At 37.9% G+C, this 144,179-nt stretch overlaps 1 long non-coding RNA gene across 2 annotated transcripts; it reads right to left on the bottom strand.

Annotated features, from left to right (window-relative positions):
- Positions 1-34,291: 34,291 nt before the first annotated feature.
- On the bottom strand, positions 34,292-119,900 carry LOC139076033 (uncharacterized). Of its 2 annotated transcripts, XR_011527259.1 has the most exons (8): positions 119,789-119,893; positions 83,808-83,923; positions 65,052-65,173; positions 57,951-58,062; positions 36,026-36,171; positions 35,879-35,940; positions 34,950-35,069; positions 34,292-34,485 (listed from the first exon to the last, which is right to left on the bottom strand). It is a non-coding gene; the product is annotated as an uncharacterized lncRNA (long non-coding RNA). The 2 variants fall into 2 exon arrangements; XR_011527260.1 differs by lacking the exon at positions 36,026-36,171 and having other exon boundaries at positions 119,789-119,900.
- Between the last annotated feature and the right edge of the window lie 24,279 nt (positions 119,901-144,179).

Here is a 144,179-nt window from a genome sequence, read left to right as displayed (position 1 = left end):
AAATTTCAACATGTGAATTTTAGGGGGACAAGAACATTCAGTCAATACCAAAGTCTCTCTGACAAGTTTTGGCAACCAAACTGTAATGCAGAATTTGAGGCCTTGTGATGCTTTTGATACTTTTCATCAACATCCTAGATGGTACTGTTTTGAGAAGATTCAGAATTATGAGTTTGGAACTCCCTTTCCCTATAGTTTTGATGGTATTCACCCACCCCTGGCTCCAGGGGCTGGACTGTGCCTGAGGTCTATTCCCAGGGCTATATGATTGGTGTTGTATTATACGTAATAATCCAATTGCAGCAAATGACATTTTCTTATTTGGGAGATGCTGGGACAAAAGGTAGGTCCTCTATACTGATAAATATGAACCTGAGAGAATGCAAGGCAGGAACCTTAGCAGCCATCTGGGTACTATTAGGGGCAAGTGTCTTTGAGAAGGGAATCAGCATCACTTATGAGGGGGCCTGAATATGGACAGAAAGGACCCATCAGACTTTACTGAAATCTTCCTTGAAGTGACCCCAATCTCTAGATTTCCCATTATGTGAGTCAATACATTCTTTGTTTGGTTAAGCTGAAACTAGTCAGATTTTCTGTCACTTACAATCTACAGAGTCCTGATTTATATAACTCCCTTCTGGTTCAAACATTCAACAATTCTTTATCCTTGGAACCAACTATGCAAACAACTGATGCACAAAATCAGCTGTTCCCTGTTGCACTGACCCTGAACATAAGCGGTCAGAATTTAAGAGATCTAACAGGAACACTGCATTGAGAGGACTGTCAATTTTCTTATGGTAACGCCAGTTCATTATTCCTATCCAAATGCCATAAGCAGATGAAAGATACACAGCTCTCATTTCCTATAAATCCACAAATTGGCCACCATAAACACTTATATAACAGAGATGGATCCCCAAGGTCTAAATTATTACAGGGTAAGATGTGGAGACTGGCATTCTTTCACTTAAGTAATTTTGCCCTATATTATAGGCAAGCTCCTGTTTTCTGAAAACATGAGCTCGATGTTTGCTCTGCACACATGTGAACTTTAAAAAAAATAAAATCCCTTTTTGTAATTACTATTAGTAACTTTAGGGATGCTTATGAGCACTGATATCTCTGAAAACCAGGGTGAGCTATGAAAAACAAAAGGCAGAGTTAATCCAAACCACCCAGCTTTGCAAGTACAATTAAATTAGCACTGACTGTGAAGTAACATCACCTAGCCTGCAAGTCATTTAGTCTTGAGCCCTGGAGTATCCAGTGTGTTAAGACAGGTGAGCACTTCTGCTGGCTGTTTGGATGTTGACCATATGTTGTATAAGGGCTGATTCCTGAGCAAAGCACCATGTCCTCCGGTTCTGCTCCAGATGATCAGATTCCACCAAAATGGATTTTGAAATTGAATGACAGAATATTTTCTTCCCTAATGTTAGTCTTATAGTAAATCAATATACAAATAAGTAAGGATAACCTGTCTTATACTTTTTAACTCAGGTTCCTAATTTTCATTCTCTGTGGTGGTGAAGACACATGTAGAAGGAAGTATGAGATGAGAGAATAGCACAACTTGGATAAACCTCAAATTCTAGTATTTTCCAGTATTGTTCTCCATACTCAACCCCCTTTTCCCTTCCTTGAAAACTCCTCTTGGTGCCTCAAGATATACCTTAGAGGTAAGTTTCTCTGCAAAGTCTTCAGAATTTTCTACCAACGAAATTATTGTCTTTTTCTTCTGTGCACCAATGACATTCTATGTACACTCATAACATTTATTATGATTTAAGATGGGAGACGATAAATATCCGTTTACCTCCTGTATCAAAGTGTGGTCTCCTTGAGGACACAGTGTGTTATCTACTTTTAAACCTTCACATCTAACAATGCTTGCCTCAGAGTAATTAGTCAGTCACTATTTGCAGGCTTTATTGGTTAAATGAATAGATCACTGAGATGCTATCTGGAGCATTTAACTCCTTCTGCATGGTAATTGTAGAACAAAAAGTATAAAAATGGAAATTAAAACATTTCAAGAACCATTTCTACCTCTGCCTCACTGAAGTAAGCAATTTACCAGCGTGATGTATTCTTCTGTGACTTTTCCATACTGTATTACTTAACTGTTGCTATGTAAAAAAACTACCCAGAAACTTAGCACCTACAAAAACAACAAATATTTACTATATCACAGTTTCAGAGAGTCAGGAATCTAGGAGTGGCTTAGCAGGGTGGATCTAGCTCAGAGTTTCTCCCAAGGTTGCACTTAAGATGTTGACTGGGGCTGTATTAATCTGAGGGTTTAACTAGAGCTGAAGAATCCACTTCTAAGAGGACTCCTTCACATAGTTGTTGGCTGTGGCCTCAGTTCCTGGCTGGTTCTTGGCAGGAGGGCTCAGTTGCTTAATACGTGAACTTCTCTGTAGAGCTGCTTGAGTCTCCTCAGAACATGGCTGCTGACTTCCCCAAGAAAAACCAAGTCAACAAAAAGAGCAAGGCATAAGCTGCAGTTCTTTATGACCTAGTCTTAAGAATCACACACTATCACTTCTCCTGTATTTCATGGCTCACACAGACCAACCTTGACACAATGTGGAAAGGAACTACACAAGAGAGTAAACAGCAGGAGGTAGGTGTCATTGGGGGCCAAATTGAAGGTTGGCTGCCACGCATAGACAATTTTTGGTATTTTTTTATAAAATATAATCATGCTATCTACATTTACTTGCAATTTATTTTTTCACACAAAAGTACTTCACTACCCTTCCTCCAAATTGGTAGATATGGACCTAAGTCATTCTTTATGTTGTAGCTAATAGTAGAGTCAACGTATTCTACCCCTATTGATTCAGGTTGTTTGCAGATTTCTAGCAGTATAAATAAAGTAATAAATATTCTTGTACATATATTCCAGCTTTCCATAGGGACTACCAAAAGTGGGATTGCTTGATCAAAAATAGGTATTTTACTTTTTTATTTCCATAGACACTGCTAGATTTCAAAAGAGGGATAGCATTTACTTTGCACCAACAATGCACAAAAGTAAACATTTTCCATATCCTCCCCAGCACTGGATTATTGTTTACATAAATTTTGTCACTCTGATGGGCAAGAGAAATGCTATCTCATTTTTCATTTAGTTTACATTTTCTTTCCTATTAGTGAGATTGAGTATCATTTACTAACTGTATTAGCCTTATGGCTTCTCTTTTCTGAAAATCTTCTATTCACAACCTTTTCTATGAAGATGTCTCTTTTTTCTCATCAACTCATAGGGAGCTCTTGGTATTTGCACTCAGCTAGAAGTATAATTTAATAATTTCTGGTCTGGGAAGTTCATAGCATAGTATTTTCAAGAGAATGCTAGGTATCCATTTTGTTACCATTTTCCACTTGATTTACCTAAAGGTCCATGAGGGTTTATAGGGATCAAACATAAACAGAATATTGAACATCTTATTTCTGAAGAACTTTATGACTAAGTGAGAAATGGGCTGGAGGCAGTGCTAAATTAAAACCTCTGCCCCACAAAGTGGTGAATTAAGGAGTCTGTTGACTTTAAGATTACCTTGGAGATAGATCATGGAATTTAAAATGCAGTCACTCAGAAAGCAAAGTTGCTTGGGAATAAAAGGCAATAATTACTATCACTCTTTCTTCAACTAGTGAAATAAAAAAAGGAAAGAAAGCCCTCCTACTCTAAACCTTGAAACCTCAGCAAATATCCAGAGACTCTTTAGATCGCATATTGTGATCAAAGCTGCAATCCTTAGGGTAAGCGAAACAGCAAACTTCCCTCTCTCTGTGTTTTTAAACCCAAGCTGCTTTGATTGCTTTTCTATCTAAACATAATAAACACCCTTGACCTTGAATTATACTGTTAGGAGATAAAACTCTGGTATCTGGAAGAGCACTAAAAACGAATTCCTTGCTCTTTGGCATTTTAATGAACAGTGTAGCCAGTAACAAATCGATAAAGATAGGATGACAAGCTGTGATGAAGTGATTTTTAGATAAAACTTCCAATATAATCAATGTTTAATATATTGAATATCTAAAAGCACATCTTTTGGATTACTATTGCACTATTTAGAAATTATTTTGGGCTAATTAGCACTGAGGATTATTTGGGAAAAGAGTAGACAACAAATTTTTTTTATATTCCCAACAAGGCCTTAAAGGATATCCTTAGATTTCAATTTCTTCCTGTGCTGTTTTGGGGAATTTGCAGGTAAGAAATACCATGGTTTAATTACTTGGCAAACATGTTCTGTATTTCTATAGAAAACTTCCTGATTTATTATCATTGAAGATCAGCGAGGTCTCACTGATATTTTCTTTCCTACTCTGACCACTATGTCATCATAGGACAGCATGAAGGGTGGATACTGTTCACTAATACGTGTTGCCCTTTCAGTGTCCTAATAGAAAACAGATGGTGTACCCAACTTAGGATAAATCGAGGTGGTGTTGTTTGCAAAGGAACTGTTTACAAAGGCAGGGTGAAATATAAGTTAAATAGTAAAAAATTAGGGTCAAAACTGTGGAGGAGCTGTTACTAATCTAACTGTAAATAGTTGAAGACAATGAGTAAGTACCAGAACCTGGAAGGAGGGAATCCTTCAGGGAAAGAAGGCTTGAGAGAAGCAGTGGCCTTAGGTTGGGAAATGAAGAAAGCTGGAGGTGACATCACAGAGAGGTTGCTGGGGGCTAAGCATGCTGACCTGATTTTCTTTCCTCCCCATAACATCTTGGAAGACATGGAAGCCATTGATAGAGTTTGCATAAACCTCCTGGGACCGAAAACCAGGTTAAAGTGATGGAGAAGGCTCTGGAGTGGCAAATGAAAGATGGAACACTAGGGAGACTTGTGTTTTTCTTCACATGGCTGACAATAGACTTGGCCTTTATCTTGTTCTGGCCAATGATGTGTGTGTAGAAGTGATACGTGTCACTTTTAAACAGATGTTTCAAGAACCGTTGTATGTTTCCCCAGGCTCCTTGCCTCTGCCTTCACAGAAACACATATCTGAAGGGAACCTCCATCAGCCAGAGTTCTTGAATGATTTTGTTAAGCTGAGACTTCCTCCCAATTCTCAATGGAATGAAGTGATGAAGAAACATACTTAGCTGTTTACGACTTTGAGATTTGTGCACAGATAGTTATTGCAGTATAACTTTGCCCATTCTGACAGGTACATGTCCTTAACTAACCTCTGAGCCTTACTTTCATAGTTGTAAAGGCAATCCACTGTAATAAATACCAAACTGCTCCCCAAAAATATTTGGGAAAGAAAGGCTCTGTGAATTCAAGCAATTTTAAGATGTAGCAATTTTAGGATGACTTCTATTCTTTATTAAAGACAGCAAATCTAGGATTATCATAATATTTAAAACCCAGAGTGAATTAAAAGGAAATGACTGTTTTGAAATAAGAAATACTTTTAACTTACTGTTTAATTTCTTTAGGTCTTCTCTGAATAGGTTATTTTGAAAATATATGTTTACAAGCTCCTTTTTAAGGCTGATTTTAAACTCTGAGAGGATGATATCTAACCATGAGTTGAATTACTCCCATCTCAAGTCACTGAGGCCCTTTGGTGCCTACCATACTACAGTTAATTTCAAGAAGCTCCATTCTCATCCAGGATGCAAGAGTAGAGAACTTGATTCTTGTGCAGAGAGGATTCTTGCTAAATAAAGATTTCCCTGCTTTCCTTGCAGCTCTCTGGTCTGCTTTTATATTGCTGGTTATGGCAGTTCTATATACGAGCTTTGAAGACCTTTTTGGAGAAAGGCCTGACATCCTGTCTCCTTTGATGCTGGTTTGTTTCCTCACTTATAAAATAGGAATAAATATGCTTCATAAGGTTCATGTGATGGTTAAGCCAATATATATTCTAAAGATTGTAGAAGAACAATGCCTGAAACTAATAAGCTCTTACTAGAAGGGAGCTATGCTGTTGCTGCTGCTGCTCCTTCAAAAGTGAGGATCCTATGCCCACTCTTTCTCTGTGAGCCTGCCACGGCCGCTGAAACATGTATGGCAACCTCAAAAGAATAGCCTGCCAACTTTCTCGTACTTCAAACACACAGTACGAAGGAAGATATTTGAAATACGGTTTACAGACCTGGTCTGACCCACTCATTCAGCTGAGTCTTTGATGTCTGCCACGCTGATTCATACTTTGCCTCCTAAACATTGATTGACCGTCTGTCAATATCCCCAAACCTTTCAAAGGTCGTCTGGAAGTAAAGACAAATAAGGTAAGTCACTAGTTGCTAGGGAGAAATAGAGAATGCATTTGGTTCATATGATAAATGAGAGAGGAGTCTTACTTTTTAGAAATGAGTGTTTTGGGGCTTTCTGTGGGGAATATCAGAAACAGGGTTCTAAAATAGACTCTTGGGCCCCTTGCATGCCAGTGGACTTAGTCTCCAGTGGGCCCTCAGCTCGACACCTTCAAAGAATTGCCACTTAGAGCGCTGCAGCTTCTAAGCATTTAATCACTGCCAAGTGACAAACCTGGACACTCACCAAAGGCAAGCTGCATTTGAATATCTCGAGCACTGGTGTCGCAATGTCTTCCTGTAATACATGTAGTGGAAGGAGCTGGCTTCTTAAAGTAACTTATCAGATCATGAATAGACTTATTAAAATAGTCACTGGAACACACATACACCCACTGATCTCAGAAAGAATTAAGTGCAGTTCTCTTAAGATTATTTTTAAGTGAATCAGCCTGAAACATGGCTATGTGTTTCCTACTTTGAATCTCTGATGGATTTACAGCTACAATAAAAAAAAAGTTTTTAAAAGGCTTCAGTTTTCTCAAAGGAAGGATGGTTTTCATGTTTATAGTAATAAAAAATAATGTTTTAAAATCAGGAAAATGAACCAGCTTCTTCCAGCATTTTGTTTCCTGAATACTCATTAGGTGTTTTAGAAAGTTTTATTAGACGTTAACTCTTGGAGATGGCCAGTGCCCTAGTTTATGTTAACAAGTATATCTTCCTTTGTGTTTTATCTGGGAATCCGCTGGTCATCGAGAACCAGCTGTCAATTTTGCATTGCACAAAATCAGGGACAAAATATGTGGTTGGTAAGATATAACTTACTATGTGTTATAGAAATGGAAGATAGATCTATAATACTCAATTAAGATAGTCTATGCCGGATAACACATCAACCCCCAAAACTCAGTGGCTTAACACACAAAAGTACACCTCTGGCTCACAAAATGTCTTCTTTGGGTCCAGCTGCTATGGGTCACCTACCATCTAAGAGATTCACATCTGCTTTCCTCTTGTGATTCCATCTTCTCATCACTTGGCTTTCAAGGTGGCCGTTGTTCTCTACAGCCCCTGGCTCCATCCTCTTGGAGGCTTTTTTCTTCTATTATCCTTCTTGGCCACATTTGAAGTCGACGTTGGACAGGCACTCTCCTTAGGAGCTACACAGCTTTCTCAGCCCACAAGAATTAGTGAACCAAGGTCTATTTTAAATTTCCTGTTAAGTCTTAGGCTTTTTTTTTTTTTTTTTTAACTCCAAGCTCAGGTTTCTTTGGGAACAAAATGATCTAAAATTTTTGGTAAGATTTTCACACATCCACTTTCAGTTAATTCTATGTGCCAGGGACCATACATAACATTTATTCTCAGATTTTCTCAAATTTTTATGTGTTTGCTTTCTCACCCCTCTGCTTCTCAACTTAATGAGATTATTGGGCTTTGGAGGGCCTGAATCTGACTTCTTTTCTTCTGATGGGAATTGTCTTCAGGTCAGCTCCCTTCCAAGCAGTGGCACAGGGAATGTGTTTCCAACTCATTACTCTGCCATCTCAACATACTGCTTCTGATTGCTGAGGCAGTTGAAGAGAGAAGCAGAGGGTTCCATATACGTCACTTTCACCCATGGCTCGTTAGAACTTGTCACATGGCTCCATCTATTTATCCACACAGTAGGCTGGGAGGTACAGTGTTCTATGTGCATAGAGAGGAAAGAACTGCTTTAAATTCCAGAGTCAAAAATGTCAAAACAAGGAGGGTTTTTTGAGGTGATGTAGGCCTATGATTTTAGTTTAGAGATGAGGAACCCGAGATGCTAAAAATTAACCTGGAATTACAAGTATTATGGGACTAAACCCTGGTTTTCCTGAAGTTCAGTCAGGAATATAACTACCTGCCTTCTAATCATACCATTTTTGTAAATTTCTAAGTCATTAGAACAAGAACAACTGGAAATGCATTTCAAGGTAGCATTCAAATATGTATATAAGTGAGTATGTAGCTATTAGCCATTCTTTATCATTCGCTCCCTCACGCCCACATTTATTCAATGTATTTGCCCCCGTGCTAAATAGAAGGCAACATGTATACAAATCTCATCCTCTTTGTCTTTTAGGAGGAATCAGAATATTGGAAAAAGTAGATGAGTAAACAGAAGATAATACAGTGTGAAAGTGCTAGAATAAGTTGCATGCTGACACAGGAGGAGAAGTAGATCTTTCTGAATGTGACAGCAACGGCTTCCTGCAGAGGTTTAAAGGAATCACAAAAACTCATTATTCCAGTTTCTCATAATGGAGCCAGACTCAGATCCCATAGTTTACAAGCAACGTACCCTTGGCAGATTGCTATCTATGCCTTGATTTTCTCAATTACAAAATAGGGCTAATAATACCTGCAATGCAAGGTTTATGTACGGAACAAATTAATACATTTAAAACACTAACCAAAATACAGGGGCTGGCCCCGTGGCCGAGTGGTTAAGTTTGCGCACTCCGCTGCAGGCAGCCCAGTGTTTCGTTGGTTCGAATCCTGGGCGCGGACATGGCACTGCTCATCAGACCACGCTGAGGCAGCGTCTCACATGCCACAACTAGAAGGACCCACAACGAAGAATATACAACTAGGTACCGGGGGGCTTTGGGGAGAAAAAGGAAAAAATAAAAAAAAAAATCTTTAAAAAAAAAAAATACTAACCAAAATACAACATTTAGTAGGCACTCAATAAATGGTAGCAATTATTGTTATTCGTGATTTTACATAAATAATCATGGGATTCAGAACACCTGAAATGTCATGCTCACTACTAATGATGGATTAACTAAGTCAATACCAAAAGTAATTAAAGCACATGGAAAGGATATCAATTCAAAAACTGGCAAAGACACCCCCATACCACCACGACCATCAACATTACTATAACATCCATAGAAATAATAACAGTTGATGACATTGACTCAGTACCTCTATATGACAAATAGTATGCCTTATGTGGCAGACCTCGTTGAAATTTCATAGGAGTTCTGTGAGTTAGATACTATTATCACAGCTGTCAAGAAATTGAGGCCCAGGAAGTTAGAGTAACTACTCTTATTGATGGAAGAAGTATTCATTTATTCCCTCAAAAGGTGCCTTAAATACTTTCTGTTACCAAGCACGGCATTTGTGAATGCATGCATGAATGTGAATGATTGAATGAATGAATGAGTGAATGAATGCAAGGTATGGGATATTGAATACATAAAATGATGTCATAAAATACAAGAGGAACGTAAAAATAAGAAGAGGAACTATGAAAAATGCTGATATATGAAGAATCAAGAAACTCCAAAGACCAGAAATACATTTCACACATTTTAACAGCTATTTGAAATGACACCAGGGCCCAATGGACCTGATGTTCTGCTGCTAATCCAAGGATAAGTTTGGTATTTGCAATGCCGTTTCTTTGAGCTCAGCAAATATTTATTATCAGAGTGCTAGGCCAGGAGCTTACAATCTAATGAAGGGGATTTCACAAGGATACCATAAACATAACACCAGACAGATTAAGGTAAATGTAGTAAGTTAAAGGAAATACGATTTATCATAAGGGCTCTAAGGAAGAAAAATGTGTATTTGACAAGTTGGATCAAACAACTAGTGCTGTTCTTCCAACTTGTCCTATCCCACCATGCACTGAAGGGAGTGCACATCCAACTGTGCACCCTCCCCAGGCAATGATTTTCTTGTTCAAGACTTAAAGACAGAGGTAGACAGTGGCCTCTGCCGATTCTCTAACCTCATGCCCTGCCACTTTCTCCTTTACCTTGTAATATCTACTGCAGGGGTCATCTTCAGTTCCTTGACTATATACCAACCTCCCACTTCTCACCAATCCTTTGTGCATGCTGATGCCACCATATGGCCATTCTCTTTTATCCAGCTCCCCTCTACTCCTCTTTCACTAGTAAATTCTACTCATTCTTTACATCTCAGACTAGAGTCACTTCTTCAGTGAAGCCTTCTCTTATCTCCCATCTAACTCAAGTAACTTTGTTATCGCTTTTGGGACTATGTTCATTTCCTAGATAGCTTTCATCTACATTTATAATTGTATACTTATGATCAATATAAGAGTGGACTGGACTTAGTAGGATGTGAACAGCTAGCCCCTTCATTTTTCTCCATCCATGTTTTTAAGTGCGTTCTGGTGCACATACCACCAAATCTTGGAATGATCACATAGCTCCTCTGGGTACCTTTGGGTATTTACAAATAGGTTTATCTTTAGGATTTGAAAAGAACAGGCCAGTCTAAAATCAAAACTGTATCTCTTATCCAATTCAACTCTTCTACACACCACAGCTTGGGGCTGAACCAAGTTCAGAAGATCCTTCCCACTTGAGTCCCTTGTACATGTTGATACTACCATCTGGGTCACTCTTTGCTATCCAGTGAGGAATAAATGGGGGTGGAAAGTGGAGGTGAGTATAGAGTATAGTTTGCTAATTTTTTTTCCCCCAGTAGACATAGTAAGTACTTGATAAATATCTTTTGAATGGGTAAACTCATTCTATGACCTGTAGACTGTGCTTCCTCATACCTGAGGCAATGAAATGCTAGAACACTGTTTGGCCAAGATAACTGTAGACCACTCTATAAAGTAGGGACAGAGGCACCTTGATTTCAACCATTTGGTGCCTGATGGTGGAAGGGCTGGGCATTCATGCTACATGTTTTCATCAATCTTCTTTACCATTCCCCCTCCCTCCCAACTACACATGCCTTCTCCTCCCCTCCCATGTCCTGTCCACTTCCCTTTGCATCCTGCCATGGAACAACCAGTGGTTCTTCCTCTACCTGTGGTCTCCTCTGCCCAAGGGTCTTGGATATCTTTGGCTTCTCTGCCTTATATTACACTGTTTATTGCACCTACAAGACATTATCCCCATTTTTACATCTCAAAGCCCTATCAAATACAGCTTTTAGCTTGATGATATCTGACTAACATCCTTCTAAAATACCTAGGGAGGATCAGAAAAAGACAAGAGTTCAGAATGGCATGGAAAACAAAGATGGTTAGTCAACCTAAAACACCAATCTGGGAGAAATATCCACCAAATAAAATGAAAGTACAGTTATCTGCTATTACATAGCTCAGATCTCATGATGGATTTTTTGTTTTTGGTGAATCAACTGTAATTTATATCATGTCATTGGTCTGACATATGTGGATTTTTGACTAGCCACACAAATAATTGTGTTCGGTTTCTAGAGAGCCATGAACCTAGAGTAGTTCAGAAAGTGTTAGAAGAGAAGAAAACCCTGAAAGTAAATTAATCTGAATTCAAGCTATTGATTACATACCAAATTTTTAAATGCACAAGTTCAACTGTCACTAAATTACTAAAGAAGTATTCAATCCATATATTTGATGCTCTCAATTATTGAGGGGGGGTGGGAGGTGAAGCATCAAGAAGGCTATCAGATACATGATTTTTACTTTACCTCCTGTATCTCATAACTGTACTGATTGCGGCTCTGTGGCCAACAACTTTGGATACTGAAATTTTTGAAGAGTTGCTGAGTGAGTCCAGCTCCATAGAGGAGATGCCCCAAAGAATATTTCTTTACCTAGAATTGCAGCTTTAAGATCTGTAGTAGATTTAATTTAGTTTTGTTGGTGGTAAACTATGGAATTTTCTTTACAGCAATAGTTTGTTACATTTTTGGATGAATTGGGTTCTAGATACAGAATATAGAGCAAAGATATTAAGAAAGGGAAATTGCAGCTTAAGTTAAAAATACATCAGTTATATTTCTCAACAGTTCATTAAATATAGTATGTTAATTTAAAAGCTTTGCTACACAATATACTCTTGCATTGCATTATTCCACATGACAAGTATTGTGAATGCTAACAAAATATTGAATGAATAGTGGGTTGAATGATGGTCCATAAAAAGTTATGTCCACGTCCTAACCCCTACAACCTGTGAATGTGAACTTATTGGGAAAGAGGGTCTTTGCAGATTTAATTAAGGTAACGATGTCAATGAGCTTTATTAGCTGAATGGGCCTAAATCAAAAGACTATAGTGTCCTTTTGAGAGAAAGTCAGAGGTAGATTTGAGACAGAGAAGAGAAGAAGACACAGACACGGAGGAGAAGGCCAGGTGAAGACAGAGGCAGAGATCAGAGTAATGCAGCCACAAGGAATGTCCCGACACCTACATTTTGGACTTCTGGCCTCCAGAACCGTGAGAGAGAGAATAAATGTCTGGTTTTTGAAGCCATCAAGTTTGTGGCATTTTGTTACAGCAACCCTAGGAAATTAATACACTATTTATTCTATGTACTCTCATAGGTTTTGATTTCGTGTTTTGTTATTATAGCCCATTTTATTCACGATATAATAATATTAAAGTATGCTGTTATATTTATGTATTTCAGAATGATTTTGCAACTAGAGTAAATAATAGCTTAAGATGTACACATTTAAAAATATAGAATGTCTACTATGTATCAGGCCCCTTGCTAGCTTCTGAGTAGCAAATCATAGGCAAAAATAGCCTCAGCCCCTGCTCTCACTGAGCTTGCAGATAGTTCATCACGCATACTTTGGAGAAACCAAGACTTAGTACAGTAGTACCAATGTTTTGATCAGTAGTTAGGAAAAACAGTTAACGTGGCACTTTCTGGATGATGTCTTGTCAGATTACTAGATTTTACTCTACAGGAAGTGAAAGCAAAATTAAGAATTATAATAGTATCAGACGAGACGTAGATATACACATTTTGGTGGCCAACATGCCCACCAAAAAACTAGTTATCTAACCTCTATTGCATGGATATTGATCTTTGAAACAACTAGTTAGACGTCTGTTGTAATACTTATCCTCCTTCCTTTCCGTAAAAACCACAATTCCTAAAAATAACAGGGCAGGAAGGAAAAGTTATCGGATTACATACATTATATTCTTGAAGATGTATATCCAAAAATTAAAATGCCAGCATGAGAAGCAGAGAACAGAAGCACATTGCTAATGTGGGGAAGGAGTAGATTTTTATTTTTCGTTTTACACTGTATAATCTTTAAACATCAGAGAAAGAAGTAGTGGGTAAGGGTTGGTTGAAGTAAAAAGTGTTTACACTCAGGTTAGTCATATTAGATGAGTACTGAATACACATGAAATAATAACATGAATTTGAAAATTCATTAATTAAACATTTCCTGTGAGCAGAGCACTGAGCTAGGTGTCTCAGTGCTGAAATCTTACTCATGGCTCATGAACCAGCCAAATTACATATCTTATATGTAAGTTTTTCTTTCTATTTAAATAACTTCTAATCTAATGATCCAAGGAAGAAATTATGATCTATGCAACTAGTCAACAGTCTCAGTCTAGATGGCAAGGCTTGGTGTTAGTCAGCAAAGAAGACAGGGGATCAGAAAACCACGGCTCAGCTTCTGATAATGGATATATGTCTTTGCACAGGACCTACCCTTTGGAAAATCGCTACTTTCTCACTATACATAATCTATGAGGTGATCAATGCGGTATCCTACAATTTCTGGTAAATGATAAGAATGCTGAAATGTTTGGGGAAAGTCTACTGATGTTTGCAATTGACTCTGAAATGCTTAAACATGAGAGGGATTGATGCATGGATAGAGGTACAGATAGAAGGGTAGGTATTTTTTAAAAGGTTAGAAAAATAGTAATGGTAGAATATAGATGGTAGGTGTTTTTCTGATCACTGTGAAATTCTTTGAACTTTGCTGCATGTTTGAAAATGTTCATAATTTAATCCTGAAAAAATTCTAGTTGTGCCGTTTGGCCTGATATGAATTGTAAGTGATATTGCTTCTCAAATATCTCATTTCAAGTGGGAGAAAAACTAAAATTTGTCTCAGAGAAACTAGCCCCTGTCTTCAACTAACTGGCCACAAACAGAAGACTTATGGAAGGTTAACTCTGATGGAGAAGAAACCGCCAGGGACTTTGTTTTCTGATGCTCTGACAAAGCTGATTTTGATAGTCATGCAAATGATACAAACACTTGAATTTGTCACCACTTCCTGATACTTTTCAATACCCAGCTGACCTAATTTTGGTGACTTCTTCTGAAGGTATTTTTTAGTAGATCTAAATAGGAACCCTTTTGGTAACTAGTAGGGATCCCTGGAGCCCATGCAGAAATAGCCATGTGCAGGGCTGGATTACCCCAGGGAACTACTAAGCATGTGCTTACAAATGATCAGCTCTTTCAAGTAAAATGGTAGAACGTTCTCTTTGAAACATCAGCTGTATTGGGCACTTACGTGCAAAGCTCCATTCTAGGCATTGGGAGTTCAGAGATGAGTCGGACATTGACTTTATCCTTTAGTAGGATTCATGTAATGGCCTAACTGTGCTGCTACCTTATAGCAGGTAGAATGTTAATTGGGCTATGAGTAGAAAATATTATGGAAATATTAAATAAATTAATGACAGGAATCTACATATAAGATACCACTTTTTCTCTCTATCCTCACCCATATCTCTAGGAATTTCCATCCCTTTTTCCCACATCTTCTGTCCAAAGAAAGTGAGAACATCCTAGAAATTTGCAACCCTAAACCCATTTAGCTTCCATTAGGCTACTTCTGGGTTTCAATACCAAGGTTATTCTTGTACCTAGAAATGCATAATCATAAGCCTTTATTATTTGAAGGAGCTTCAGTCACCTAAATCAAACTCTTAATTCATGTAAAATTTGGAAATAACCTGGTGAGGTGAAATGACTTGCTCAGGTCACATAGGAACTTCTTTGCCTTTCAAGTTATTGTATACTATGAATGACTAGCTAAGTCCTTAAAGTTCCAGAGTAGAATTGAAATCTATGAATTTACATTTTAAACTGTCCTAAAATTTAAATTTCAGATATGTAAATTATAAAGCATTATTTTGTGGAATATTTCTGAAATTGTTTGCTTTTTCATTGAATAATTCTTTTATTTCTCCATACCAAATATGTAAGTATCTCATTTTTCTGCCATTCCCATTTGACACTGCAGACCTTCTACAAATGTTTCATCCACACTCTGCAGTTTCCTTTTAACTGGTCTCACTGCCTTCAGTCTTGCTCCTCCCTGATTCATTTTTCTTGAGTCTGCCAGATATATTTGAATTTGTTCGTTTCCTTAAAACTCTTCACTGATTTCCCACCTATTGGACAAAATTCAAGCTTGGATTTCAAAGCCCTAGAAGACATGGTCCCTGCTTATCTTTATTCCTGTCTCTCTCTGTCCTTCTCTTTCTTCCTTTCTTCCTTTTATCAAATATACATTTAGGGCCAGCCCTGCGGCCAAGTGGTTAAGTTCGCGCACTCCTCTTTTGCGGCCCCGGGTTTCGCCAGTTTGAATCCTGGGCATGGACGTGGCAACACTCGTCAGGCCATGCTGAGGTGGTGTCCCACATAGTACAACCAGAGGCGCTCACAACCAGAATATACAACTATGTACTGGGGAGCTTTGGGGAGAAGAAGAAGAAAAACAAGATTGGGAACAGATGTTAGCTCAGGTGCCAATCTTTAAAAATATATATACATATTTTTTATTTGTAATATATATATTTTTTAAATGTATGTGTGTGTATATATACATATATATCTGTACATATGTATATTTGTGTACATATGTGTATATATGTATATACATATATAAATGTACATATACATATATACATTTAGTTTCTGCTATGGGCCAGATGGTCTCAATTCAATAAATTTGGGTATACAGATGAAAAAAACAAAAACAGACAATATTATTATGGAGGAAATCCTAAAACTTTATTGAAAGACATTAAAAATACCTTTATAGAGGGGCCAGCCAGGTGGTGTAGCAGTTAAGCTTGTGTGTTCTGCTTCAGTGGTCTGGGGTTGGCCAGTTCAGATTGTGGGAGTGGACCTAACACCACTTACCCAAGCCATGTTGTGGCAGGCATCCCACATATAAAATAGAGGAAGATGGGCACAGATGTTAGCTCCAGGCCAATCTTCCTCAGCAAAAAGAAGAGGATTGGCAGCGGATGTTAACTCAGGGCCAATCTTCCTAAAAAAAAAAAAAAAAACCTTAATAGAGAGGTATGCCATATACATGGATTGGAATATTGTAAAAAGCTTAATACATACTACTAAGAACCTCAGTATGTCAGTAGAATCTGTAAATAAAAGAGAAGCCCAAAACTGGGAGACAATATCTAACATCTTCAACACATATAACTAAAAAAAGTATCCAGCATAATAAAAGAACAAGAAATCAATGAGGAAAAAAAAAAAACACAACCCAATAGAAAATTAGAAAATACCATCCTCAGAGCAGGGGGTCATGAAAATGCAAATTGAAACCCTAAGGAGATACCATGTATCACTCACCTAAATTGCCAAAATCAAAAAACCTTTCAAAGAGCTCCTAGATGCCAAAGCAGGAACAATTCAAACAACAAAATAAATAAAATAGAATTGGATTATAACTAAAATACAAAATAAATATAGAAGAGTCTATACTGATACACATAAATGTTTGAATAAATAAATAGGCAAATGTCTCATGCAGAAAAATTCCAAATAACTTATGCAGATACTCCACCCTCAATGAGCTAGAAGGTAACTCTCCTCTCCTTAAGTGTGTGCTGCACATAGTGATGTCCCTCCAAAGAGAACAACATGGGATGGGGGGAAGAAAGAGAAAATTTACAGTGAAGAAACCTGACAAGGTACCTTAGCCAGGTGATCGAGGTCAACATCAACAGCGATAGGTCATGGTGACAGCTTGTGCCCCTGACTTGATGTGATGAGAATGGCACTTTACGTCTGTGGTCTTCTTCCAAAGAATACAGTCTCAGGATAGGCATGAGGACAGACATCAGACAAATTCCAGTGGAAGGATATTCTACAAAGTACCTGACCAGTACTCCCCTGAACTGTCAAGATCATCGAAAACAAAGAAAGTCTGAGAAACAGTCACAGCCAAGAAAAGCCTAAGGAGACAGGATGACTAAATGTAACATAGTATCCTGAGTGGCCTCCTGGAACAGAAAAAGGACGTTAGGTAAAAAACATGGAAATCTAAATACAGTATGGACTTTAATAATAATGTGTCAATATTATTGGTTCATTAAATGTAACAAATGTAACATCCTAAATTTAATAACAGAAGAAACTTGGTGAGGGGTATGCTGGGAACTCTCTGTACTCTCTACACATGTTTTCTATGAATATAAAATTGTTCTAAAATAAAAAAGTAATTAAAAGTAAAATATTTCAACATCAATGTTGGAATGAGTGTGGATCTACTGGAACACCCACATACTGTTGGTGGGAGTGTACATTGTTTCAACCAATTTGATAAACAACTTGGCATTATTTAGTAAAGTTGAAATGGGCAAGCCCTATGACCCAGCAAAACAGTCCCTGGAATAGTTCCTAAAGAAATGATTGCATGCTTCTACTGGGATCCGTATGTGAGAATGTTCACAGATTTTAAATAATGAAAACAGCACAAGTGCCCTGCAAGAGTAGATTGGATAAATTGAGATCTAGTCATGCAATTGAGTACTATGTATCAATGAAAGTAACTAAACTACAGCTATGTACAATAACATGAAACATTCTTAGAAATACAATAATGTGGAAAAAGGCAAGTCACAGCAAAATATAATTGGGATTTTATTAAGTAGGTTTGAAACCTACAAAACTAATAAGTCTACTGTTCAGCGATATCCACGTGTAGTAAAATTATAATGAAAATCATGGGAACTCTAGAGGGGATAATGGGATAAAAGAGAGACACACAGTCTTCAAAAGCAATGTTACTGTCTCTTAGACTGTGAGGTGGGTAACAAGTGTTCATTATGTCATTATTCTTTAAATCTTACACATCTTTGCAAATAGTATATTGTTTCTACTCAAATTTGCTTACAGCAGTTATTTTAAAAGTGCAATAGTAACTTCTTACTCATCCCCAACTGACAGCCCAAGCATTTCCCTTCCATGCCTTCCTTCTTCTGTGGGACAGGAAATGCATCAAGAGCCTCAGCTTTGAATCTAACAGCTAGGGAGATGTACTTATCTGTCCGTAGGCAGTTGATTCATTTTGGTGTTTTGGGAAGAGAGAAAAGATGATTCTAAGTAATTCAGGGAATAAGCTTAGGATGGTAATTCTGGTAAGATGACAGAATGCTGTTTCTGTACTTAAATGTGTCAAGATGCTGCCCATGGCAATTAGATTTCCAGTAATGGCAAGCTTAAAGCCAAATGAAACTGTCCTTAGAGAGATAAACTTTGAAGCTGTAGAAGAGGGAGGGTGGGTGAGAAATAAAGTGGGAGCTATCAGACATCCTATTTGAGTTCTCCAATATCCATTTAGATTGATCTTAAATTTTTTACATAGGAGGTTTGCATATACAGGAACAACCATTATGTCTATATTGTGTAGCACTTCTTTGCAGAGCCACCCATCTATTCCTTTTATCCAGAGGTAGAGTACTTAGCCTTGGCCTAAGTCAGTCAGTACATCAGATTCCCCTAATCCAAAGTGATTGTTGATTTGTTTTCTATGATCCAAAGGGGGTCAGATCCAAAGTGGTTATTAGTTGATTGGTTCATATATGGCATATAACCCAACCCCAACCTATGCATTATAACAAAACTGGCCAGACTGGCTGAGAAAGTGTCTTTCTCATGGGCTACAGGACCGAGAAAGTATGAAATCTGGAGCTTATGTAGCCACTTGACTATGTTGAGGGAGGAATCTGGGAATGCAGCAGATATTGAAACATGCAGGTGAAAGAGATGGGAGAGTAGCCAAATACCAATGACACCATTTGAGTCCTAAATCCGGCTCTACCTGAAAGTGGAATCACTCCCTTACAACCAGAAGACCCATGAAAAGATAGCATCCTGATAGAAGATGTCTTTTGTCCCACCATGGCAGGAGCAGGGACTAAAACAAAGGGAGGGTCGGAAGCAGCCTGGGGATTGGACAAGACAATTCAGCATAGAGCTTCTAAATATTTGGCTCTGTGCCTGAAAACGGAATGACAACTCTACATATTTTTATGATTCCACTTGCTCTCTAGTCTCCATCTGGATTGGTGGAGCGACAGGTAAGAAGCTACTTTCTACTAAGCTCTTTCTCTTCTAAGTTCTGAAGTGAGAACCTGCATATGGTAAAGGTATGTACTGGGTCTTAGGAAGGTGTATTGCTTGCTCTTCCTCATGTTCAAAAAGCATATACTGAATGCCTCCTATGGGTCAAGAAGTACTCAAGTCCAAATAAAACAGAGATAAATGCACTTCCTCTCTGTCCTCAAAGAACTGAGAGCCCACTATTAGTAACTAAAAGCATACATTTTGGGCTTTAAATCCTGGCTTCACCATTTACTAGCTTTTTAACATCTCTGTAGCTCAGTTTCCCTACTTTTAAAGCAGGGTTTATAATTGATCCTACCTTATAGATTTGTTATAAGGATTAAATGAGTCATTATCCATAAAGCACTGAGAAGATTGCTTGGCACATAATTACAGTATATATGTAGATGTCAAATAAATATAAATATAAATAAATAACGAGGAACTCTTACTCCAGAAGGTAAGTTACACAAGGGAGGGAGAGAAAAATGTGGCCCATGTTCCTGAATGTTTATTCTGTGCCAGGCACTGTGCTTGATATTTTATTTACGTGATCATGTTGACCTCTTATATGTGGACTGGTTTTCAAAGGAGAGTTAAACATTGGAAAATAAGTCATGAAAAGTCATTTCCAAACCACAGTATCAGTATTAAAAGTTATTAGCAATATCCTGGGAGAGGCAAGACTGTAGATCCAGTGAAAGTGAAGCCTGGCTTTTCCTGACTTTTACCCATATTAAGAATACCATCCATGAATGTATTTAACTCTTCTTTACTCTTTTTGTATTTTCATCCCATAACTGTAGTGCCTTCAGAATACGGAACCCCTCGTGCGTTAGTGGAGTTTATTCTGATAAAACCCATCCACTCATCCTGGTTGTGAAATGGTGTTTGAGTTTTGCTTCAGCCCCTCGAACCATCTCTGTTTCTATGTCTTGGTAACATTTAATGAGCAACCAGAGATGATTTTCCTTGACACCTGCCTGCCAGGAGAACATACCTATTAAACACTCCATCTTCCTGCTGCTCTCAGGACATGTTTGCTATTCTGAAAGGTATTACCTCTCATGTCCATGCACTGTGGAGTAGAAGCTTACCCTCGTTGGCTGTCCAAGTCCTAATTCCAAAGTTATTATCTGGTGCCCTAAGGCAAGAGTAGCTGGCAGCCCCTGAGGGAAGCACCTGCACATGGGCTCCAGGCTGCTGTAATTGGCTTTCTTGTCTGTCACTCTCTGCCTTAATGAGGATACACCATGTTGGACTTCACCCACCCTCTACTTTCTGGTGGGACAGGTTTTCACTCCATATAAAGTTGATCAAGCAAAAGCCTCAGCAGCCTAGCAGAGGAGATTTAAAGAGAATAAGTCCATTGAAGGCTGGAGCAGCTGTCTCTAGTTCAAAAACTAGCAGCTGCTAGGTCAACCAGGGGTTCACAACCAAGGGGACCAGGGAGCTTTGCCCTCAATGTCAACATTAATCTCTAGTCCCTGTTCTTCTGCTTATTAGGACCTGAGATCATCAATGATCTATTTGCACAGCTCTCATTGTACATTTCATTCAGTGCATCAATCAAAGACAAGAGTCCTCATCTGAGACTGTCACCTTGGACACAATGCTTATGGATCTACTACTTAAATAGCAACTAATATTTATTTAGTGCTTACTGGGGGCCAAGTGTGAATCTAACAGTTTAACTCTATTAGCTTCTTTATTGTTCAGAGCATCCTATGAGATAGGTATTATTATTATTCCTATTTGCAGATGAGATTAAGAAAAGCCCCAGGGCCACATAGCTAACAGGTGATGGGCGAGGACTCAAACTTAGGTAGTGGGCCTTCAGCAACAGCAAGCTTGACCACAATGCCTCAAGATGAAGTCTGAGAACTATTGATTTTCCTACCCCTGCAACTATTCCACATAAGATGCTCAGCATTTCTTCCCTAGCCACATACTTTTCTCAAATTTCCCTCAGAGAACATGTAAACAGCCCCCTTCAGGTTCAACTGATTGTACCAGGAATGCATACCTGAACCAAGACATCCTAATCCAATTCTCTCTATAAGAAATTGGAATTAAGAAACAGACATTGAGTTAATCAGATGTTCCCACTCTGGAGTTATAAGATCACATGGAGATGAGGTTCTAGACCAAGATGGTGATGCAAGAGGATCCTGAATTCACCTCCTCCCACGAACACACCAAATCTACAGTTACATGTGGAACAACTTTCTCTGAAATAAGAAACCTAAAACCAGGCTGCGTAACTCCTAAGCATCCAGCAAACAAGAGAAGGCCCACATGGAAGCAGGTAGGAGAGGGTGGGACACAATTTCACCATGAACCCTGCACCCTGTGCAGTGACCCACAGTTGGGAGGAAACTCAAAACCCAGAGCATGTCTCTGTGGAACTAAAGGTTTGAACCCCACATCAGGTACCCTCAGCTTTTAAGATCTGCAACTGTGAGACAAGGCTCCAAAACATCTAGTTTTGGAAACCAAGGCGGCTCACATCCCTGAGACCCAGAGGGTATACTGATCTGAGAAACGGCCCTCGAAGACCTCCAGTGCTCAGACTCACCTGCCACAGGGCCCAGCAGAAGGGCTGATGAGGGGGCATTGGGCTTTGTGAGGGAGAGTCTCCTTTGCTTGCCTTGAAGCCTTGTCCTGAGGGGCAGGCAGAGACTGGCAGGTGCTGTCTTCATGCTCTCCCTCTGCCAAGCTCCAGAGTGCCCGGATGTCCTGGAGGGGAGTTCTTACATGTGTCTGGTGCCTCAGTTTTTGTGGCTACCACAAGGGAACACCTCTACATGGCCTGGCTCTCGTGGCTGGTGGGGCTTACACTTGTGGGTCCCACATGACTGTACCCAACAGAGAAAGAGTTCTTAACTGTTTGATACCACCCCCAGGGCACAGCAAGAGGCAACAGACCCAGGAGCTCAGTCTCTGTGAAAAGAGTCTATGAGTTATCATCATGGCTGCAGCCTGAGGGGTAGGCTTCTAATTTCACACACAGCTAAGGGCTGGCAGTGGTCCTTTCCTGAGACTTGGAGGGCGGCGCTACCTTCCCGCTCTCCCTCTGCCCTGCTCCAGAGCGCCGGCATATCTCAGAGGGGTTTGCTCCTGGATCCCACAGGACGTTAACAATCGGAAAGGCAATCTTGGCAGGCCACCACCCTGCCAAGGTGGCACTGCACAGATGGCCAGCTGAAACACACCCCTAGTCCCTCTGTGAAAGAGGCCTATTTACTTGTATGGAACTTCAACCTGAAGGACAGGCTTCAGATCTGGCACACAAATAGGAGGCTACAGACATGCTCTTAGGGAACAGAGGCCGGGGGACACCATCTGTGTGCTCTCTATCTGTCTCTCTCCAGCTGGACAGTGAGTCTGGACAGGAGCTTATACACTCATTTGGAGCCAATATTTTTGCAACTACTGTTCAACGGACCCTTCTAGATCGCCTTGCACTGGCAGCCAGTGGGGCTCAAGCTTGTGGTCCCACAGGACTGTATATCTTTGCATACTTTAAAAGCTGCTGCCTGAGTCTAGTTTCCAATCAGCCTGAATCTAGGTGCTGACTGAGACCTCCACTTTGGGATACTGACAAGTCTTGGCACACCCTCAACTGCTGGAGGTATTAAAAATATAGTAGTCTGCTTGGACAATCACGAAGTTTTGAGAGACAATCAAGAGCTAGGGCAGGATTGAACAATATGGTTCCTCTCCTATACAAGGCCACTCCCTCAAGACTGGGAAAGGTGATTGTTTCATCTAATGCAAGGAAACCAACACAGAGACTCAAGCAAAATGAAGAAACTACGGAATATGTTCCATGTGAAAGTTAACTCTCCAAGAATGAGAAATAGAATTGTGCTATATTTTCTTGGTATTTAGTGAAATATCATGTTTTCAGATTTTGACTTCCATCTTTTATCACGTTTATAGGTCCTTGGTTATTTTTGGCAACCCAGTGTTCATTTACCTTATTACTGACACCGACACTTCTCAGATTTTACCTGGGGATTCACTGTCTTCATTTCAATCCATCAAGTTTGGGAAGGCTGAATGCCCAGTTCAAAGGGCAAAGTTCATTGGGGATTTGCATAGCCTTTGGATTTGTTGAGGGACAAGAGGGGATCTAAGGCAGTTCAATCAACGTGAAAGTCAGAGTGAAAGTGTAAGGAGTACTGGGATAAATGTGCTCACACTTCTGGCTGATAAAAATGAGTCAACAAGGAAGTAGCCCTAGGATTGCCAAAGGCTACTTTTTGCGACTTCAAAGGGAAAGTCTGTCTAAGAAAAGAATTGTTCTAGGAGACAGAAGAGAAGCAGAGATGTTGATTCAGCTCCTGTAACCAACCATGCCTGAACTGGTATTTTTTCTTAGGTTATTCAATTATTTGATCCAAAAATTTTTCCTTTATATTTTCTATACCATTTAACTTGGAGGAATTTTCTTACATATTGTATAGTAAGAAAAGAAAGATGTAGAGGAATGTATATATTATGATCCTATTATCATAACACGATCAATACCAAGAAACCACCTCTCTCTCTCTTTCTCTCTCTCTCTCTCTCTCTCTGTCAGTTACGTAATCATGGAAAGTTGCACATTAAATTTTCAAACATTGGTTATCTAGAGGTGTGTGTTGCTGCAGGTGGAATTAGAAAAAAAAAGAGAAGGTGGGGATAGTCATGATGAATCATCTGTGATGATATCTGATTCACGCAACACCATTTGTAATTGCACATCAATATGAATGGAGATGTATGATAGAGATCAACAAAATGTTGATAGAGGTTGTCCCAGGGCCATGGGATTTTAGTTGATTTTTATTTCTTTATACATTAATATATTTTAGTTTTTTTAACAATAAGATATATTCAAAACAAATATCAGCTATAGGTGGAAAAATGGACAATATACTATTGTTTAACATTTCCCAATTTTTAAACAACTAGTCTTTAACTATTCAATTTATTAATAGCTCTTTTGGCAAGACAAATTTAATAATGCTTTAAAATGATGCTTTGGAAAATATATTAGTGAGACATTGGGTTCAATGAAGTTGAATGCATTTCTTTACAGACCATATATGATATGAAGGTACATAGTAAATCTCCAAGAGAGGGACCAAGCACTTAGCAGCTCTCAAATTTATTGGACCTGGACTACCCCTTGGGAGTAGTATAATATAGAGTTCATTTTTGGAAACACAGAGAAAATAGAACAACAACAACAAAAAAGAAGACATACTAAGATTTTAAAGTCATATATCTTTGGGGCCAGCCAGGTAGTGTAGTGGTTAAGCTCATAGGCTCCGCTTCAGCAGCCTGGGGTTCGTGGTTTCAGATTCCAGGCACAGACCTACACACCACTCATCAGGCCAGGCTGAGGCAGCATCCCACATACAAAACATAGAGGAGGATTGGCACAGATGTTAGCTCAGGGCCAATCTTCCTCATAAAAATAAATAAACAAATAAGGACATATGTCCTGGAGTCACATCCAAGACAGATGAATTACTTGATGTGTGACCTTAGACTAGTCACCTGCCTTCTCATGCCTCGTGGGTCTCATAGGGCTCCTTCCCAGGGTCATTATGAGAGTCAACTGCAATAAATATGATATCATATTTTAAAAAGTCTGTGGATTTGTAGGTTATCAATATTATTTTCTTTTGTGGTGTATATTCCCAAAACTTACAAAATAATAAAAATAATTTAAGTACATTTTGTATTACATTTTACACTCTTCCCTGCTGTGGCTACCATACCATGCACACACACACATACACAAACAACATACTCACAAATATATTCAAACTGTTTTTGTTTTACTTCGAAAGAAAAACATTGCATTTTTTATGTGGAGCATAAAGCATAATTTATTCTTACTGAGACTGAAAAAATGAAATCCCTTAAGAAAGCAGTCAACTTTCTGAATTAGTGGGGAAAAGGAAAGTGGCAAGATTAATTGTTCTGTTCATGTTCAATTTGGTCATACCAAACAGAAACTTAAATTGGTTTAGGCCAAAAAGGGGGAAATTATTATAAGGACTGGGGGCTGCTCTACTAAATCAAGGCAAGAAGTACAGTTGGTGCCCTTGAGAGGCAGGAAATGGAACTGGGCACCTCAGAAACAAAGGCCGGCATTCTCTCAGATTTCCTGCACATTATCTCCTTTCCACTCTTCATTCTTCCCTCTCTGGAGAGCTTCTTTGGCTTTCCTAAGCACAAGGCACTTGAGGGCTGCTCCCCAATGCCTGAGTCTGCATTTCTTTAATTCAGGTGACCAAGAAAGACACTTAACTCTCAGCCACAATTAGAAGTTCCCAAAGGAGAGATTTCTATTGGTCCAGTTAAGGTCAGCGTCTATCCTTGATCCAATCAGCTGCAAACATAGGACACTTAGCTACTATCTATAGATACCTATGTGGCTGGAGTTGGTAAAGCATTCAGAGAAGAGTGTGTTTGTGTCTTAGGCACCCGCCCCAAAAGGCATCTTACAACTAGTCACTGTTTTCCCTAACCTTGACCTCTCTCTCTCCTCTCTCTCAACTGAACTGGGGATACAAGTTTGTTAGTCTTTCAACACCCTTCCAAACCTGTGAAGTCTTGCCAAGATGGGGCCAAGGCTGCAGCAGCAATCTGGATCCTTCCCCCCTGGTTCAGATTTGCTCAAATATCTACAGAAAATATGGCTATCAATTCACCATGATGGTGAGAGAGGAACAGTGACCAGCTAAAAAAAACCAGAATAATCCAATACCATTTTCTTCTGATTTTGAATGCATTTTATGACTATGATTTTGGCAAAAGTATTGACAGCCTATACCATTCAAATTAGTTTGTATTTTCTAAACTTCAAATGAAGCACATAATACCACAGATATTTGTGATAAAAGAAATAACAGCATTGTGATTTGCGGTAAGGGATATCTCATGGAAAATTGGAAAGAAATCACTGTTAATGTACACTGATTGAAATAAATATATATTTATTGAATGGCTAATATATATCAGGCATGTTGGTAAATGACTTGCATGTGTTTTCACATTAAGTCTTCACAATACTCTTATGAGGAAAGTGTCATTTTTATTCCCATTTTATAGATGATGAAACTGAGGCTAAGATGTTTAATAACTTAGGCAAGAGCACACATCTAATTCTTAGGGCACTGGAATCCAGGTTGGTTTGGATCTGAGCCCTTACCTGGGTGCTATACTGCCTTCCCATCAGAAAGTTCACTTTCAGATAATTGAGAGACAATTGGGAGCTGACTGTTATGAAGGATAGTTACCCAAGACTCTGCAAAATGAGAGAATGTATTGGAACTCATGTGAGGCCATGCAGAGTATTTGTCACAAATTCATATAGTGTCCCTGGCCACTCTCTTGCTGACGCAGCTTTTGCAGAGGCTGAGCTTTAGCAGCCACACACTTATAGGCTAAGCTCTGCTATTCAGAAAGTTGACAATTTATTTCCTTCATTGCTACCAACTGGGCTGGAAAACAAAAGAACACTGCAATTTGTACAAAGAAGCTTCAGTCCAAGATGATCCTAATTCAGAATCAAGTAAGAGTATGAAATAAAAACAGAGGAAGGAACAATTCTATGCCACACAGGAAAGATGAGTTGGAAATAAAACCAGATTCATTGCATGATGTTAAAGTCTAATGAGGCGAAGCTCTGAGATGTTACAGGCAACATTCCTAAAGAAGTATGATCATCGGAGCATTAGAATGCTGTGTTTTTTTAGTGCGTCTTAAAGCAGTCACTCCGAACATGAATCACTTTAAGGGCTTTGTTCCATATAAATAATTGGTCTGTTACGTTAGTTCCTGGTGAATAACATAAAATGTTAATAAATGCTTTAAAACTTCAGAACTAGTAGTATACTCAAATAATACATTTCATAGCCGGTGGTATTTAGGAGACTGAATCCTACAGATCATTATTTGTATTTAACTCTCTAATTGACCTCTAACTTCCAGCACAAGTGCGGAAATCCAAATTTTATTTAGATAGATGTTCAATTACATATTTAAATAACTTTCACTGCTCACTTTTTGCTTTTTTTCTTTGATGAAATCATCAGTGTTTCAAATTAAAGGGACTTTAAAATATCTTACAGTCATGAAGAAAATTAACGGCATGCTTCTATTTTTCCCCTAAAAATTATACTAATTTAGGCCCAACGTGGTTTAAGCTTTGCCTGTTAAATGGACACATATTGGATTTTTTTAAGAGCCTATATCAAATCTCCTGATGTGCTAAATAATGTATAAAATTGCCTCCTGATTATCTATGAGTAGATTATTTGTCAAGTAGAAACTCCACTGCTAATTTCATATAGCAGATAGAAATTTTTCTTGCTTCTTCAGTTTTTTGAGTTCAAGAAGGCAAAGAATTGCAAAGTAATTAAGTACTTTATTTACATTAAGTAAATGCCAATCCAAATATAAATTATCTTTAAATTACCTTCTATTGAAACCACAGTACCTAGATTTATCAATATTTGACAGTATGTTCAAATGGCAGCCAGCATTTTTCTGTTTTTAGAAGCTTCTCCGACACCAGAGACTATTTAGATGCAAGATTTTTACCCAGACATAATTTCTCCAAAATTTACTATATTAACTAACTTGCCTTTTACATTTATTCCTAAAATAAATGACTAGAATGTCATATTGTTTAGACACACACTGAAAAGGTTTTGGTACCAATTCCAACATGTGGGGGGAGATTTCTCCCACACAACTAAAGAAACTCTCAGACACAGACACAAGCAGGGTGTCTGAGAATTTAATTCAGTTATGATGCTACCTACCCAGGGATAGCATCAGATTCCCCACATAAAGGGTTCAGTCCCACAAGACTTCCCTCACCCTGCCACGATACCCTACTTCGGAGGCCAGTTGCAAGTCCAGGCTGTCACCTATACTTCTGACTAACTTCCTATAGATGGGAGGTTCTCATGACCTTCTTCTCAGGTTCGATTAATTTGCTAGAGTGGCTCACAGAACTCAGAGAAAAATTTTACTTACTGCATCACCAGTTTATTATAAAAAGATGTAACTCAGGAATAAGCAGATGGAAGAGATGCATACGGCAATGTATGGAGAAAGGGCGCGGAGCTTCCATGACTTCTCCAGGGGCGTCACTCTCCCAGAACCTCCACGTGTTCATCAACCCGGAAGGGAGCTCTCTGAATCTTGTCCTTTTTGGGTTTTTGTGGAGGCTTAATTACTTAGGTATGATTGATTAAATCACTGGCCATTGGTAATAAGAATTCAACCTCTGGCTCCTCCCCCCTCAGTCAGTGGTTGGAGGGTGGGACTGAAAATTCCAGCCCTCTAATCACATCATTGGCTCCAACAGGCAACCAGCCAACATCTTTAGGTGAGTTCCAAAAATCACCTCATTAACATAACAAAAGATCTTTGTTGCTTTCAATACTTAGGAAATTCCAAGTGTTTTAGAAGATCTATGCCGGAAATGAGGATGAAGACCAAATATATACTTCTTACCATAAATTAAATCACAATATCACAGACACACATGCACAGACTAAGTCCCTAGAAAAAGAGGTGTTAACTTTTAAAACCCAGAATTCATTGAATAATTCAAAGCTGTGATCTGAGGCTCAAGATTTATGGACTTCCTAGGAAATGTCATCCTACCCTTTCATAATGTGCTTTTGACTTAGCCATTTTTAAATGAGCAATTCCAAGTTAATTAGAAACTAGGCTCTTCTAGAAACCTGTGGATAGTACTGAAGGGAGTAGCTGAGGACTCTGTTCCATGACTGAGAGCAAAATACACATCCCTGTGAAAGATGGCTTTATTTTGACAATGCATCCCGCGCAGAGTCCAGAATCATTCCTCAGCTGTAAATTCAGGATTCTATCATTGAAGCCATGGTGGCTGGTGGAGCATTGCTATCTCTTTTCACAGATGGTACTCCCCTGAGAGCTGAGTGAAATACAGGATGACTTCCCATCTTCTTTCAGGAAAGGCAAAGAATATCACTTGCTGCCTTTCTTGTGTATTGCGGTCTCCTCAGCCACGTCTGAACTCGCGAATTGCTAGTTTATATTTCACTGTAAATGGACCCTTCTAAGACACAGGTTACTTATGGTCTGTGGTGAAAAGTGTTACCTAAGAGACCTATCTTTCTAATAGGAAGAGTGAGACACAGCCTGTATTCAATATCTGGAAAGCTTCTGAGGGCCTCGCATTATTACATTAACACATTAGTTGGTAAGTGAACAATGAGTAACTCAATTTCTTAGTGAAGTAGTTTAACAAATGCCTTCAGCTCAATCTTTTCCCAATACTTGTCCCCCACCCAGACTTACACACTTACTTTTCTGGAAAGTCTTTAGCATCTATGATTCTTACTAAAAAACTACTGCTGAATGGCAATTAGAACCTTGGTGAGAGAATCAGGAAAAAGGATGAGCTGGAGAATTAGCAAATGATCTACTGGCAAAGTGAAACTTGTCCTCACGTTTCCTTTTGAATGCTGAGAGTTTCCAATAAGGAATTCGACATCAAGGAGATCGGTGCATTTATTCACTGGGAAGCTTACTGTGCTTGGTTCTCTTACTTCTATGAGAAGACTCAGAAACTGAAGAGGCCCAAATTAATAACAATTAATAAGCACTCCTTTCATTTAAGAGATTGCAAAGGATGAGTCTTACACTTTTGACATTTCCAGAAAGTAGAGTCATCTGATTAAATCTTTGGTAACATTGCATCCGACAAGAAGACAAATTTTCCTTCCAAAATATGTTTTAGTAGAGAAAGAATAAGCAGTTTTTACTTCCTTTCTTCTCTTTTCCCAAGCCAAGGTGTCTGTCTGTAGCTAAGAAACCATCAATGACATAAACTTTTCCTACTGTGAGCCACAAGAATAATATATTTTCTTCTGGATATTTGAATAGAAGTTGTTCCAACTTTAGGTGAAGGCCCTGAGACACACAAAGGAATCCTATAGATAATAATAGTAAACATATTTATGAAATACTATTTGCCAGGCACTTGTGTAAGCTATGATTCTGGCAGCTGCAAGTAAGAGGAATGACACAAGAAATTTGCTGGCTCATATAACTCAAAGTCCATGGTCAGAATTGGCATCAGAGACCACTGGGCCAAGGGCTCAAGTGATATAACAAGGGCTGTGGTCCATCTCAGGCTCTACTGTGGACAGGAAGGTGGAAGGCTGAGATGGTGGTTGTGGCTCGAGCTTGACTTCTTTGGTTTGGGTCTAGTGACAAATGCCATTTTCCAACAATTAAAGAAAAAGCTAAGGGTTGACTCTGATGGACTCTTTGACCTAGTTTTGATCCTTGTGTTGGACCCTGAAGCATGTAGGGGATATGGTAGAACGAGGATTAATTTATACCTACTTGTCATGTTTCAGCCCTGGAGGAAGTGGTTGGGATCTACCTGAAATTTACTGAGTGGGAATGAGGGATGGATGATTCTCCAGAGTAAAATCTGGGGTTTAATTGCAGAAATAGGTCAAACAGATGCTGGATTACCCCAGATCAACAGATGCCTACCTTATTGCTTCACATATATTTTACAATATTGGTTTATTTAATCCTTGCAAAAACCCTATAGCAGAAGTAAAGTTATGGTATCACATATCAGGGTTGTGGTAGAGCTGGGCTTTAGACTCAGAGCTATCTGTCTGCCAAGCCTGGACCTTAACGTCTTCTCTACATGCCTCTCTAAAGGCATAGGAAACCCCCGAGGAGGGTGGGAGTAGGGTAGCGGTGGCATCTTCAGAATATTTTTGGCAGTGTCTGAATCAGACTGCTCAACGGCAGAGTCTGCAGATCCAGGGACAGTGGAGCTAGATTTGGGACATTGAGTCTAAGAGCAGTTAAAATTAAAATTTTAAAAATTCATTTAATTAAGGAATTAATGACTCCATGCAAAGCCTGCATCCTAATGACAATAAGGCCATGGAGTCCAGAAACATGGTTAACTCATAGATTTACCTTACACCTGCCAGACTAGAAATGGGCAAGCATGAAACTAGGCCTGTTTGCACACTCTCCTCCGATGTTTAAGACCTCAATAATAACATGGCGTCTAATGCACGTGTGAAGAATGTGTGCCACACAGGCTCAGAAAGACATTTCATAATTTTTAGGACCAATTAAAATTTTATTAAAAAATCTGAATAAGGAGCAGGGCAGAGAACTCAATCAGAAACTTTTTAAAGGGTGGCAGTTGAGAACCTAACCACCCACACACTCAGCCTGGACACGGGGAAACAAAACCACACCCTAATATCTACATGGACATCACTCTGCTATTCCTCCTTTCGTTACTGAGATTTCTTTTCCCACAACCCTCCCTTCCTTGCAAATGGTCCATTACGGGAGCTTCCCAAAAGGCCTATCAACCCTTCAACGGGTTGTACCCTAAGATTCTTTGAATCCTTCACCTCAAAATGCTCATAAGACTCAAATTACTTGCTTTTTTCACTATTCTTACACTGTTCTATCATGATTCCCTTACCTAATCCCAATCAAGTCTCTGCATTGAAAGCCCTACCATAAACCAAACTTCCAATTTCCAGTAAATTCTGGCATTACTATCCCCCTTCTGAGAGACAGTCAAGCATTTTCAAGGTGAGTTTCTCTCTTGCTGCGGTAAGCAATAAATTCAGCTTTACCTTATCAACTTTACCTTATCAAACCAATCAAGGTTGTATTGGTGATATCTGGGGAGACATATTTTTTTTTCCGAGGAAGATTAGCCCTGAGCTAACATCTGTGCCAATCTTCCTCCACTTTATATGTGGGTCACTGCCACAGTATGGCTGATGAGTGGTGCAGGTCCATACCCAGGATCTGAACTAGTGAACTCAGGCTGCTGAAGAAGAGCACGCTGAACTGAACCACTATGCCACAGGGCCAGCCCCTGGGGGGACATCTTTTGATGAAGTCTATAACAACAATTCTCACTCTTGGGAGACAATTTTGTCTCCCAGAATACATTTGGTAATATCTGGAGATTGGCAGGAGGGTAGGAGGGTGGTTGCTGCTGGCATCTAGTGGGTAGAGACCAGGAATGATGCTGAACATCCTACGCTGCACAGGAAAGGCCTCCACAACAAAGAATTATCCTGCCCAAAATGTCAATAGTGCTGAGGATGAGAAATCCTGTTCTATAATAATTCATGGCACCTCTGCCCAGTCTAGATGAGTCAGTTGTATTTTAGGCTACCTCTTTCAACACATATGCTATCCCAAGTGCTAATGAGATGGTAAGCTGTAGGTGCCTCATTCCAAGTATCTAGCACACCTCAATTCTGTCCTCAGGGCGACTTGGTTGATTCATCAGAAATCTTGAAGTTGAAGAGACCTCCAGGATAACCCTTCAAGGCCAATAATACTAGAAATGCCAAGTAGTGGGAAGAACACAGATGTTAGCAGAACACCTGGATTCTAGCCTCTGATCTGTTACAAATCAGGGGAAAGTCACTTTGGTGCCATAGTCTATATCTGTAAAAATAAGAGTTTTGCTATCAGTGGTATTCAGAATCCCTAACGGCACCAGTACCCTAAGACACTGTGAGTCCAGGGTCTGACAACAGGCTCATGAAGAAGGACTTGTGGTCTTTCCCGTGCAGACTGAAGTACACTAGAGGACCCTCCTGAGATTCAGTATGACTGATGAAAGAGAAGATGATCCAGAAGGCCTGCACGTTTCTGGTGTGCAGCCCTGGTTTTGTAAGTGTCCCTGAGGTTTCATAGCCTGGGTATATATTCCAGATAAAGCTTCTAGCCCTGAAACGATGAAGGTCCCTTTTCACATAAGCAATCATTCAAAAAAATAGCTCAGTTCCAAAACCCTAAACCCAATCCCACCCCAACACACATGTCAAGGAACCTACCTCCTTCTTGACTGAGACCAACCTAGGACGGCAAATACAAGAATGCATATTTTGATATTTCTTCTTCACTCAGTTTCTTATTCTTCTCCCTCAGGTAAAACCAGTCCTTCCCTATGCTCTCAGTATTTTCTGAACACGTATTTGTTACAGTCCCAGTTAAGTTTCCTCTTTGATTGTGTGGTAGGTACCAAAAACAACAAAAACAAAATAGATAAAATCACTCTTGCAAGTTGCCTGAAGCTGTTCACTTCTCCAGGAAGCGATGAAGATTTTGTACGTGGAGAAAGAAAGCTGTTTTGGGGAGGAGGGGGACAGTTTAATGGGCATTTAATTATGCCAAGACTAAACCCACAAGCTGTTCTGAAAGCAAAGTGGAAACAATGAGAAGCAAAACTGTTCCACAGTGTTGAATCAAGACTTGTCCTTCCTGGATAAGGAAATTGTCATATTAATTGATTTTGGGTTTCTACTGAAAAGAGTGAAAATAAGGAGACTTTGAGAAGATGGGAGAGAAAATTAATTGATTTCCATGGAGGTAAGCTACAGAAAAATATGTGCCACTTGGTCTAGTGAGAACAGAGGTGTGTCTCAAGAGATGTGGCGAGAGAGAGAACAGATGAAGGACTTCTGAAAAAAGTTATGACTGGTGGGCTAAACATGGGAAGGAACGCTTCTATCTGATAAGAGGTGTTCATTCTTCCTTTCTTGCATTGTAATTTTGCCCTTCAGTAAATTTTGGCCTCCTCTAAGACCTAGTGGCAATCAAGTGTTAGTGATGCTTGAAGAATTAAAAGCTTTGTGGAAAATGAGTTAGGTGAAAAATAGAATTTTGTTGTGGCAATTATGAGATGGCCAAGAATGATGAAAGAAAAAGTTGGAAGTAGAAGTTTGTCACAAGAGGCAAAAAACAACTAGGGCAATGCAAATTGTTTTATAGAGATAGTCCAAAGCACTTGAGGAGGGTACTGGACTCGAATCAGTTACTGGGCAGGTGGAAGTAAATTGTGGTTATTTGGAAATTAAAGAGAAAGTAGAATCCCAAATCCTGGGACATTTTGTGTGGCGGATTTTATCTCCTTTCTTCTTTGCTGTATATGCTTAATAACTATCTGTTAAATTAAAAGAGAAAGAGAGAAACATATGAGTGCAAAAAATATCAATACTGAATTTCCAGGACCATCTTCCAGTGATTAAAACGTTGTCTGTAGGGAGCAGTTATTTCTCCTGATTAATTGGCTATCTACATAATTGATTGTTCTCAGGAAATCAATCATAATTAAGGACATAGGGATGTATGATTAGATATTGACATTTACTTACCAGGTTTTCAGAACTAAGAAGGAAAGGAGAAAGAACAAACTGGAAATAATGCAAAAGATAAGGCACAGAATAAAGAAAAACAAGGCAATTACATTCTGGGCTAATTTCTTGGTCAAATAGAAAAGGCAAAATCTCCTCAACTATGGGAAAGTGCTTCCCAGGGATGGGTGAGTCAAGTGAATGTCACCTTTAAAAACAAAAAGATAAAATAAAGAAAAAACAACCACCACCAAGAAAAAGTACGTATGCTTACCTGAAATTGACTGATTAGCTGCATCATGAATTAGATGCACTAGAAGATCATCAATTTTCCATTTTGCTAGTCCAGCAGAACCTAAGAGAGACCAAGCTAAGCCAATTTACATCAGATGACCTGTTAACCAGCAGAAAACAACTAATTACCTGACAAAATTAAGATGCCTGCCACCTAGAAAAGCTGTAGCTCATTTTACTAAAACTTTAGAATTTATATGCCTATAGATATTCCCTACTTGAACTTCGTAAGGGAAGGGTCCATGTCTGATGTGCCCTCTTTGTCTAGACCAGGAGTAGGCAAACTACAGCCTACCGTCTGGCTGGACGCCTATTTTTGTAAATAAATTTTTATTGGAACACAGCTATGCCCATTCATTTACGTATTGTCTTTGGCTGCTTTTGCACTACAAAGACAGAATTGACTAGTTGTGACAGAGGCCATATGGCCCAACAAACCTAGAATATTTACAATCGGTCCCTTTATAGGACATGTTTCCCAACTCCTGGTCTAAGTTCTTGCTATTCAAAGCGTGGTTCCTTGACAAGCAGCATCAGCATCAGCATCAGCATCATCTCAGATCTTGTTGGAAGTGTAGCATCTCATGCTCTAACCCAGACCTATCATAACAATAATTTTATTTTTTAAAAATCCCCAAGTGATTGATGTGAAGTTTGAGAAACTGTGATCTGGAATAAAGTCTGAGTCTTAGGAGGTTCCAATAAATAATTGTTCAGAGGGTGAATAACTAGACCAATATGCAACCAAACTCAATCAATAGATGCTCATTTACTATGTATGATGTAACTGACCTTTGGCTAAGTCTGGAAAAAGAGTTAGAGAAATGATTCTTGCCCTTTAAGTGTTTAAAATTATTTAGGGCATAAAAGTAGCAGATGTGAAACAGAGAATATTAGAACAGAGCACACCTGATAATAAGCTGATTGTATGTTGCAAATGGTAAGTGATGAAGCAGAAATCATACTGGAACCTGAAAGGAATAGAAAAATGCATCAGATATGAGTGGCTTTGGACTGATTAGGGTGGTGTCTTAGATATGGTTCATAAATACAAACCTGAGGAGTGAAGTGTCCCTTAGTTTATCCAAGGGCTTTTTGAATTACAAAGAAGAAACGGAATATGCTCAGACAAATGGCTCCAAGGCTCTTGGCGAAGTGGATAAATGCATGAGCACATGCGTTTTTATGGCAAGTAAATTAGGCTGTAAATCAAGGAACAAAAGATACAACTGAACATTCCAGCAGTTAAAATGTGACAAGAAACACCTGAACAGACTCTGATAAGATAATTGACAATGGCATAGTGAATTAAATATCTGCAGTAGAATTAGCTGGAGTAAACCTCATCTTTTTTCCATGTTAAATGCTAATTTCATAAGAATAAGGTAATCACAAAGTCACAATCCTGCCACCTTTTGTTTTTGCTATTGAGCTGTTTATAAGCACTTAATTTAGCGATTTGATGTCAGCTTCTGTCCTCTCAGAATAAATAATATTTCTCAGAAAATTCGGGTGCTTTTTAGCTCTCTGAAGACTATCCCCTACTTGACATAATTGATAATATTCAAGGAAAACAGAACACCGTCTTTGGAGAAAGAGGCCCCCACCAATCTATTTGTTGTACATTTGTTTAAGTGAGGTACTGAGACTACAGTTTTCCATTTAGAATCTCAAAACAAAAGGCCACTGATCAGTATGGTCTCTAACTGACTTTCTGAATTGAGAAAAAACAAATCTTTTTTGTTGTTTTTATAATCTTGGAGGCAGAAACGAGTCATGGGGGCACAGGCGGTAAGACGAAGTGGATTCTTAACTACTCCTGTGGATTTGATGGGTCCAGAGGGTTTGACTCACAGACTTCTATGTCCTGAAATTTAACATTTCAAGATGCTTAGGGCACTTCCTGTGCCTACATTCTAGGTTTATCTGCTGTGAAAACACTAGGGCTGAGGCAACAAGGAAAGAGAGTGAGGACATCAGTTTGTAAAGGAGCAGTGAGTTTTTAGAACAGGGATCTCATGATGTCATCGTGTTTCAGCTTCCTACATCCTATAACCCTCTGTCCCCAAGCCATATCCCTATGTCCCTAAGCCTTGCTCACAATGTGTGTGTGTATGTCTCTGGGGGTTGAATATGGTGGCCTGAGACTCCTCCTTCATTCTCATGGCCCCAGCTTTCCACTCAGACGGTATGGCCCCAGTTTGAATACTAATATGTATTAGAAACTTAGAAGCTTGAATTCAGGAGAGGATCAGAGAGATCTTCCTGTGCTACTCACATGTGTATTTCTTGCCTTCTGTTTGAACTCTGGAGAATGAATGGGTTGAGCGAACTGGAGGAATCACATCTTACAACTCCTAGTGAGTTTCCTATTCCACAAAAAGTAGGTTCTAAGTGTTTTGGGTACTGACTCAGAGTTTGATAGCGTAGTATCCTGAGGAGAAGGCGAGATGGATCTGAACTCTTACATTCTCATCATGGTAACAATAAAATGCAATCCTTTCTTATACAAACTGGCTTTGCCATTGGGTGTTGGTTTACTTATCTGTGAAATTAAGAGAGTAGCTAAAATGCTGAGGTCCCAAAGCTGGTTCATCAATGGAATCAACTGCGGGAGTCAAAGAACAGATCACTTGGCCTCATACCTCTCATACTCCTACACCCTCACCCCCAGATACTGATTTGCTAGTTCTAGGTAGGGCCCAGAAATCTATATTTTTAAATGTTCCCAGAGTGTTCTGATTTTCAAAAAGGTTTGGGAATCCCTGGATTAGATGATTTCAATGTTTTCCTTTATTGATAAAAAAATTGTCATGATTTGATTTCAATGAGCTAAACAGGTTTAATGAGTGTGGTTTGTTTATTTCTATTTCCATATTATGTTGAGTTCTGTTCCTTATCTTTTTGTTTTTTTGCTGCATAAATACCATTTCCTAGATAACTTAGTCTCTTAATATTCAATATCACTTCTGTAGTTTAAACATAGTCTTTTTTATTTATCACTGAAGAAATTAAAGAATGCATGCAGTATGCCAGCTATAATTTCCTGATTTCAAAGTAGCTAGTGACATGTTTTTTATCAAATTCTGCATCCTGTCATTCATTTAAAAATGTTTATTGGGTGCTTCCTATGTGCCAGCCACCATCTTAGGCACTTGGGCTGTTAATAAAATAGAAATTCCTGCTTTTGTTGAGCTTATATTCTATATTTCACTGCATTCTATTCTATATTCTATTCTATTGAATTTAGCCTCTGTATTAGAGGCTCGGCACAAATTACAAATAATTACAAATTATCCTGCCACCAAATACCCTTGGACCATATCCTGCTTACTTGTGTTTACCATGATTTCATTTTGGATTGTCTTAATTTTTATTCTTCCTATTTTCCAATGACTTCCTTTTTACATGAGTGCTATTGACCCTCTCTTCATCTTCCCAGGCTGAATTTGCTTTCTGAGGCTTTTCCTAGGCTTCTGCTCCAGGGAGCTCTAGTTTCTTGAAGTTTGTATCTCCCGAATAAAGAAACTAATCATATTTTCAAATGTTAAGAGACATATTAGATAATAAGCTATATAAGTCAATCCTGTTTGTGGTTACAGGTGAAAGAAAATCCAATCCAAACTGACTTAAGCACAAAAGAGAATTTATTGGTTCAGATAACCAAGAACTTCAGAGATTAGGTTTGGCTTCAATTACAGCTTGGTCTGGGTGACCAAAGAATGCAATCAGGAATCTGCCTCTCTGAATCTCTTAAATGTTTTCCTCTGCTTAGCTTTGATCTCAGAAAGACTCTCCTCATGTGGTGGTGTCTTGAGGGTTCCCCAAGATCACTGCCAGGTTCAGTGATTCACTAGAGGACTCATGGGTCTCAGCACATGGTTGTCCTCATGGCTATGATTTATTACAGTGAAAAGCTGCAAAGCAAAATCAGCAAAGGGAAAAGCTGCAGGAGGCAAAGTCCTGAGGAACCTAGACCCAATGTTTCCAAGAGTCCTCCCCCACTGGAGTCCCACAGGATGCACTTAATTCCTCAGCAGCAATTTGTGACAGCACACGTGAATGTTGTCTACCAGAGAAGCCCGTTACAGACTCAGTGCCTAAGTTCTAGTAGGAGCTGGTCATGTAGGCACCCTCTGCCAAACATCTACCAAAATTCTAGACTCCACAAGGAAGGCAGGTGTTCAGCATAAACCACACTGTTGTTACAAACAGTTGAGGAACCAGGAGCCACTCTTATCCATTAAGGCAGAGGGAACCCTCTGAAATCCGAGCTGCCAAATGCATTCAAAATGCTGAGAGCCAATGTTGCCAGCAGGCCTTTCTAGGGATAAGCACTCTCAAGCCTGCCATGTTAACACTCTTCTGTACAGGTGGCCACAGTGGTCACTAGTAACTCTATACATACAGTCTCCAAGCTTGGCAACTCCTCCAAAGAGATGCATCCTTTTTCCAATAAATCTAGAAAAATGTTTATGTCAGAAACTGGCCAGATGTTCCCCAAATCCAATTCCTCTCCTTCCTGGGCCCATAAGAAGACTATCTTTACCAGTCTCTCCCTCAGTAGGTCATGAAGTAGCATTCTAGTTGATGGAGTGTGAGCAGAGCGATGCGTGTCACTTCCAGGCCAGCCCATAAAATCCCTCCAGATGTGGTTCTCCACGTTCTTTCCCTTCTTAACGCCAACTTGAGGACCACATTATGGTTTTGGAGACCAAGCATTAAAGATGGTGGAGACAGAACATGGACAGAGCCTGAGCCCCTGAATCACTACTTTGGGAAGAACTACCCACCATTAGGAAAACCTATTTTGGACTTTATTTGTACAAGAAATAAACTTCAGTTTATTGGAAGCATTCTACGTTTTGGGGTTAGTTTGTAATAGCAGTTAGCATTAACTCACCTAATCCATTTTGGAATCACCCTTAAAGGACTAGTTAGGTCACACGCCTCTCCCAAAACAATGATCATTTCTGGTATGTATGTGTATGTTGTTGGTGTTTGTCTCATCAGCCAAGCTTAGGTGATGTGCTCACCCCTGAAAAAGGCTCAGTCCTTCTCCCAGCATCTGGAATGATTTGGAGGAGGGGGGTAGTTTTCCAGAAGACTAGTGGATTGTATTAGGAAAAAACCAATTCAGGGTAGCTGAACAGCAAGTGTCTAACTCACAGATTATCCACTCTCTGAGTCCACTGAAGCCTCAGCTCTGTTCTGCCCGGTAGCCCTTAGCGATGCCAGCACTCATTAAATTTGTGGAATGCATGAGTGCACGTATAGAAGGAAACCAGAAAATCAGCTCACAAACCTTTTTTTCACCTCTTTTCCTCAAGTGCAGCATTATTTAAATGAATTTGAACTTTCTCAACTCTCTCTCTCCCTTTGCCCCTGTTCAAGCATAACCTAAACTGCACTTTAAACCGAGCATGGATTTAATGAGTCAACACAAGTCTCTCTGCAGTCTACTTATGTTAGGGCTATGTCTATAGAATATTCAGATCCTCAGGTGTCCTTGAAACTAGGGAATGGATACACAAACGTGGCAAATGACTACAGCAGAAAATAATTTATATTGGCAAACCCAATCGTGGTATATAGAACAATTGACCAATATATATGTTCTAGCAATTTTTTATTTAATTTATAAAAATTGTTATCACTAATAATAATACAAAGAGGAAAATAACAGTCATTCATAAACTCACTACCAGAGGTAAGAAATATGAATTTCTTTGTGGTCCTCAATCATCTGTGTGTGTATATCTACTTGTTATTAAGTTCCACCACACCTGGGAGTTGATGCTGGCACAATCTATTATCACAATGATCCTGATCTCTCTAGGAGCTGACAACTAACTGTCTTAGAGATCAAAGTATGATACAAAAATATTTCTTTCCTCTTCCTTTCTGGAAGTTTTTCAATTGATATTCAATCCCTTTTATTAGGTACTCAGGAGTCCGTTCCCAATCGGTCTTCCTTTTCTACCTCTCCATCTTTCTCCTCTCAATCCAAAGAATGCTCAGGGTTCCAGATCCTTCTGATCCTTTCTACATCTCTTGTGTCCATGTAACCTCTTCCTGAAATGTTCCCTCTAACCTAGGAGGGTGACAGTAGATACCCACAGTTGTCAGAGTAAAGCATGGATAAGTTAAACAAACCAGATAAAAATAGGACTTATAAGTTTATTTTGAGTAATTACATGTAAGGCATATAGAATAGTGCCTGGCACGTTGTAAGCACTTTGCTTATATTATGATTGCTCTTTCTGTTGATTTCCTTTTATAACAGTTTGAATGCATTATTGTTCTAAAGGCTCCCTCTCCATCTTTGATAGGCAATGAGGAGGTAAGGTAGTAAAGGGGGTAGAAACTATTCTGCCATGCATTTATATTTTTATACTTTTCAGTTCACACTGAATATGAAAATTTATTTCATGCATGTTTATTGATATTTTTTCATGAACCTTTTCTCATGTCATTAAAAAATCTTCACATGAAGTGACAAAATCCAGCAAGAGTGGTATTTTAAATATTTAGATCAGACTCTGAAATCCTATCAGTGTGAGGGTCAGAGATTCTTTATTTCCATCAGTAAAGACCCATTTAGGAGTTACTGCTTCCTCAGCCTTAAGCAAAAGCCCAAAGCATTTGCTCAGTGAATTCATTTGTACATTTATTCATTCAACTAATGTCTATTGAGCCCTTATTATGTGCTGAGTACCACGGTAGGTACTGAGGATACCAAAGAGAGCAATTTAAATATGATTTCTGCTTCCATGAAGCTTCCATTCTGGAGAGAGTGAGTCATCAAGTAGTTACATAAATATATTGGTATAGTCTGCAGTAAAGGAAAAGCACAGAGTAATAAGAGATAACATTTAGGGACCTTATCTTATTAGCCTTATCTATTAGCCTTAGAGCTGGCATAATGGGAGTGGGTGATAAGGAAGAAGACTTTAGGGAATTCTCTCTAGGAAGAGATATCTGAATTGAGAGTTGAACAATGAAAAGGTATTATTAAGCAAAGGGAACTGGGAAAAGATTTCATAGAGGGAAGAGCATGTGCAAGGGTCCTGGGGTGAGAAAGAGAAAACCTGTGTGAAAAATGAAAGAAGGCTAGGGTAGTTGAAATTTAGAAAACAAGGACAGGAATAGGGGTGGGTGAGGGGATGCATGAGAAGGAAGAGCCCTTTTAAGTTCTGTAAGGGGGGGGTGGATCCAAGATGGCGCCGGGAGTAGTCCTCTTTGTCTCTCCCCCTTCGAGTCTACAATTGTCTGGACACTCATCGCTTACCAAAGGATATCCAGATGGCATCTCAGGACGTCTGAGAGACCCACATGATTATACATTGGAAGGCGGATGGACTTCCCTCCGGGAGGAGGTGGAGATAGGTGAAAACTCTCCGACCCCGACCGAACAGCCTAGTACCTGCAAGAGGCTTTCTTCCAATGGATGCCCCCAGAGGATCAACACACACCTAGGGCAGGAGTGAGCACACACCAGAGGAGCGACGGTGGAAACAGGTGACCAGAACCCTACCTAAACCCCCCGCAATTACTCCTAAACGCAGAGGGAAACTCTAGAGTTACACGCTTGAGCCCACGGGGAGAGTCTTGCCCTGCCATTGGTGGGGAGATCCGGCCTGGTGTCCACGGTGCCCAGAGGGTCCCAGGGAGAATCACAGAGGGCGTGGCGGCCCCCCCGGCTGCCACTGCCTGCATGACCGGGCAAGGGATTGCCGGAGATCTCGGAGAGGACTGGGGCTGGGTGAAGCTCCAGAGGCTGGCTCCGTGCCCCCGGGGGGAAGCTCCAGAGTTCTGCCCGGGCAGCAGACAGAACTCTCTGTCTGCCATTAGTGGAGGGGCCACGCCCAGCATCCACAACACCGGGAGGGTCCCGGAGAGGAGAATCTCAGGCAGGGCAGCAGCTGACCAGCTACCACTGAAATCAGGATCTCCGGCTATCCCCCAGTCAGGGCAAAGGACTCCCCGAGTTCCTGGGGAACAGGACTGGGGCTGGGTGGAGTTCCAGCGACCCGGCTCCATAGCCTAGGGGGAAACCCTACAGGCTCACAGCAGCCTCAGCGAAAGCCTCTGCACAGCACTAGTAGAGAGCACCCATCTGGCAGCCACAAGGGTGGAAAACCCCGGGACAAAAGTAGCATAGCTAGGTGAGCTAACCACAGACTGTAGAAGATGCCAATAGCTTTGCTGCGACCCATAGTGGACAAGTGAGATTTTGTGGGTGCCGACAGTGACGGAGTGGCAAATATAAGTGATCCTACCCCTGGCCGCTGGAAAAGCCCATAACACCGTTGCAGACCCCAAGGAGGGAGCACATCTATGTGGGCTGCAACAGTAGGCACCAGCAGCCTGAAGCCCCCCAGTGACGGCCCCCACGGCAGAAGAGGGAATCCAAAGGACCACTGTGACTACAAGGGGGGGGGCCCAGGCCCAGTTAGCAACTGCGGATAGGGTTCCTGGTTGGTGCAGTATAAACAGCTGCTCCCCCACCACATCAGCAGAAACAAGTGGAAGGAGCAACTAAACTCTATCTCTATGCAGAGGCACAAATCTACAACATCAAGAAATATGAAAAAATACATTAAATCTACAGAAAAGAAGGAAAATAACAAATACACAGAAAACAATCCCAAAGAAAATGAGATATATAACCTAAATGATGATGACTTCAAAACAGCCATCATTAAAATACTCAACGAGTTAAGAGAGAAAGATAGACAACTCAACGAGTTCAGGAGCTATGTCACAAAAGAGTTTGATACGATAAAGAAGAACCAAACAGAAATGCTGGAAACGAAGAACACAATAGAGGAGATTAAGTTCTGTAAGGGATTTTACACTCTGTTCTCAAAGCAACAGAATTCTTTGAATAGCTAGACCCAGAGCATATACCTGTGCAAGACACTATCAGCAGAATTAAAAGGAGAGAGATCTACTTCCTTTGAGATTGTGTAGGTTGTATTGGGCATCAAAGGTTATTTACAAAATTTTAAAAATTCTGCAGGAAACCATAAGCATACACATGAAATGGCCACACACAAACAACTGTAACTATAAAACAAAAGGCTGGGGGAATAATTGGTATCTTGCATGGTTCAGAAGTTTGATTGACCTCTTAATTATGCCTTTAATGGATCTAAGTAAACATCAGTATTGCTTAACCTTGCTAGACAAAAACTTGCAATATGTGGAATCATTTGTGGGAATAGGAGAACATAATTAAATGGGATACTCAATGATGAATAAATTTTGGGAACCACTGATGTATAGTGGGAATCCAGTTGGGGAAGGGAGTAGGGAAATATTAAGGATTGGAGTTTTTTAGGTATTTAAAGGAAGGTCAGATAGTGGAAAGCAAAAGGATGAGAGCTACCTGTATCCTTCAGCAATTCCCCAGTGCCTAAAGATTTCAAGATTTTACAAATGGTTGATCACACAGTTCTTTAGAAAAGAATGTCCTGCAGCCAGCCTAGTTGCCTAGTGGTTAAGTTCTTGCACTGTGCTTCTGTAGCTAGGGTTCGTGAGTGTAGATCCTGGATGAGGACCTGCTTACTGCTCATCAAGCTGTGCTGTGGCAACATCTCACATACAAAAAATAGAGGAACATTGGCACAGATGTTAGCTCAGGGAGAATCTTCCTCAAGCAAAAAGAGGAAAGTTAGCAAAAGATGTTACTTAGGGGCAATCTTCCTCACACACACAAAAAAACCCCAAAACACTCTTAGGCCAAATAATGAAGGGTATCCTCATGGGGTGTATATGGTGGTGGGTGTCTGTTACTGTGAGGTTAACAGGAAGTAACTCCTCACTTATATGATTTCTGATAGATGAAAAGTCCATGTCATCATCCAGATGTTTGCACTATCCAATTAAGAACACCCGGATATTTAGAAACATCTGGTGACTGTCAGGGTGTTTTACTCTCTTCTTGGATTTATAATTTATATACATAAACACCTATATTACCTTAGATCTGTTTCCTGTATAATAGGACATTCCTGGAAGGATCCAAGTTCCTAGTTCATTTCATAGATCCCATCAGATCCTTAAGCACAGGAGCAGTGGTCCTTGCCCATTAGTGTGCCTCAGTATCGCCTAGAGGAGTTTGATACCACATGTTGCTGGGCTCCACCCCCAGAACTTCTGATTTACTTGGTCTGGGATGAAGGCCAAGTATTCACACTTTTAACTAGTTCTCAGGCAATGCTGCTGGTCTGAGGACCACACTTGGAATCATCGCCGTGGAAAGCCCTTTATATTTGTAATCAGCCAGGAGAAAATTTGAGGTCCAGGCAGAAGTCACGGTACAAGTAGATAAAATCAGAGAGCATCCATCAAAGGTTCTGGTGAGCCTTGATCCTAAGACTCAGGGAGGTTATTCAACACAGAGGTGATTCATATTCTAGTTCAAACTCTCCATTCAAACATAATAAGATTTATTTTACCAGTCAGGCTAAATTTCTCTAAAGGTGCTATATTTTAAAAATGGAGATGAAATGAAGTGAATTTTATTTTGAAAATTTCATGGAACATTACAGAGGTGTTACAAACCAAAGTCTGGGATTCACTTTGACAGTGACTCAGCTTCCTGTTAAAGGAAATAAAATACAAAACATTTGTCACAAGTCTCCAAATTTGGATGACTTCTTTCAAATCCCAAAGCAAGTGTCTTTATTTAGAAACATTTGGATTACTTTCGTTCCAAGGTATTGGACAGACAGCCCAGACTACACAGTTTTGGTTTATCCCTTAACTTGACATATAAGATATCTAAGTTAAGATGTATGAAGACAGAACTGAAATAAATTATGTGTCCAAAAGCAATATTGATTTCTTCCCTCTGAAAAGCTCTATTCCAACATCAGTTTAGATAAAAGAACAAATGAGGAAGACTAAGAAAATACAATGACTTTGGATCTATGAATATATGTCACTCTGCCTTTTGCTGTAGATTAGAGTATTCTTGTTTTGTTTTATTTTTTTAATAAGTTCTATCTTCATTATTACTTAACTGCACAAACATGAGCAAATCTGGGGTTCAGTTTTTAATTGTACAATGTTGAAATTGAATTAGATTCATTTTTAAGTTCTACTTTATTATTAGCATTCCATATTTCCTTTTAAAACTATTTGATTAAGGTTAACTCTCAAGAATCCTATTGCTCTGACCATATTTTGTAAAGAAAATTTAAACATTGTCCTTACTCTCAGAGAATTTACAATCTGGCCTGATATTACAGCTATGTTCTTTCAGAATACATTTTCTATAAATTCTCAAGTTAAAATTATCTTCTATATGAATGCAGGTAAGTGACGTGCTAGCAAGTGTTTAACAACTGACTCTCTGAAATATTGATTTGTACTATTTGTTGATTTCCACAGCATACATACCCCTACTGTGGTCAATTTTAAGATATCAATGTGACCACTGCACACAGAGCGGTGTGCATTAGAACATCATTGAATAGGATCTGTACCATTAGAAATGAATAACTTCAAGAGCATAAGTAATAGAGAAGTGTTGTAAAATAATTAGGAAATGATGAGTTTTGAGTATTTGTTACTTTTGTTTTTAATATAATTTATTTAATTGTAAATTTATATAATTTAACTGTTGATAATAGTATGTTTAAAATGACTTGCAAAATTTCTGAAAATGTAATTATTGGCTCTTATGAGCTTGTATGAGCTGGCTCCAGCACACCATGGATCTGTCCTCCAAGCAAACGCCAAGATAAGATGAGATGTGCAAGGAATTTTTTGGGAGATATACCCACAAAAGAAAATGGGGAGGGAGCCAGGCAAGGCTGAGAGAGTCATCAGACCATGATGCAGATTTGACCCTGAGTAAAAGACAGAGAGACTGGAGGTTCCCTGGAAGCATCCTACTCTGCCCTGCATCCAAGGGTAGTTCAGCGAGGCCATCAGGGAGTCCTTGAGCCAAGTCAGCCATCAGAGTTGTTCATGTTTCTACAACAGGACTAGCCTAGTATTCCTGCTGGGCTGAGTCATTCCCTGTGAGCAGCCCACAGGAAGCACGGACTCAGGGCAAATGCTAGGAAGAATTTCAGAAGCAGTCAGTTCAGCCCTCTGCTCTTGGAGATCTGCCAGGCACAATCCTATGGCTGCCACATGCTCAATACTGCTGTATCTCACATCTCTCTCACCTTATATCATCGCTGTAAATTTCTTTGTAATACTCATTTATGATCATGTTATTCCTCTCCTCACATTATTGAGTGGCTCCCAATTACTTTCAGAATAATCCTCACACTTTCCAACACAACAAATAGCAACTCCACAATCTGGCCTAAGCTTTCCTTATCGTACTCAACTCTCTACACCATCTATGCTTTAACTTTACCAAATTTCTCTTTCTCCATTATACCACTCCCACCTCATCCATCCATCTACCCGTCCATCCAAAGAATATTTTGTCAGCATCAGATGTGTGTAAAACCCTTGCTAGTCATGGTATTGAATGAACATCCCAGAGTCTCATGGGAGATAGATAAGCAGATAAATTTGAGAAAGGTAAAAACATTGTTAGCCAATGTGATAAGGATGGGTTGTTAATTATTTAAGTAAATTTTGATTAAAGAGTGGATTCATAAATTTTTTATATATCATATATATACCCTCATGTATACATATATATATAAAGCATTTTATTTCAAGTTAAAATAAACATATGTGCAAGGATTTGCTATTTTTTGAGTATGAATCCACTGACTGGGAGTCCACATCATTTCTAGTTGTCTTACTCTTAACTAATTTTATAGCATATTTTGCTAACTTGCTTCTTTTTTTTACCAAAGCATTCATGTTAATATATATTCTCATGGATTTGACACATTTTCTTTTCATATTCATACTTTATTTTTCAGTTTATCTATTGAGTCAGTTAGGTGGAGATTGGCTAAGAGGAAGTGTTAGAGGAAGATAGTATGAGCAGTGGCCAAGAGCAGAGACTGTTTGAAGACTTCAAACAGTCTGTTTGAAGCATGACTCTCTCGCTTTTAGTTGTGTGACATTGGGAAAGTTATTTAACTGCTCTATGCCACAATTTTCTTTTCTATATAACAAGGATATAATAATAATTGTAGTTGACTCACAGGTTTGTAAGAATTAAATGAATTATTGTATGTAAAGTTGTTAAAAAAAGATACTTGGCACATAATAAACTCCACATAAATGTTAGTTGTCATTGTCATCACCATAATCACAAAGCGGAAATAACTACAAGTTGCTATGGAAATACTGAGGCTGGACAATTTTAGAGCATCAGGGAAAGCTTTTGGAAAAAAAGACAGAGCTGAGATCTTGAAACTTCAAAGCAAGAATAAATGTTGATTGCATCTGTGGCTGCCCCAGTGCCTAACACGGAGCATGGCACACAGCAAAATGTGGGTGAGCGCCTATTGATTGTTAAATGACCAAAGCTGAAAATCCAGCAAAAGATACTGGATAAGTCAGAGCCAGAAGAAAATGTAAATGAGTCCTAAATAGCCAGACAAAAAACCCAAAATAATTTAAAATAATAGAAGAGTGAGAGACAAACACTGCCATTACTCTGTACTACTAAAGCATGGCATTTTACTCAGTTATCTTCAGTAAATTTTTTTTCATTTGCTAGATGCATTGTTAGACATTAATTGGTGCCATACACCAATTAGAAGCCAAATTGCACAATGCCACCTCCTAAGGAAACTAATTTTTCACATGGATAATTGCCATCAGTCTGGATTTGTTCTTTTTAGCACAATTATTGGCCTGTATTAGCAATTCAAATAATATTTCATAATTTCTTTGCCTGTGCAAGCATATGAAATTAATAAGAGAGAAGACGTTTAATACTTGATTGAAAAAATATACTTTTAATAGAGTTGGACTTTTACTATTTAACGGCACCTTTTTAACCAAAAACTTTATTTTACATCTCAAAGCAAACTCCATAACTAGCAGTAAAACTTGTTTTTCCCACTGTCTTTTTGTGGATACACCAAATGAAAAAAGTTGTCTTCTCTAAATTTAGGTAATGTAAGTGTAAAGGATGATTTCCCTGTACTTCAAAATTTAATTTTTCACATAATGTTAGGTATTAATTAACTTCCATTTTCGAGTCAGTCTTCCACAGTTTGATCTCTTGTGTTTAAAGGGGCTTAGGGTGGAATTATATAGAAAGAAAAGGTGAATAGAATCTAAAATATCTGAGTAATGATTTTAACTGATCTTGCTAATTGAACAACATGAAGATTAGGTTGCAAAAAATGTAGCAGACCATTGTCACAACTTACTTTAAATTTTTAACTTTATTCTAGATACAATAGTTGTATTAATCTTTAAACTGAAGTCATAGCACCTCATTCTGTCTGCTGTGTTCAAGATGTATATTAAGGGGAAAAAGCTATGCCCTTGCCTCTTTAAAATCTTGCATCTGAGGAGGGTTTGGATATATTGTTGGAGGTATCTTTGTTTACAGGTGAGTTCTCTCATCAAATGTTCTGCATTTTTATCCCAGCTGTATCATTTCTCAGCTGAGTGGCCTTATAAAACTCTAGGCAAATAAAAGCTGGTATTTTAAATTATTATCATTATTATCCTCACTGTTTTTAGATCAGGTACATGAGTGTCTTTTAAAAAGCAAAATTACTGTGCATCTACAATATCTTGAAGTAACTGTGGTAAAAACAAAAATCTACCTAGAGTAGAGAGCTTAGTTTGTGCATTAATAGTCTGGAGTGTGGTTCCTAGTTGAGCTTTGACACAACTCTGGAAGGTGTATGGGGCACTCAGGGTCGATGCTGCCACGTCACAACTGAGGAAACTGGCATTAGTGAGTTTGTGCATTATTGGAACTCTCTTGGTTTCAAGTGATAAAAATGAAGCTCAAGCTGTCATAAGGGGATCTATTGGTTGATATGGCTAAGACATTGGGGCAGCTCCAGGATCAGGGAAGAGCTGTAGGTGTAGGTGCCTTAAGGACAGGAACTGGGAACTCACTCCATTTCAGCCTCTCTCCTTCTGCTTCTGTCATTCTTTTCTGCTGCAGAGAGGCCTTTTCCATGTGGAGAGAACTTCTTCCAGCACAATATATAAACTCCAGGGAAGGATGCTGACTGGCCATGCTTGGGTTACATGATTACTGATGTCAAGGAGGTATGGTCCTGTGATTGACCAGACATGGGTCATGTACTTCCTGTATGGTCAGGATTAGAGATCCGGAACCATTAGAAATAAGATGTGAAAAATTGCTGGGCAGAGGAATCTCCTGAGTATCCAGTCCACGGTGACCAGCTTATGAGCTGTGGTGAAGCCAAGACAGAGATCCTTGTCTGATCTCACACCTACTGCATTTCCTCCTCATCCTTGGCCATCCCCTCAGAGTCTCTCAAAACCACTATTTCCTTGTCTCGTCCCTACATCCACATCCCTAGCTCAGGCTTCAATTATTTTTCCCGCAGTCTAGTCTCTAGTTCAGTAGATGCTCCTTTCCTCACAGTAATCCTTTGTAAACTCTGCTGCCACATTGTTCTTCCTAAATAGCAATTTCCTACTCGAAAATCTTTTGGAGGCTATAAAGCTAAGAAACGTCTTGTCACCCTTGCATTCAAGGACCTCGAGAGTAGGACTCTCCTTTAACTTTCTACACTTATTCTGCCCAGCAACTCCATCCTCCCTTGAGATTGAGCTAGCTATTGGGACCTAAATATAAACTTTTCTGTCTTCGTTTCTCCTCTGTTTGCTCTTCTTTCTCCCTCAAATATAATTTCTCTCATTAATGCTCACTTTAAATCTCCCCTGAATACAAAGAAAGAGCACAGTTTAATCTAAAATATCTTCTTGGTAATGTAATCAAATTCTGTTGAAAGGAAACTTTTCATATTGAAGATATTTCACAATCTGTAAGCAATCATTGCCAAATTTATAAAATAGGTATTTATTCCATTTTATGGTTTTTAATGACTTTCCCTAGTAGCTTTACCAATTCTCTTTTACTTTTTTGATGGAAAATTCCAATTCAGTATTACTATAAAAACCCATATTCATTTCCATTGTCATATTTTTCATCTGAAAAAGTTATTATGACTTTTTTTAAATACTTTATACTCAAGAACATATTATTTATGGTCAGTATAGATGCCTGTACAGATGGTCATTGCTATTTCACTCAGAATATGTTTCTTCTATTCTATCTTCAGTGAATATTTAATTAGTGCCTTAAAAGTGTCAGACTGTGTCCTAAGTGCTAAGGACATGACACGAACAAGGCAGATGAGATCTCTACCTTCCTGGGGAGAAGAAGACAACAAACAAATATATTATTTCCTCTGATCCTTTAAGCTGACCTAACACCCTTCTGACTTAGTAGAGGTAATAAATTCCCTCAAAGTAGTTTAAGTTGGATACTGTCATTTGCAACCAGAAGAATTCTGACATGCATATTTTTCTTCAATTATGACATGTCAAAGAAGATAATGGCTGCCCTACATATCTCCAGAAGTTTTGGTAAAGGTTGAAAAAGAAATTGCACCACAATGAATGACTGTGTCCTTTATTGTAAAAAGATAGTGTCATTACCAAAAAAAATAATAATATGCACTTATTTTATGATTCATTTATTATATAGCTGTAATATGAATAAATCCATTCAGAACAGAGGATCACATGGGTGACTGCCTGGTGAGTGAAGAGAATCATCTTTCTATCTTCTACTCCTTAGTGTCTCTTTTTCTTTTAACTTCAGGATATCAAAGTTAGGGATCGTCTGGGAGACTATCAACCTCATTGTTCCATCATCATTTTGTTTTAGTTTCCATACCCAAACCATCCCCCACTGCCAACCCCAACCAGGATTTTTGCATCTGCTTCCAGTTGGTGCCAGCATTAGCTCTCACTCTGGTAGTTCAAGCCTGCCATCTGGAGCAGGTCTCATCCTAGCCTCCTCACTCCCGTCTCTGTGACATTAGACAACCTTCAGGCTGTCAAATTTCTTCAAAGGCTAGATTGGGTACCTACTCATCTTGGAGTCACCTTGGACTTCTTTGTCCTGATTAACTCTTTACTCTCTTTGAACAATCAACATATTGCTGTACTCTATTAGCATTTTCCAAATTATTTTCCATGAGATTTTATCTTAGGTGTCAGTGAGGGTTAACAAGCCAAATACATGTAGGGAATGCTCCATCTTCCACTTGGAAACTCCTGGTGTACATTGGCATGGAAAGTTTTGAGATGCTTTACAAAAAAGCAAATGCATACCTCTTTAAAGTTGTTTAACTCAATTACACATATTATATGGATCATGATAGCTTCCCTTTTTCTTCACTCAGTAGACATAGTAACATCCTTGGAATCCAAGTTGGAGAATGTTAGATTACACAGAGATTCCCTGATTATGTCATGGATATTTGTTTTGTTTCTCAGTTCAATTCCCAAGCTTAGTAAGGGTGAAGGACATATCACATTTCTCTTCTGGTCTTTAACAGTGGTTAGTTCACTGGTTAAATGCAGCACGTAATCAGCTGATGACTATTGAAAGCATGAGGAAGAATCTTATTGATTGAATACAGGTATCTTAAGGAATCACCCTAACTTTGGAATTTAAATAAAGCTTTACCAACTATTGGTCATATTACATTAGGTAAATGACCAACATCTCTGATGATTACTTAGTCATATATAGAGTGGGGAAACCCACTTACATCACTCTACTGTTCTATAAAAAGCTACTTAGCAGAAGGCCTAGGTGCTTGATAAATGTTAATTCTTTTACTTTTGTGTCTAAAGCTCAGTGAAAAAAATTTTTTTTAAGCTCAGTGAGATACATTCTTACTTTCTAAATTGCATGACTAAATTCAGTGGGGAATTTTCTCTTGTTTTAAATGACAAGATAGCCTGTCTAAATCAGTGGCTCAATATAAAAATAACTCAGGAATTTGCTAAATACACCAATCCTTGGACATCACCCAGATGTTCTGAATCCAAAACTCCAGAAATTGGGCCTCTATTTTTAACAGATTGCCTAAGTGATATTATGTAATGGTCCATATCTTGCTTTGGAGACTCCCAGATCTATGTATTGGAATGGATATTTCTAAATTTACCTCATTGATTTCCCATCTGTGAACACAGTCATAGCTCATCTCTTTAACAATCTAATCATTAGAATATGCAAGGCTGTCTTTGGATTAAGCATGGTAGAATAACACATGTATTTATCTCCTCTGGTTACTGCTGACACCCAATTAAATTGAGAGTAAAAGCTTTAAATAAATATAGACCTACCAGGAGGTGAGAGAGAGAAGAGACAATAGCAGATGAGAGCCATCAACATATATTAGAAGATGGAGCAAGGACAAAGGAATGGTCCCTGATGAGAATGAAACTTGGGAGACAAAGAAGAAACTCAGAAAAGCTCAGTAACTGGAAGCAGTAATCTGTATAAAGAAAATCAGTATAAGGAAAAACTAAATACCATGACTCTAGCCCCACTTCTTGATGCTAACCGATTGCCTTTCTCTTCTCCTCTGCTAGAGAAGCTCTGGAACACCAGACACAGCAAACAGCGTGGCTGAGGCACCAGTCTGATAAAAGACTAATTAAACACATATCCAGAGTTCTGAACTGCTCTAGCTTTCTTTCCCTAAATGCCATGACCAGACTCATACTCGCTAGAGATACCTCTGTCCCCCTCAATAGAAGCACTCACATGACCAGATCACTCTACAGGGAAATATACTAGTCTGTAGCTTGGCCCACTCACAATGGGGGTCCAAGTAGCTTTAGTGCCTTCCTATTAAAATTCGGTAGACTGCAAAAAACCACCAAATATTTGTGGTAAGCCTTCAATACAAAAAAATGAGATCAAAGCACACAAAGAAATAAACAGGAAAAGACAAAGTTAGAAGAATAAAGGTAACAAAAGAAATTGCATTTTGAACTGATATTCTAGAAGAAATAAGAAGAGAACATCCATCCATGAAATAAGAAAAGGACCTTGTAAGAACAAAAAATAACTCTTGATAATGATAATTTTAATATCTGAATTTTAAGATAGTAAAAGGGTCGGAAGATAATGTCAAAAAACATACAAAATGACTACCACAGAGAAAAGGTAAGAGAATTAGAGGGTTAATCTAGGAGCTCCAACATCCACCTGATAGTGTTACAGAAAAAGAGAATTGAGAAAACATAATGAGGAAATGTCAAATAAATAATACAAGAAAATCTATCAGACCTGAGAATAACAGGGATAAAGAAAATCCTACATTTTTTTTTTTAACAGAAAGGCAAGACAATGCAACACATTATGTACAAAAGATTGGGTATCAGAATTGCATTCAGCAAACACTGAAAGATAAAAAAATACAGAGAAATGCTCTTACTACACTGAGAGAGAATATCGAACTATGACTTAAGAGAGTGTGTTTAATATAGACATTTTAAGACAAGGAAAATCTCAGACATTTCTGCTTCCTGAGCCTTTCTCAGGAAGCTGTGGATATTACAACAAAATAAGAAATAAGAAAACAAATAAAAACAAGAAAATAAGCCAAGAAAGAAGAAAACATGGAATTCAGGAAACAGAGAATTCTCAAGGGGAAGTTCCGGTTGATAGTGATGAAGACCCAGGATAGAAGCTTCATAGCAGGCCTATGGGAAAACCAGTCCCACTTGGAACAGGAAGGCAGAAGGCTCCAGGGGAAGTTCCAAAAAGAGAAGTGATATCTTTGACATCATGGAAAACCATCTGGAGAGGATTTTGTGCATTATGGGAAGAATGAAGTTGGCTACATTGAAAAACATGAAGGTATTAATATAGAAGATAATCAAATTCTGATGATTTATTCAAATGGTAGTTATGATATGAATAAATTAAAAGAATGGGTCTATGGCAAGTAGACGTTCATGGAGATGCTGGAACATGACCTAAGGGAGGTAAGATCTATGTACTGTAATATAAAGTCAGCATATAATGTTTACCATTAATGAATTTAGAAAGAGCAACATGGACATATTATGATGATCTAAGGCAATAAATAAGAGAAGAGTTAAACATGATTAAGTAGGTGGATGAGGAGGGTGATAGAGGGTGGTTGATTGGAAATCCTTATTTCTGATATATCTTTTATTATTATTTCTTACTGACTATTAAAAACTGTAGGATTAGAAACAGAAATTATTTGAAGTTCAAGTCCACTAATTAGTGGCACCACATATTCTTTTTTTTCCTCCTAGAAAACAGAAAAATAAGGAAAAAAGAGAGATAATCTTAAAATTTCACTTCTGCTGGAAGGTTTTTCCAAAACATGCTGGTGTGTCAATCTGCATGACAGTTCATATCATTAGAGAATCAGAGAATTAGGTTTCTGTGCTGTATTTATTTTTAACTATCATAAGATCTTGTTATAAATGAAAAATACTTCAATAGGGACTCTTAAGGCAATTGTTCTTTGGAGATGGTATCTAGAAAATGTGATTATCTCTAATGGCATTATCCTAGGAGGTAATAAACTGGAGCAGGGCTCCTGCTGAGAGAGTCCTTTAAGGTGATTTAGAGAGGAAGATGCATATGGTTATCTCTAAACTAATGGAAAAAAGGGTTTAAAAACCGGTCATTCAAGGCACGTAACAATTGTCTCATGTTCTGAAAGGCAAGATTGAAAACCAAGTGAGGAAATGGGAATCAATGGATACAGAATGGCAAGTTGTTTTAAAATGTAGCTTTTATTATTATTTAGGTATGGGGAGGCTGACAGGTCAGGAGATGACAGACTGCCATGGGAAAGATAGTTTGTTACTCACGGTTCCCACATGCAGGGGGAAATGCCACACTATGTAGAGCCACACAGGGAAGCACCAGGGTCAGTCAGGAGACAGAAGGAACAAGGGGAAAGCATGAGCAGGAGCCTTTACTGTGGTTTCCATGGGAAAAGCAAGACAAGGCAGGGTAAGTAGGCTTAGGATTGGTTAGTTTGAATAATTTCAGCAGGCTCTGGCATACAGGATATATCTCTAGTTGTCTGATACCTAGCCTTGGATGATCAGGGCAGAAGAATATTTCCTTCTCGGAGTGTAAGAGCCAGATGGAGGAGATGGTATGGAGTATGGGCTCTGGATTAGTTAGTTCGCATGTGAAAAGCACGCTCCTGGGGTGAGCTGTTTGCTATTTCTAAGAACTGATTAGCCTGGGAGGGACAGCCTCTCCCCAGGCAGTGAAGCCCCAGATGCCAGAGTGTCGAGTACAGAAAATAAAAAAAATATAGTTAATACACAAGCGAGCCAGAATGATGACAAAGATGTAGATGTGGGACAGAATGGCAAGATAGGCGAAGGTAAGTTTTAGGAGGCTGCAAGAATTAATTAGACCTTCAGCCTCTGAAGGCACAGGTGCAGGCAGAGCAGCATTGCAAATGTTAGTAACATGGACCCAGCCAAGGTCCTGAGTAAAAACTTACTGACTTAAACATGAATCAGTCTCAAGGTGAAATGAAAAGTGAATTTATTTAAATAAGGAGAATATGAGATTGGTCAATGCAAACTAATTCAACCAAATCTAGGTACACATGATATTCTGGAAACTGTGCTAGGCAGATTTGAAAAAGATGGAGCCTATTCCTTTATGGAATATGAAATATCTTAAAAGAGATTTGAGACAGGTCAGAGGTGAACGTAAAATAGCAATTGAATAATTCAAGTGTCTTGGTGATGTTACAAACAAAGGGAAATTGGCAGAGATGGCAAACAGTCCTGTCTTCCCTTCTAGCACCCATGGGAGACATCACTAACTGATCTTGATGCTCTTTATTTCTCAGTCAGTTCTGATCTCTGTTTTCTTCACAACGGAATCTCTATGAAGCCACTGCCAGCAAATCCAAGTTAACACACTTGCTGTTCTTCCGTAGATGTTCTAAGGTGGAGGATTGAGAACCAGAAAAACCTTCCCGGAAGAATAGTGTTTAAAGTTTGCCTAAGAAGGATGGAGAAGTTTTCAGAGGTATCCTGAGTGGGAGTTGTGGGTGGAGTAGTTTCAATAGCCCAGGCAGCAGGAACAAATGCATGGAGGCTCGAAAGTTAGGAGAACTGAATGAACAGTAATTATGCAGTCTAGCTGGAATTTAGGCTATGTGTAAGGAAGGGATGACAGATAAAGCCAGAAATGAATGGTTGGGCCAACTGAATGCTGGATGCAAAGTTATAAAATCAAAGTAGCTAACATCCTCTGTGTGCTTACAATGTTCCAAACAATGTGATGTTCTAAGCCAAATATACATATGTGTATATACATAAATAAGTATATCAGACATTGTATATAATAAGCAAGATACACCTTTATAATGTATAATCATTACTGAAATATAGTTATTTAATATATTTATTATATTTAACATACATATATTACATATATAATACATTTATAACATAATATATACATATACATATGTAATATACATCTTGCTTTTAATATATATGTAATACATGTAATATAATATAAAGATTGCTACACTTTCCTACGCTGCATAGACAAATAAACTGAAAACAGAGAAATGAAAGAAGCTGCTTAAGTGTACACAGACAATGAAGGTCAGGGTCAGGATTTCAAAGCAAGCAGTCTTGACTCTAGGGGCCACACGCTAACCATCATACTACACCTCATCCTTGTATTTTGTAGTACTATTTAATTAGCAGATACTGAGGAGCTATCCATGTCCCAGGTAGATATTGATGCAATTAGACATGGGCTTTAGGAAGATCTGCCTGGAAGTAGTGTATAAATAGTCAGATAGTGATAGTGGTGGAAGGAAATCACCAGGCATTTTGTGTGTGATTTTGCCAGGTTGTAGTATAGATTGCTTTTATGAATTATCTGATGAATAACTAAAAACCTCCAAATTCCATCTCTCCTAGGGGTGCAGTTGCATGCATAAATATGAGAGCAAGAAATGGTACCACTTACTTAGAAAAGCATCTGTGTCGTATCTATATGTAGTATGAAGTGAATTCTTGAATCTCTCAACTTCCAATCACATGAGCAAGATTTGTGGCTGCAGAGGTGACGTATAAGCATGCTTCATTCAGGCAGATGAGTGATCCATGGGGAAAAAGAAAAGGTGGTTCAGCCAATCTTTGAATGGCAATGTGTCTGAACTTGTGAATTTAAATAAGGTGGGACAATCACCTATCCCAATGGAAGAAAACATTGCTCAGATTTTCTGCTTGGAATCACATGCACAAGAACTCCTTTTCTTTGGCTACCCTCTAGAATTCTTCCTTGACACCAGGTGAATGAGCTCAGGCAGGTGTCCTCCCTGGCAATTTTGGAGACCCTGAATTGATCTCACTGAAGCCATGGCTTCAACATGTCTCTATTCCTGCCCCTGCCATAGGCAGGCCATGGGTAAAGTGACATTTCTAACTGGATGAAAAAAATTACCACTTTTATTAGAATGTCACAAAATCTACTGCAATGGCAAGGTTACAAGGTGCTACTTGACTTGTTCTTGCCCCAGGACACTTAAATAGGTTGGATGGATCAAGATTTCAGTTCTTGTTGGTGACTTTCCCTCTTCCTCCTGTCAAGACAGATGTCAGGAACCTGGACATCGAAAGGTGCTTCCCAATCATTTCCATGGAAATCATCCACGATCCCCCATTCCTGTATGTTTCCAGTGATGTGAAGAGCAGAAGTTAGCAGGAATTAAGACTTGGGGGTGGTGATTTTATGGGGCTGAGCACAATGATTTTAGGGGTTATAAGCTTTAGGCACAAACTTGTGAAAAGTGAATGCCAGTTGACATGCCAAGCTTTCTAACTCTAGTCATGTCTCAATGCCCTAGGAAAGGAGTCATACTCTGGAAAAGATGACATACTCTGTCTTCTCCCTTAGAGAGAATTGACCCCTCCTTCTTTTTCGCTCTCACTTTGTACTGAAGGAATTTATAGCACAGATTTTGTAAGGGTGTAGTGAATTTGCAAGTCTCTCTCTGAACCAGACTAAGAGTCCCATGAGGGTAGGGATTGTGGTTTGTTCACTGTTGTGCTCACATGGTTCTAGCAACTAGTAACAAGCCTGCCATCTGTGCACTCAGTGAAAATGAAAACAGACATTAATTCAGCACATGCTTTTTGAGAATTCCCTTACCTGTTCTTATGGCCTCACCGTCTGCATTCCACTACATTAATCCTAAGCAGAAAATGCCACTTTAAAGTGCTTTAATTGGTCTTTAATTGGCATTTTTGAAAACTCTAAATGCAGGTAAGTAGCAACTATATGCTCATTACACAAAACCTACATCATACAATTTTTACAGTTAAATTAGATAGGCCTCTTTGCCTTCCTCAGCAGCCCATCCCCCAATTCCACTCCCTGCTTCACTGGCAGCCTGTGTGACTAGTGTGGGGGAAGTTATCTTTCCATTGGGGCCTTATTTTGCACATCTCAAATTACCACCACAGTCCAGGAAGTCCCAGATCTGCCTACTCTCCATGCAAACATAGAGCACGAAGCAACGAGGTCTGCCAACTGTTGGCTACTGGTCAGCAACAAGATAAGTACAGAAATAAATCAGAAAATTTCAGAGCAATTTAGCAGTCATTTTTGTCTCTTGAATTTAATTTAAAAAAAGACTATTTTGTACATCTTTTTAGATTTCACTTTTTACTGGTAATTTATGTTTATTGTATTCTTTAAAGCCTCAGTCCATAATAGATTAGGGAAAAAGTAAAAAAGAAACAAACTGATCTTTTATCATTGCTAGTTTGAGAAATATTGTTCCAGATCATTTCGGCAGAAATAACTGCCTTAAAAGTAAATCACAGTAGACATTGTTTTTTGCATTTTCACCTCTTTTGGGGGGAAACAGTAGTTTTATGTGATTTATACGTTCAGAAGTCAGAGATTTGGAAGTTAGGATTTTCTCAGAAGTAGTTTCTGTAGCTCATGTACCAAGCACCATAAAATAAAATAAGACTCTGATGCTCGGGACCAAGTTATGACCGCTCTGAGCATAATAACTTTGAGCACCTTAGCCAGCAGGTTTTACATTAGTACCCGTAACATTGCATTAATGTGATTTGGAGATTATTGATTTCAGTGAATATCTTCACCTATATGTTTGTTCTTGGCAGCTTTGCTATAGACTCTAAAGAAGTCCCAGGCTGTTTCTAGACTGACTACCTTATCTTGTGCTCAAATCTAGGTGTCACTGCAGCAGGAAAATGCTTAGTGTTTCACCACTAAAGAGGAGCAGGAATTTTCCTGGCTACGGCTTAATGGTACACCAAGAAAGAGAGCTGTGTGGATCAGACACAGGCAATATCTTACACAGAGGTAAGAGAAAAACTGAAGGTCTCCTGCATAAATGGCTCTCCCTTGCCCTTTCCCATCAAGAGCATCTACACAGAGGAAGGCATAAACAAGTCATTGCACTGAGCTGGACATCTAGCTCCCTGCGAAAACAATGAAGGCCCTCTCAGTAGTAGCAGCAGCAAAAGAAGCTACTATTTAATGAACACTTACTCTGTGTCATACAGCATGTTAAATCCTTTACATATATTCTTTCATTTAAGTTCTGTAACATCCCATGACATAGATATTTTCCCATTTTACAAAAGAGCAAAAAGATATGGAGGTCAGTGGCAGAGCTGAAAGGAGCTAAAAGGAGGTCTGTTGGGCTCTAAAGACTTCTGCTAAACGTTATTACAACCCTAGTACTCTACTGCTTTTTGTACATATTTTTTTGTACTACCCCATGTTTAAGAAGGAGGTTCTATCGGGAATAACTTTAGAGTGACATGTCATAGGATAGGAGCATTTGAGAATCTTACAGACCTTGCAGTTTAACTCAGGGGTTGGAAATCTTTTCCTCTAAAGGGCCAGTTAATAAATACTTTAGGCTTTGCAAGCCATGTGGTCTCTATTGCAACTACTCGACTCTGTTCTTATGGCTTGAAAATATTATAGCTTGAAAATAGCAATAGACAATATGTAAAAGAATGGATGTAGTTGCATTCCAATGAAACTTCGTTTGCAAAAACAGGTGGCAGTCCAGATTTGGCCTGATGGCCATAGTTTGCCAACACTGGTTTAAATATCTAGTTTCACAAAAGATGTTGCTAGAACCAAGGCATGGGCTTATCCCAGGCTATAAAGGCAGTAATGACAAATAGTGATGCCTTTCAGACTTCAAATTCCTTTCTTTTTTCACTTGGCTCCTCCCACTGATTATTCTTAAGCATTTTTCTTAATGTAATAGATATTATTTTCTGACAGCTGTGTATGTAAAGGATATACCCCGTTGGTACATAAGGTTGCAATGTATTCTTTTATCTCCTACTCAAAAAAAGCTTATTTGAGTACAAGAGAGTGAGGATGAAGTACTACAGAAATAACATTGAATTTATTCTGATTTATTAAATGAAGGTAAAGCATTCACAAACTTCAGAAATTTGTCACACAAAAAAATCACTTGAAATACATTTCCCAACTGACTGTGACTTATGGACACTCCAGAGAATCGTGATATGAAGAGCTGCTATGGCCTTCTTTAGTGTCAGGTGTAAACACACTGATTCTCAAACCTACTTTTTCCACCATCAGGTCAATCAATGTTTTCACATTTGTCACAGAAAGTGGTTTTTATGGATTTTACAGATTCTCCTTTATGAAACCTACAAACAATTATATCAATTATTTTATAAATTATATTTTAGAAATTACAGCAATTTCTTCTAATGGAAGAAAAAATACGCATTTTCATTATTTGGTATATCCCCTCACGGAATGTCCATTGTGCGTTTTCAAAGAACCTATGTTTCCCCTGGGCAGGCATTAACAAAAGGTGCCAATATCCTTTTTTCTTTAATTTCAAAATAGAAATTGATAAACAGTGAAGACCTTTTAACTATGCCCTTTGCAAGGCTGAATCTGTAAAAGGAAACAGGATTTTTTTGTTGGTTTGTTCTTTCTTTGTTTGAGAGTGAATAAGATAGGGCCAGCCCCATGGCCTGGTGGTTAAATTCGGTTCACTATGCTTTAGCAGTCCAGCTTTTGCAGCCTGGGTTCGGTTCCTGAGTGTGGACCTACACCACTCATTGGTGGCCATACTGTGGCAGCAACCTACATACAAAAAAAGAGTAAGATTGGCACAGGTGTTAGTTCAGGGCAAATCTTCCTCTGCAAAAAAAAAAAAAAGAGAGAGAGAGAGAGAAAGCGAGTTATATTAGAGGAAATTTCATTACAGCATAAATGCTCTTTAAATCCTATGGGATTCAGTGAAAATATTCCTTAAATATTTGCATGATTTTATCCAGAGAAAAATGACCTCAAATTCAGAGAAACCAACCACAATTTATACTCCACATTTTATATTTTACATTCTAGTAAAGTTCTAATGGTGATGCCATCAATGACTGTGCTTTTCAAAAAGGTTTTCCATAAAGTTTAACACACAGTTTTTATGCTCAAGGGGACAAAGTAGGCACAGTGCATGTCATCCTAATGCTGGTGTTGGTGAAGTAGTTCCAAATAACCTTTCAACACTTGGACCAGATTTAGCTCTTTATTAAGGAGCCATATCTTCATCAGCTGGCTGAGCCTTAGTTATCTGCAAGGCTTCTATAGGGGCAGATAATTCCAAACAGAGGGTTCTCTTTCTTCCAACTTTCCAGGAAATGAGAACTGAGACTGTGTCTACCATGAACTTGGGAGTAACATTCTGAACCCTACAGGAGAAAATGGGGTCAGGAAAAATTTGCATAAACCACTTAGCATTTGCAAAAATGTAGTTAAATTGTACTTTCAGCTTCTTGAAGATTCGTATTATGTGACTAATTTATGATCCCTCTGTTTTCCTCTTTGGTCCTAAATAAGAATGTTGGGACTTATAGGTCACAAGAACTCTAAGTTCTCTTTTTTATTTATGTTTTGTTTCCTCCCCAGGGAGCTTGCAGACTCATTTGGAGTTAAGCACTCAAGTGGTTTTTACTTCTGTGTTTGCCTGGTTTCTGGACATCAAAATATTTTGCCAACAATTTTTAGTGCCTCTGAGTGACTCCGCGGTGTACTTTTTGTATCAAAGTAATGATTGAGAAAGTGCTAAATGTTCAAAGAAGGTACCTGGGGCATTAGAGGCCATAAATGCTGGCTGAATCATATTCTGGGCACTTATTTGGCTTATGCTGAAAAAACTAATTTGAGAGATAATGGCTCATCTGTTTAAATGAAACGGCTTTTCAAGCTTAGCTAACCCTGATGGGAGGAATACAAGGTGGTTATATAGACCATAGAGTGTAGTCTCTAGAGTCAGATGACCTGGGTTGGAATCCCATCTCTACTTCTTCCCAGTGTGGGCCTTAGTAAGTCACTTTTTCTCTCTAAGACTCCATTTCCTTTTAGGTAAGTAGGGAATGCCAGGAATACGTGCGCATCAGCTAGGGCTGTTGTGAAGATAAAGAGATGGACCATGTGATGCCCTTAAAATTCAATAAATACTTGCTCTAATTCTGGAGTTAAGGAATCCTCAAACTCATTTTTTTCATCAAGAGACTACATGTAACTTAGAAATATATCCACTCGAAATTAAGCTGCTTCTCTTCTATTTCCGGAGCATAAAGTTACATAAATTTTGAATCAGATCATACTCTCAGATATTCAGAATTAAAATAACCTTATTATTTTGATTGGTGTCTGATTCTTGCTCCTCTAAAGGCATTTTCTTTTGGTTTGCCTTGCATGTCTTTCTTTATCTGGTTCTTCTAAACATGCTAAGGGATCCTGGCATCCTTGTGTCCTTTGCCATCCTAATCTAGCCCTTCTCTGAAGTTTTTGAAAGTTAATGCTGTTGAGTAGTAGGTTTAGGGAATTGCTAGTCAAGAGAATAGATTCCTTTGTGGATTTGAGATTAAACAAAAGCAAGCAAATAAACTAAAAAAGACATACTGACATGCTCCTAGTAAATGTGCCTTAATCACATGACATTGACTTAATTGCAAGGGAAACTGAGAAGTATTCCTTTGTGCCCAGAAAAAGGAAAATGAAATGGGATTTAATGAACACTTAGCATTGTCTGCTCCACTTATCATTTAAAAAAACTATGCTGCGTCCTCAGTTGTCACTCTGGTCGCAATCTTATGTTTTACGCTTACAGCAAATGATCAATTAAAAGATTAGGTTTTTAACAATTTATATCTTTTTAGGTATTGTGTAGACATTAGTTGGTATCTTTTAAAATTTCTATATGGTCATTTTTTTTTCAATCCTTGAACATACATTATGTATTCGTGGTAGGCTGAGTGCTCTGATGTTCATTTCAGGAAGCACAAATTGTTAATTGTTATAAAATTTGAGATAAAAAACTATTGACTTCAATGCATAATTTTGACAAGATGACATTATGACTTTAAGTTAATGGCACCAAAAATACTGATAAAATCATATTAAGACAAAAATGTAGGTTTGACTTCAGTCCTCAGTCCCGTTATTTCTCCTTTTATCTCTTCACAAGCACCTAATAATTCTTACTTCATTATGCTGAAAAATCTATTAATTTCCCATTGCCTCTATATTCCTCAGTTTGTTGATAGAGATTTTCTTTCTCCTGACCCAGCCCTGATTGTTTCTAAACTTCTCTCCCATTATTCCCCTGTAGTAATGCCACTGTTTGAATGAGTCTACCTACTCTACTAGGAATGTCCTCTCCAAAAATGCCTATCTGATAATGTCCTGCTCAAGATTCAGCTCTGTATGTGGTCTTCCTCCTGAATTCTCAAGTGCCTGTTGCTTCCTTACTTTTGAGTTTCTAGAATTCTAATCTGTCCTTGAAGATAAAGTCATTGTCTTATTCATAATTTTATTCCCAGAATTGCACACAGGACTTCACATAGAATGTGTTCAATAGCTGTTAGTTGGACAAATTAGTGCATTTACCTATTTAGCCCTTATTTTTGTTTCACTTATTTGGGCACTGTATCATTCAGGATGGGGTAAATTATTCTGCAATACCAAACAGTCACAGTGGTTTATACAACCAAAGGACACTGCATGTTCTTTGTGGCTCACCTGTGGCTCTGCTTCACGTTGCGTTCACGTTAGGAGTTAGGTGGATGAGGCAGCCTCCATCGGGAAGATTTTGATTGTAGCGTCAAAATGAAATGTAGTTTCAAAATGAAACATCTTGAGTTCTGCAGAGTAGGAATGTAAAATCTACCCTCAGGGAGGAACATGCTAAAGAGGGAATTTTTGGCACATAGTAATACAATCTACCACTGGGAGATAACCATATATTCTCTAGCACATTTATGTAATCTCTTTGGTTGTGTTTATACTACACATCCAACTATAGCGTAAAATCATCTACAAGAGTAAGAAACTTCCTTTCAAAAGTGAGCAGCAAGCTGTCTATAATGAACAAATAACATGAACTTAAAGAATTACAAGTTAGGGTAGATGACATCATTTCTGATAGCCTGGACTGTAGTTTTTACATCATCCCTCTGATGAAATCTAGATACAGACACAGGAGCATTCTTGCTTTTGGCATAAAGAAGCTTGTTTCTGATTTCCATATTTTCCCACATCTGAAGAATATGGTGTAAATGAACTGCTGTCATTGGTGATGACTTTCCAGTCTGGTGCATTTCTCCGCAGTTGACTCCCTCCTTCGATCCTGCTGTAGCTCAGACCATTTCAGATATCAGAACATGTGAGCAAAAATTTCCATAGTGTGAGACCATAAAGCAATTAAGTCCCATCACCATTCATTTTTCCCTCTTCGATCTGTGTTAGCATCATTAGCTTTAATTTAACAACACCATCTCTTATTATTGAACGTATTTAGAATTCACTTTGCTGGTTTAATTTCTATTTTGCCTTTTGTAAAACCTCCAAAATGTTCTGTTTGAATCTACTGACTTTCTCGTGTCCACTTGGCTTCCTTTTCTTATTCTTTCTCTCCTTTCTCTTCTTTTTTTCTCTCTCCATCTGCCTTCCTGTTTCTACCTTTCTTTCTGTCTCTTCTGTCTTCTCTCTTTCTTGCGTGTCCTCCTTCCCTTTTTCCCTTCCTCACTCTGTCTCCCTTCCCCTCTATGTTCTTTTCTCCCTTTCTCTCTCTCTCTCTATTTTTCTCCTTTATTTTTCAATGGCACACAGATAGGGATTGGGCTTGATAGAGTCATTTATTGAATGTCTACACAATACTAGGCACTTTGCTAAGGGTGTTAAGGCCTTTGTAACATTCATATCAGACTAAATATGACATGTTTATGCACACAAAATGTTGATTCTGCCTGTAGTTCAAAAAATTGTTAACTAGTGGCTGAAAAGCATTTGGGGCCTTATCTGAAGAATTCAGACATCCTAATTTTTCTGACTCATCCCCAGCAAGGATAAAAAAGGAATGGCTCTACCTCTCCATGTGGACTCATTCTGAATGCGCCTGAAATAACTTATCTTTAATAGGGCCAAGCAGCTCACACATTTGCTTTCATTACTGGCATTACAGCTCTAGCACCACCTTGGGCACTTTAAATAGTTAAAAGTACCGGACTCTGTATAGTTCCACTCAAGGCTTTTTTAAGGCAAAGTAATAGCAGCTGTCCTCCAATAGGTTTCAAGCTGATTATTAGTACTCCAGTCCTCCTTTCCCCTCAAACTTGTAAAAATGCTAGCATCAGGATTTATGTACCTTTGCTCCCCTTAGCCAGATGCATGCCCTTATTCTCTCTTTTCTGTCACCTCAATACAGTTCATATCCTAGGGCGAATTCATGCTCTCATCCACTCATTCCACAGATATTTATGGAGCATCATCTACCTGACAGGTACCCTGTTAGGTGCTAAGCCTTGCAGTTAAAGGCTCAGTTCCTACTCTCAAGCAATGGAGTCTGGATTCAGGCAGGCTAAGAAATAATCCTGTCGAGTACAGAGAGATAGATGCTATGATCTATCAGAGGACCGGTGGTCCTCTGAACGTATAGAAGAGGGTCACCGACTCAGCCTTGGGGAAACAGTCATCTGACAGAGGGAGACCCTCCCTTGGTCTATGTTGTTTGCTACTGTCATCATTTCTCTGGCTTGAGGCAGTGTTCTTAAAGTGTGGTGGTGAATCTTTTAGATTCCATATGGGAGAAAGGCTCAATTAGTTGCTAGTGTCTGTGTTTCCAGAGAGGATGATTTTTAAGCAAACATTTCTTTGAAATCCAACATACATACAAGAAAAGCATGATCATAATTGTACATTGATGCATCATATACAATAAGCATGCTGGTGTCCAGGACCTGGATTAAGAAACAGCACCTTGCCAGCTCCCAGGCGTTCCCTTTGTGTCCCCGCCTAGGCGTTACTGCCTCTAGGATGAACACTATCCTGACTTCTACCTCCACAGACTAGTTTTGCCTGGTTGAACTTTACGTAAGTGCACTGTCATCATACAGCTGGTCCTCTTCTGTGTCTGTCTTTTCTGAGCTCACTTCATGTTTGTAAGATTCACCCATGGTGCAGGGTGCATTTATAATTTATACATTCTTTTTGATTTGTAGGTTTTTATCTTATATTCCATTGCATTACTATACAACTATTTGCCTATTCTGTGTTGAAGAATATTTGGGTTCATGGGCTTTCAATACTATTTCAACCTCCCTTTCAGCTCAGAACTTTGGCAAGCAACAGTAACCACCTGGATTTGAATGGCATTGTTTTCATTTTCTCATCTTTACTTTTTTGGTTATTTTCTATTTATGGCAAGTTATACTGGTTTTTAAAAATTATTTTAAATGGTGATTTAAGGTTTTCTTTTAAAATAATTTTGATTGAAATAAATTGGTTTTAAAAATCTTTTAATAATAACAGAGGTATAATATTATGAAAACTCTCATGGAGGTGGAATTCAAATAGCTGAGTTTAGGATAAATGGGTTTAGAGCCTTGGAGTTTTTTGTTAGAAGGTAATAATTTACATGTCTGAGGTTTTAGCAATCAACATCCTCAACCAGTTGGTTTAATAATTTATCAGAGTGTGTAGGATTAATACAGGCTTGCTTTGTCAAGGTCCAGGGAATATCTGGAATCAGCATGCCAACAGTTTGAATAGCCCCAGGTAAGATGCACAGCAAGAGATCTTGGCACTGGGAAGAAAGAGCAATGCAAGGACAATGACCACTCGGGAATGGAGTTGACTGACGAATGGGTGGGAGAAGCAATGCTAACTCTTTACATGCTTCTTTCTGGATCTTGAGACCCTGATCTACAGATTGTATTGGGAAGGTCAAATAACTGACTTGACTCTCACTTCCTCCTTCTTCCCTCATGACTTACTAATAGTACTTGCAACTTATAATGCACTCCTTATGAGCAAAGCACTTTGTGTGGTTTATACCTTTTAATTCTTACAACAAGCCTGCAAGGGAAGTATATGTTACTGTGGTAGGCAAAATATGGACCCCAAAGATGTCCACATCCATATCTCTGGAACCTGTAAATCTGTTACTTTACATTGCAGAGGGGAATTAAGGCTACAGATGTAATTAAGTTTGTCAAATACCTGAGCTTCAGATAGGGAGATTTTGCTGAATTATCTGTGTAGGCCCGGTGTAATCACAAAGGTCCTTAAAAGTAGAAGAGAACGGTAAAAGAGAGGGTCAGAGTGAAGTGATGTGAGAAGGACTTGACCTGTTCTTGATCCTTGAAGATGGAGGAAGGGGACCAGGAGCTGGAAAAAGAAATGGGTCCTACTCAGAGAGAACAGAAAGGAATGCAGTCCTGCAGACACCTTCCTTCATTTTGGGGCAGTGAGAATCATGCCAAAGTTACATGAGACCCATGTAAGATAATACATTTGTGTTGTTTAAGCTGCTAAATTTGTGGTAATTTTTTATGGAAGGCAAAATAAATTAGTACAGTTATGCAAAAGGAACTGGTGCAGAGGTGACATAAGGAACAAATCTCAAACTGATAACTTAATAAGGCTGCTTTGGAAGCCAGATCTATCTGACTCCAAAACCAATACTCTCGATTGTTAACTCCAATGATCCAAGAATAGAAGGCAAGTTGGGTCATTACATGGTGTAATTTTTATGTTGTTTTGGTTTTTGCTTAGGAAGATCAGCCCTGAGCTAACATCTGTGCCAGTCTTCCTCTATTTTATATGTGGGTCACTATCACAGCATGGCTGACAAGTGGTGTAGGTCCGTACCTGGGATCCAAACCCACAAACCCGGGCTCCCAAAGTGGAGTGCATGGAACTTTCAACCACTAGGCCATGGGGCCAGCCCCTGGTTTAGATATTTTAACTCACCAGTGAATGGGAGAAGGAAAATCAGGCTCCAAAATTCTGAGAACTGGAAAGGGAAGGTCATTACATATACAAAAGGATTTATGGACTTATGGGTCTTTCTAATACACTTTGTTGTAAGGTGGTTTCCATAAGAATGTTCATGATGCACATAACAGAAAAGCCAACTCAAACTGGTTTAATAATAAAGGGAAGTTGTGGGCAAACATGATTAAAAAAAAGTCTGCTTCTGTTTCTAATTTCAATTTAGACTTGATCCGGCATTGCAGTAAGGTCAGGGATCCTTCCTTTTTCCTTCCTTCCTTCCCTCCCTCCTTCCCTCCCTCCTTCCCTCCTTGCTTCTTCCTCCTTCCGTGCTTCCTTCCTTTTCTTTCTTTCTTTCTTTCTGTCTTTCTTTCTTTCTTTCTCTCTTTCTTTCTCTCTTTCTTTCTCTCCTTCTTTCTCTCCTTCTTTCTCTCCTTCTTTCTCTCCTTCTTTCTCTCTTTCTTTCTCTCTCTCTTTCTTTCTTTCTTCCTTCCTTCCTTCCTTCCTTTCTTTCTTTCCTTTTCTTTCTTCTCTGCCTTTCCTTGTCTGGATTACATTTAAATACTAGGTCCCTAGATGGTTGTCTGCATCTTCTGGGGCCATATATTCCCTTTACACAAAAAGCAGGAAAGAGAGAATGCCTTTGTACGGGCACTCTCAGAAAAAAAGAAAAAGAACAGAAACAAAAAGAACAAAAGACAAAATTTAAAAAGAAAAAGAAATTCTCAGTGATTGAAATAGTTTAGATCACATGCCCACTGCTGTCCAGGGGAACAAGAAGCACATCTTGCCTAGGTTAGACTCGATTCTGGGAAAAAAATGAACTTCTCTGAAACTACATTGATTCCCTCACAGAAATCAGGAGCCATCAGAAGGAGGACTCATTCTCTTACGATGGAGAGACAGCCAAATAAACACCCAAAGGGAAGAAAGTTGTGCGAAAGAAGCAAAAGTGATACTCAGACTAGAAGGTCAATTCCTTTTCATCTGGGAAGATAAAAACTGAAATCCATTGCATTTACAAATAGTCTGCATCAGAGCAATTTAACCATGTGGTAGCCGCGTTCTCCCTTTATGTGTAAGGGTCCATGGAAACAGTGGATATCAGCATTTTATGGGATCTTGATCTTGCAACATGCCACAACTAGTGAAATGCTCAATGAAAGGACTCTAAGATTTGTTTATAATATTCTCTTTCTGTGCCCTTTTTTTCCCTGTCTATTTAATAGAGTATTAAAGCATTTCTTGAAAAACCTTATTTGGCAGGACTCCATATAGACAGCCAATCTCTTTATTTACTTAGTAGCTATTATTCCTATCCAAAAGCCACAGATTTTTTTTTTCTATTGCCTTAAAAAAACTTGTTAATTGAACAGTGAGAGGATGACAATCTTCTAGATTCTACTTATAAGAACTCTCAACTCCCCATTATACTCATAGCCAAGGAAATATTAGTCAGTTGCCAGTAAACAGTTCTTTGCTGGAGTTCACATATGTTTCTTCTCAGAAATAGCATATGCTCAACTGAAAACTGCAGAACTGTACCCACTAGAGACAACATTTTTGTTATTAAGAATGTCATTAGGCATTTTTTTGGTCATAGCTGAACTACCAGTTAAAATATAAAATGTCAGTTGGTAGTTGAGAAGGGAAAAGATTAGTTACTCTTTTCAATGAATGTCATGGTTGCTGATTATGTGGAAGGAGAAGTGTGCTCATGTCTGTCTCTGAATTCCATACTTAGCAAAATAACTTAGTAGTTAATGAGTATCTCTAAAGTCCTCTTTAGCAAATTTAAAGCTTGCTATTTTCCAGTACCAGCTGTGTGACCACAGTTAACCTCCCTAGCCCTGTAAGATGACAATACTGGTAATTTTAATTTTACCTTATAGGATTGCTGGAAGAAAAAAAATAAGAAAATACAGTATTTAGTACAATGCTTGATATATAGAAAGCATGCACCAAATGTAGCAATATTATTAACACTATTATTTTTTCGTCTGACCTCATATCATTTCTTACAGATGAGGAAACTGAAGTTTAAAGAAGTTACCTGACCTGTTCAAAGCTTCACAATCTAATTCATAGTGACAGATTCATATTAGTTTCCCAAATACTTTTTGTTTCCTCAAGTGGGCATTACACACTTTTGGCATGAACTGTTTAGTTGCTGGTTGTAGCTTTGTCTGTCTCCCACTGAAGGCAAGATTGATGAGGAAATGAGCTATGACTATTTTTGTACCATTGTATTCCCAGGACTTAGCATAGTTCTGGGCATGTAAGACATCTCCTGTAAGAACATATTGAAAAAAATAAATCAATGAATTTACAGACATAATTTTCCAATCAGGGAAAACCATGATTGATCCCTATATTAATTATATAAAATGATAGACACATTAATTTTTTAAATATTTCATATGCAACTTGTAGGCATATTCCATATGTCATGAAATTAGTCTTCAGTCACTCATGGGGTATGTTAATTCCACACACACATTTGTCATCATTGATCCCATTGTGAATTATAGCACTAATGTTAATGAACCCTGCTGCCCCAAATGTTAATGGTTTGCTCCTGAACCGGATCCATGGAAATTTCTGCTGACAGACTACCTGAACTAATACCTCTTTATTCTTGATTTGGCAAAGGACAGAGAACCGTTAGGTATGTGAAAATTTGTGATGTTGCATTATATATGCAAATGAAATAAATGTTGGCAAAAATAATTATCGTTGCTTATGAGAGGATTAATAGTTACAGTCTGCCTTGTTTTCTGTTGAGGTTTAATTTAATTGTATGGCCTGCATTAACTGCGGAAATTAATTTGGGTTTAATTATTGTGTGTTGCTGTTAATGTGCACACTTTTGATGAATATTTACTGACGTTGAACACCAACCCAACAGCTATACTTACGCTCATCTGCTGATAGGGAGTATCTGATGGATGGATTCCTAGTGCAATGTCATCAGTAGTAAGTAACTGTGATTCAGGGGGACAGCATGGGCTTGGAGTTGGAAAAGCACAGGATTGGGGTACTGGCTATGCTGTTAATAGACTATGTGTTTCCCTTAGCCTCAACCAGAGAATGGTAGGAGAAAGCCAATTTACCCTAGGGATTTGTTTGGAGAATTAAATGAATGAATGCATGTGAAAACAGATTTGTGAAGTGTAACCTGTACTTTAAATGAATGGAATGTCTATAGTAAACTTTTTGTTTATAGTAAACTTTTTGTTTATCCATTTAATGACAAATTTATTTAAAAAGTCACATAGGATTAAACACGCGCCTAAGAGGCATTCAAGAAAGCATTTGTTGATGAATACAATGTAGGTTGATTGAGATTAAGTACAAAGGAACATCCCTTCATCACAAATATTACCATGAATCAAAATTCCATGCAACAAGAAAGATGGTCAAATCCTCTGGAGGTTTGCTCATTTCAAGAAGTAATTCTTACCACAAAATTCCTGTATGGCTACTACTTATAAGATTAAGACATACGCATTCTGGAGACAGACTGACTTGGCACAACAATAGCATAGTTTGCCGGGTGAGTGATTGGGCTGTTTATTTCACGTATTGGAGCCTCAATGTCATCTGAAAACTGGGGTCGTAAGACTTCCAAGAGATGTGAGAATTAAATGTTGCAATGTCTGTAAAAGTGATAGGCACAAACACTGGCCCATGAAGTTTCTCAGTCAATGTTAGCTTTGCCTCCAGTACAAGAGTTTGACATTTTAATAGGATTCTTTGCAGTGGCAAGTAAATCTTGAAATAGAACAAATGAGGACATCTATTATCTCTGTATAAACAATAAGGATTATTGACTCTGGGCCTGGGCGTATTTCACGGTCTTACACTCAGGGCCTGTTCTTTTGCTGATCTCTTGTTTCAGCCAGGTGCATGGGTTTCCTTTAAGTGAGTAACCTAACAATGTTGAGCTCTCTCATCTCCCACTGCGGTCCTTTTGGCTCAGTGGGGGCAGTTACAACTCTATTTCTCCTTTGTTTGTCTTGCTCATCCCTGCGATGTCAGGGGAATAAACATCTGGGGAGGGGAGACAGACAAGAGGCACAATGGGAAAGCTGACCTCAAGTTAATGGAATCTGGGTTCTTTGAAAGAGAGCACATTGCTGGAGAAGCCTGCTGTGTTCCTTCAGCAGAAGCTTTCTGCCTTTCTGCACGTGAGTTTTATTCTCATTTTCTCACCCCAGAGCGGAGGCCCAGTGTCTCCTCTCACAAGCAGGTCAATGTGGACGCAGGTTAACCCTTCCGTGCCTTTCATACATGTTTGGCACAGAGGAGATTTAGCAGGTTAAATCTTTACCCTTACCGAAGAAAATATTCCAAGAGAGAATAATAAATTAACGTAATCAATCAGCAAATATTTATTGATGTGTACACCATGCTGGTTACTGTTCGAAGTGTTGGTGACAGAGCAGCAGAGAAAACAGAAATAATTAACTCCTAATGTGTATACATACATATACACACATACATATACACACACATAAACATATGCATACATATGTACATATGTATACAACACACATACACACACATGGATTTCCAAGATTTAATCTCTTGTCTTTTAAACGTTCTGTAATACTCAGTTGACACTTAGTATATCTTGCAAAACATATTTGCAAAATGTAAGCAACTCTGAGTGGCATTTTATTTATTAGTAAAATAGAACATTTTGCCCACTCTAAGTGGGTAAAATCCTTTAAACTCAAAGGATGGTTCAAAGGTGATGATATTTATCAACTACCGAATGCAGTGCCTAACACATGATTGTCAATCAAAGTTTTCCTCTTCTCTGTGGTCATTATTTTTCCATACAGATGTGTTGTTTTCCTCTGATGTGTTTAATGCAAACCTCTTATGAACAGGAACCATGTCTTATAGTGCCCTTTGAGCATCACCTTCCCGTTTCTCCCTCCCTCCAGCCCCTAGCAACCATCATTTTATGCTTCTATGAGTTTGACAACTTTCAGTTTAGTTCCAGAATGTCTTCCTGACCCTCGGTGGATCTCCTTTAGAGGTTGTCTGTCCACATGCTAAATTTTACTACCTGCAGCTGGTAGGATGGATTCGTAAAGATAAAGCAAATGTCTCTCTACTTTCCTGAGCATTTAAAGAATAATTCTCTCTCTCCTGTGTTTTTCTTTATTTCAGTTAAAGTGCAGACTGAGTTTGTCAGGAGGAGTAGGCAGCAGCTTCAAAGCTGAGGCCCCCTGGGCCTTCAGAAACGTGAGCCTTGCTGACTAGGAACTTAACATTGTTTTATGAATTCTGATAAGGCCTTTGAATTTGGGAAATCAAGTTACTCTTAGTTTTTCTCTTTTTAAGCTTTTTAAAAACTTTTTATTCCTTTTAGTTTTTAACACTCTACACTACACAGATTTATGTAGTTTTTATCTGTAGCCTGCTTATGTAGATAGCACAAAGAGGGAGACATTTTGAGAAGAGCTGAGACTGGATTCTCAGAAATCTATTTTCTCCCATTCGGAAAACACATGAACACTTGACTTCAAGTCTACTTAAACCCATAAACAAATTACAGTTGTTACCAAGCATTTCCTTAGTGCCCACCCTTTTATGGGTTCTCAGACTTTTCTGACAATAAAAGAAACGAACAAACAAACATAAAAACAAACAAAAAACTCAGATATGGCATTTGGGTGCTTGGAAAACTTACTTAATTCAAAGACTTGGAAATAAAAATGCAGTATATTAAGAAAATCTTAAAAGATAATGATATCCTGGGGACGGCCCCATGGCCAAGTGATTAAGCTCACACACTCCACTTCAGTGGCCCACTGTTTTGCCAGTTCGGATCCTGGGCATGGATCTAGCACTGCTCATCAAGCCGTGCTGAGGTGGCATCCTACATAGCACAACAAGAAGGACCTACAAATAGAAGACACAACTGCGTACTGGGGGGCCTTGGGGAGAAGAAGAAAAAGAAAAGATTGGCGACAGATGTTAGCTCAGGTGCCATTCTTAAAAAAAAAAAGGAAAATGACATCTGCTTATATCTTTCATTAAATCTAATACTCTTATTCATCAGGTTATTGTGACACTTGGATTATCATAGTCCTCCTCTCTAATGTAACCAAAAGACGTTCCAGATGGCTTCTTATGCATTTTAACCTTTAAAGCCTATATGGGAGAGTTCTGGGTTCTCTGATTTGCCACAAGTCTCTCTTTAGAACAGGGTGAAGGAATTAGTACTGGATTCCCATTTGCGACAATTTCCTCCTGAGGAAGCAATCATATGGGTGGAAATACATCCCTTCTTTGACTGGTAGCCCAATTGTTATGGCAGGTGCTCTGTTGCAGGTAACAATCACTGTTCTGTCCTCTGTCACCAAAGTTCCAAGAGAACTCATTTATTTTAGGTAATTAAAGACTTCAAACTTCAACTAAGAATGGGGGCATGGGTAGTAATTGGTCATGGCTTGGCCCTGGATATCATGAGGAACAACAGGAAATTTTTTTTAAAAATCAGCATGAGAGAGAGATTGAAGAAAGTGAGGGTGAGTGAGAGGTATTTTAAATTTGGGGGAAATGAAAGCATTTGAATATGAGTGCATCTTATCAGAAACAGTTAGTAAACATTAAAAACTGTCTTGATATCTGCCCCTCCAGAAACATAGGAAAGGAATGAACTCCAATGGTCAGGAAACAGACGGTTGTGACTTCGTTGTACTTGGTGGCTTAAAAGAAGTATGACTTTTTGCTGATCATGGAACAAAGAGAAAAAGAAATATGATAGCACTGGGCTTTAAGGTGAAATAACAGATCAGAAAATGTAGAAGCCAGATTTGGTTACTGGGTTTCTCTCTGCCTGTATGTCTTGAAATTTAATTCCGTGGAATTAAATAAGTTGAGAGAAAAGTCTCACTCAAACAGGGTTGTCATGACAAAGTTTGGCAGATCCTAAAACACAGAATGTGGAAAGAAGAATAGAAACATTTGGATTATTTAGTGTGGAGGAGAAAAGAACTAAGAAAGAGTTAAATAGCTGTAGTAATCCTCTTTTGTAAAGGGAATATACCCATGCATCATACACAAATGTGTGTGTTTATATGTATATATCCCTATAAACATATCTATATTTATATTTATTTATTTATTTATGCTAGAAGCAAAATGAACTTGCGTAAAAGGTACACATAAAAATCAGTTAACACTAACGAGATTAGAGCAGGATTTAAAGGAGGACCATAAAGGCTATTTTAGCTTCTCTCAAAATTTCTAGACTCTTCTAGCAACAGGATGTACTGGTATCGAATCTCCTTCTCAGTAAGCTGAACAACATAAGTAGGGCCTTATTTTTTATATGAGGAGAAGAAAGCTCTGAAATATTTCAAGGCTTTGTTTAAACCCTGAGGAGACCAAGAGTGTTGTCTGCAAAAGTGAAATGGCTGGTTGTAAGCTATTAATGAAGCTTGGAGGCAAACAGTTTATAACCCTGGAAATATTTAATTTGGGGAGGTTTATGTTAAGATAATCAAATAATTAGCTTTTCCTCATTAGAGGCATGCAGAGCAGTAGGGTTGTGTGTTCTGGAAAATTACATTTCTGCTCTTTCACTGATTTAACATGTGTGGATTGATGCGGATCAGAAAGCTAACTGACAGGCGCTTTACACGTTTACCTTGTTTTTTTTTTTTTTTTTATTTATTTATTTTTTTTATTTTTTATTTTTTTTTTATTTATTTTTTTTATTAATGTTATGATAGATTACAACCTTGTGAGATTTCAGTTGTACATTTTTGTTAGTCATGTTGTGGGTACACCACTTCCCCCTCCGTACCCTCCCCCCACCCCCCCTTTTCCCTGGTAACCACCGATCAGATCTCCTTCTCAATATGCTAATTTCCACCTATGAGTGGAGTCATATAGAGTTCGTCTTTCTCTGACTGACTTATTTCGCTTAACATAATGCCCTCGAGGTCCATCCACATTGTTGTGAATGGGCCAATTTCGTCTTTTTTTATGGCTGAGTAGTATTCCATTGTGTATATATACCACATCTTCTTTATCCAATCATCAGTTTCTGGGCACGTTTACCTTGTTTTAACTAATTGCCAGTTCAGAGTCACTGGAGGTTCCATTTTAAATGAATGACTATGAGGTATTAAATGCAAACATCAATCTACTGAGAAATTAGGAAAGAATAACAAACTTCACTTTGTTTCCTATCAGTGCTTTCAGTTCTTCGTTACCTGAAACATTAAAGAAGCAGTGGACAGCAACAGATCCAGGCCCTCACATCAGATCTGGCCCAGGGCCTGTTCTTGTAAATAAAGTTTTATTGGAACATAGCCATGCCCATTCATTAGTGTTGTCTGAGGCTGCTTTCCCGTTACAAAGGCAGAGTTGAGTAGTTGCAACAGACACCATATACCCACAAAGCCTAAACTGTTTACTATCTGGCTCTTCAAGGAAAGAGTTTTCAAACTCCTGCGTTAAAATATACCTGCAGTATTCAATACATGCAGTACTCTATAGTAGTTCTGAGGCCAAACATCATTTTGGCTAGAGATCTGTTTTCATATTCTCATTGATTACCAATGGAAAATACACATATTTAGAAAATAAAATGCAACTTTGGTGTTTTATTTCAGTCCTTCATTTTAGTCTCTATGACTCCCAGCACATTTTTGTGGACACAGTTTGCATGAGTTGATGAAATTCAGGATTAATTTTGGTGGCTGATGAAACATGGCTTAATCTGGCATTGCTGTGCTTTACAATCCATGCTGTCTTTGTCACTGGACTTTACTTAGATTATTTTCTGGCTCGTAACAGCTATAGGGAATTGATAGGAAAAGTGCATTGTCCATTCTCTTTTATACCAAAAGTATTGTTAATGTGGTGTGAGAAGAGGAAAATAAATTTTAAGTCACTCCTAAAACTAGAGTCTTTGTGTGGCCACTTTCCTCTCTGGGTGAAGAAGAGCGCTGACCCAGCCGGGCCCTAAGGTCACTGTATAGTTTTCCAATTTTGAAATAGAGGACTGTGGCTGAGAGGGAAGCCCTCAATGGCAAAAAATAAAACAAAATATAGAATTCTATCATAATGAATTAGTGAAATGTCTTATTTATTTTTTCATAATGATTTCCTGCTGTTTCTAAAGGAATTTTATTTTTATTTGACTGAGAACCTAAAATCTATCAGGGTAGTAAATACTCAAAACACCATTTTCATTTTCTAATCAATAACTAGAGTTCTAGAGTTTCAGGGAAAAAGTTCAGAACACTTACTCTTTGAATCAGCTCTATCTCTAACTTTGACTATAAGGGGGAACTGATTGAAGAAGTAGGAGTGATTTGTATCCCGGGAGAAAGTAGAGATGTCATCTAAGAGTTCTTCAGGGTTACTATTAATTTATTTCATTCTTTCAAAAAAAAATAGTGAACATTACTATGCTGGGGTCTGTGCTTAACAGTGAAAATAAAAGGAGAAACGTATTGGTTCTGTGCTCAGTGAGCTCACAGTCTCTTGGAGAGACGTGCATTCCAGGCGGGGAAACTGACCAATGTGATGACACAGATGCATTTCAAGAATGCACGTGGAATAGAAAGAGGAGAGAAGGCTGGGAAGAGTAGGCGGAGCTGGATCTTGAAAGAATACACAAAGTATAGAAATCTGTTATATGTAGAAAACTGTGGGGTTTTGAGTGTTATAGATCATATTGAGAGTGAATAGTCAGGAAGGCAACATTCAAATAAAGTATTTGACTAGAGACAGAAAATTAACATGTGTAGTCAACACATTTTGTTTGCCCTAAATGTTTATGGTACCTCAGTAATTGTACAATTTATATAAAGTTATCTTTATCACTATCAACACAGAGAAGAAATATGGATGCCTCTTATGTATTTATTTGTGGGCTTTATTTTACCAGAGTCTAAATCTTTCCTTGAGAATCTAAGTTCCTCCTTTCATGGATTAACTTGATCGATTTTGCCTTGCTTTCTCCCTGAGGATATTTAGAACTGTCTGGAGACATTTTTGATTGTCACAACTGGGGAGGATGTGCTGCTGTCATCTACTAAGTACAAGACAGGCATGCTTCTTAGCATCCTACAACGTACAGGATAGTCACAACAAAGAATTATTCTACCCAAAATGTCAATTGTGTCAAGGTTGAGAAACCCTGATTGAGAATTATATTTTCTGATTTCATCTTGCTCACTCTCCTGTGTATTTAACCCAGGAAAGATGAACAGAGCTGAAGGCTTACAGAAGATACCCAGAGCGACCTACAAGATTAGATGGAATAGGAATCCTCTAAATGTACAAGCCCAGTGTAGAGCTTGTGGTTTAACTCTTCAGTCCCCAGTGGCCAAAAGAAGTGAACCATGTTCACTTATTGCGTCTAACCTTTTATTCCACTATGATTAGGCATAGCAGGGGTGGGGCCTTTGTTGCAGAGAAGCAATTCATGATTCGACTGAGCTCCTTAATACAGTTTCTGGAAGAAGACTCTATCTAACCCAGTGAAAACCCACATTTGCTTGTGAGGTACTTCCCTAACCAAAAAATTCGCAGGGTCTTTCCGATGTTACATGGTAAATTTCCCAAATTAGCCCTGTACCTTTGTGGTCATTGTCTTGTTATGAAAAGATTTTCCTGGATTTCCTTGTCACAATGAGAAGTTGCTTTGTGTTTTTATCCTTCTCTGAAAAGAAATGGTGCTCACAGTATATAGAAATTGAAGAATTGTATTTTTAATGCACAGGAAAGGAAGGATTGCTGGTATTCTGTTCACACATATATTCCATGTAGTTCATTGTATTTCTGATTTAACTCAAGCCAGAACGGAGAGATGCTGAGCAATTATGAACAAAGGAACAATGAAGGCACCAGGGTAATCTTTCATACAGAACTCTTAGGGAAAGTGGTGTGAGGGGTGCGAATTAGTCTTGCTGAGTTAGATAAATGGCAATGGCAGAGCTGTATCCTGCTACTGTCTACTATACTACAAAAAACTAATTTTTTTAAAAGCCCACAAAACTTTTTGAGCTAAAACAGTTACATTCAGCATTCCATCTCCAAAGTGAATGCAAATATACATTTAAAAGCATTTTTCTTGCATCTCTGTGTATTTCAGCTTCTTATAAATGCATTAAAAGCACTTTTCCCCACAAAAGAGGCCAGTTCTTAATTTTGGAACCCTGTGGGCGGAACAAATGGTAACCTCCCAGGAGAACAGCAGGAGACTTTGCGAGGAGCCCATCCCAGGGCACATTCTCTTATCTGCTTGAAACTCCCCGGAAGACAGCCGTGTCCTGCTCTCATCGTCTGTCTAATTTGCTGTCGTTGTTCTTTTTCTCTTCTTCTTGGACAGAATGATAATAAGTGAATGGCTCTTAATTTACTTCTGTGCCTCACAGGACAGTTTACAAACAACGAAATCATACTTCTTTTCTTTGCGTGGAGTCCAGACTATTAGAGACTAGTAGAATCTAGAAATGTACACAAGAAAGGGTCCTCAGAATTCAGCTAGCTCACCTTTCTCCCTTTGCATATTAGGAAACTGAGGTTCAGTGGGGCTAGGCAGCTTACTCAGGGTAGCAGAGCCAATTCCGGGCAGACACACATGTTTGGTACTGCAACATTCTCCCAGAGTGGCCCCTGCTTCTTAAACCTTGGTGACAGGTTTGCCAGATATGGCAAAACAAACAAACAGACATACTTGGGAGATACTCATCCTAAAAAATTATTCATTGTTTATCTGAAGTCAAGATTTAACTGAGCATCCTGTATTTTATCTAGCAAAACAACCTGAGACTGTGGGAGCCTTGTGCTCTTAGTTAATTGGAACATTTGAATAATGTACGCCATTGACTATGCCCCCAAAACAAAATTTTCTCTTGATAGCTATGTGGGTTCTTTTGTTTTTGTTTTGTTTTCTTTTGTTTTGGTTCCATGGCTTGAGCTCCAGAAATAGAGAAAAAGTTGTAACAATAATTGGGGGTGCACAGGGATGTGTTTTCAGTTAGAAGCACTGGATTCATCTGAGTAATCTTACGGATTTATCACCATTGCAATGAATGCATCATTCCCCAGTCTCATGCAGGGTAGGAGGGAGCAAGAAGTGTGGTGTATCCTGATATGCATTCTTAAGACATTCTGAATTCTTTTAGGAACTGTATAATTACTGCTTATTTGCCTTTGCTGAAAAATTTTAATTTTTCTATAAAGAACATCAATAATAGCTTAAGAAAATAGAAGTTTGAAAAGGAAAGATTAGTTAAACCATAGTTATTTATAGTTCATTTGTTTATGTATTCTTTAATATATAATCATTATTCCTTTTCAATTCCATGCTTTATCAATATAAATATGATACTTGACCTTTACTGTAGGAAAACTTGCATCCTCAAAGCTGCCAGAACAAGTCTAACGTGTCTGTGGCTTTTGTTTATCTCTCCAGTTCTTCTAGATTAATCAAATATCCTTCCAGAAATACAGTCGTATGCTTCATAACGACATTTCAATCAATGATGGACCTCATGTGTGATGGTGGTCTCATAAAGTTAGTGCCAGATAGCCTGGATAGTAGGCTATACCATCTAGGTCTGTGTAAGTACACTCTACGATGTTCGCACAACAATGAAATCACCTAATAATGTATTTCTCAGAATGTATCTCCTTTGTTAAGCAACACATGACTGTAAATGATTTACTTCCAATGTAGGCAAGTTGGTACTAATGCTCCATAAGTGAAAATCTGGCTTATATCTTAATGCCTTTGGTAATCTCTCTATGTTTAATATTGTCCAGCCCTTAGAAATGGGAAATGAACCTGTTTGCTCCATTTTGCTTTTGATGATGGCATCACATGGTTCAGAGCACAAACTCTGGAGCTAGGCTGACGGATGTGATCTTGGGTAAGACACTTAATTTCTACACCTCTATTCCTGTTTTCTCGTGTGTAAAGTAGGGATGATGAAAGCACCTCCCTCATAGCCTTCTTGTGAGTATAATCGAGTTGCTGTGTTAAAGTTAGAACTGTGTAAGGCTCCTAATCAGCCTGATGTAGTCATTAGCTGTTATTTTTCTTTTGCCTCCTTGCTTCTGTCTGAACATCATACCAGCTAAGACCTTTGGAAGTTTATTTCTTTCCTCTGTTTCAAGGTTTTCTGTGGTCATGACATTCCCTTTGACTTTAAATGCTGACTTTGGAATTTCTTGAGTCTCAACACCACAGCCATGAGCCAACCTTAGCCCACTTTTATACCAGGTCCTCGCTCATGGGACATAAGCCCAGGTCAAACTCCTAGGACCCTTTCTTACATAAGAAAGGAGTGTAGCAAAGTGAACTCCTGTCTATACTGTTCACCACTGTGTGCCCAGATCGTAGATTGTGCACAGTTGGGATGTAACACATATTTACTGAATGAAGTAAGAAATAAATATTTTTAAGCACTTAAAACTGAAGTGGTATTTTTCCTAGACTAGGAGAAGCTACTACAGTTAATTGGGTAGGTATCATTAAGGAAAAAATCTTAGAGTAGATGATCAAACTCCTTAAAATCCAAAATGTGATGGGTGCACATAAGAAGACCCTCTGATCATTTCATTTCCTACTTCATAAAATTGTATGACATCACTCAAGTGATAGGTTTTCCCAAAGTCATTAAGATTCTCATTTCCCTTTACTAGAAGAAACACTAACGTTGAAAATAACATTTTCTTGTGTAGGCATTATTGTTTATTTTCTAAAGGAAGAATGAACTGAGTCTTGATTTTTTCCTTTCTCGTTGATCTCATCAGAGGCTACTCTCCATATATAATCATAAAGCTTAAATTTTTTTTGCCGGGGCTTCACAAAAGTTTTTATTTTTTCTCCCCCAGAATAGAAAAAAATAAAATATCTATGACAATGAACTCAGATAACATCCAAATAACTTTCTTAAATCTTAGTATCACTACTGGATTTTAGTTAAATTTAAAATCACCCCCTGCTTTATACTGAGCATATCTCTCCCATTAGCTCTTGGGTGAGTGAAATGATTGCGACTTCTAAAGGACTGTCAGTCAGATACTTGAATTTATTGCCAAGCCACACAACTGAAGATAGGGCATTTTTATGATCTAATCCTAGCTCCATATATTTTTTCATTCTAGTTGATTCTCCTGGTATAATCTTTGTGATATAACTATTATTACACAATAGAAATGTCAATGAAAGGAGGAAGAATTCAGTGAGCACCTGAGAGCAATTCTTCCTTTTCCCCCACCAGAGAAGATGGTAATTCTTCCGGTTTATAACATCATCCTCCTTAAGCCCTTTGGTGGTGTTTGAACTCAGAACATCTCTCTCTCTCACTCCGAAGAGCTATGATGACTGTTGGTTATTTCTTGGAATATTTATAAAGGATCCTCAAAAATATTCTAGCTCTCCCCTTCCACACGCATGGTAGCATTGTAGTTCCTTTCTCTTTTAAAGTTACATGTGGCCATGTCACTTACTTTTGAGGGATGTGAAGAATTCTCAAAATCGAGTGCCTGCTTCCTCTTATTCTCTTCTCCTGCTCCTAGTCTGTTTGGCAGTGCTCCAGAAAGTGGTTGTTCTGTGAACCTGGGTCCTGGAGTGAGAACAATGATGACATAGAGCAGAACTCCCAGCTGGCAATGATGGAAGATTAGCAAGAAATGGACATTTGTTGTTTTAGGTTACTGAGATTTAGGGATCATTTGGTACTACAACATAATCTACCCTATTCTGATTGATACACTTCCCCAACATCCATCCACCTTTTTTCTTCTTAATAGTCCCTGATTTTTATTTGTGGGTCTATGTAGTTTCCAGGAAATTGAGTTTTCTCTCCCACACTTCAAGGCTGGAGTATCTGATTGAGGCTAAAACTATTGACACATTCCATCTCCTGGAAACAATAATCGATTCAGTTGGGCATGTGAAATAAGATTGTATGATGAAAATGCATCTCAGGAAATTTGTAAAGATTGTTGGGATGAAGCTGCTTCCTTTGCTATTCAATGTGAAAGGAGAATTATGTTTTTCTAGATGTTTCTCTTTTTCCTTTTTGGAATACTGAAGGGACTAGCTTTGGAATGAAATGGACCTTGTAGAGAGTGAAGAAAAAAGAAAGAGAAAACCAGGTCCTTGGAGACATCATTGAGCTACTGAGTAAAGGCTTATTGGAAGTCAATCCTTACAATAATTTTGTGTGCCAACAAATTTTCTTTATTATTTGACCTACTTTGAGCCCATTTTTCTTCTACCTGGTACTAAAAATACTTCAACTGACATGTTGTTTGAGTTTGAGCTCTCCAATGTGATAGGTTTGAAACGTGTATAACTATCACCACTGACCTGCAAAAACTAAGTTATGCTTTATTTTGCCGTTAGGAAGAACTGATAGGTGAGATGAGACACGGCTGGGGAATGAGCGGCCATCACACCAGAGGCAACGTGAGCTGCCAGAAAGATGTATGTTTAAATCATGTGTTTGCTACAAAGCAAGCTTATGTCCCTGGAAAACTAACTTGGCCTCTCAGAACCTCAAGCTCTCCCATCTGTAAAATGGCGCTAATTGCTGTAAGTGAAAAATGAGATACCCAAAGTTCTAAGTATTCAGGGTAAGCTATTTTCACTCATTAATGTTTGGATTCTTCCAGTTCCAGTACTTCCTGTTAATCTCTAAAGAGCTTTGGTTCTTCTCTGAAGCTAGCACATTCTACCTTTCCTATGTCAACAGAACGAGGAGACTTTATAACTTGCACTTCACATTATAAGTCAGAGAGAGGGTGACACCCTTATCTCTTTGCATCTCAGAACAAGTTGCCCAACCTAAATGAAAGCCTTCTTTCATTTATTGGGGATGTGATGTGTGTATGTAGAGACAATTACAAATGCTGGAGAAACAACTGAAGTATAGTTTAAATGCAGTATTTTAAAGAAAAAAAATTCTATTTATGTGCCCAGTCTTGTATGTCAAGATCAGGATGTTGTTCTACTGCTTTTTTATGTGCTATTTTATCACAGTGATTGATTTATCTAAGCTTGTTCAGCAGTTCTAAATATAAGGCAGAAAATGTCTATAACAATTGTGATTACAAGTATTTCATGACCATTTCTTTCTCACCCCATTCAAAAGCAAACCTGGAAAAAAATTGCGTTTTTCTCACTTTGACTCCTTTTGTAAAGTCTTTAAGGAGGGAAGAAAAAAAGAAAGGGAGAGCATAATTGTGCCATAATAGAGTATAGCAATCCTATGCTCATTTTAACTAACTTTGCAGTCCCATAGGAACCATTCAGCTCCTCAGAGTCATCAGAAAATCCTATAATATTTTATTTCTGTTTTGTAGTAACAGGGAGATTGGTTTGCTTATCCCGTGGGATTTGATACATCATACACAAGGGATATGAAGTACAATTAAAAAAGAATAATTTTGAAATATAAAACATTATCGGAAGCAGCGTTATTCTTTTGAAAATTTATTGACTGGTTGGCACATGGTCATTGCACTCAGAGCCACACTGGGTCTTTATATTTCAAACTAAGTACTTCTCATTGTTTTCTCAAAGTTATTATTAGAGCATAGCCAGAACTCAGTGCATCTTAAATTAAAATAATGTGATGAGGCGTGTTGGCCTGAAGTCCTTGGTTTCCCAAAAATGCATACATTATGGGAATTTATGAATGAACACACTGGTGGAGAGATCTAAGAGCCTAATAGTAAAGAAAAAGGTTAAGATTTTGGCTTTTGAGGTCTGAAAGATCTCTGTGAATCCTGGGTACACAACATGGAATCGCAAACCCTTGAGCAAGCCACTAACCTCTCTAAGCTTTGGGTTAGAATGTGTTCCCCATTCTCCTTCTGTGGGTAAAATTCAGTCTATAAGAAAGCTCTGGAGCCAGGGTCAGGAAACTTTTTCTGTTAAGGGCCAGTATATTAGTCATCTTGGGCTGCCATACACAGAGAAGAGAGAGAGAGCTCTGGTTCCCTTCCTCTACTTATAAAGACACTAATTTCATCATGGGGGCCCCAGCCTCATAACATCATCTAAATATAATTACTAGCAAAGGTCCCACCTGTGAATACCATTACACTGGAGTTAGGGCTTGAACATATGAATTTTGGGGCTTCACGTTGTCTACAGGAGCAAAATAGTAAATATTTTTTGGCTTTGTGAGTCGTACAATTTCTGAGGCACCTTTTCAGTTCTGCCTTTGAAGTGCAAAAGCAGCTTCAGACAATATGTAAACAGACGAGCATAGCTGTGTTTTCTGTAGGGTCTGTGTAGGAACACAATAAGGCTTTAGGTAGGGACAGTAAAATATGAATTTCACATACTTCTTGTGTTTCACAAAGTATCGTATTTCTGTTTTGTTTCTACTCTTTAAAAATGTAAAAAGTACTCCAAGCTCATGGGTCATTAAAAACAGTTGGCAGCCAGATTTAGCCCACAGGGCAGAGCTCACTGATCTCTGTTCTAGGGGATTTTAGACTCTTGTGGTGAATGTCTGAGTCAACACATGGAGGAAAACTGCCTACAAACTAGAAACGTCTTCCTGGCTTTTCTGCGAGAAGTAAATCTCTATTATACAAAGCTCTAAATTATGGATTTCTTTTGTGAGAGCTGCTAGTATTACCCAAAATGGAATACGGGAGGATAAAATGGAAAAATGCATGAAAACACTTAGCACAGTGCCAGTACGTAGTAAGGATTGTTTAACACAGTGTTCTTGGACATATAATGCAGGCTGAATCCATATGAAGGCACTAAACCTACCGACTCTGAGATGCCTTGCCAAGTTTGAGAAATTCATGCCAGGGTAGTGGTAGATATCTGTTAGAAGTTACCCCAATCTTGACTTAGAAATGTCCTGGAGTCTATTTAAATGTCTTGGAGTCAATCTGGTTTAAAATAAACTTTCATCAAGAGTAACCTCATAATCCTATAATTCTAAGATACGTTGTAACCAACAGACCAAGCCCTCCCTATGATACCTAACACACTGATCCATCTTTCTAGCTAAGTGTACATTCAAGATGTGACTAAGGAGAATTTTATACTTTAGAAAACATCTGTTCTATGTATAGAGCAGAAAACCAAATGAAATCAGTTGCATTTTTCAATACAAGCTATGACTTGTTATAATATCATATTTAAAAAGGATTTATATGTGAAAAATATGTTGAATGTTTTGTAATTATTTGCTTCATATATGTTCTCACAATCATCATATTCTGTTATCATCAAAGATTATTTAAAATCACAGGGTATTTCATACCTTATGCTGCCTTTTCTTATGGGCAGAGTTTAAAGTTTTCAATCTTTTCCCAAACCAACCCAACTAGGTACCTCAGCAAATTCCAATCTCATTCTTAGAGCTTTGTTATTTACTTACTGAGATACAGAAATTAGTTACCTTCAAAATATATTTATAAAACAATAATCTGAAAATTGGTTGGGCACCTTTACATGTTACATCTATCGAGGCCTTTCTGCTCAACTTACCAGTATGATTTTTAAAACTCTGTTTGAATAAGTAACATGAGAAAGAGCACTAAAACTAGGGGTCTTTTGGTCCCCTAGTTACTCAATGTGTGATTTGAGGAAAGTTATGAATGTCTTTGAGCTTCTGTTTCCTTATCTATGATTTGGAGACAATAATTCTTACATCACAAGTTTGTGGAGATGATGAAATGAAATTGTTTGTGAAAATGCTTCGTAAACTGCAAGTCATCATATTGGTATGAGCAGCTCTTTTGCTGTAAAGACTTTACCAGTTTATGAGGTTTCACTTAATCGTGTCCTGTAACAATGGATGTTTTCTTTTCCAGTAACTATCTCTCTCTCGTTCTAGCTCTATCTCTATATCTATCTCATACACACACACATACACACACACACACATCGTGATGCTGCTTTGGAGAAACATTTTGCCCATTGCTGTGAAAGCAACTTCTGACCATATTTTCCCTTTCTCCGTGGGTGGAGTGGGAAGAGATCTGGATGGGGAGGTTGAAAAATGAGAACAGCTAACTGAACGTTAGCGTGTATTTATTGAGGTTTTATCCCTTCTGTGCAAATCAGGAGAATTTGGTTTGCTAACAGGCAAAATTTAGAGAAAAAAAAAAAAAAATAAGCTTCTCCAATAGTTTCAGGAGTTTTCAGTTTGAAACAATATATCCATGTTGAGAGGTGCAATAAGGAGTAGAAAGGCCATCAATTCTGGAGCTCTTTTTGAGAATTAAATGTTGACAAAATGACTCCTTTCCCATATTTTCCCTTCATTCTCATCTTCCCCACAATTCCTCCAACGCTAACTTTAATGTCTCTCCTATTCAGACGTTCACTGAGGAAATGGCATTTGGTAATATTGAAATTAATAAATTAAGTAAACTGTACTTTCTTATTGAGGATAAACAAGTTCTCACGGTTAAGTTTAATGTGAAGAAAGCTCACCAGATTAAACCCAGTGGAAGCTTGGTCATGGCCTGTTTTTAGCTCTAAAATAGCAAACACCTAACTGGTCCAAGCAAAGAAGTAATGTGCAATGTGGCCCCAATGGTAGGGTTGCATAAAGGGACATGAGCCCTCATTTGCTGATTTCAAACAGGAGTCCTTTATCTGAAAAGCCTAGTCTCCAGCTATCTGAGATCACAGCTCTCACACTGGGTCATTGCATTGAAGAATGGGGCTGTTCGGATCACTTTGGGATCTGGGTGCTCCTATGGTGCCTCAGCTACAGTGGATTATTAATGAATCAGAAAATCAGTCACTGTTTTTAAGATATCATTTGGTTCTAACGGGCTCCTGCAGCTAAGGGAACAGAGAAGAAGATACTGTGCCTGTCCTAGTCCAATGTCAGTAGTCTCAAAGAACTTAATACTTCTCCCAGGTGATATTTTGGAAATTTGTGGGTGCTTTTTTCCCCTGGATTTCATAAAAAACAGACGGAGAAGCATTAATGGACGGAGGCCAGGGATGCCAGATGTTCTGCAATGGATAAAGCAACCAGGAAGAAAAAGAATTCTCCTCTATCTTGAGTGACTTTTTAATATCACCTGAATATCTCTTTATAATTACCTGAACTCAGAACCTAATTCCATCATGCATATATAACCAGAAAACATTTTTTCCCTTGTTTCAAAATACACTAGATTTTCTGAGAATGAACAGCTCTGTCAGCTGAGGTAAGATTGTATCCTGTTTTGCTTGAGAACTTTACCACGAGCTGCTCATTGTTACAGAAAATCATATTACCAACAGCAATGCTGCTCTTAGATTTTGAATCCTAATACAACACTCTGGAATCAGTCTGCATTTGTTACTGTCACATTCCTGGTGATTCTACATGTAGGACATATATCTGATTACTTCTGTGTTTCTTTAGTGTAGTTGCGCCCATTTATTTACACATTGAAATGCATATTGTTTTGTTATGAATTGCTGATATTTTTCTCCTTTGAGTACTGTTAGATATTATTTATTTGTTTTGAGATTATGTATGTAGGTAGGATATATTATCTATGAATCTGATTTGAGGATAATGAAAGAGTATTCCAAGAAATTTATTCTCAAAGAGGAGCATTGAATCCAAAAGATTGAGAACCAGTGGGATTCATAGTCATGACTATAATGCTCACATTTTGGGGGAGAACTGAAGGGACGCAAGAGATGTAATCAAGACTCAAATCCAGTGATCCAGGCATCTTACAAACTTCCGAACCAACCAATATCATTTTCTTTATTATTGGTAAATACTAGGTTTATGGTGTAGTAGCAGCCCAGGCATCCCAGAGAAACTATATTTTTTCTCTTGGGTAACCTATAGCTCTTTTGCAATAAATTACTTAATAATAGACTCTTTGGGGGCCATGTTGGTGGCATAGTGGTTAGGTTCACTTGCTCCACTTCAGCGGCACAGGGTTTGCAGGTTCAGATCCCAGGTGCAGACCTAGCATGGCTCATCAAGCCATGCTGTGGTGGCATCCCACATAAAATAGGAGGAGATTGGCATAGATGTTGACTCATAGACAACCTTCCTCACAAAAAACAAAAATAGACTCTTTCTAAGCTTCTTGGAGTTGGGAAAGGCCACAGACATATCTAAAACAACCTTTCCCACAGGAGAGGTCTCTCTTATGCAACATCACCTACAAGTCCAAAAGCTGTTGCTTTAATGACTCTAGGAATGGGAAACTTACTGTCATACAAGACAATTTGTTTTCAATGTTGAATGCCCCCATTTTAGAAAGGTCAAGCTAAATTTTCTCTGCTTAAAATTCTACCCTCTTGTCCAAGTTTGCTTCTCATCAGTAATACAGAATCAATTATTTTTACTCCCCTACGTAATAACCCTTTGTGTGTTTGGAAAGAATGCTCACCTAGCGATGGAATAAAGTCAATGCTACAGCCAAGGGAATTCGTGGAGGCACGAGCACTATGGTGATGATGGGGAGTGATGGCTCTACAATATGAATCTGAGTTGACACCACAAGCCAAAGGCAAGGGGACAATGTTCTTCAACTCCAGCATCAATTGCTTCAGCAACTTCTCCCTTAGAATTACCATGGTTAACTCCACTTCCTCAAGCGTTAATAGGAAGTTTTCAGAGAGGACAGTTTAGTAAGAGAAAAGAGCACACAGGGAAAAAAGCATCAATAGAGATGCTGAACTTTATGAAGCTCTAGCCTCCTGTATATCAGCTCACTGTGTTTTCCGTGAAAGTCAGAAGGCACAGGCTTCACACTGTCTCCTTAGATATCTTTGGGAGCTCATAAACTCCGCTATGGAAGAAAAAAAAAATTCTACTGTCTATACAAAGGCTTAATATCCTTAATATATAAAGAACTCTCGCAACTCAATCACAAAACATCAAACAACCCAATCAAAAAATGGGCTGGAGACATGAACAGACATTTCTCCAAAGAAGATATACTGATGGCCAATAGGCACATGAAAAGATGCTCATCATCGCTGATCATCAGGGAAATGCAAATCAAAACTACACTAAGATATCACCTTACACCCGCTGGAATGACAAAAATATCTAAAACTAATAGCAACAAATGTTGGAGAGATTGCGGAGAAAAAGGAACCCTCATACACTGCTGGTGGGAATGCAAACTGGTGCAGCTACTATGGAAAACAGTATGGAGATTGCTCAAAAAACTAAAAATAGAACTACCATACAATCCAGCCATCCCACTACTGGGTATTTATCCAAAGAGCCTGAAGTCAGCAATCCCAAAAGTCCTGTGCACCCCAATGTTTATTGCAGCACTGTTTACAATAGCCAAGACGTGGAAGCAACCTAAGTGCCCATCAACAGACGAATAGATAAAGAAGATGTGGTACATATATACAATGGAATACTACTCAGCTGCAAAACAGAACAAAATCATTCCATTTGCAATAACATGGATGGACCTTGAGAGAATTATGTTAAGTGAAATAAGCCAGCAAGAGAAAGATAATCTGTGTATGACTCCACTCATATGAGGAATTTAAAACTATGGACCAAGAACAGTTTAGTGGACACCAGGGGAAAGGTGGGGTGGGGGGTGGGCACAGAGGGTGAAGTGGTGCACCTACAACATGACTGACAAACATTAATGTACAATTGAAATTTCACAAGATTGTAACCTATCAATAACTCAATAAAAAAAAATTCTACTGTCTATGTTCATCTTTACTAATATCCAAGAACCCAAACTTTACCTACACAAATAGATTTTTTTCTGAATTATCCACCTCGTACCCTTCTCAGCACTCTTGGACTAGCTGGAGTTGCCTGATTGAAATTCTTTACATCCATATCCTTGCATGTCAGGCTGTGTCTTCTCATTCAAGTATCAACCCAAATGTCACCTCTTCAGCAAGACCTTCCTTGACAACAACTATGTAAAGCAGGTTCCCCCAAACCAGTCCTTCTGTATTAGATTAGCTGTGGATTAGGATGCGGAACTTTCTGCTTTTATTCCTATGAACACTTAAACTCTGGAAACAGATGGTTGGGTCTAGCCTTGTGCTTTGTTGTACTTTTTATATGGACTACTTTTCAATTATTTTAGTGTGTTTGGATTTCTGGATTCTGTCCCCTCATGTATTCAAATTATAAGCTATGACTTCATTTAAATAAAATAATATCTTTCATAGCAGGAGTACTCTGTGTCTTTGGCATAGAGCTGGTTGTTGTATCCATGGTCTAGTGTCTTTTGTCTTCATGAACACTTTGCCAAAGTGTTTTGGCAAACACTTTGTTATATTTTGATTTATTACATTTTGATTTATTAGGAGAGAACAGCAGCAGACAGGAGTCTTGGAAGTTTACACTGATATTAACATTTCTATTTTTGAGGTTCATCTGACAATGGCAGTTGTTAGACTACTTTTCTTATCCTCAGGAACAGGACTTCTTATTTGCTATTGCCTATACATATATCGTGTAGCTGTAATTTTCCATGCTTCCCACTTTCCCCACCAACTGGTGACTTTGTGTTTTCTTGTATCTCTGAGGCCATGGCGTGGACCACAGCATATCTGACTGGTGATTAGTGGTCAGCAGAGCAGCACTGCCAAATCTTATTCCAGCACCACCCAAACCAGAAAAAGGTAGCTACTTGGGTTGATATCTCATTATCAAGCGCCCTGCAGGCTGCACTTGAAAAGGAAACATTAACTATGTTGCATCAGAAAAAGTTCAGGAGGGATAAGATGGGTTATGCTGTTGATCTTTCACATTTAGCCACATGTTACAGTGAGAACTCTGCTCTACTCTATTCACACACTATTAGACAAGTCCTGGCAGAAGCTGGAATACAAACTGGAGGTCTAGCAAACCACCTAGTCTTATTTAAATGCAACTCAAAATCACACAAATTTGTTGTAAAATTAATAATTCTGGACAAATGACAGGACAATAAGTTCTAGGTAAACTGGGATGTTTGATCTCTCTACTTAGATACACTGCAACAGAGAAACAAAGCCTCTACCTGCCCATGACTGCCAACCACATCAAAGATGGAAGCTGAAGCATCATCCCTAGCACTCAGTCACATGATAATGTTCTCCTTTATCATTAGGTTTGGATGTTCTTCTAAAAACACTATTGGACCTAGAGATCAAAGGTCAACCATTAGGACAGAGATTTACCATACAGCAATCTTTCAAGGACATTTAAGAGATCAACAAATACACAGCATTCACATCACCACTTCCTGCTCCTACAGGTATGACAGACATCCCTAATCGATCCCTAATAGATGGTAGGGTATCCAAGGCCTTGTCTGATGTTTCTTTATTTTATAAATACTACCTGCTTTGGTAATGTATTTCTGAAAAAGTTGTGTATAGATCAATTTTGTTAAATCAAACCATACTTTAATTGCACAAACAATTCACTATTTAAATGAATCTCATTGTCAATCTATCTGTAAGTAGTCACAAATTACTTTTATTCTTATATAACTCTTTGTTAAAATGAATCCACTCTCTGAAGACATAATTATAAGTAGGGGCCTCATTACTAATCAGCAAGATAGAGGGGGGCCAAGAACCTTCTAAAGTGACCAAAATTCAAACTGTGCTTCTGCTGGCACTTCTATATGTGGCTTTGTTGTTGCAAAGGTCAAGCACTGGCTGATATGTCCCTCACTTGTGAGCAAGGCCATATATTCTTTCTATAGTAATTCTTTCTTCATTTAGGGCTTCCAACTCATTAAAATGGCATTTGTTTAGGTTAGTACTTGTTAGTATTTGTATTTATTCCTTTAAGATTATTCATTTTATGGATCCAAAATTGTAATGAATTAATAGAACCTATATTCTTTCTATAGTAATTCTTTCTTCATTTAGGGCTTCCAACTCATTAAAATGGCATTTGTTTAGGTTAGTACTTGTTAGTATTTGTATTTATTCCTTTAAGATTATTCATTTTATGGATCCAAAATTGTAATGAATTAATAGAACCTAGAAGACCCTTATGAACAACGTTTTAGATTAAAAATAGATCTCTGTACTAACACATTCTCCCAATTTGTTGAGTGTGAATTTAGAAACTGTTATGCTCCCATATAAGCTTGAGTATGATCCTGAGTTGACACTAGGCTTCCATCTATGTGCTATATCACAAACTTCATTTATTATAGAATGAATTGCCTAAAATTTGAAAATAATCAGGACTAAGAATTCCTTCAGCATCATTTCTTTGTGACAAGAATTTGCATAAATCCTACAGAAAGGTCTGTCCAATTCCACACGTGGAAAACCTTTTCTTGTCTGTCTTTTCTCACTATAACCGACCGTTTTTTATGAGTTTGATATTGCTTCTAACTTCAATGACCTGGAAAGAATGCTTTTATTTTTAATTTCTCCAATCCTTCTCACCAAACCCCAGTTTCGGCACATTTGGAGAGATTTTTATTTGAGGAATTAGCCAAGTCTTTCCTAAAACCACATTCTTATTCTGGAAAAAATAGTTTTTACTGATAACCTACTGTGTGCCAGACCATGTGTAAATGTTGCTTATTTAATTTATCTCCATTAATATCTCTAACCATATAAAAACAGGTTTCATTATTGTTCTCATTTTAGAGAAGCAGAAAACGATTGTGTAAGAAATATGTTCACTGCCACACAACCAATTTACAGCAAAGCTGGGGTTGAAACCCAGGCAGTATGATTCATTGGTCCTGACCATGTTAATCAAATTAAAGACTATTATAGTCCCTAAAAACATGGAATAGTAAACAGAATGTGTAAACACAGATATAGATGATCTTTGTCTTTTAGCTAGGACAATGTCAGTTATGATCTGATGACAATGACTTTTGTTGACAGTGATATTGGTCCCCCATTTCAAGAGGAAACAGAACTACCTATTCAGGCTTAAAGCATCTTCAGAATATGCCTGAAAAATTCTATCATTATTTTTTTTATTTCAGTCAACAAACATTTATTGGGAACTATGTAGCCGTGCAACACTGTATTCAGCACCAAGGACAGAGAACAAGATTGGTGTCTGGAGGATCCCACAGTCTAACTAAGGAAAATAGAAACCTTGAGATACTTCAACATGTTTAATTTTCACAAACACCTTGAACTTCAGATAATAACCTCATTTTAAGGAATAAGAACATTAACATTAGTGGAGTTTAAACATCTTGCCCAAAGCCATTCCGCCAGGAGTGGAGTAGGGGTAGGGGTGGGGAGTCAAGATTTGAATCAAAATCCATTTGATGATACATGCCATGGATTTTTTCAACCTAATCAGCTGAAACAGAGCTGATAAGATAAAGAGTAAAGATTTATCAACAATTAACATCTTGTCCTAGATGAGTTTATCAGATCCTTCCAGAAGCGCTGATCCCATTAGGAATTAGACAAACAATAAAAAATAAAATTAAGGGGCTGGCCCAGTGGCGAAGCAGTTAAGTTCCCACGTTCCGCTTCTCTGCGGCCTGGGGTTCACCAGTTTTGATCCCGGGTGCAGACATGGCACCACCTGGCAAAAAGTCATGCTGTGGTAGGCATCCCATGTATAAAGTAGGAGAAGATGAGCATGGATGTTAGCTCAAGGCCAGTCTTCCTTGGCGAAAAGAGGAGGATTGGCAGTAGTTAGCTCAGGGCTAAACTTCCTGGAAAAAAAAAAAAAATGAAGAGGACTGGAATTGAAGTGTTTCTTGAGAACCCCAGTTGGGGTCAGTGGGTAGAGGCACTGCAAATCATGATATTGGCGTAAGATCATCTAGGATGATGGAAGGGCCAAATAAGTGCCAAAAACAAAAGAGAAAGTCTATTAACAGAATTCTTTTCTTTCTTTCTTTCTCTCTCTCCCTCTCTGTCTCTCTTTTTTTCTCTCTCTCTCTCTCTCCCTCTCTCCCATCCTCCCTTCCTTCCTTGCTTTCTTCTTTTTTTGACTAAAGACTCTCAGAAAGGAAAGGAAATGAAGGAAAGGAAATAGAATCCAGCCACCAAACATAGGGTCTTAAGTTTTTAACTTATCTATTTGCCCTTGTTTCTTTCTGCCTTTGGTATGAGTTAGTTTTTACTGCACAAGAAACTAACCCAAAATTTGGTGGGCTAAAGCAATATTCATTATGTCTCACAATTATTTGTGTTATCTGAGTAGTTCTTTTGATCTGGAATGGCTTAGCTGAAAACAGGTGATTTGGGATGTGCACATTCATGTATTTGGGGCCTCAACTGGCACAGCTGTGCCTCTCTGTAGATGGTCTTTTATTTTCAAAGAAGCTAACCTAGGCTTATTCACATTTTGGCTGTGTTCTAAGAGAGCGAATGCAGAAACTTCAAGGCATCTCGAGGCTTAGTCTCAGAATTCACACAAAGCCACTTCTGTTTCATTCTGTTAGTCAAAGAAAGTCACAAGGCCAGCCCATATTGAATGTGTGGTGGGGAAATAATATCCACTTATTGATGGGAGGAACTGCAAAGAATCACTAGCTGTTGGCAATATACAACACTTTTGGATGGAGAAGTGAAGGTTCCTGGTCTATTATCAGTGATTCCCAATGGCAACTGTTTTCTTGAATGCCTAGCTAATCTGTAACAGTCATCACTTCCAATAACTAAAGAATCTCAGAAAGCAACATTTGTTGTGAGGAACCATGAAAACTTTCTAGAAAAGGAAACATGCTTGTTACATTAAATTTCTAAAATCAGCCACGTTATAGTTGAAAATTCAAAGATGGCTTCACACTTTAACCAAGTTCTTCTTTAAGTGTTTGACATTGAGGAAATGTTAGTATTTCTGTAACAACATTCTTTGAATTATAGAGCTGAGGCATAGATTCTTCAATAAATTGACATGAGATTTTCAAAGGGAAAGTTGAACAGTTCAGTGAACGTTATCTCCCAGAAATTTTGAGAAATTCACAGAGCTTCAAAATTAAAATTGAAAATAGTCACAAGTTTACTTTCCCAGATTATTGAAAATCCAAGAATGAACATCATGAGACAGCGAAAATCACAGAAACTACTAGATGTGATTACAAACTTGGTCATTATTTTTTCACATTCTCCAATTTTCATAGCATGAGCCACGGATCACCTTGACTATTACGAGTTTGATTGCCAAAATAGCTCCCTAAGAGTATCTTGTAATTTGGGAGATGATGACCTCAAAGAATGTTTATGTGTGTGCCCAAACACCAGTCTTCTTTGTGTTTTGATTCATGTTCTACTCGATGTTCTATGTTGGCAAGTATTTTGGAGAGAACACATCACTTGCACTGGCCACTATGAGAATTCCAACATTTCTACCAGGAATACCATCTCCAGAGGGCCCCAAACTCCCAAGTTCACAGATATCAGAAAAGTGATGGGTTCTATTTAGAGGCAGAGAGATTGGCCTCTTTGCCAACGATGTGACATACTTTGCTATATGGGCTTCAGAGTAGCTCTGCTTGTGGAAAGCAGAGTCTCTTCTAAGCAGTTCCTTTAATTCCTCTATCTCTCTAACTCCCCTATCTTATGGCTTAACTGTCCCAGGACCTTTCATTCAACAAATTGAGCGTGGCTGAGGCAAGCAGGCACTGTCCAAGGTTCTGGAGATAAATGAACACAATGTCAAATATATTCAATTAAAAAAAAGAAACAGAGAGAAAGAGACAAGACCCTGACTTCATTAGATGTTAAACGTACTCATCTATTTTCCTGTATTCTCCTCTTTGCCATAAGTCTGACTAAAACTTCACTCTTTTTCTCTAGTTACCAAAGAAAATCTCTTATGGATATGAATAGAGACAAAAATCTCCTGAGGAGTGCAAGGAGAGATGATGGACATGATTGGCAGTAGCAGCCTCTGGCTGTGCCAAAAATGCCCTGTTACATTTACAGGACCACAACTCAACAGGTTTAGATGGGATATATTTAAATAAGGACAAAGACATTGGTTGAAACTTGAAAAATCCAGCTTGTTTTGTGTAAAAGACTGCAGATACTCAGTTTAAATATTTTTTTCCCCTCACTTAATTTGGATGAATGCATGGGGCATCAAGAAGCCACAGATTTGGTCACTTAATTGAGTTAAAACAAGGAACATGATGAAACAGCAAACAAATGGGTAAATTGCATTTTTCACTTTCCACTTGGGTGTCTCAGCATTTTATTGTAAGAATCAGGGAGTGAGTCTAAAATAACCTCAACACAATCTACCTGCTTTATGTCTCAGAGCAAGTTACGTTCATTGAGTTATGTAGTATTTGAAGGAAAACTTAGCAGTTTGTGTGAATTTATATGAAGTCTCTCAAGCTAGTGGGGCCCATAAATATTTTAAAATAAGAAACATGAAAAGGTGGAACATTTGACTTGGGATTAGAGAGGAAATAAGGTTTTGTTTGAAATAATTGTTTCTGAAAGAGGAAATAGAAAGTAAGTTCTTTTACTGTGTATTGACACTCACAACTGGCTTCTCAATAGAAGAGGGAAAATTTTCATTTCCATATGTATTCTTTTTAGTTACCGTTTATTGTGTACTTACCATGTCCCAGAATTTAATGTCTGAAAGTGCATTATATACATCTCATTATATCCTAAAAGTAAATGAAGACTTAGATCAGTATTTCTGTTTAACACAAGGGAACTGAGGCACAGAAAGGTTAAGTGACTTGACACAGTCTCCAAACAATAGATCTTTAATTCAAAAACAGAGCACTTAGATTTCTAAGCTATTGTGTTTAACTACTAGCCAGCATTGTACCCTGAAATGTGTATTTCCAGAGCTGAGGATAACATCTTCTATATCAATAAGACTGATTGGATTTTGAACACTGTGCCCCTAAGTTCCAGTTTCCTCATCTCCAAAATGTGGATAATAATGCCTGTTTTGAGAATAAAAATGGAATAATGTAAATGGAAGAACAAATACATTTTTCCCAGTATCATTGATATGACCTGAAAAAATAACATGTCTCACAAATATTTTTTAAATCAAACGTGATATAGAGGAACTATTTCACACCATTTTTAAGTCAAGTTTCAAGGGGATGTTGGAATAAAATTACAGACATGGTGATCTCAACTTGAGCTTTTACATCTATGCCAAATCTGAAGTGAATGTAGTGAAACAAAAAATCAAGAATGTGAAGAGGAACCAAGGATAATCCACCCCACCAAATGCAATGGATGTTAGAGAAGGATTGCTTCATAAAAAATGTGAAGTGACTTAATGATATATACATATACATAATAATATTTTTAGCTGTGCTTTCAATAAGGATGTGAGTGTGCATCTGTGTATATTTCAGGGGTGGAATAATATATCTTTCAAATGCTTTTCTGTTTATGCTCATCTATTTATGCCCCTCTCATAGCAAAATACTAGTATATCAAGCCAGTTTCATATTTTAAGTCAAGTGGAATCTCATTAGTTTAAAAGTTGTTTTTATCTGATTCTGGTAACTACTAAACAAGTCTGGTCCTTGTAACATAAATAGTTTGAATCACTATGACTCAGCCTATTAATAGAGTTAGCTCTCTTTCATAACAGGTATTTGTTTTAAAAATTGGAACACAATATACTGCACTTGATTCATAACTGAGTCCTACGAGGAATGTTACAAGGTACCAGTGACGTTTTGCCTGGAAAAAAGAAGCCTTGGGGGACACAAGAGTTTTGTACAGATTCTTGAATCACTGTCATGTTACAAAGATAATGCAGTTTCATGTGGCCCCAAGGAGTAAAATTAGGACGGTAGATGGAAACCACAGAATGACAGATTTTAGTTGAGTATACGGAAAAGTTTTCTAACGATTTCGGCTGTCCAAATACGCCTCAGGATATAGTTAATTATCAATCTCCAATCTCTGGATCAGTTCAAGTGGAGGGGATTCTAGCTGTTAAAGGGAAGTTGGCTCTTCAATGCTTCAGGACTTCTGAGGAACACGTGCCAAAGCCAGAAGCTGATGGAAGTCTTCTCCACTTTGCCCACTTTGAGAACACTTTGTTATGGATCTTGCATGTCCAGTGGTAAAGCTTACAGCTATTTTAGGTGTTTCAGTTCCTATGGAAAATATAGTAACTAACTCTAAGACATAGCTGTTTGGCCTTGGCTAGTGAATCTTTTGTCCAAGAATACAAACCCTTCACTAGTCAAACTTTTTCAGCTTCCTTTGACGACCTTTCCTGATCTATCTGATCTTTACATATTGTCGTTTCCTGACAACTTGGCTGCATGCTTCTTTTTCCGCTCTACCGTTTTACCCTTGATGATTTTATACCACCTAAGCCCCACCCCTACACTTTGAAGACTAATATGTTTACATCTTCTGAGGTTGAAACTCATATACTCAACTGTCTACTTGACATCAACATTTGGCTGTTTTAGAAGCATTTCAAATATTGTATATCCTAAATATGATTTCTAGTTGTTCTCCAGTAGTATTTTTTATCTTCTCTTTTCTCCATCTCAGGAAACACTATTCAAATATTCATGTGGGAGACATGGGAGTCCCTTTCAATAGATCCTTCTCATTTATCCTCCTCACAAAGGGTCTACTTCCAGCACATATCTCAATACACTCCCTTCTCTCCACCTCTACTTCTAACACCTTCACCAGGCCAACATTATCTATGGCCTGGGCCACTGTAATAGCCTCTTAATTGCTTCCTCTGATTCCACTTATTGTGCACTGCCTGCCCCAGCTGCCTTCAATTCATTTTTCAAAGTTCAGTAAAAGGAGTACTTTCTGTTCCTTTGTGCGTCATTTAAAAATACAAAATAAGAAGAAAACTTTTATTTTGAAGTAACTACAGAACCACAAGAAATTGCAAAACAATTCCAGAAAGATCTCATTCAAAGTGATATTTTAAATGTGCGTATCTTTTTACGTCACTATGTCACTATCCTCCGTAAAGTCCTTTTGAGTTTTTCTAATTTTTTTTAGGAAAGTAAACATTGCTGTTGTAGCTTGTAAATCCCAGCATGATCTCTGCTCTTACATCTGTTTCTTCAACTTCTTTTGATCTACTCTCCCTCTCACTCATGGAGTTTCCTTTATTCTGATTTTCTCTATGTTTCTTGCCTGTCAGAAACTCCTTTGAGCCTACTGTCCTCCCCACATTCTGTGTCCTCCTACTCACCCTTCAAATCTCAGTATAAATGTCACATAATCAACTCATCATTCACTAACCCCACAATCTAAATCAAGTCTTTCTGTTATGGCTTTTCATTTATGTCTCATTTTTCCTAGATAGCACTTATTAACATTATTTGCATAATTACTTGTTTAATATCTGTCTCTCCAACTGTACTGTAAATAATATTCTTCATTGTTCTAAGATGAACAATGCAAAATAGTAGAGTCTTTACTATTTTCAAATCAATGAAGTCTAGCATATCCAAAAGACAGAGTTGTGATTGCTACTTACAACTCCTTCTTAAACACTGAGAGCTCTATGAGGAGCACTGGCTTAGACTTAGATTCAAATATTAGTTCCATCAATTACTTGCTGTATATCTTTGATCAAGTTACTTCAATATATGGAGCCTCAATTTACTCATCCATAATATTACTTTTTATTGGTTCTGGCAAAGATTAAATGAGTAAAGCCAGGAAAGTGTCTAGTATGGTACCATGGGTTATCCTGTTAAATCTTAGACACAGTGATTCTCAAACTTTGCATGTTAGGAAAATAGGCACATGCATGGCCACACACATGCAAAAACTCAACAAGGCAGTGTTTAAGTATTCCTCAGAATACAATATATGCTTTACCTCCAAATGATATCGTCCAGATTTGTGATCCAGATTGTTTGTCAGACTCTCTGCATTGTACTTTTACTTTTTTAAAGGTTAGTCTTAATATGTAAAATACAACTCTGAGCTTCTTTTTCTCTTGCCTTCTTCTGACTATAAAATACATGGTAAACAAACACAAATTCTCCTGGGCTAAGATTCTTTTCTGTATTTCCAATCAAAACAAGTCTATTTTCTTTGAAAAGTAACCTTGGAAGTCAGGACTTGTATAGGCCCAGTGTTAACACTCAGAGTACAGAGAAGGCAATGAAACATCCTAAGAGCTGGCAAATATGGCTATGTTACCATATAGAAGTCAGTTTTTATAATTGTCACTGAATTGACGGACCAGAGACATTTTAAAAAATGGTTGGGGGGCTGGCCCCGTGGCCGAGTGGTTAAGTTCGCGCTCTCCGTTGCAGGAGGCCCAGTGTTTCGTTGGTTCGAATCCTGGGTGCGGACATGGCACTGCTCATCAAACCACGCTGAGGCAGCGTCCCACATACCACAACTAGAAGGACCCACAACGAAGAATATACAACTATGTACCAGGGGGACTTTGGGGAGAAAAAGGAAAAAATAAAATCTTTAAAAAAAAAAAAGTTTCTTCAAAAAAAAAAAATGGTTGGGTGACGGCAACAAAAATGGCGGAGAAGTCACTTCTGAAATTCTCTGCATAAGGGCAATGAGGACACTGGCAAAAATTATCAAAATCAACGTTTTCAGAATTCTGGAAATTAACCAAAGGCTTTCAGCAACCCAAGTGGTGTTAAGTCAAGAAAAAAGCTTTCTTGAATAATGTCAGTCAGAACAGAAGGCTTTGTGGCATTTTAACGTTCCCTATTCTCATTCTCCTTCCTCAGATCTGCAGTAACCTTGGAAAACAACCCAGAGTCATGTGGAAAACAGCATCCTGGAAGCAACTGGAGGGAGTAGAACTGGGTTGGAGCTATTTCACAACCGCTTTTCTTTCTGATGGTTCTCTGGAAGACACTATTCACAAAGTCATCTTTATTTGACCTGACTCAATGTTTGACCAGTGCAAAAAGCCCTTTCGCCAGAGACATTTATCAAGAAAAATAAGATGCAATTGTTTAACATCATGGGTGGCTGAGATGGTTGGTAATAATTGAGCCAAGCAATAGGCTAACCAAAAAGCTTAAAAACAAAAGTTGAGAAATGAGATATGCATAAGAGACTTTGAAAACTTCTGACATCCCTGTGAATATAGAAGGCTATGTGCATACATAGACTTGTACACATTCTTATGGCTGTGCATATCCCGAAGACCTAACATGGCCCTAAGCTCTCACCTCTGGCTAATGTTGAAGCTCAGCTCAAGTGGGAAGTACAGGCTAAGGCAGAGTTGTAAAAATTTTGACTCAGAGTTGAAGGCATACCCCAAAATGCACAGAGTTATTGGCAAATATGGGGAGACTTACTGGTTGTAGACGTTTGAGAAAATATCTGCACAATGATTAGCTGATCACTAAGCTAAACAAACAGAAACTTCAGTGGATATACACAAAAAAGAATACATACTTTACAGCACTTGTTCAAAAAAGTCACTAACAACAACAACAAATAGCAACACCAATAAACCCTGAGGAAGGAAGAAAATCTTAAGTCCAGAGCTACAAGATTATGTTATTTAAAAAGATCCTTTTGCCAAAAAAGTTATGAGACATGCACATAAATAGGAAAAGATGACCATGCACAGGAAAAGAGGAGTCCAAGGAAACTGTCCCAGAGGAAGCCTAGATCTTTTACTTACTAGACCAAAATGTTAAATCAAATTTCAAAATTTTTTAAGAAATAAAGGAAACCACTTGTACAGAAGCAAACAAAAGTATGAGCATTATGTCTCACTAGAGAATATAAATAGATTCAAGTTATAAAAAAAGAGAACCAAATAGAAATTCTAGAATTGAAAAGTAGAAAAACTGAAGTGAAAAGTCCATGAAAAAGATTTAACTTCATATTTGAAGAAGCAGAAGAATCGGTGAACTTGAATGTAGGTCAATTGAGATTATCCAGCTTGAGAACAGAAGAAAAACAAAAATGAAGGAAAATGAAGAGTATCAGAGACTTGTGAGACACCACCAAGTATATCAACATATGCATAGTATGTGACCCAGAGGAAAGGAGAAAGGGACAGAAATAATTTTTGAAGAAATAATGTCTAAAAACTCCCCAATATGATGAATGACATTAATATATCATCCAAGAAGCCCAATTAATTTCAATAGGATAAGCTCAAAGAGATCCACACAAAGACGCATCACAATTAAACTGTTGAAAGCCAAAGAAAAGAACTTGAAAGCAGTAAGAGGAAGTGAGTCATTATGGACAAAATACCTCAAAATGATCAACACTTATTTTCTCATTAGAAATCATGGCGGCTAGGATGCAGTTGGATGACGTATTCCCCGTGAGAAAGAAAAAGAAAAAACATTCAGCCAAAAATTCTATATTCATCATAAATGAAGTAGAAAGAAAGACATTTCCAGATAAACAAAAAATGGCAGAATTTGTCACTAACAGACCTGTACTACAAGAAATATTAAAGGGAGTCCCTCAGGTTGAAATGAAAGGACACTAATAATAACTTCAATCTGTATCAAGAAATAAAGAACATCAGTGAAGCTAACTATGTATTTAAATATAAACATACAGTATAAATGTACTTTTTGTTTGTTACTCTTTTTTTATCTTATCTGATTTAAAAGACAGCTGTAGAAAGCAATAACTGTAAGTGTGTATTGATGGGCATCAATGTACAGAGATGTAGCCTGTATGACATAACAACATAAATGAGAAGAAGGTAATGGAGATATATAGGGGCAGAGTTTTTGTATACTATTGAAATCAATCCAAACTAGATTGTTATAAATTGTCATTTATAATCTCCAGGCAACCACTGTGAAAATAACACAAAAAATAGTAAAAGAAACAATAAGGAAGTTAAAAAGGTACACAAGGAAATATCTATTTAACACAAAAGAAAACAGTAATGGAGGAAGAGAAGAATAAAAAAGACGCAAGTTATACAGAAAACAAATAGCAAAATGGCAGGTGCAAATTTTAATTATCAGTGATTATATTAAATGGAAGTTGATTAAACACACTAATTAAAAGGCAAAGATAGACAGAATGGTTTTTTAAAAATTATCCAAATATACAGTGATTATAAGAGCCATACTTTAGATTCAGAGACACAGGCAAGTTGAAAGTAAAAGACTGGGAAAATATATACCAAACAAATGGTAACCAAAGGATAATTGGAGTTCTAGCAACAACTCTTTTATCACTAAAGTACCCTTCTTTGTCTTTAGCAACTGTTTTGCCCTTTAATTTATTTTGTCTGATATTAAACTATGTTAAAATAGTAAGTGACAATAATGCACTGTTATATTAAATACTAATACTTTAATTAATATTAAATATATTAAATTAGTTAACATAAAATATTATCATTGATAATTATATTATTAATTGACAACTAATATTATTTCTAATAATTTATATTATTATCAGACAAAATAAAATAAAGGTCAAAAATTATCGCTAGAGACAAAAAAGGGCATTTTAGTTAGAAAAGAATCAAACCATCAGAAAGGTGTAACAACTATCAACATAAATGCACCTAACAAGAGAGGCCCAAAATACTTGGAGCCAAAAATGACAGAATTGAAGGAATAAATTTGCAACTCAGCAATAATAATTTGAAACTTCAATATTTCCCTTTTAGTAATGGATAGAGCAAGAAGACAGAAGATCAACAAGGAGATAGCAGACTTGAACAACACTACAAGATTAGTGGACCAAATAAACATCTATAGGACATGCATCTCAAAACCATATACATTTTTTTCAAGAGCATACAGAACATTCTCCAGGGTAGATGATATGCTAGCCAGGAAAATGCCTAAATAAATTTAAAGAATTAAAATCACACAAAGTGTGTTCTCTGACCACAGTGGAATAAAATTTGAATTGAACAGGAGGAAATTTGGAAAATTCACAAATACATGGAAATTAAACACACACTTCTAAATAATATCACATAGAAAATCATAAGTGACAGCACTAAGAACAGATCTGGCTTTACCCATCGGCCTGAGGCAACCTCCCCTGAGTTATGGGTTTTATGCCTAAAGGGGAATAGATTTGAACAGATGATCAAAAATTTTTGCCGTAGATGGTTTGATTCTTCACCTGAAAACAAGGTAAAGGAATTACAATTTGAGTTAGTTGGATTATAAGGTCTTCATATGTATGTGTAGGAAAGAAACGCTTATGTTTAAGCTTAATTGAATTTCAGTTTAAGCTTAATACTGAATTTGGAGTTGAGGAAAAATCAGATTGAACCCACAGAGACATTTCCTTTTATAGCTTGAGAGGCAGTATGGCATAATAACTTGGGTTGTTTTGAAATTACAGAGTTCAAATCTGCTTGCATCCCTTCCCATCTGCGTAGCTGTGGGCCAAGTACTTTAGACTTCAGTGTTCATATCTGTGAAAAGGGAGAAATTGCGCCTAACTCATTAAGTTGACATTTGACAATTGTCAAATTATGTGTCAAATTGCTGACACATAAAAGATTTTTTCATTTTCCATATCTGAGAATTGAACCAAAAATCAGGCTTCAGTTTAGGATTCTTCTGCTAAGTGTGTTGATTTATACAACTTTCTTTATTTATACAACTATATACTTCTGCTAAGTGTGCTAGGAGCTCAGGGAGCTGAGCGTCCGTGGGCTTTATGTAAGTAACTTCATAGGAAACCCACATGGTTCCCTTCCCAGAGCAGTGCTTCCCACTGCCTCATGAAAGATCTTCCCAGGCGCCCCCAGCGAAAGTCCATCAGGGGAGCGGATTTTCCTTGTATCACAAGGTCAATAAAGAGTGAACTGCATCCCAACTCTCCAGCACTTTCTACAGTAATATCAGGAGAGAGTGCAGCGAAAGTAAAGCTCAATCGGTGGTGGGCGTCATGTTGACATACCTGGGAGGCTCCGTGCCTCAGATATCAGTGGGAAGCAAAAAGGGGCCAGGCTCGAATTACGGAACATATACTTAAAAGAAGATGCTTTGGAACATGAATCCAGGGATGTGAACTACTACTTTCTTTTCTTTGATTGTTCATTCAATTTAAAATAACAAAGAATATGCTTTGCTTTATGTATCACAGAGTAAAATTCTTATGTCTTGAAAACTATGTTAATTTTGCCTATTCTTGTATAATTTAATTTTAAAAGCAGTTTGTTTTAAATATCTGCCTGATAGGAATGAAGTATTATTATTACTATTTTTAAATCTGTCCCTTCAAACCAGTTTCCAGTTTCTGGAAGAAAAAGAAAGGTTGACTTTACATGGTGGCTCGTCAGTTCTTTACTTATTTTGGAAACAGCTTTTTGAATTAAGTCGAATAAAACTAGGTATTAGTTAGTAATTGTTTAAAACTGGTTTAAGCCACAGCCAAAGGAGCAATTTAAAATTCTCTCTAATCCACCACCACAGCAAAGCTATTTTGCGTAAGTGATTTGCTTTCACTGTGGACCCCTGAAAATGTTCAGCTGGAATGAGACTCCAGAAAGAAAGCATCGTATGATTTAATGGAAGGAGATGCTCACACAAGCGTTCAAGAGCACGGTCTCCTTCTGTTCTTCCAAGTGAACCCTCTGTACAACCAATTAGTGTCACAAGGATCCGTGTAGAACGGCACTCACTGGCACCTGCTGCTTCCCCTTCAATAGCGCAGATTTTTTTTTTTTTTAAAAGTGGAATTGTTCCATTCTGTCACCAGGACCACCTGTTGTTAGCAGTAAAATATTTATATTCCCCCGCCTTCTGCTTATTTCCTAATAATACATGTAAGAATGTTACAGATTAATTGATTGCTTAATTTTGTAACTACATAAATCAGCTAAAATGTTGTCTCCTATAATTGAAAAATTTAAATATATGTGTGTGTGTATATACATATACATACATACACTCACAGGAAAAATTGAGGAGAAGTGGAATATAAAGGAGAAAACCGTGGGGGCCAACCTGATGGTGCAGTGGTTAAGTTTGCACGTTCTGCTTCAGTGGCCTGGGGTTCACTGATTCGGATCCCGGGCACACACCTACACATTGCTCATCTAGCCAACTGTGGCTGGCATACCACATGCAAAACAGGGGGGAGATGGGCACAGATGTTAGCTCAGGGCCAATCTTCTCCCACACCAAAAAAATAAATAAATAAATAAAAAAAGAGAAAATTGTCAATTTAAATAAAAAAGAGTGCCTTCTTATATATGTTAAAATATAGGTGAACATTGAAGGCATTATGCTAAATGGAAGAACCCAGTCACAGAGGACCACATATAGTATGATCCCATTTATACAAAATACCCAGAATAGGCAAATCTACAGAAACAGAAGGTACATTAGTGGTAGCCCAGGGCTAGGGGAACAGACAGATTAACGGTGATGGCTAAAGGATATGAGTTTTCTTTTTGGCATAATTAAAATGTTTTAAATTTGGCTGTGGTGAAGTTTGCACAAATCTGTGACTATACTAAAAGACGTTAAATTTCACAGTATTAGAAGGCAGAAAATAAAACTTTCAAATTTAATAAAGCAATTAAAAATACAATTATTAAAACAAAAAATATTAAATTATTGTTAAAAACTTAACTCTTTTGAAGGCAAAATGAATCATATCTGTGGGTGAAATTCAACTTTCGTCGGTCAAAACTGCCACCTCTCCTCCAAAGACAGGCCCAGTGGCCAACCAGCAGAAGTTTCATTTATGGCTTTCTTGATTTCTTGAGAAACTGGATATTGGTTTTGGTAATTTAGGGGCCTCGATGAGGCATCCTTAAGCAATTTTGGAAATGTAAAACTCTGGCTTTCTCACTGTACACAAGGCATAAGAACAGGCATATTCAAAGGAAGAAAAATTTGGCAGAAAAAAAATGAAGGCAATTGAATTTTTGCTATGGACTCAAAAAACAAAAAATAGCCAAAAGAAGAGTAAGATCTTTGGACCAAAGCTTCTTGTTCAGGTAAAGTTAGGACAATCTAATCTAAAATTTCTATCTATATTTCTTGGTAACATAACGCTTAGAGTGGATGAGAAAGCTAAGACTTGACTCAAGTCATACAGCTAGGGTAGAAAAGCTAGGAATCAAATTGAAGTTTTCTGACCCCAGAGCTCCTTTCTTCTCATCTTGTCACCTCAGCTCATGATCTCTGAATGTGGAGCAGCCTGTGTAGATTTGGGCTCTGAATCTGTCTTCCTGTGTGGTCTTAACAGCTCAGAGCTCACTTTCTTGTTTTATAAAAGCTAGACTTTTGCATTAGATAATTGCAAAGGTCTCTCCCACGCCTAATAAATTAATTAGTATTCAGAATACTGATACAAAAGAGTTAAATTTCAGAATGACTATTGCTTTTCATCACAACTGGTTTAAATTGCTTTAAGGATTTAAGAAACACCTTCAAGTAATAAAGCCATTTAGACAGTTTAAATCGACATTTGGCAGCTATGAGCTTTTTTTCCTACTGAGGATGCACTTTTTGTGGGAAACTGAACACTACAAAAATTCCTGAAGGGAGATCTTATCCAAGCTTATCTTACCCAGACAGAAAAGTGACATGACAAGAGAAAGCTGAATACCAACGTTTTGCTCTTGAGGAATGAAGTAATGATTAGAGACAGATTTGTAATGTAAGCCACAGAAGTTGTACAAAAGGATAATTTACAAGGTCAGTACCTGGAGTTTGTACAAGAAATTTGCTCCAATTTTGTTCGATATGTGGGCTGATTATGCCCTGCTGTAGATGAGTCACCCAGTAATTTGCTTTAACCTCAGTTGAAAAACATTCCAATGCCTAGTTGATGCATGTGCTCTGTTGCGGAATTTGAAAAGAAAAGAAAGAACCATTTTTCCTACAGAATTTCATTTCATTACTTGATAAAAAGAATTTTTACATTGACAAATCCTAAGTGGTTTGCAAGACAATGTGAAACGATTCTGATAGGAAAAATGGTGGTATTGAACTGGCTAGAACTGAAGACAGCTTTGCTGTGATCCTTCGCACTTTCTCTTGAAATGGCCTGATAACATTTGCTCCACAGAGTTCCAATCAGTGATAAGTTGTTTAAATACTTGCAATCATTTAATGAATGCTGATCTTAATATTTTAAAAAATTCCTATCAACTTTTTTTTTCTCTCACAGATCTTGTTTAACAGATGGGAAAGAATTCAATTCAATGCTTTTCATTGTATATAAAACAAGATTACTTTTACTCAAATGGTCTGCTTATGTGAGGTAATCCGACCTACCCTCCCTAAATCCAAGAAAGTAAAGGAAGTGACACAGTGGGGGTTTACTTTTGTCACCCTCTCAAGTTTTACTGCTAACAAACCCCTAGTAATTCTATTTAAGAAATTTAATTTTGCCGGAGACAGGGAGGGTCAAGCTCATCCGTTAGTTTCCTTTTTCAGGAGTTTATGAACCTGAGCTTAAAAGAGGGGGTGCTTTGTGCCATTTTGAGCCGCCATGCAAAACCAAACCAGAAAGGTACTTCCTCTGAACAGTTCACTCTGGAGAAGCTACCACAGAGGAAAAACACTGTGTAACTCATCTCGTTCAAGCATGCACTGGCCTTGAGGGCTTGTATCTTCACTGCTCAAATCCTCACCCCTTAATGGCTTTTTCTTCCACTTCTCGGTCCTGAAACTGTGTGATAACTTGTCCAGAAATTCTTCTTATGGAATCTGTCTTTACACTGGAACAACTTGGCAATATTTGTACAGCAACTGGAAGAAAGGTCTTTTCTGAGATGTACAAAGAGGGAGAGGGTGTGCGGATCACTGATTAGACAAGGCGAACAGGAGCAGAACAGAAGAGGGATGGAATAGAATTCAACAGAAGTCAAAGAAAGTCATTTGACCTGTCTTTACACTCTGGTAGAAAATAGAAATAGCGGGCAGATAGAGATTTCACGGTAAAATATGGTAAAAGAATTCTACTTAAATTGCAGTTACAACTGTGGCTGTTGCTTCTTATGACGACATTGGAAAAATATAAAATACCCTCATGTTCCCATGCTGTGGTAAGTTAGATATTTCCAGTGCTTGCTGAATTCTTTAGGGAAGTTTATGTAGAAACCTAAAGACATATTTTTAGAAACAGGTGAATTAAAAATGTCCCATTTTGAATCAGCAGGTACCACAGAAGAAATGACAACATATGTACAAAAAGCAGCCTTTCAGAAGAGTTTTGCATAAACATAAAATGCAAGAAAGTCTGTTATTCGGAGGAAGAGTAGTACTTCATAGAAATTGCTGGCATTTATATCAAGTACTTAATATTTTACAAAAGCCTTACATCCATTATTTAATTGTTTCTGATAGGAAGTCTCACGCCCATTATTTCATCTGTTTTTTTCATTTCTGTTTTGCAGAAGTGTAAGTTGAGACTTGGGAAAGCAAGTCAGCTCCACTTCTATATCAACATTTTGCTTTCTGTCAGGTTTCCTGCAAGTGTACAAATAACTGTAAAATAGGAAACTGGATTCCAGTTTCACTTAATAAAACCATTCTGTACTAAGACCAATGAAAAACAAATAAGCACACAAACAAGTAAAGAACTCTGAAGGAACCTAGAAAGCAAAAGAGGGTCACCAACGTGGAAAAAGTGCTTTTGTTCACAGATGAATCTTTAGATTTGGGGAACATGAAAAGATTATTCTGAAACTTTTCTGTAATTTCACAGTGAAGAAAATGTGGTCAATCCCATGATGGATAGTTTCCAGATGAGTCACTACATCGTGTAATTCTTCTGATATCACTGATCGGATCGTCTTGGAGGAGATCAGATTATATTGATGCAATCAGTAGAAATTCAAGTAAGTGTTGTCTTTTAAAGACGGTTTAAAATTCCAACTATTTTCACAAAATTTTGACCAAGGAAATTTGTAATATGGGTCCCTGAAGAAATGTAGTCTTGCCTGTTATTTCTAAATAATTATTTTTGCATGTCACATTTTGAAGTCCTTTCCAAACAACTCTGATTCTTTCAGAAACTAGGGAGCAGGATTCTGGGGAGATAGTGATAAAAGTGGCACTGTTTTTAAAATTCCCTAAATCCCCACACAAAAATAGATTCGCCAATAAATAGCAAAACCAAAAGCCCATGACAGCATTTTCAACAAAATTCAATGACAGGTATCCTATACATTCCAAAATACACATGAGTGAGGACAGCCATCAGTAGCCATAGGAACTACATGGTGGTGATGGGACAGAGGAAACAATGGGGTGTCTGATGATCACAAAATCCTGACAACAGAGAAACCCCAGGGCCAGCTGGCGTGCAAGAGAGCCAACATGTGAACAGCAGCTGATGCTGAGAAGATTTTGTCCTTTGCTGTAAAGGTAAATATAAAGGACAAAAGGACCCAGAGCAGTCCGAGCACCACGGACTTTCCAAACTTACCTTCCAGGGTTCCCATCCAGGATAGGACCTCAAATTGTGTGTGGGATCTAAATTGAGCAGGACAGGCACAAGAGAGAAAAGGACAGAGAAGGTCTAGATCAAAGTAAAGCTGGAACAGACCAGGGAATCCCAGAAAGTGAGCTGCCATGTTTTTGAACACAGTACGCATGTGGATGAGCAAGCTCTGTGATGCTAGAAATAATACTCTGAGCTGTGTGTCTCCTTCAAAAGGTTCAGGTCAACAAATTTGCGTAAAAATATATAACACAAAATCATTTTGAAATCAAATGCCATGCAAAGTTATCATAAGATAGTAAGGAGCAAAATAACTTCCTTACAGACAAACGTGCCCAAAGTGCTTGTCCACAGACAGACTATAAGTGCAACTTACATAAACAGGTAAAAGTCATAAGGAAATGATACAAGGCATGAAACAATAATTAGAATTAAACTAAATTAGAATTAAAATTAGAGTTTTTCTAAATTTTTCTGTTTTTCTAAAGTCGTCAGTGAAGTAGCTACATACAAGACAATGTACATATATGATCAACCACAAATGAGGAGAAGGCTAGGAAGTACATATGTAAAATGTTTTAATTTTTCTTAGGAATTTTGTGGCAGTGATATTAGCATCGTATTCTAAAATGGTTCTGTGTGTAATATGGAAAAAAAAGTAAATGAGTAATTATGAGATATTCTACTTCTACCATTCTCTGTGTCCATGTAAACCGCTATCTACATTGTCTGGGATGTCAGTGTAGAAGAAAGGAGATGCAGATGTAAGATATAAGAGGTAGAAGAAATCCTGTAGACTTGTGCTTTAAATAGAAGTATTATATGAACTCTAGATATATTCTAACTTTAATAACAGAATATATATGTTATATATTAATTATATGCATAGCTATGTATATATTATAATATATACATACTATTATCTTTTTATATAATATATGTGTGTGTGTATCCTTGACTCGCCCTGTAAAAGATCTGAAACCTTGACCAACCCACTAACACTGAGCATATTAAGTGTCCAGATTGCAGATTTTAGAATACTATTTCCCACTATAAGAAACCAAGGATTCTTGGGAAAATTGCTCATTCCAGTTCTCAGGCAGGAAATGTACAAGATGAATGAGGAAGCCACTAAAAACTACTAGGGCCGTGACAAATGGACTCAAGAGCCTGCTTGCGGAGGCTCCCACTGGCCAAAGATGAGATCATTTGAACTTTAAAAACGATAATAATTACAACTGATCAAAACCTATTAAATATACTTTAGTTCACGGATTCCTAATTGCGAGTGTGACCATGCATGTACTAATTGGCTTCCTTTGGAGGATGATAGGGAATCAATTATTTATCTTGAAAATTGGTAAATAGAATGAATCAAACATTCATTCCTTCTTTTGGACAGAAAATGCACCACTGGTTAATCAAATAGAAGATGAGGGGAAGCACCTCATTATAAAACGTCCTTGTTAATGAAAAAGAACATTAGAATTAGAATATCATCACTTTGTAGTTTGTGATGAATTGTTGAATCTAGATGTAGAGCATCAAAAGTCACTAACATAACAAAAGAGACAACCAGACATTATGCACCTCCTGATATACCATCTATAATGTTATAAAATACAGATAAAAATATACCAAAAAATTCACAATTTAACAATGTTTAGGATATTTACAAAATCATGAATCATTTTCTCCTTCCAGAACATTTTCACCACTCTAAGATATCTACTATCCATTAACAGTCACTCCTCATCCTCTCCCCAACACTTAGTAACCAATAATCTATATTCTGTCTCTAGAGATTTGCCTGTTCTAGACATTTCGTTTAAATGAAATCATACAATGTGTGGCTTTTGGTGACTGGTTTTTTTCACTTGGCATAAATGTTTTCAAAGTTTATCCATGTTGTAGCATCTCTCAGTACTTCATTCCTTTTTGTAGGTGAATAATATTGCACTCTATGGATATACCACATTTTGTTGATCCATTTATCAGATGATGGGTATTTGGGTGGTTTCTACGTTTTTGGCTATTATGAATATTATGGCTAATATGAAAACGTTATGAACTTTTTTTGTATGTATTTGTGTAGACATGTTTTTAATTATCTTGAGTATATAAATAGGAGGGGAAATACTGGGTTGTATAGAAACTCTGTGTTTAACTTCATGGAGGAACTGCGAACTATTTCACAAAATGGCCGCCTATAATCTTTCCAAGGGAATTGGACTTGATTTGGATCAAGTTCCTTGATCTACCTGCCAATTTGCAGGAAGTACAAAGAACAGAGAAAGACGCTGATCTGCACCATGATGGTGCAGTCAGCAAAATCCAGACTGTGAGACAATATAATGGTTAAATGACTTGGGTTTGTCAACAGGTAAATCATAGGAAAAGAAAGGGATGGAGGAGGTACCTGTAGACCGAGAGACTTAGAAGACATAGCAAGCTCAAAAAAAAGAGAGTAAACTAATATGCTTAGAGATGATGAAGAAAGGAAAAGAACATGTTTAAATGAATTGAGATAGTTTGTACAATTTATTGGTTCTTAGTCAAGAAAATTGGTCCAGGGGCCGGCCTTCTGGCTGAGTGGTTGAAGTTCCACACACTCCGCTTCAGTGGCCCAGGTCCGTAGGTTTGGATGCTAGGTGTAGACCTACTCCACTCATCAGCCATGCTGTGGAGGCATCCCACATACAAAGTACAGGAAGACTGGCACAGATGTTAGCTCAGGGCTCATCTTCCTCAAGCCAAAAAAAAAGAGGAAGATTGGCAATGAATGACAGCTCAGGGCAAATCTTCCTCACCAGAAAAAAAAAGAAAGAAAATTGTCCAAACAAATTTCTAAGAGACTGAAAAGTTCTGGACTTAAGTTTATTCAAGTTTTTCTTTACTTATATTTCTTGGTGTTTGAGTTATGTACTTGAAAATGTCTCATTACTATCATATTTTCTCTTATTCATATGTATTCTTTTTCATCTCTATATTTTCTTGTAATTTCAAAGTAAACGGTTTTTAAACCCAATCCTGTATGTCTAAGCTTGCTTTGCTCTCATAAACAATAACATGAAATCACTTCTGATATGATTGGGTAAGGAAAATCCCATGTATCAGAAGCATTCTCTCCATCTCCAAGCCACAAATAATGATATGTCACAGAATCAACCTGAGTGAAATGATCCCTGTAGAAGGAACGGGGTAAGATTTTACGTGACTATTGTGATTTTTGAAAAGAAATTCTATTCATCTATGGATTTAAATCATTAGGTGAAGTAAATTTTTTAAAAAGCAAAACTTGGGGCTGGTCCGGTGGTGCAGCAGTTAGGTCCGCTTCTTGGCGGCCTGAGGTTCTTGGGTTCGAATCCCGGGTGCAGACACGGCACTGCTCGGCGCACCATGCTGTGGTAGGTGTCCCACATATAAAAAGTGGAGGAACATGGCCATGGATCTTAGCTCAGGGCCAGTCTTCCTCAGCAAAAAGAGGAGGATTGGCAGTAGTTAGCTCAGGGCTAATCTTTCTCAAAAAAAAAAAGCAAAACCCAACCATGTGTTCTGAATGGAAAGATAGCTTTAAAATTTCCAGATTTTAAAGCCTGGTTTTGACTTATGAAAAAATCTATTTTCTCTTAGAAAATGACACTTGACCGGATCTTTCTTTCTCATTCTAAGCTTTAAACTTCTGCTGTTCTCTCTAAGCTTGATTTCCTCTGTGACAGATGGAGAGAGAGCAAATTCACCACATTTTGGATACTGCAGCTCATAAGCACTGTAATTGAGAAACATCAAAGAGTATCTTCCCAAAGCAAAGCCACTAAAAAAGAGGGAGTGTGTTGCCATTTTCAAAGCAAGGTGTGATGTAAGGGGAGCTGGCTGTGTGGGAAGAGTCTGACAGTTTCTGATTTAGGGGATATACTCTGCACACCACTGGAAGAGGTAATACTGTTTCCTCTTGCCTTCAGTGGGCCAAGTACACTCTGAGAGTGAGCGAAAATGACAGGGCTGAGACGCTGACTAGCAGTGAACAATCAAGTGTGTTGGTGGTTCAGTGCCCACAGGGGCATTTGGGTTTCTAGAGAACTTAGAAAAGTGAGAAATTGCCCTTCAAAACAACAATTACAGGATGAGATAGAAAAGAAGGACTCTAGAGATTACAAAGAGGAAACAGCCCTAGGGCAGTGGCATTCATATTACTCTCTTAGCTTTCCCTACAAATACTATTAATATAGACTTTGGGCTAAATTCTAGAGTTGCTTTGTTTCTAAGCTCTTAAAGCTCTCTACTGACAGTTATTACATGCCATCTGCAGCACCTAGCTATGTGTGGTATATTTGCATCAATGGTGGCCTCAGTTATTCACCCTTTCCTTTCTCCCCATACTCGCACTATGAGTCGAGTACAATTCTCCAGCTCTGAGTTTGGTTTTCTGACTAACTCTGGGCAACAGATTCGGCAGAAATGATAGTCCACTACTTCTATCTTCGGTTCTCAAGAGAACTTGCTTGCTTCTGTCTGCCCTCTTATTCTTCTGCCATTGCCAAGAGAAGGACATGGTCCAGGTGGATGACAAAAGATATGCAGAGCAGAGATCCCAGTTAGCCTACAGACGCATGAACAATCCTTGCTGATACCACCATTGCATAGCCTTGATTAAATGAACCCCACATATGCATGAGAAATAAAGGTTTATTGTTGTATGCCACTGAGTTTTAGAGTGGTTTGTTACATAGCAAACTGATGTATCTGATACATCATCCTTTCTCAAACTTGCAGGCCTTAATTCAAAGTGCCCCTTTGGCCTGCAATATTCCTGCTATGTTCTCCCTCACTCAACTCATTTGTGAATAAATACTGCTATCTATCATATCTCACCTTAGGCACCACGTCTTCTTGGCAACTTCTCTTGATCTCCCAAGAGATTATTAGATGCTCCTTCTCATTCTTTTATAACCTTCTTAATTTGTTTCTATCATCACTGTTCAAGACAGTTAAGAAGGCAGCCTACTGAGTTACGTGACTTGGGTATAAGAATTTAATTCATAATTCAAGTACTTCATAGATGTATGACATATTCTGTAATTGGCAGTTTTCTCATTTTTATAACAGGAACAATCCCTATGATTGTGATAAAGTTTTATGAGGTTTGAGTGAGATGATATATGTAAAATATTGAGTATAGTCACTAATCCTTCGGTGTAATTATTATTACCATATATGGCAATATCCTGCTTACTCCTAAAGTTCTTTCTGCCTAAGTTATTCCAATCTTTAAAGAGAAGCATCTCCAAATTAAGTATTTGGCTATCCTATGATATAGTTCATGTGGGTAGGACGGGTTAATCTTTGACTCATCCCCCTTACTTCCTTGCTCACATTTATTTATTTTTTACCAGTTTTTAAAATAATGAGTTGGTTCACTAACATTCTTCTCTAAAAGGAAAAAAAGGGTTTTATTTTTCTTTTTTAAAAAAATTATTTTGCACTCAAGGATTGTAAAATACTTTGTGTTTCAATCATTCTATTATTCTTATTTATGTCTTTGACCATAGGAAATCTCTTTGTTAGGTCCTCAGGTCTTTGGCATGACCTCAATAGTTTTGATAACTTCTTTGGTTTCTGGTTTGACACTGTGTTCCAGGCCTATCTTGTACATTTTGTACCCCAACTATTTCTCTAAAGTTCCCCAGTTCCTTTTATAGGAAATGGTAGAGACCATACTCTGGTGTTAAGAGTTTTGAAACTGAGTTGGCCTTTGATTCTGGGCCTTTTAAGTAGACAGAGTTAGAAACCTGTTTTTTTTAGATACATACCACACAAATTTAAAAATAATCATAAGTGTAACCTTTGTGTTACAAGTTCATCAGAGTACCTACTTATACTCCCCATCCAGACTAATTATAACACTCCAGACTTTGCAAGTGAATTCCTTTTTAATTTAAAATACCTTGGCCTGCTATTTAGAATAGATGAGATTCCTAAATACCAGTTGATGTAACCTCTGGAGTAAAATGGAAAGAGATTGTCAGAAGATAACAAATCAGGAGAAAAAACTCACCCTGTCTGAAGGATGCCATGCCCTTGACTAAATTGTTCCTAAATCTCATTCTCAGAAAAGGACCTTTAGATATGTAACTTTATTTTCATAGATAACAGATTTTCATTGCTTTTTATCCCAACTCTAAATCTGAATAACTATTATTTATTCAACTTAAAATTCACTCTTTCTAAGAGTCATCCCCCCCATCTGAACTGTATCCTTATTTCAGACTATCTTATAATACCTTCAGCTTTTCTTTAACATCACATATTGCGATTGGTAATGATATGTTTGTGATATTGCTTAAAGATTTTCTCCTACATTAAATTCTAAGTGTGTTTAATCAAGTAATTTGTTTCTTTATTACTTTTCCCCCAGTACCTGGCATAGTGCCTCAAATATATGTCAAATAACTTAATAAAGGGAGATGGAATTCCTTATTCGTTCTAATGACAAAGCCTAAGGATCTTCAACAAAACCTAACAGAGTTAAAAATAAATTGCATAATAAAGAAAATTATTTTAAGATTCTTTGTAGCTCCCTGTAAATTCTACTAGACATGTTGCCTCTCTTTATTTTGCCAAAATTTGCATTTTTGTTTTTGTTTTTATCTTCTCCACAATTTTCATTCAATCAAACAGCAAGATGTCTTAACTCCCACTTGTTGGTACTTAATGGTTAGTGTTGATTTCATTCTCAGTAGAACTGGTTGAGATTTGGGTAGCTACTCCCAGAAGATAGTTGGGCCAACCTATTCTGAAACACTGCCTTTAGATGACTGCTTCTGGAATTGAGTAAGAACTGGCTCCACCAGAGCCTCTTTAAACTCCTAATTTTACCAGCTTAACCATGTGACAGCTCGACACAGGGACAGTATTGAGTCTGAGAAAATGTAAGAAGAAAGGAATCATTTTCAATCTGTTCTGAATTTCCGTATCATAAATTGAAATATATAGAGAAAAAGCTAATCATGATTGATTCACACTGGTAATAGTTCACTGATATAAGTTATAAGTGAAATCCTTCTTAAATGTCTCCTGTGGACTACTTAGTAGTACTAGGTTATATTTGTAAAGAAATTTAAGCATATGTCTTTCTTTGATTCAATAATATCTCCCACCTCACTGCTCCTTTCTGTATGTTTCTATCAAGTATATTTACCCGAGTCTTGGAGAATAAAAACAGATGATGTCTTCTACATTATGAAACATATTCTCTGAAATCAACAGCACATAAACATATGTTTTTGAAAGGGTTGGATCCACTCCCTGTCACAAGGGTGAAACTTGATTGGTCAAAACTAATCAGAGTAATAATACTCCTTTGTTGTAGCCATCAAATCAGATAACTAAAATCTAAGTTTTATTCAGAGCATTGTGTTCCCCTGGCCCCAGGGATTGGATCAAAGCTGAGCCAATCAGCAGGAAGCTCAGGGCTTCTGTTTAAAGGTTTATGGGAAGTGACCCATTCTCTCCTACTGCATGTGAAACAGCAAGTTTCAGTTGTTGCTGGAAATCATCTTACTCTCATGAATGGGGCCATGCTCAGGATCAAGCTGACATTGTGAATGGTAATGCAGACAGCCAGGCACTTGAAGACATTATTTAACTGTCTCCATTAGCCATTGAGCCATTCTGGTTGTGGAATGCCGGTTTGAGCCAAGTCCAAAATATTGATTTGCTTTCCTGAGAGTGTTGGCCTCTGTCTGAACAAAGCTGTGGGGCCCCTTAAAGTTGATGGGTTCCAATGCCTCCAACTGACTGCATCTCCTTGGTTTCTTCACTAAGTTTATCTCCAAATTCATGTTGCATCTTCAAGTGCGCTTTGAGCCACTATCAGCATATGATTTTTGACTCCATACCTCCCTCAATAGTCATTTATAATTTTAATTTTACAGCCTCAGGTATCATAGTAAATCAATACCAGTTCATTAATGTTATAGTCCAATTATTGAGCAAGTCCACTGACAGCCATTAGCATAAATTATTACAAGTATAAAATTCAGAAATATCGAACCTCTCCCCATAGGTACTGTATTAATGGTGGCCAGATTTATCTCCAGTCTTCAGGTTCCTGTTGTCTATAAGCCTTCCATCCCATCCTGGGCGCATTTGCGATTTAAGTTTGTCTATTAACGTTATTTGGAAACAGGAGGATACAGGTGTTTTCCATTTTCTTGCTATTTGTCTTATCACAACACTGAGTTAGCCTTAAGGTTGACTGCTGTCAACTTTATTTCTCTAAGTCATAGTCTCTGATGATGGCAGAATCAAAAGGTTTTTTCCCCATTGAGCAGGCTGTCCCTCAGCCATCTTTAGGAACAGACTCATTTCTTAAAATATTGGTGGTAAAGCAGAATTCCATATAGCCAATACAATTTTGCCATTAACTTATATAAGTCGAGTTCCTGCAGCTGCAGAAATGTTAGGTCCCAACCACCTACCTTGAGAAAGAAACTTTCCAAGGAGAATTGGGTTTATCAGAGAACTAAAACCTCCTACAGTTTAAGGCCTCAGGCCAATTCTTAGCTTTCAAATTTCAATTGTCCCTTTTTTTCGGCACCCCTGCAGCTTCCTAAGAAATTAACCTTCTCTAAGTTACATTGTAAAGCTGCGACAGTCTTATCTGGGTTTCTAACCACTCCCGCTCAGGACTAGCTTACGAGGAGGGCACTTGTCCATAGGCATTTGCTTTCTCAGAATCTTTTGCAAAAAAGCCTATAATGCCATTTCTTTAAGGATTTTATGACTCAACGTCATAGGAAAAAAGACAACAACACAGGAAAAAAGTAATTAAAAAATCAAAATATCAAGAAGGAGCAGCATATACTCATTGTATCAACAGCTAGCACAATGTAGAAGAATGAGTATTAGCTTTGAAATCTCACAGACCTGTTTCCAAATATAGATGATTATTACCAGATTCCTAGTTGTGTAACTCAATTGCTTTTTTCAGCTTTAGTTACATTATGTGTAAAATGACCATTATAATGTCCAACCTGAAGATTTTAGTGAGGATTAGAAATAATATGAAAGGCCTAGAATTATTGAGTGTTCAATTAAAGGTAGTTAATATTCTTGAGTTTGTTCTTAGAGGTCAACTACCTGTCCTAGGTGATAGCTAGAAATCTGAATGTTCCTTTGCTTTATTGCTGAAAGTCATCAGCTCTTCCTTCTCTGTAACATGTAGATAAGTAATTGATTAGAGCACAGCAAAGATGTAAACTAATGAGTCATTCAAGTGTTCAGCGACAGATGACCTCTGAATTGGGAGATAATTTGTTTTTCAGAATCAAATTTGAGTGCTTCAAAGTCCATCTTTTGAGTTTGCCTGTCTCAGATCACGCATCTTGCCCTTGAATTCATACATTTTGTCACACAGTTCTCTTCCAAAGTGATCAAGTCATTACTTGCTTAAAGTCAGAATGGCTTTCTTTTTGAAAAGATGGTAGGTCCTGTTTCTTACAACTACTGATTATATCTGTCTAACACCCATCAGCTCAACTTGGTTTTGACATCAGTAAAAATTTTCAAGCTAGTTTTTCCTAGAATATTTTGTTGAAAACTAGTTCAATGAGTCATTAAATGATGTGCTATTTAGGTTTGGGAAATACTAGGTTAAACAGATTTCTTTAATTAAGTACTTTTCAGAGTCTTTAATATGCTCATATTCATGGTAATCTTTAAGAGGGGGTTACCGTATGAAGAGTTTCTCAAGTTTATTTTTAGAGTTACATGTAGCTAACCTTTTGTTGAGTATTTAATTCATGCCTACCATTGTTCTAAGCCCTGTGCATGTATTATCTAATTTAATCCTTGCAATAATCCTATGAGGTAGATGTTGTCATTATCTATATTTCACAGTGGGGAAATTTAGACACAGAGACGTGAAGATGTGTGCCTGAAGACATATGGTTACAAGTATGAGAGCTGGGCCTTAAACCCGGGGGTAATAATGCTCTTAACTACAATATTGCTTCATGATGAGTTTCCATTCATTTTAGAACTATCCTGGAGAACCTTTCTTGAAAGGAGTGCTCTGGAGGGAACATGTTCGTAAGCACTCTATCAGATGGAATTTGACAAGTTTGGGTCATTATTGTCAGGAGTTTTGCTTATAAAAGGAAAATTGTGTCAGTGGCAGTCTACTGGGCAATCACTGTAAATCAAGTGTTTTTTGTCTCAAGAGAGTGGCTTTTGGGTCCAACTTTTGGGTCCCCCAGTTAATTAAATTCCATCTCAGTTAGTCTTTACTATATATAGGAAAGTAAAATTTGCCATATTTCCTAAAAGAATCCCAGACTCAGTGCATGCAGGCAGAAAGGATCCCACGGCCATAAATGGCTGCCTAGGGACAATTATTGGACATATTTTGATAATTACAAAATGTGATCCCAACATATTTACCAGTGGGGATCAATCATTTTTTATTTCCCTAGGGTCTCTCCTAGGTAAATTTTCCAAAGCTTAAATTTTCCAAAGGCAATTTAGTCTTAACCATTTCTCTACCAAATATATATTCTACTTTATCAGTTCCAAAAATTTGCTACTGTATATGTCAGTCAAAAGACAGCTTGAAAATTTGGGATGTAGCATGACATAAAGCTGCCGTGAACTTCCATATCTCTATGATTGGGGATAAAACAGATTGGAAATAGTGAAACAGGAAGTAAAATCTTTGCATCTCTGAGACTGTCATCCTTAATTGTTTGTGAGCTACAATAATGCCACTTTTTGGGTACGTTTTTAACATATTTTCAATCCTATAGAGAAAAATATAAAATGTATTTATTTGCTTATCTCGGACATTGAACCCAGTTTAAGTTTAATTAGGGACTTAACTGGGTGAGGAGTGGTTTGTGCAGTGCCCCAAGTTAGTTTAAGACAGACTTGGAGCATGGATAAATTAAATTTCTTGGCCCTAAAATGTATCTTAAACGTTACTTCTCTGAACATAAAGTCCTACAGAACAAATTGTTTTTTTGTATCTTTAATGATTAGTGTATTACAAACTTATAAATAGATAACTATATATGCTGGCCTATGTCTTCAGTATTGAGTGGAGGTAAGAAAAGCATAATTATTCCTCTTACCCTTCTTACATTATATGCTTATGAATTCATATCAGCCTCAGGAATACAGACCAATTTCATTCTGGAAATGTTATCTATAAGATGGTATAAACAAGATTTTGTCACTCAACAGGATGGTGAAATAAATATTCAATTCAAATTGATATAGTTATTAACTTAGTATGAACAGGCATGTGAGATAGATATATCTAATTATCTTAGAAATTCTATTTTATTAAAAATAAGACATTGTTATTGAATAGCAAAACATAATATCCTTAAGAGAAATTTTATTTTCTAACATTAAAGAATAAGCAGACGTGATCTGTCATTCAAATCCTTCCACAGTAGAAACCTAGTATACCTTCCCAGATAGATTGATTGCTTGTTTGATTGATTTTATTGAGATTTAGTTGACATATAACATTATGTAAGTTTAAGGTGTACAAGATATAAACTTCTTGCAAGTCTATACCCTTTAATTGCCTCTCCCCAATTCCCCCATGTTCAGCTCGTGGTAACCACCATTCTAGTTTCTGTTTCTGAGTTTGACATTTTTAGATTCCACATCAAAGTGATATAATGCAATAATTATCTTTCTCCATCTGGTTTATGTCACTAAGCATAATGCCCTCAAGATGCATCCATGTTGTCAGGATCTCCTTCTTTCTCATGGTTGAGTAACATTCCATTGCATATGTGTATATATATGCCACATCTTCTTTATCTGTTCATCCATTGACAGATACTTGGGTTTTTTCCATATCTTGGCTGTTGTGAATAATGTAGCAATAAACATGGGAGTGCATATATCTCTTCAATATTCTGTTATCATTTCCTTTGGAAATATACCCAGAAGTGGGATCGTTGGATCATATGATTGTTAGATCCTATGGTAGCCATGTTTTTAATTTTTTGAGGAACCTCCATACTTTACCTATTTACCTTCCCTCCAACAGTACATAAGTCTTCCCTTTTCTCCTCATCCTGAGCAACACTTTTCTCTTGTCTTCTTGATGACAGCCCTTCTAACATGTGTGAGGTGATACCTCATAGTGTTTTTCATATGCATTTCCGTGATAATTAGTGATGTCGATTATCTTTTCACGTACTCTTGGCGATTTGAATGTCTTGTTTGGAAAATGTCGATTCATTAAAAAGTACCCATTTTTAAAATCAGATTGTGTTGTTTTTTGTTATTGAGCCATTTAAGTCCTTTATCAAAATCTTTTATTTTTATTTTTCCATTAGCTAGAGAATTTTGTTCATTGTTCAAGTCAAAGCCTTGGCTGAAATCTTGTGGGCATTATTTCTTTGATAATTTATAATTACAGCATGATTAGAAAAAAACACCAAAGAAAATAACTTTCCTTTGTTCGATCTCTATTGACTACCCAACTATTAGTAATGGTTTGAGTTTGGCTGTAAGAGAGACATAAAGCCATGTATTAAAGAACATTAAGGAGGACAAGGTCCAGGGAGAGAGATAATATCTGAGCATTAATTATCATAATACAAAGTATAAATAATGTAAATGCCACTAGAGTAGAGATAGAATGTTATGGGAATTTAGAAAAGAGAACAATTATTTCAAATTGGAAGGAGATAAGAGGTATTTGTGCTTCTCCCCAAACAAATACTCTCCAACTGTCAATGGGTGAAAGATATTATAGCCAAGGTTAGTGACTTGAGGATTTAAATATTGCATGGAAAGTGTTCCTGTTTTGAGATATAATCATTTAGTTGAAATACAGTGAAATCTTCAGTGCTCATTATTTATCCAGGCTGAGAGCAAATTGGCTTGGGTAAGCAGTATTGGTTAAGGTTAAGAGTACAATCTTTAAACTAGGGTAAAATCAAAAAATTTAATCCTAATGTCAAATCAGTTGGTTATCATTGCCAAGAATGAAAATCAAGGACTGGTTGCTGTACCATTTATTTAGGTTACACTGGAGAGTGCTCTTTCACTTTGTGTGCTATTTTACTCTCAAAGGTCTTTTGAAAGCATTATAGAAGTAAATTCATCTGGCATTATATAATACATATAAGATATTTCTCCTCCCCAAATTAGATCCTTTCTTATATCATATATATCTAAGCTTATCAGAATAATACTGGAGAGCCATCAACACTACAAATTACTAGAGGGACATCACAGCATTTTCATTCATCGCTAAGTCATTTTCATACTTTGTTCATTACGTGATTGGCATAGTTCAACCCGATTTCTACTTTCCAGAGTTTGAAATATTAACTACTTTCTCTTTCCATTCCCTCCCTATGGACACATCAATTACTTGAAAGTTTTCCAAAGATTCTTTCAGTATCATCATTTCTGTCATCAGTCAGCAGGTCTGGACCATTACCATTGGATGTCTATGTCATGGAAATGATTTAATGTTGAAAATATTAGAAAAAGTTGAATTATGGTGTGAGGAGTTTGTAATATGTCAAAATGCGCTAACAAAGCGAGTGTGGAAAAAAGCATCATGTGGTGAGAGGCAGTGAGGAGTAAAGTGAGAAGAATCACTCCAAAATCATAAAAACTGTTGTAAATAACAACCACCACTTATCAAGTGCCTACTCGGTGCAAGGTACCCTGTCGAATTCTTTAGTCATGTTTGCTCATTTAAATATATTTACGGTTGCTGACTGGAACACCACACAGAGTTATCTTCCTCCTTCTCCAAGCTAAGCAGGCTTTGTTCACACATTCATGCCCCCCAATTCATTGAATCCCTAATATGTGTGAGACATTATGTGAGCATGTGACGTGTAAAAGTGACCACAGTTTCTGTACTTCAAATTAGAAGAACTAAGGTATTTAACATTTAAAATCAGGGATGTTAGGATAATATTGATGCTACATACATCAATCTAATTCCCATGTCTGAAGTATTTGTATAGAGATTTATGGTGTTATCTGTATTAAAAATTCACCGCTGCTTTGGCATGATCAGGGGATTATGATTCCTGTATTCTAACAAGGAAATTGAGGCGACTGGAGAAGACACGCCGTGACCACGTTCCTTTGTATGTTAAATGGCAGTGCCAGAACAAGGAGGTGGGTCCTGACTTCCAGTCTGTTCCTTCTGTGAAGTGTTGCAGCCCTCCACAGAAAGAATGTTTTCAAAAAAATCACAAACGATGATCTTTTTCCTTTTGTTACCTCTCAGCTTTCATTTAAGCATTTGGATTGTGTAAACCATTGTCGTTACAAATTTGCTCCTATTTATCTCCTTGTGCGTTTTAGACAGACTGAGTTCTCCCCGAGAGGTGAGAAGGAAGTGGTGAGCAGAGCTCCTTAGCTTGTTGGAGGATGGTCCCACCTTCAGCAGGTCTGCATCAGGCCCCCTGGGCTCTGTTATGTGGCGTTGTCTCCACTACCCTCCTTTGAAGGTCAGAATTTTAAGGAGTGACTGACTAGGCTCCAGTTTTAGGAGATTAGGCCTGACTGAAGGTCTTTAATGAGGCTTGTGATCAGGCAGACAGTAGAGGCAGAGTTCCTGGCCTCAGGGCACCAGATTGCAGACCAACTCCCCTAATGATCCCTGTGGGCTGGAAGTGTCTCAGGGGTAATGCTGAGGCAGAGCCCGAAGGCAGTTCCCACAAGAGTAGAATAGAAATTACAGAATGAGAAGTCCATATGGGGCCAGGAGAGGTTTCAAGTGGGTATTCAATTTTGGTTTTAAATGATTCTTTATTTTCTACATAGCTTGTCTCAAGTCTCCAGTCATCTATGCTCTGATGAGGTAGCCTCTGTGGGAGTAGGATTGGTGCTTTCACAAGAAAAACATACAGCTGTCCTTATTTTTCATAGTCCATCCACTGAAGGATGTCTAGGTTGTTTCCCATTTGGGGCTATCATCAATGAACCTGCTATATACATTTGTAGATAGTGAACATAAGTCTTCACTTCTCTGGGATAAATGCCCAAGTGATCAATTGCGGTGTCATATCATAATTGTACATTTAACTTGTTAAAATATCTTCTGAACCATTTTTCAAAGTGGCTGTACCAGTTTACATTCCCATCAGCAATGTATCATGATCCAGTTTCTTTGCATCCTCTTTTTTGTGTTAACTTTTCCAATCCGTGAACACAGTATCTCTATTTATTTAGGTCCTACGTGATTCCTTCCATCAGCATTATGTGGTTTCAGCATACAAGACTACATATGTTTTATTAGATTTACACCTAAGTATTTCATTTTTTTTGAGTGATTATAAATAGTATTGTGTTTTTAATTTGGGGGTTCCACATGTTCATTCTAGTATATAAAAAACAATTTTTATATGTTTATCTTGTATACTGCAATATTGATGAACTTGCTTCTTAGTTCTAGGTGTTTGGGGTTTTTTAAAATAGATTATTTTGGATTTTTTGTGTAGACAATCAGATTATCTGCAAATAGGGATGGTTTTATTTCTTCCTTCCTGATCTACGTGCCTTTTATTTCTATTTCTTTTCTTTCTGTTTCTGTTCTAGCTACAACTTCCAGTACTACGTTTCATAAGAAATGTGAGAGCAGACGTCCTTGCCTCGCTCCCTGTCATAGGGGCACAGCATTCTGTCTTTCACTGTTAAGTATAATGTGAGCTGCAGTTTTTGTGTATGTTCTTCATAAGTTGAGGACGATTTCTCCTATTGCTGTTTTCCTGAGAGGTCAGTCATGAACAGGTATTGAATTTTGTCAAGTGCTTTTTCATAGCAATTTATGTGATCATGTGGTCCTTCTGTTAAGATGATAGATTACATCGATGGATTTTTTTTTTAATTGAAACTGCCTTATATCCTTGGAATAAACTTCACTTGGTCATAGTACATAATTATTTTTACTTGCTGCTAAATTGCATCTGCTAATATTTTATTAATGATTTTTGAGTCTATATTTATGAGCAGCATTGGTCTGTTGTTTTATTTTTTTGTACTATTGTTGCCTAGTTTTGGCATCAGGGTAATGCTAGCTAAATAAAACAAATTGGGATGCATTTCTCCTCTCCTATTTTCTGAGGAAGACTGTGTAGAATTGCTGTTAATTCTTTTTAAAATATTGGGTAGAATTTTCCAGTGAAACTATTTTGGCCTAAAAGTTTATTTTTTGTCAAATTTTAAATTAAATATTCAATTTCATTAGTAATTATAAGAACCATTAAAATTCTCTCTTTCACACGTGGTGAATTATGGTAGTCTGTGCTTTTTGAGGAATTGGTCGATTTTGTCCAGGTTGCTAAATGTATATGTGTAGAGTTGTTCATAGTGCCCCTTTATTATCCTTAATGTGTTGGGACTTGAAACTGTCATTTATTTTTTGTTTTCTATTTGTTCTCTCTGTTTTTGTATATCTAATTTCTTTATATCTGTAATCCTATGGATTGCTTGAAAAGTTTTCACAATTCTATTTTGACACATCTATAATGTTTTTGAGTGTCTTTCTTTGTGTAGCTTTTGTTAGTGCTTGCTCTAAGTATTGCATTATATATACCCAACTTATCACAGTGTAGTGGTTTTAGTCTTTTAAGCAGTTTGAGTGAAGTGGGGAAAACTGACCTCCCGCTATGTACCTTTACTCACCCTGTTTAAACTATAATTGTCTTAAATATTTCCTCCACGTACATTTAGAACCACACCTGGCAGTGTGATAATTTTTGCTTTCACTGTCAGGTATTATTTAGAAGACTGCAGAATGAGATAAGTCTATTCAATTTACCCACATATTTGCTTACTGTGTTCTTTATTCCTCCTGCTGTTCCAAGGTCCATTCTTTGATCATTTCCTCTCTGTTTAGAGAACTTCCTTTAGCCAATATTTCATAGAAGGTCTTGTGGTGACAAATTATCTTGGCTTTCCTTCATCTGAGAATGTCTTGATTTTCTCTTCATTCTTGAAGGATGTTTTCTGTGTATATACGATTCTGGGTTACCAATTCTTTTCCTTCAGAAATTAAGGAATGTGCCACTTCCTTCTGGCATCCACAGTTACTTATGAGTAATCCACTGTCAATCAAACTGTTTTCTGCCATGGGTAATGTGTCATTTCTCAATTATAGCTTTCAGGATTTTTTGTTTATCTTTAGTTTTCAGAAGTTTGGACAATGATATGTCTTGGTGTGGATTTCTTTGGGTTAATTTTGGGGGGGAGGGTTCATTCAGGTTCTTGAAACTGGTTTATGTGTTTTGCTAAATTTGGAAAGTTTATAGCAATTATTATCTTGGACCCTTTCTCCTTTCCCTCTGGGACTCTAATGACACAAATGTTAGACCTTTTATTATACTTCCACAAGTCATTGGAACTCTATTCATTTTTTATTTTAGTTTATTTTTTCTCTGTTGGTCAGATTAGGTAACTTTTATTATTCCATCTTCAAGTTTACTGATTCTTTACCCTGTCCTCTTCATCCTGCTGTTGTCCATTATCCATTACTTTTTTATTTCGGTCGTTGTGTGTTCCAGTTCTAGAATGTCCATTTGATTCTTCTCTACATCTTCTATCGCTTTACTGAAACTTCTTATTTCTTTGATGAGAACCTATTTTTTTTCTTTTGTTTCAAACATGTTTTTATTTGCTCATGGAAGCAATTTTCTCATGGCTGCTTTAAAAGTCTCATAGATCGTTCTAACATCTCTGTCATCCTGGTGCTAGCATCTGTGGATTGCCTTTCTTCATGCAGTTTGAGATCTTCCTGGTTCTTGGTATGGTGTGTGATCTTTGAGTAAATTTAGACATTTGGGGTATTTTCTCTTGAGACTCTGGCTCTTACTTAAACCTTTCGGCTTAGCTGGTTTCATTTGTCACTGCTCCAGTAAGCAAGGAAGAGTACTGCCTTGTTATTGCTGCGTGGAATCCAGCCTCACACAGCTGAGTGGATACTCAGCCACAATGGAAATCTGAGTGGGGTGGGACTCCTCTTCATTGCTGGGAGGTGGTGAAAGTTCTGATTCCCCATCAGCCCTCTGACATCACCCTAGCAGTGAGTAAAAAGGACACCTTGTTACCACTTGGTAAGGACGAAAGTCCAACTTCCTTCTTCACCATCTCTGACTCACTCTAGTGGGGGAGTTAGGGTGCCTCGATTTAGGCCAGTGAGTGTGGAATTCTAAGCTCCCCCTGTGGGCTTTGATGGCGTCAGTGGGAGGGTTCATGGTCTTTCTGTGGTGTTTGGCTGGAGTAGAGCAGTTACTGTCTAAAAGCTTTCCACCTTGCCAATGTGTCACTTTCCTGGTCCTTTGGCTAGAGAGAGCAGGCTTTCCTTGCAGAATTTTTTTTTGTCTGTGCCTCTTGGTGTTTCCAGGTTGCTGGCTTCTCCATCTTGTAGTCTAGGATATATGAGCCAAAATGAAAGCCCAGGGAACTTACCACCCTGTTACTCTTTGAGTCACAAGGATTCTAGCTGGTCTGCCTTCTTCTCTCCACCTCTGAGAGGCTCTTTATATTTGTTTTGTATGTGATGCACAGGGTTTTAGTTGTACTCAGTGGGAAAATAGGAGGAATTACATGTATTCCATCTTCCCAGAAGGGGAAATTCTATCTTATGGATTTTTGGTTTTTTTCTTTGTTAACAAACAAATGGAACACTTTTAATTCTTACTTACTTTTTTAAAATGTTTTAAATTACAATGTACTAAATAAATATTAGTTTTATTCTTTTTTTCATATCCCTGTGCATTTATGAATGTAAGTAAGAGAGTTTTTATTGTTTTGACAAAAGTGTCTATAGGTTGCTTTGTATCATTTCAGCTTATGGTCATTTTTTTATTCCTGCATCATCATGCAAAATGAGGACGGTATGCATTTTAATAATTTGAGTATTTTGAGTTTTGTTCTTCTTTACTTTCTTCCCTCTTTCCATGAATAGGTATTATGTACTCGGAACTCTGCATGGCACTGGGGATACAGAAAGGATTAAGATGCCTCTTTATCTTCCTAGAGCTTGTGGTCAAGTGGTAGACATGGACTCTTTTTAGTGGAAAAATATTGAAGATTCTGGGTTAATTTAAGTTATTTTTCTCCACTATTACTTAAATATGTACAAACATAAACCATGATACAAACTGCAAATGTTATAGGGGTTACGTAGCAATAAGGCAAAAACATGGTAAAAGTTAATACAGTGCAGCTTTGAAATTGCTATAAAAGTCCAAAAGAGACCTAAGGAAACAAACGAATAATAATAGCGATGTTAATGACGTGACATTGATTGAGCAATACCATGTTGCCTACACACGTTATCTTCTTCAGTCTTCCTAACAGTCTGTGAGGCAGATGTCTTTATTAACCCTTTGAAAGATGAGGACATTCTTACGTATGTAGTATCTTGCACCACAAAAGTGTTCTGTGTGCTTTCTGAGGTCTGGAGGAAAGTCAGCAGGTTTGTTTTTGTTTTTATTTTTTTAGTGAGTTGATATATATTTAGGACTTATTTGCTAAATACTTATGCTTGTATTTATAACTTTGTGACTTATAAATGTAGCTGGTCCAGCTTTCATCTATCTCTACAGCTCCCAACCATACACCTCAATCACCATCCCCACCAACATGTCCTATGACCTTACAATTCTCTTCTATCTCTAAACTTCTTAATGAATAAGAACTCTTCTTCAGTTGTACTGAATATGTTGCCTCTCTAAGATGGATATGATTTGTAAACCTTGCTTTTGGTTATGAGATGAATGGTTTTATTCTCTTTGTAAAATAATTTGAAATATTCTGAACGAACTACATATATCCTAAGTCTACTATTCAAGGTCCCATACAATTTAACACCAACCTGCCTCTCCAGACTCCCCTTCTGCCTCTCATTCTCCTCTTCCTCCTACTCCTGACCGCAGCATACGACAGCCTGATCTGTAAATATGATCTGCGTTCCTCTCTCTAAGCCTTTGTTTCCGTTATTTATTCTGTCTAGAATTTTGTTTCCCATTTTGTTTTCCACATCCTGGTTCAAATGTCACCTCTGTTATCAAGTCGCAAACTAGTCAAAGTGAATCTCTTCTGGGTAAGGATAATAATTTGTTCTGTTATCAGAGTAGGATTTGTTTTGTGTGCTTCGGGAACAATTTGAGGCCAGGGACCTTGTTCTCAACTTCAAGCACAGTGCTTGGCACATGGTCGTTGCTCAGCAAATGTTTGTGGAATTGGATCGAAGAATTTTTTCAGTGGTAGCTGGAATGCCTCCCCCAGATGTATTCTTATCCCTCCATTGGAGTGGGCTCCTCTTTAATTCAGGCCTAGACACATTTCAGTCATCGAATAGAATCTAAAGGTGACTTTTAACTTTAAGTAACAGGTTGTCTTTTTAGCAAAAAGATATTATTTTCCTCTAACAAACAAAAATTTCCTTATTGATGTTAACTTATCCTAGGATATTTCTCATGACGTATACATCTTTTATTAAACTAACTTCTAGAAGAATGGGCAAAGTGATGCTATAAAATTGTAAATTCAGTGTGTAAGTATTAAATGCTTTTGTAGTACTTAAGTTGTACCTAAGCCCTCTAAATTGAGAAAAGCAAATATTTGTCTGGCTAACTAACTGCAGATACAGAGATTTGTCAGCACCTGTTGAGCTATTATCACCAGCAGATGCTCAATATTTTTGTGGAATTAAGCCCAAGGAAGAAGTGCTTTAGGCATCACATATTCATTTGCATATTTTGATTTCCTGAGCAAAAGACCTGACATTTGAAACTTATAATTGCTAGAGATAAATGTCATTAAAAAGCATTGGTGTCCCAGTAGGATGACTGAAGTTGAGAACATCTGAGATAACATGATCCACAGCCATCCTAATTATTATCAGGTATGCCGAACTGCAGAGAAATACTTGTTTATTAAACTCTCAGTTCAAAATACAGTGTGGGCACCTTTCACCATTGTCTTCATGAGCAAAAGCATGTACTTTCCAAGGAGAATTTCTGTGAAAATTCAAACAGCACTCAAGAGTGTCATTTTTTTTTATATTTCCAATTCATCCTTCAGTAGAGTGGCTTATTATTAGTGAATTAGTCAAGACACAAGTTCCTGAGACAAGAGTTAGCCTCATTTGTCTTAAATAGATGCTCACAGATATTTTTTTTAAAAACCCCAAAAATCATGAGTTAGAAAGCCTGTCTTAATTCTCAGGTCCCATCTCTTACTAACAGAGTCTGGACAATGTTTCTTACCTTCTTTAAGATTCTGTTTCCCTCACCTGTAGAAAGGTGCTAATAATACCCTCACCTGCTACATCACACAGTTGCTATAAGAGTCAAATGAGGGGGCTGGCTCAGTGGCCGACTGGTTAAGTTCGCGTGCTCCACTGCGGTGGCCCAGGGTTCGGATCCTGGGTGCGGACATGGCACGGCTTGTCAGGCCACGTTGAGGCAGCATCCCACATCCCACAACTAGAAGGACCTGCAACTAAGATATACAACTATGTATGGGGGGATTGGGGGAGATAAAGCAGAAAAAAAATAATAAATAAAAAAAAGAAGAAGATTGGCGACAGTTGTTAGCTCAGGTGTCAATCTTAAAAAAAAAAAAAGAATCAAATGAGATGATGGTTTTAATGACTTATTTAATGAAATGTGTAGAAATATTTCCTGCTCACTAAATAGGGTGTATTTATGTATTATTGTTGTTATTTTGCAAACTCTACATTTGTATATAAAAGTGAAGTGGTATTATTCTCTTAGTCTTTTCAGGGAATTACTCTAATACCCTGGTCTATTCCACAAAATCCCCTGACCAGGCATTCTGCATGCTGTAGATGCTCAATAAATGCTATCAGACTAAGTAGGGTAGGAGGCTTTCCCATCTATACTGAAGATTTCCCATTCTTCACTCAACTTGCATTTAAGAGCCTTCCCATCCTTGTTCCTATTGCACCATAATAATAATGAGCTGATCTTTTTCTAGAACTCTCTAATCATTTGATCATTTTTGTACTGTAAAAATGTAAGTTCTTCTAGGGAGGGAGCTTTGTCTTGTTTGGTACTAAATCTGTAGTGCCTTCTCAGTGCTGGTCACAATAGTTGGCACACAATAAATGTTGGATGAAGTAACGGATGAAGGGATGGGAGAAGACTTTCCCACTAAGGTTGTGAACTCATCCAGGGCAGAGCTGGCCTATGTTAATGTCTGTATTCATGTCACCCAGCAATGAGTAATGTTATTAATATAAGCAAATCCTAGGATACTGATCCTCCTTGGTGATGTAAGTTCGTTTCTAATTAACACACTAACCCAAAAATAAGATTGAAGAGGGAGAAAATTTAAAACAGGCCTTATTCCACCTGGTAGATTTTGTCCTGTAAACATTTTCTTTTCCCATTCAGAACCAGGGACCATTGGGAATTTTTAGCCCAGAGAAGAGAATACTGAGTACGGTTACAACAACTATAACTATCTTTAAAAATGCAATGAGATGTCACAGAAAAAGGTCAGATTTCTTCCATATGACCTTACCTGCAGAAACCATAAGGTGAAAAATTGTTTTTTGTGAACATAGACTTTGGAATGATTATAACTCAAACCATTATTCTGAAGTTAGGGAGCTAACCGTCATTCAAGGTATTCAAGTAGAAACTGCATGACCGTCTGGTGGTCTTTAGTAGTTTGTTGTAGGGGAGTTGGCAGAGGATGAGACCAGTTGGTCTCCAAATTTATTCCTAGTTAGAAATAACTTGCCATAGTTAAAACATCAGAAGTAAAAAACCACAAATTGAAAAGCTCCATTTTGCCTCTATATACGTCCAGGCAAATCTAACAGTATTGAAAAAACTTTGTTTTTATGACTTCAACTGAATTGAAACTTTCATTAGGATTCCCAAAATTCTAGTTTTATTGTATATATGCCATTAGATTGATCTTCAAATTTGGGAATTCCAGAGACAAAACCACTGATAATTATGCTTTATATAACAGCTGAAGAGCTGAGCACCTTTGAAGAGCTGCCTTCCAAATATCATTTCTTGACTAAATTCAGGTGAAAATACTTTCCATCTTGCCTTTATTCTATCTCACAGTGTGGAAACATTGTATCTCTGCTGCATAAACTCTTGATGAAGAGAAATAATACTCCAAGTATTTCTCAGCAGATTCTGACAGTGTGTTACAATAGAAAGCTCTTTAGATCCACCACAAAGAGAGCTGCATACAGGATAGATTCTCTCTCGTGCAATACTGTACATGGCAGCTAAAGCAGTATCTGGAACATAGTAGGTGCCCAATAGTATTTGTTGTTGAGGACTATGAATGCTAATATATTAAGCAGGGCACAGATTTTTAAAAGTATCAGGAGATTCTATAGGCTTTTGCTTTAGCCACTTTTCTCCTCCACCGAATAAGGCCCTTTAAAATAGTATTGATTGCAGTAGACAGATGCATAGGGGCCACTCACCATCCCAGATACCCAAACTTGCTCTAGGTGAGTGAGAAGGCAGACCAGGAAACCACAGTAATATAATTGCCTCTTGGATTGCATGTCCCTTGAACAAAGGGTTCAGGCACCTCATGGCTTCCAGAGGACACTGAGTTGCCCACCAATTGGATTGGGAGAGGATAGAAGAAGGAATTTCTCATCAGATGAAGTCACACTCGAACCAGGCTTATAGATCTGGTCAAGATGGCTATCATACCTTGATAGTGGCTGGATTCCCTGTTTTGGGGATAATTCTTAGTGCCAGATTAGCCAGATGGGCAGATCGTCTTGCCTCTAGTTTCAGGAATTTTATATACACTCACCACCAATACAATTCAAATACTTAGTTATATAAATCATTGTCAGAGGGGTCAACTTTTACATAGGAAACTCAGCATCTTTTAGAATTTAATACATACCATTACTCTATACAATTAAACTCATTATATTTGAGTAGAATTCAAACAACTTCTGCTAACACACAATTCAATTCCACTGATCAAAAAAATGTGTTTACGACTTCAAAGCTTACTGATAATCCTTGGAAAACATCTCTGGGGGAGAATTATAAATTTTTCTTCTCAGAAGTAAAATAGTGCATCAGTAGATTGTCTGGAATTGCCCCAATGTGAGCAAAATCCTGGCTTCTCCTCTAAGCTTTGCCTCCCACTGTTTGACCTTACATAAACCATTTAACCTCACTGGGATTCTTCCCTCATTTTTAAAAGGAAGAGATTGAAGTATGCAGACCCCTAGATCCCCTTAGCTCCAAAGCCATGATTCTGACATATAGCACTCAAAATGGGGATCAAATGGTTCTTCAAGAGGGATTCACAATGGCATGGGCAAGTGTGAATGTTCACTAGAACTGCCCAGGAGAATATTAATAACCTATGGTAATATCCTTTGCCAGTGGAGGTTCAAATGGCTCTTGAAGCCACACTCCAGCCTAAGAGAGTCTCAATCTATTATTATTTTTAACCGTGTGACATAAGTGGAGGACATTAGCATAGGTTTTTCAGTGCTGTCAGGGCTGCAGAGGGATTTGTCGAGCTGAGCAAAGGAGAAATGACTGACTGGTACATTTAATTTATTACTTTTATTGACTTCTGCAGCTCCAGTGCAGTTGTACTCTGAAGGCCAATACCAGCTAATAAAATAGGACTTTAGAATTGATGTAGCAAATAAAATGCCAAATAAGTATGCCATTGTTATTAAAATGTAGCAACACTATTGATTTAAAATAAATATATTAGCCAGTTTGCCGTGCATTTAGGACTGGCCCCAGCTGTTGAAGGCATCATTTGAGTTACAGGTTTACATGACAAATGAAAGGCTCTTACCAGAGGAGTAAGGCAGTTTTATGTGGCAGAATTGCCATGGAAACAGAAATAAATCCTGAAGCTAAATAGGGCTGTGAACATCCTGTCTTCTGAGTTGAACTCACCATGTCCCGTAGAAGAAATTCACAGGAAGCTTACTACAATTTCCTTTTTAAATGAAAAATTATAGACTTAGTATTTCTCAACTCATATCATTATTGAACATTTTCTTTTCACTGTAATTGGCGTGAAGATGGCAGCCTTAGACGAAACAGATCCTGCCCCTTCTCTTACACCTCCTTTCCATTTTCTTTTTACACACACACCTGCACACACATGCATGCCCCCACGCACACACAACTATGCTTTACAACTCCAGGTAGTGTATGATCACACATTTTTCTGTATGGGCTATAATACAGACATGATCTTGAATGATTCTGAGAAATACATATGACTTCCAAAATGCCATAGTGATATGCTGATATGTTAAGCAGTGTCTATATATAGCTACCAGGGAGCATCCTCACATAAGAGCAGTGAATTTCCCTGCAGTTCAGGGTGTCCTTGGTATATATATGTGTGTGTGTGTGTGTGTGTGTGTGTGTGTGTGTATCATTTGCTCAAAATGGACTAAAATAAACAAATTAGTAAGTTCTTGGTATTTTACTCTCTTTAATTCAACCAATTAAGAAAGCCTGATGGATGGCTTTTCTTTTTCTCCTTCCTCTGGCTCCAAATACTCTTGGACTGGCCTGTCTTCTGTAAAGAATTGCCCACCAGCTTTGGTTATCAGCCTAAGATGTCCTTTTAAAGGCAGCCACTGGAACCTCTTGGGACAAAATTTTCTCTTCCTAAAATAGCTCAAAGCATGAAAAAGTAGCCTGAAAGCAGTTCACTGTCCTTTAGCTCTTTTTAACTCATATTTAGTGCTAAATATGCTGAAGCTCCTTGCCTCCATGAGGGCAAGAACCAAATCCATCTTGTTTGTGGCAATAGTGCCTAAAACTGTCACTGATACATAGATACAGAAAGAATATTTCTGGCATGAATATATTGAGCCAAACAAGAAGTTTCAGAAGTAGAATTTTACTTTTAATAACTTCAATATTCATAAGACATAAAAGGGAATGCAGAGATAGTCTGCAAGCAAATATTGGCTGGGGTAGTTGCTATGGACTGAATATTTGTGTCCCCACAAATTCCTGTGTTGAAACCCTAATCTCAGTGTGATGTATGTGAGGTAGGGACTTTGGAAGATGATTAGGTCATGAGGGTGGAGCCTCTGTGAATGGGATTAGTGCCCTCATAGGAAAAGGCAGAGAACTCGTCAGCCCTCCTCCTGCCATGTGAGGACACAACAAGAAGTCGATAGTCTGCAATCTGGAGGAGGGCAGGCCCTCACCAGAACCCAGCCACACTGGTACCCTGATCTTGGACTTCTAGCCTCCAGCACTGTGGAACTAAATTTCTGTTTAAACCATCCAGTCTAATGAGTTTTGTGATAGCAGCCTGAACTGACTAAGACAAGTGGGTCTACCTCTTTATTTCTCATTGTCTATCAAAATATGGCCACAAATGCAGAGCCAAAGTATTTGTGGGTCTTAACTCAGTTCCCAGTAGGAATGTGGAGTAAAAGAAATCCTTCCTCTAGTCAGCAATTATTCAGTGTAGACAGGGTCAAAGACGGCACCCTCCCAGTGAAGTACATAAGGAAACAGATTTGCTAACAGCTTCCAGCTCTTATCTTTTATCTGAGTTATTTATGTATTTTAGGTGTGAAGGTTAAGAATAACCAGAAACATCCAGCAACTTTCCCCTATTTTCTAATTTGCTTTGAATGACCAGATATGGCCTTGAATGTAGAAAGTATTTTGCTATTGTGTGGATCTAAAGCTTATGGTGGCTTTAAATATAGATGAAAATCAGATTTGCTGTTCTTTCTCTATATTCCAATTTATAACTCTTCCGTAAAATTCCACTGTAGTTTTACTTATGACTATATTCTGTAGGCATCTCAAAATAATTCTTGACCTTGAATTGATGAGTTGGCTTATTTCTTTTAGATAGCAGTATTTTTAAAATCCCGTTCAAAATATCATTTCTGAATGAAGCCTTCTAAAATTAATGAATTGACATATTTTGGCTGTTACGAGCCTGAGGTTACTGAAATAGAGAAAGGCCCATGATCTCACTCACTCACTAAAAATATCAGAGCACCTACAATATGCCAACCACTGTGCATTTATGAGGAAAGTTTAAGGTGCTGATAAAAGAGTGGATGGTTAATGAGAGTGAGATGAAGCAGCAGGTGGTAGAATCCATGGGATTCACTGATTAAGCTGTTAAACATTTTTCATAAGCAGGATGTTTGATGTTGCTATGGTTAGAAATTCCTATAAAAAATGGCCCCCATGTCCCTTCTGAAAGAGATCTACTTCTCAAATACGTTGCGATGCAGCTGAAGAGAAATTATTTCCAGCTTTATGAGAAGTGAAAGATATTTAATAGTTGGTTGTCTTCTCAAGAAACCAATATTAGGTGACTTATAAGAAGTTATTGGCAGAATACTTGAATGAAAGTTACAGTCTTGTCTACTTTCACTAGGAAAAGCATAGACATGTCCCTAGTTTCAGTTTTGTGAGCTAAAATGTTACACTCATCTGTCTCTGGGGACTGGGGTCTGAGCCCAAGTATTTGTGAGTCTTCACTTAGGGCCCAGGAGGAAGAGTTCTTCTGTTCAAAGCCATAAACAAGTCAGCAAAACTGTCGGTGTCTGCCTAGGGCACGGCAACAAAGAAGACCATCTCAATAGCCAAAGCTGTTTCCACTCTGTAGGAAGGATGCGGAGAAGCAGTCTCAGAAAAGAGTTGTGGATAATGACAAGTGAGGAGAAGAACGTAGTCTAATGAAGCGAACACAGGACTAAGAGTCAGACAAGCTGAGTTAAAGTGCCATCTCCTTCCTCGAATAGATGCTGGGAAGTTATTCAATCGAAATGCCTGAGTCTCTGTTTTTGAAAAGATAATAACAGTATCTGCCTTATAAAGTGTTGTGAGCACAAAAAAAGTGTGTGTGCATTAATATGCATACATATACATATAAGTGCACACATGTGAGTTTACACACACATATGTACAAATATACTGCCTCCTTGCCAGTGCTCAGTAATTGTCTTCCCCTTTCTTCTTTGAAACACAGTTTGTTCATTTGCCAAGGAATAATATTTGCTTTGCCTCCCTCACTCACAGAGCTGCAGTGAATTTCTTACACAAATAGGACACTAATAAAGGTGTTTGTTGTATTTACTTTTTTCCATTGATGCTTTTAAATCTATATGTCTAGGGCACTAGCTTAGAACCTTGAAGGATGGAGTTCACGGCAAAACCCCTGCCCTCCAGAAGGTTATAACCCACTTGAGCAGTGGTCCTTGTAGAGTTAAACAGCAAGAGGAGAATGAAGTATCGATATAGGACTGCCATATCCTTTATGTCATATCTGCAAAATACATACTCCAGACCCTTTGTGATCTTCAGCTCCTTGTCCAGCCTTTTCTTGACTTATACTTGACCCACAAGACTTATCCGCCAGCCACATCACATAGTTTTGTTTCCTAAGTTTATCCTGACCTTTTTGGCCTTGAAGTCTTTCCTTACATTGTGTCATCCACCTCTGATTAAAATCCTGCCCTTCGAAAAGAGTCTAAGTTTCAATACCTTCTTTGTCAAGAATTTTCATCTACATTCTGCATTATTTACAAATACTCTCCTTCCTTTGAACATATTCCATGACTTTATAGATCCTTAGGTCTTCCTCTTCTATGAATTGGCTACTTATGCCCTTTATAGTAGTTTTCTTATTTTAATTTTTCTTATTTTTGACTTGTAGAGTCTGGCTATCAACTCTCATTCCCCAAAGACCACCAGAAAAACCTGTTGATCAAGCAAAGCTAAGTGTATTAGACCTACTGTGTAAAGGAGAGCCACACTGACAGAGCATTAGTTGAGTCTCAGAAAAGGAACCTTGGAGATCATAGGGTTTTAGGATCTGCCCTGGGCAATTTTAAGGCAGATCTTGCAGGGTGGGGAACTGCTCAGAACTGGGCTGAGTTTATGACATAATGGCCGTTGAGGCTTTTGAAATGGTTTTGATAAGCAAGCTGTCAGTTTTGAAAGGGACATTGATTTATTTAGTTGAAAGTCTTATCTTCTAGAAGTGTATTTTCTAAAGCAAGGACCTAAGTTATTTTTGCTTGTCCTCAGTCTTGTCTTACACAGGGACAGCAAAGTGTATCATTAGTATTATATCTCAAATCCAAAACCAATGGTCTTTGTACACTTTATAAAAGTGTAGCTTCCATTTTTTTCTTATTGCTTTAAAAACCCTCCCTCCAAGAGATGAGTTTGGGGAAAAACAGTTAACAGGTTCTTTGTATTAAAGGCGATCCATTTGAGAGAATCTGAGTCTGAAGCATAAACAGGACTTGACTCAAGCAAACCTGAGAGGGGTGTGATGGTGGGAAATGGAACTTGCTATCTCAGAAAAACGAAGGCAGCAAAAGGATGAAACTGAACTGGACCCCTTGGGAAAAATATAGGTTGGTGAGAGGGAAAGAGCAGATGGGAGCCCAAAACAGAGACTTCAGTGAGGCCAACTGTCTCTGATTAAAAGGTAACCCAGGAGTGAGACAGAATGTAAACAACCCCAGTTAGCATGTCTGTTGGCCTCCAAGTGTTTTCCTGTTTGGCTATAAATAAGATAAGGTTTTTTCTGGCGATGGCTAGCTTTGCAAGGTGTCTGTCTTGTGTAAATTAAGCCCAATCTCTCAGGAATAAAATAAGTACCTGCCTGAAAGGGCAGTTATGAGGAATGTATAAGAATGTAAATGAGAACCACGGCATAGCTCACCAACTTACAAATATTACTTGGAATAAACTGGTAATTATTAGTAGTAATTTTCACCATGAATGTCTCTGATTGAAGTTCTGCTGAAATATTTCTGAGATTATCTAAACATTTCATTAAACTGATCTTTTTTAGTGATTAAACGTATGTAATAATCACATGGCAACTCTTAAAATACTGGAGATGACCAATGCTTTAACTCATGTGAGGCTGTGCACGCTTCGAAATAAAGCCACCTCTGCTATCTTGAAGCATATTTTTGAATTTTTGTTTATTTTTTAAGTATATATATTGATTGGAAAGTTGTAGAGACTTTTTTTTAATCTTTGTAAACTCAGGCTTTTGTATATCTGCTCATACAAAATTATACAGTTCATGGGCATTGCATTTCCTTAAATGTTATGCAAAATTCAGGCACATTATCTATGGATCACAAGTACTCTTGTCAGTGCATGTCAGATTGTATTCTGCAGAGTTGAAGCACTTATTTTAAGTTTTAGTACTTCTTATGTAACTTATATTTATGAAATAAATTGTTATATGTTTTTAGTAGATACATTTGAAACAATATCCCCAAAATATTACTACCATTTCAGGCATCTAATTCAATTAATGGAAGAATATTCCATGATTGCACATGAGTAGTTAAAAAAATATAAGAAAAAAGACCCCGTTACCATTGCACATCAGTACTTTGTTAGTCAGAATTTGCACGGTCTCTTACACTATAAAAACAAAACACAATAATTGGGAGACTAAGCACGAAAGAGACTACAGTTTTCATCCAAACACCCAAATGAAAATTTTATGTTTATCAAAAGATTCCCAATACTGTTAATAGTGTAGTAATAAAATGGTATAATTCATAAAATGCTTTTATCCTAATAGCATACTGTTTTCTCATATTAAGATTTAAATGAGAAAAAAAAAGACCCTGCCACAAAATGTTTAAAGATTATATTGGGGGGGGGGGGGGTCTGGCCCTGTGGCTGAGTGGTTGGGTTTGCACTCTCCACTTAGGTGGCCTGGGGTTCACTGGTTTGGATCCTGGGTGCGGACCTACACACAGCTCACTGAGCCATGCCGTAGCAGCATCCCACGTGGAAGAAGTAAAATAACCTACAGCTAGGATATACGACTGTGTACTGCGGCTTTAGGGAGAAAAACAAAAGAGGAAGATTGGCAACAGATGTTAGCTCAGGGCCAATCTTCCTCACTAAAAACACAAAAACAAAGAGATTATCGGGCTCTGTGAATGGAGTAGGGAGGTTCCCATTGACCCTAACTACGTTTTAGGGAAACCAGTTCGTAGAAAGGGATATGCCAGAAGCTATGGAGAAATAACATTCCATAAAGCCTGCCTCCCTATGCTGTATGATCTATAATATTTTAAAAGCCATTCTTAATGTCAATTGCCAATTGGAATTATTCCCCAAGGAGATTTTAAAAATATTGATATCTAGGTCTCAAACCCAGAAAATCTCATTTATTTGGCTTAGTGGACAGCCTTTTTTAAGCTCCCCAGTTGATTCCAATGTGCAGACAAGGCCAAGAACCACTGTTTAAAGTGTTCTTAATTATCAGTTTCAATGAGGTCATCCCACGTGCCTCAGTATCTATTTGTACTAAAACCTCTGTTGAAGCAGAATGTTGACCTTATAATAATGATCAAAAAGCATAACATAATGGTTAAAATTTATTGAGGCTTTCTAATGTGTCAGGCACAGAACTATGGGGCTGTACCTGCTCTGTCTCAGTTCGTACTCTCAGGAGCCCTATGAGACAGCAATTATCTGTATTTATCTGCATGTTACTGATTTAAAAAAAATCTGAGACTCAGAGAGATTAAATGA

This window comes from Equus przewalskii, chromosome 15 (assembly GCF_037783145.1).
Source record: "Equus przewalskii isolate Varuska chromosome 15, EquPr2, whole genome shotgun sequence".
Classification (NCBI taxonomy): domain Eukaryota; kingdom Metazoa; phylum Chordata; class Mammalia; order Perissodactyla; family Equidae; genus Equus; species Equus przewalskii.
The sequence above is the reverse complement of the archived record's forward strand: the minus strand, read 5'-3'. Positions and strand labels throughout refer to the sequence as shown.